Raw genomic sequence first — 144,179 nt, 5'->3', positions numbered from 1 at the left:
TGGAACAATTAGTCAAAAATCATTATCTTCAGCTGATGCAGCCCTGCCAAGTACCATGCATCAGGCATTGCATTAACTAATTTCAGTGTGGTGGTACGCATCACTGCACTGAAATGCTAAGTCACGCATTATAGCGCCTCCTCAGCTGTCAAAGCGGCAGAGCTGCTAATGCACATTACTGCATGAATTTAAGCTGAATTGGCAGTGCGCGTCACCATGGGGTGCTCATTGGTCCCGGCATGCTTGGGGCCTGGTTCAGCTGTTCGCAGGGTAGCTGCTGTGACAATCTAACACAGTGATTATTGTTAAATTCCCCCAACATCGCGCACCACAGCATTACAAGTGACGTCATGACAGGGGTCAGTGTCCGGCCAATGGCTAATACGGGAAAGTGTGATTTTTCATACACTCACAATAATAAGCGGGTCGGTCCTGCCGCTACCGGTGTGAGAGTGCTCACAGAGGCAGCTGCAGTTCTGTTAAATTAGGACTGCTGGCTGTAATCTGAATCATTGGCAGCGCAGCTCACATAGCTGCCACGGTTTCAGATTGCTTAGGTGTGACATTTTCATAATTTCAGTGCAATTATGAGTGACATTCAATGACTATGAGTAACACTTTCTCGCGAGCAAAATAAAGCAATGAAGACGAGGGAAACATATAAATATCAAAATGACACCAGTTGAGCAACTAGAAGCTATAAGAAGATCTTAAAGCTGCTGCAAATCACCAGAAATTGAAGGGCACTAATATAGGGGTGCTGCCTGGAGGCTAGGTGTCACTGCAACCAGGCCCAAGGTTCAGGGGTTTTGAGTGAAGAGGGATTTGTGAGAAGGCTATATATATGGGGGTGCTGCCTGGAGGCTATGTGTCACTGCAGACAGGCCCAAGATTCAGGGTTTTTGAGGGAAGCAGAGTGATGTGAGAAAGCACCATGACCATCCCCTTTCTCATCGCTTTACTTATTTCATGACATTCTTCATCTGAGAACCCTCCAAGTCGCCTGCGCTGCTCAAGCTTTTTTTATGTCTATGAAATAAACCCTCCTCCCTACACACTGTCACACTTCGCCCGTGTTAGAACTGGGGGTCTCTAGTTGGTAGAGGTAGGTACCAATGTCCAAATAGGGACAATTGGTTCTAGTCAGTTTAAGGGGCATACACTCTTTAGATAGCCCCTGCTCACCCCCTAGGTAGCTTGGCACGAGCAGACAGGCTTATCAAAGGCAATTTGTAAAGTATTTGTACCAACACTCACAGTAACACAGTGAAAACACCACAAATGGACTCCACATCAGTTTAGAAAAATGAAGTATCTTTATCTAAACTAAACAAGACCATACGACAAAAATCAAACATACACAGTTCAAGAATATGACTTTAAAAGAGTTATAGGGTTTGCGTCAAAATAATCCGCAGTGGCGGCACGTTTAGCCAAAGTACCTGTAGATGCGACAAAAGTTCCAAATGGAAGCTGCAGCGTTGAAAAACAAGCGATGCGTCACTCCTGAGACCCTGGGGAGGCAATGCAACAGCCCCGCTGCACGCAGTGGGCGTATTACGACAAATCCAGTCTGTATGGGGAGGATTGCGATACCTTGTATGGATTCCGGTGCGCAGGTTCGGTAAGCACAGGCACGATGCAACGATCTTCTGGACGGCGACAATCTCAGGTGCGGCGGCGATGCGCGGCGCAGAATTGATCTTCTCTCGTGGCTCCTCGATGCGATGGCTCTGCGATGATGTTCGCAGCGACGTGATGCGGTCCGCAAGAAAGCGGTCCGACTATCTCACCCAGCGAATACAGGCTCTGCGACGATACTCGCAGTGCGAGGAATCTTCCCGTACCGGGGCGATGCGCTCTGCAATCGAGCAATGCGTTGGTTCTTGCAGCGGCAACAGGCGCTTCGACGATCGTCGCGGCGACGGGAATTTCCCTGCACTGTGGACGATGCGCTCCGCAAGCGAGCGATGCGTGAAAATGGCAGTTCTTCTTCTTTTCTTCTTGTCCAGCTCCTCAAGCAGCAGGCACAACTTCCAGAGGCCCCACAATTGGATAAAGCACTCTAGGAAGGGCGGAACTCACTCAGCAGAGATCAGGGGGGAAGCTGGGGTGAAGTCCTTTTGTTCCTGGGACTTCTTAACAGGAGGCCAGCTCTCCTCAGGCCCTTGGAGATCTCTTCAAGCAAAGGGACACAGCAACAGCAAAGTCCTTCCCCTCTCCTTGGCAACAAAGCAACTGCAGGTCAGCCCACAAACACACAGCAGGACAGTCCTTCCTCTTCAGTCTTCCAGCTTTCTCCTTTGCAGAGGTTCCTTCTTGATTCCAGGATGATCTAATTTTGTGTTGTCTGGTAGCCCTTTTTATACCAGTCTTTCCTTTGTTCTCTGGAGGCAGAGAGGCCTTGGCTTAGTCAGAACCTGTTCTGGTCAGTCCTGGAGTACTTTGTTTTCCTGACTTCTTCTTTCCTTTCAGAGAGAGGGGCAGGGTCGTCAGCCGCCCAGAGGGAGGTGGAGCCAGCATTGTGGAAGGCAGGCACAGCCCTATTCAGGCCCAGGTGCTATCCCCTCCCACCACTCAAGATGCAGATGCAGCTATTCAGCCTAGGGCTGGCTCGTCCAGCCTCATGGGGGCTCCCCAGCCCCTGTCACTCACAAACTAGACAGTCAATTCACAAGCAGGCCAAGGCACACAGAAAGGTCAGACAAGAGAACAGCCACTTTCTAAAAGTGCTGTTCTCAAACACAGGATTTAAAAACCATCCTTCCTAAAAGATAGGTTATTAAATTCTGAGTTCAGGGATACCATACTTTAATTTTCTATCTTGATTCTATGGGAAGATATGCAGGTAAACATTATACACAGCATTATAGCCTATGGCCAAGACATCCCTCTCAATAGTGAAAAACAAAAATGGCTCTAATTCACTACCAGAGCATGTCACACACACTAGTACATGCTCAACCTTTCACATACACTGCACCCTGCCCAGGGGGATACCTTGGGCCTTTCATAGGGGTGACCAATGTGTACAGAAAGAGATGGGTTAGGCCTGGTCAGTGTGGGCACAGGCCAGGTCAGCATGGCAGTTAGCAACTGCCCACAGGCACTGTGGTGGCAAGCCTGAGACACCATTATAGGGCTACTTATGTGGGTGGCACAATCAGTGCTGCAGGCCCCTAGTAGCATTTGAATCACCAGCCCTGGCACACTCAGTGCACTTTACTAGGGACTTCCGGGTAACACAAATATGCCAATCATGGATAACCAATCACAATAACAATTTACCTAGGGAGCACTTGCACTTTGACACTGATCAGCAGTGGCAAAGTGCCCAAAGCATCTAAGCCAGCAAAAACGAAATCCAGCAGAGCGTAAAAAATACAGGAGGTAGAGGCAAAAAGTCAGCAGAAACCACGCCAAAGATGCCAGGTCTAACACCCCGGAACTTCCTTTTTTTCTTCTGTCCTCTATGTGTTGCTAGCTACCTATTAGTAGCAGAGTTGCTCAGGCACTTTCCCATTAAGGAGAGCACAGGCACCTTTCTATTTTTCTTTTCCTTGAATACTACTGCTGTGACTGGAGGTGGTGCAAAAGTAGGATCAATAAATCAATCAAACAACATTTGTAAAGTGCACCACTAGGTATCTGGGCCCTGGGACTCAGTCGAAGAGCCAGGTCTGGAGTCTCTTTCTGAAGTCTGTCAGCAAGGCAGTTGTACGGAGATGGAGGGGAGGTTCGTTCCAGGTCATGGCAGCACTGTAGGAGAAGGAGCAGCCATCGATGCTACTGTGAGATGTGGGGGGGATATGCCGGCAAGTGAAGAGGAGCTCAGGTGTCTAGCGGGTTGGAGGAAGTTTAGTCAATGCTTGAGGTAAGCAGTTCCTAGGTCATGGACGGCTTTGTAGGCGTGCATGAGGAACTTGAACTAGCATCTTTTCTGGATTGGGAGCCAGTGGAGGTCTCTCAGGTGGGCGTCGATGTGGGATTATTTGGGGAAGTCCAGGTTGAGTCCAGCAGCAGCATCCTGTATGGTCTGGAGTCTTCTGAGAAGCTTGGTGGAGATGCTGGCCTAGAGGGTGTTGCCGTTGTCGAGAAGGCTGGTGACGAGGGCCTGAGTGACAGTCTTTCTGGTGTTGGTTAGTATCCATCTGAAGATTCTGCTGAGCATGCGAAGTTTGTAGAAGCAAGAGGAGGCGACTGCGTTAACTTGTTATTTCATGGTCATTTGGCTGTCGAGGATGATACCAAGGTTGCGTGTGTGGTCAGTCGGTGTGGGTGTGGGTCTGAGTTCTGCAGGCCACCAGCTGTGGTTCCAAGTGGAGGTGTTCCTGCCCAAGATCAGTACTTCAGTTTTGTTGGAGTTGAGTTGGAGGCAGTTGACTTTCTACCATTCAGCTACGTCGGTCATGGCGTTGCAGTAGTTGGATTTGTTGTTGGAATGGTCCTCGGTGAGCGAGAGGATCAGTTGAGGATCATCTGCATAGGGGATTATAATGAGTCAGTGGGATCCAACAACGTCTGCAAGGGGGGGTCATGTAGATATTAAATAAGGTGGGACTGAGAGATGATCCTTTTGGCACAACGCATATGATGTCTTTGGGTGCAGAGGTAAGGGGAGGCAGACAAATGCTCTCTGTGCGTCCTGTAAGGAAGAAGGCGATCCACTTGAGGGTGTCTTGCTGTATGCCTATGTTGTGGAGTCTTTTGATGAAAGTGTTGTGGGAGACTGTGTCGAACGCCGCAGAGTGGTAGAGGAGGAGCAGGGCCATGCTTTCTCCACAGTCGAGTGTTCTGATGTCATCTGTGACGGCAATCAATCCTGATTGAGAGACGTCCAGTAGGTGGTTTTGTTCCACAAACTTGTTGTGCTGCTAGTTGATGGCTTTCTCAAGACGTTTGGCCAGGCAGAGGAGAAGGGAGATCGGACGGTAATTTTTGAGATTATTAAGATCAGCTGGGTTTCTTTATGAGAGGTCTGATGTCTGCGTAATCCCATCTGTCCAGGAAGGTTGCTATGGAGATAAGCGTGTTCAGGATGCTGGTAAGTTGTGGGCTGATTGGGTTCGTTTTGAGGTTGTAGAGGTGGTGGGGGCAGGAGTTGGTGGGGGTCCCAGGGTGGATGGAAGACATGATGGCTGAGGTGGTCAGGGCAGTGAACGATTACCAAGTGGTGATGGCATAGCTGGTGTTCGCTGGTTGGTTGAGGCCATTGGTTGAAATTGTAGATGTTGGTGATCTTGCTATGGAAGTAGTCTGAGAGGGTTTTGCAGAGTTCTTGGGTGGGTGGATGGTGTTCTGTTTGGCTTTTGGGTTGGATCATTATTTGACTATTTTGGAGAGTTTGTGTGGTTGGCTATGGAGTAGATGCAGTGGTGATGGTTGCTGTCCTGCCTTCTTTGATGTGCCAGTGATGGATGCTGAGGGTTGTTTTGTGAGCTGCTCTGTCAGCGAGGTTCTTGGTGGCACACCATTGTTTCTAGAGTAGCTGGCAGTTCTACTTGTTGTTCCTGAGTTCTGGGGTGTACAATCTGGCATAGCTGGGAATCTTGTTGGAATTTGTAGGTTTCAGTGGGGTGACTCTGTTGGCGTTGTTGATGATCCAGGCAGCCAAGTTCAGGACTGCCCGGTTGAGGTCTGTTGAGGCCTCGGGTTGCGAGGTGGCGAGGGCCTGTGACCACGGAGTTTTGGTGACCTTGCCCCAGCTGTGGTTGGAGGAGATCTGAGGCCTGGTGATGGTATGCTGGGCATTGTTGATGGTGAAGTATACAATGGTGTGGTCAGTCCAGGTGAGTTCTGTGGTATGGCTGAATTTGATTCTGCTGCTTGAGGTGAAAATGGAGTTTAGTGTGTGTCCTGCTTTTTGTGTGGGTTCTGTTACCAGTCGGGTGAGGCCGATGTTGCCGAGGTTCTCCAGGAGGGTGATAGAGTTGGTATCGCTGGGGTCATCAATGTGGAAGTTGAAGTCGCTGAGTAGGACGTAGTGGTAAGAGTCGATTGCTAGGGGAGCGATGAAATTGTGCATGGTGTCGCAGAATGTTGCTCGGGGTCCTGGGGTTCTGAAGGCGAGGGTGCCTCTTATCGTGGTCTTCCCATTGGTTTGTAGTAGGAGTTGAGGTGTTTCATGAGAGGTGAGGGGTCGTTGTTTTTGGTGATAGTGCATCTGATGGTTTCCTTGAAGATGATGGTGATTCCTCCTCATTGTTTGTTGGCGCGGTCTTGGTGTATCATCTTGTAGCCTTTGGGAGTGGAGGTGGTGATGTCGGGGTTTGAGGAGGTGTTGAGCCACATTTCGGTGATGAAGGCAACATCCGTAGAGAGGGTGGGGATGGTGTCCCAGATTTCCGTGGCATGTTTGCAGAGTGAGCAGGCATTGAGCAGGACACAATGGAGCAGTTGCGGGGTGTTTATTATCTTGTGGGCAGGAGTTGTGCTGTATCTTTTGTTTGTTGTTGTTCAGGAAAAGTGGCAGTGTTGGCAGGACTTAGGTGGATTGTGGGGAGGAGGAGACACAGCTGATTCAGCATCCAGGATCCAGGTCCAGGAGTTTGTTGGTGGTGTACCGTCGGGTAGTGGGGGGCAAGGGGTCCTGGTGCTGCAATTGTCCAACTGGAGCTTAGTTGGAAACGCGCTCATTGCACATTTTCGCTGCGTGGTCGTGCGGCGGCCTCCATTAGTGGTCCTGATGGGTGGTTCAAGTTCAGGCTGCGTTAGGGCAGAAGGCAGCGCAGAGACAGCTGGCAGGGGCAGCAGGCAGCACAGTTACAGCAGGCAGCACAGGGGCAGCAGGCAGAGGAGGGGCAGCAAGCAGTGCAGGGGCAGCAGGCAGCGCAGGGACTGGAACAACAGGCAGTGGAGGGGCAGCAGGCAGTGCACTGACTGGGACAGCAGGCAGCGCAGGGGCAGCAGGCAGGCGTAGGGACAGCAAGCAGGAGGGCAACGGGGAATCACAGGGACAGCAGGCAGGACAGGGGCAGTGCAGCGGCAGAAGGCAGTGCAGGGGCAGTAGGCAGCACATGGGTAGCAGGCAGCGCAGAGACAGCAGGCAGTTTGGGGCAGCAGGCAGCATATGGACAGCAGGCAGGACAGGACACGGGCAGGGCATACAGTACCTTAAGCCAGGGGAGCAGGCGAAAGAGGGGTGGCCCAGCCCAATCTCCTCTGGGCTCGGACGGGCATGAACAGGCAGTTTTCAGCAATGCTGGAGCCACAGGAGATCTATAGCCTGTTCCGGGAGGTGTGAAAAAGTCAACTACCAGCTGGCCCCTCCTCCGGGGTTGCTTGGAATTGTAGTCTGGTCCAGTCTGGCCAGCCAGCTGGCGAAGTCAGGTGGTGGGAGAGAGTCTTCAGGCGCTCTCTAGAGCTGGAGTAGTGCTAGTTGCAGAAACATGCTGGGAATGGCACGTTGGATGGCAGTGCTTAGGCCCATACTCAGCTGCGATGCAAGGCATGCTGAAAAAGGTGCACTCTTCAGGAGTGGCGATGTCTGAGCATGTGCTCCACAGAGCTGCAAGACCCGCTTGGACAAGTACATTAAAGCAGCATTTGTTTGGACGTCTCTCACCGTATTTGGCTCACAGCATGGCGATGGGTGCATCCAGCCTGTCACAGAGCCATGCTGGCCACAGTGGCATCAGATCACACCAGCCTCATGCCAGCAGTCTGTCACATAGCTAGGTGGGCTAACCGAAGAGACTCAGAAGCAAATTCATTAATAGCATTATAAGCAGTAACTAAGACTAAATAAACATCGACACTCGCAAAATATTAACTTCTTTGCAACGAGCGAGACAAGTGCAGCAATTCGGTAATGTGACTACTCGCAAGTTACTAATCATACTAGTCAATCCTCGAGGGAATGTGCCCTTTCCAGCATGTTTCTTGAAAACATCATGCTTTTGCACCACCTCCAGTCACAACAGTGGTTTTCAAGGAAAACAAAAACAGAAAGGCACCTGCACTCTCCTGAATGGGAAAGTGCTCGAGCAACTCTCCTGCTAAAAGGAAGTTAGCAACACATTTAGGGCAAAAGGAAAATAGGAAGTTCCTTTGGGAAGTGTGACGGTGTGTAGGGAGTAGGGTTTCTTTCATCGTCATAAAAGAAACAGCTTGAGGAGGGGAGGTGGTGACTTAGAGGGTTCTCAGATGAAGAAAGTCATAAAGTGAGTAAGGGGACGAGGAAAGGGATGGTCATGAAGCTTCCTCACATCCCTCGTCTTCCCTCAAAACACCTGAACCTGGGGCCTGGCTGTAGTGACACACAGCCTCCAGGCAGCACCCGAATGTATGTAGCCTTCTCACACCTCCCTCTTCCCTCAAAACTTCTGAACCTGGGGCCTGCCTGCAGCAACACAAATCCTCCAGGCAGCACCCCTACATTTGTGCCTTTTCATTTCTGGTGCTTCGCAGCAGTTTTAAGATCTTCTTAGAGTTTCTAGTCGCTCAAATGGGTGTTATTTTGATATTTATATATGTTCCCTCGTCTTCATTGCTTGATTTTTCTCACGAGAAAGAGTAACTTATAATCGGTGAATGTCACTCATAATTACACTGAAATTATGAAAATGTCACACATAAGCAATCTAAAACCTTTGTAGCTAAGGGAAACCACAGTTGGTGCATGTGAGCGGAGGCAGAGGTAGCGCTGCTCTTCTTCTGACACGTACTAAATAAACTCACCCTTAACCACTGGATCGGAGTTTTTATTACAACATCCTGATTTATAAACCAAAAACAAGTTAAGACCCCCGCCTTTTTTAGCATCACTCACTCCTTATTTCTTTTGCCCACTTTGCTCTCAGAGTTCAAAGTGTTTTGTTGCTTTAATACAAACATAGTGTTAATTACACCAACTACATAGTGATATGCAATGTATAAAACCAATCTTTTAAAAAAGATCTTTGGCTTCAATACAATTACAACTATTAGCAGCATAATCAATGAATCCCTATTGTTAGAACTGGGGGTCTCAAGTTGGCAGAGGTAAGTACCACTGTCCAAATAGGGACCCTTGCTTCTAGTCAGGGTAAGGAGGAAACACTCTTAGATAACCTCTGTGACCCTCTGAGTAGTTTGGCACGAGCAGGCAAGGCTTATCGAAGGCAATGTGTAAAGTATTTGTACCAACACTCACAGTAACACAGTGAAAACACCACAAACTGACTCCACAACAGTTTAGAAAAATAAAGGTATTTAATCTAAACTACATAAGACCAAAACGACAAAAATCCAACATACACAGTTCAAGAATATGGTTGCCAAAGAGTTCTTAAAGTTGCGATAAAATAATCCACAGTTGTGTGAAAAGTTCACAGTTGCGTCACGTTTAGCCAACAGTACCTTTAAATGCAACAAAGTTCCAAAACAGAAGCTGGTGCAGTGGAAAACAAGCGATGCATCACTCCTGAGACCCTGGGGAGGCGATGCGACAGCCCCGCTGGATGTAGCGGCCGTGATGTGGTGACTCCGGTCTGTATGGGGAGGGATGCGATACCTTGTATGGATTCCGGTGCGGAGGTTCCATAGTGAAAGAAGCTTGCAAAGGCACGATGCGATGATCTTTGTAGTTGCGACTATCTCCGGGGTGACGATGCGCTGACCAACAGTGATCTGATGCGATGGCTCTGCGACGACACTCGCAGCGATGGTAATCTTCCTGCACCGGTCTGGTGCGTCCCGCAAACGAAGGATGCGATGACTCTGGCAGCGGCAACAGGCGCTGCGATGATCTCGGCCTTCGTAGCGGCAGGAATTTCCTCGCACTGTCGGGGATGCGCTCTGCAAGCGAGCGATGCGACAAAACTTGAAAAAAGTCCTTAAAAGCTTGGTTTCCAGCTTCCCAACACAGGTACAACTTCCAGAGGCACCACTACTTGCCCAAGCACTCTAGGAAGGACAGAACTCTCTTAGTAGAGTTCAGGGAAGCTGGGGGATGAAGTCCTTTTGTTCCTGAGACTTCTTAACAGGGAGCTAGCTCTTCTCAGGCCCTTGGAGATTCTTTCAAGCAAGGGGACACAGCACCAAAAGCAAAGTCCTTCCCCTCTCCTTGGCAGCAAAGCAACAGCAGGTCAGTCCAGCAGAGCAACAGCAGGACAGTCTTCCTTCTTCAGTTTCAGCTTTCTCCTTGGCAGAGGTTCCTTCTTGATTCCAGGATGATCTAATTTTCTGTAGTCAGGGGTCCTGTACTTATACCCCTAAAAATCATTGATCCCTTTGTGCAGGAGGGCTCTGAGCCCGTTCTGAACCAGTTCTGGGTGTTCCTTGAGCACTTTGTTTTCCTGGCCTCTCCTTTCCTTTCAGGGAGAGAGACAGAGTCATCAGCCGCTCAGCAGGAGGTGGAGCCAGCATTGTGGAAGGCAGGCACAGCCCTATTCAGGCCCAGCTGCTATCCTGTCCCACCACTCAAGATGCAGATGCAGTCATTCAGCCTAGGGCTGCCTCAGCCAGCCTCCTGGGGGCTCCCAGCCCCTGTCACTCTCAAACCAGACAGCCAATTCACAAACAGGCCAAGGCACGCAGAAGGGTCAGACAAGAGAACAGCAACTTTCTAAAAGTGCTGTTCTCAAACACAGGATTTAAAAACAACATTTCCTAAAAGATGTGTTATTAAAGTCTGAGTTCAGGGATACCAGACTTTCATGTCCTATCTTGCTCCTATGGGAAGATATACTGGTAGCCTCTGTAGCCAGCATCCCCCATGATAGCCTATGGGGCAAGATAGCCTTAAAATAGTGAAAAACGAAAATGGCTGTAATTCACTACCAGAGCATGTCACCTGCACAAGTACATGCTCTACCTTTCACATACACTGCACCCTGCCCAAGGGGGTACCTTGGGCCTTCCGTAGGGGTGACCAATGTGTACAGAAAGGGAAGGGTTAGGCCTGGCCAGTGAGGACACTGACCAGGAGGACATGGCAGTTCACAGACACCATTTTAGGGCTACTCATGTGGATGGCACAATCAGTGCTGCAGGCCCACTAGTAGCATTTGTTATCACCAGCCCTGGCACACTCAGTGCACTTTACTAGGGACTTCTTGGTGACACAAATATGCCAATCATGGATAACCAATCTAAATAACAATGTACACAGGGAGCACTTGCACTTTGACACTGAACAGCAGTGGCAAAGTGCCCAAAGCATCTAAACAACAAAAAAAATCCAGCACAGCATGAAAAATACAGGAGGTAGAGGCACAAATATAGGGGGAAACCAAGCCAAAGATGCCAGGTCTAACACCTATTAATCTGTGTTCATAGAGCTAAGGGCTTGCACTGCCATTCTGAAAAAAGTGCCTACATGAACAGTTACCTATTCATCAGACAGTTGATATCACGTATTAAAAGCTGCCTTGAAATCATTAATATTAAGAGCCTCATTACGATGTCGGTCGGAAAGCATTCTGACCGAATCCTTGTCGGAATCGTATCTGAATGACTTGGGTTTGGGGAGTCCGGCCGACCGATTACGATGTTTTCGAACACCGTTCAATAAGGTTCCTATTAACTTCAATGGAAGCATGTGTTGCAACCGACAGCACAGGCTCCCATTGCAAAAAGGGTGGCTGCGTAAAACCTAGCACCCTGTGGCATGCACCCCATGTTGCCTGCCAAACTGTGTATGGTCATAAAGAGCGGTCCCATGTGGAAAACAAACAAACGAACATCTGTTATTCAGCGCCAAGATACCAGTAGGGATGAACGTGCACTTTACAAATACACATTTTATGTTATGTTATGTTATGTTATGTTATGTTATGTTATGTTATGTTATGTTATGTTATGTTATGTTATGTTATGTTATGTCATGTCATGTTATGGGTACCCCCACGGGCCCCAACCGAAGGCCTCCGGGTGAAAGGAGACCTGCTACGGGCCCCAAAGTCAGTTTCTGACAGCCGTTTCATGTCGGACAGACTGATTCTGAACGGCTGTCGGAATCTGAAATCATAATTGATTGGTTGGAAACGCGGTCCGTAGACCTGTACGATTCGACCCGACCGACTCAGAGTCTCTGAATGCCGATCGGAGCCGAGTCGGACAGACCGAACGGTTACATACCACCATAATCAGTCGGTTGGATGTGTTTCCGAGTTTGTCAGAAACATGGGTTCCAACTCGGATTAGGAAAATCTGACTGCCATTCGGAGCCTTTCCGACTGACATCGTAATGAGGCCCTAAGTCTCTATATAAAAGGATGCAAGACCTGCTTAGTGTACATTGAATAAAAGCCACAAAAACATAGGATGTGCAGTGTGGTTTTCCCAGATCGCCCATCACAGGGGCAAGGTGCTAGATCAAGATTTCTGTGCAGACCCAGAGGGAAGCTGTTAGAAATGGGGTCTCTAGTTGGCAATGGTTTGCACCTTTGTCCAAATAGGGACCCTTGCATCTACTGAGGGAAAGGGGGATCCACTCCTAAAATAACCCCTGCTTACCCCCTTGGTAGCTTGGCATGAGCAGACAGACTTATCTCAGAGGCAGTGTGTAAAGCATTTCTGAACACATACAGTAACACAGTGAAAACACTACAAAGGGACACAACACCAGTTTAGAAAAATAAGTCATCTTTATCTAGATTTAACACAAGACCTAAAAAAAATCCACAATACAGTGTTCAAAAGTATGACTTTCAAGTGGTAGAAATAGCTTAGTTCAATGTAGAGGGTAAATACGACACTTTACTCTAAAAGTACCTTGGATGCATTACGCAAAACAAACAAAAGGGTTGCAGGGAAGGTGATGCGTCAGTTCCTTGCTTCGGGGGATGTGATGCGTCGGTTCCTTACTGCAGCGCAGGGGAGGTGATGCATCTGTTCCTTAACGGAGAGGAGGGGATGTGACTGTTTCTTACTGCGTTACAGATACGATGCGACAAGATGGTGCCTCGATGCGGTACAATGCGACAAGATGGTGTCTTTGATTTGATGCAACAACCTGGATACGATGCGTGCATGCCCGACGGCCGTGTGGCAAAATCAGTAGTGTCTTGAGCCGCAACAGGCCCTGCGAGGCGCTTCTCCAGTGATGCCACGGCAATCTCTGCGGCGGCGACACGCTTCTCCGGCATTGCGACACGCTTCCTAGGCGATGCGACGGCAAACAGCTGCGGCGGCGGCACACTTCTTCGGTGATGCAGCTGCAACAGCTGCGGCGGTGACACGCTTCTTCCCCGTTGCATCGCGCTTTCAGCTCCCAGCGACATGCAGTCTCTAGAGATCCTAAAAAAAGGAGCAGGCCCCTCTCTGCAGGTACAATTCCTAGAAAGGAAATTCTGAGGAGCTGGTGGTGAAGTCTTTGTGTCCCTGAGACTTCAGCACAGGAGGCAAGCTCAACTTCAAGCCCTTGGATATCTTCCTCAAGATGATAAAGTACACACAAAGTTCCTTTTCTCCTTTCCTTGGCAATAAGTAACCACTGCAGGCCAACCCCAAACAGCAAACAGCACAGGGGCAGTCTTCCCCTTCAGCTTTCCTGGTTTCTCTCATTGGCAAAGGTTTGTCTTGATTCCCAAAAGTGGTCTGAAGTTCTGGGGTCTAGGCCCCAATATTTATACTACTAAATCCTTTGTTCTCTGGAGGAAGATAGTGTCTCTACCTAGTAAAACCAGTTCTGTCCTCCCTGGTGCAGCTTCCTGGCAGGAGGTGGAGACAGCATTGTTGAAAGCAGACCTGGCCCAGGTACCTGAAAATAAATCTCCTCCCCCTACTCTCTATTCAATGTAGGCTCAGGCAAGTGAAAGGAAATCTCCTCCCCCTACTCTCTATTCAAGCCAGGTCCTATTCAGCCCAGCCCTAACTTATAAGATTGTTGGAGCCAAAGCCCTCTCTTAGCCCCCTGTCACTCACAAACAAGACATGTAATACACAAACCTAGCAGATGCACACTGGATGGTAAGGCAAGAAAATACCTACTTTCTAAAAGTGGTATTTTCAAACACAGAATGTAAAAATCACCCACACTAAAAGATGTATTTTAACATTCTGAGTTCAGGCATACTAAACTCATTTTTCTACCTTGTTCCCTGGGTCAGTTAGGATTATAAGATGTTATAATTAAACTGCCCATTCTGGCCGATGGGAACAGGTAGCCTTGAAATAGTGAAAAACTAAATTAGCTGTAATTCACTGTCAGGACCTGCCACACACATAGGGCATGTCTTACCTTTCACATAAAATGCACCCTGCCCACAGGTGTACCGTGGGCTTACCTTAGGGGTGACTAACATGAAGAAAAGGGAAGGTTTAGGGACTGGCAAGTGTATGCACTTGCCCAGTCGACATGGCAGTCCCAGACTGCACACAGACTCTGCAATGGCAGGCCTGAGCCACATTTTACAAGCTGCTTCTGTGGGTGGCACAACCAGTACTGCAAGCCCTCCAGCCACATTTGATTTACATGCCATAGGCACATATGGTGCACTGTACTAGGGTCTGACAAGTAAATCAAATCCAATCATGGAGTTACTAATCCATTACAATAATTTACAATAGGGAGCACTTGCATGTTGGCACTGAATGGCAGTGGCAAAGTGCCCAAAGCATCTAGACCAGCAAAACATAGCAAAAACACAGGAGGCAACAGCGAAAAATGGAAGGGAGACCCACGCCAATGGTGCCAGGTCTAACAGAATCACAGTAGGTATGTATTTATTATGGTCCTCAATCGAAACAATAAACTCCACCCCCAGCGACCCATTTGTCCAAAAAGATATCTTGTAACTCGGCATCTGTTGTCAATCAATCAATTTTTTTAAGGCAACAGTGGTCCTTAACTTATCATGAATTAAAGGAAAGAATATTTACAGACAACAATGTGCGCTATAAAGAAGAAAGTGTCCAGCCGGGCACCAATGTAATCAATGTTAGAAGAAAAAATTCAAAGGAATTAAGGTGCACAATTATACAGTGGGATACAGTCCTGTATCCAGTACATACAAAACAACAACACATAAGACATGACCCAAAAAGTAATCAAAAGGGATAGGGTATTTTCAGGCAACCTATGAAGAGGGGACGCTGGTAATCAAAAAAATAATGGTAAACCTAGCTGTCCACATATAGTCAACACAATTCAGTAACACAATGGAGAACCAGGTGTGTAACTATTTAAACTGTCGACGGCGTTTCGATCCTACACACAACATTAAAAGGATCATCATCAGGACTGAAAATTTACATTGCCTGAACCGAAAGAATGCAAGCCTTGGCTTAAGGCGGATTGGGGTATCGATTGGAGCGCTTGGAAATTGGAGCACAAGGCCTCCACAATGCGCCATGGTTTTACCTGGAATGGTTATTCCAATGTATAAACCATCCAGGGAGTCTGAGGGGAGTGGATCGAAGACGCCGCGGGAACGAGGTCCTCGGCGGTGTTTAGTTTGTACGCATACCGAAATAGTTAGGGGTAGCCGTGGGAATTGTCCAAGCGCCAGAACCGGAGGTCAGGTTACCTTGCCGGTACTTGATCTGCGAAAGGCTTCCGGGCACAGTGGCTCCTCAGGAGCCACTGTGCCTGGAAGCCTTCCAGTTCTTGATCTGCGAAGGCTTCCAGGCAGATCAAGCTCCTCAGGAGCCACTGTGCCCACTGGGGGTTTTAGATAAAATGAGAGTGTCGTCAGCAAATAATAAAATGGGTGTAAGGATACCGGCCACCACTGGGGCATCTGTAGCTACATGCATAAAGGAGTCCACTATGCCATTGATATAAAGGGAAAATAGTGTTGGCGCTAGCACGCATCCTTGGCGGACTCCTCTGCCCACGGGAAATGAATCTGTGACAGTGCCCTGATCAGCCCATCTTATATGAGCAAAGTTATCTTCGTGCAAACGTCTAATTAATGTTAATAGATCTGCTGCCATCCCCAGCTCAGATAGCGCAGGCCAAAGTTTACTACGAGGAACTAGGTCAAAATCTGACCTAAGGTCAACAAAAGTGACGTAAAGTGACCCTTTCCCCAGGACCACGGTGCGCCAATATAGCGTTATAAAACAAAAAATCTGGTCCATTGTACTTGTTTTTGCCCGAAAGCCTGCCTGGAAGGGTGACAAGATTGAATGCTCATCTATCCACACCTGGACAATATGCAAAACCATGCGGCCCACAACCTTTTGTAGACAGTCTATCAAGCTTATGGGCCTGTAATTTTCTGGTCTCGACTTGTCCCCTTTTTTAAAGATGGCTATAATTTTGGCCCCTTTCCATGAAATTGGGACTTGGGCACCTTGAGCAATGGCATTAGCCAGAATGGTGATATACTTGACCCAATTAGATTTGTTATTTAAAAAAAGATCTGCAGGATTCCATCAATGCCTGGAGCTCTTCCCTCGGTTACAGCTCCCAGCGCTCTCTCTGCGTCTGCCAGTAGGAAGGGATCATCTTTAAAAAATATGAACTCAGATACCTCAAATGCCCTCACACTAGCTTCCTTGCTGTCATACTGGGGTTTAAAAAAGTCCACCCACTGATGTTTATCAACATGATTCTGTGGGCGTTCCGGATGGCCCCAATTGCCCCATTTGACAAGTTTCCAAAATTGTTTAGTGTCTCTATTTGTACACGCCGCTTTTAAGTCCTATTCTCATCAAACTCTTTTTTAGCTAAAGCCTGGACCCATCTATAGTTATTACGTGCCTCTCGGACTCTCTCGGGGGGTTCCTTAATTTCAGCTCAATCCCTAATCTATCCCGTGCCACTCTACAAGGCTCATTGAAACAAGAAACCTGCATCTGTGCAGTGGTTTTTACACTTGAGGTTCGTCTAACAAAATAGGTGCGTAGCCTTGAGAAAAAAGTATTATGGATTACAGTGACTTCGCCCAGAAAGTCTACATTATTTTGCCTTCAAGCCTCAAGGCTGGCTAAGGTGCTAATCAGATCTTCGTTGATTGCTGTCAATGTTTCTGGGCTCTCGACAAGTTTTGCCCATTTCAAATAACGAGTGTTATTCGAGCAGAGCAGATTAAGTGTGGTGGTTCTGTCTCCATAATTGTTTAAATTATTTAAATTAAGGTGGTCCTGGAATTCAAGGTAGAACATAGAGGGTTGTGATCACTTTCCATGCGATCCTCCACAAACATATCATTTAAGAGGTGCCAATCTTTAAGATTCACAAACAAATAGTCTATTCTGCTTTTAAATCGACCAATGTTAAAGGTATAAGCTCCATGGGAGTGCGAGGGTGTGCACCCATTTTCTGCCCTTAGCCCTTTCTCTAAGCAGAGCCCCTTTAGCTGGATTGCTGCATCCGTCCATTTGCGCACCGGGGGTAGGTTCAGACTAGGAATACCACACCTTTCATCCTCATCACATACAAGATCAGATTCTCCAAGGCCCAGTGGTTCGAAGGTCATGTTAAAATCACCAGCGACCACCACCACTGGGTCCTGGGAATATCCATCAAGTAGCTCCTCCACAGACAATAGAACATTTGAGCTTTATCCCCCGACCATACCCCTAGTGTATACGTTGTAAATATCCATATTAAATGTAGGGCTTACAATAAGACGTAGCGCAAGGATATCATTGCTCTGGGTAGCCAAGAGATGAATTTTAAAGTCAAGGTCTTGCCGTACCAAGATAGTGAGTCCTCCTGCCGGGCGGCCCTTACTTCCCTTGGTAGCTACTGTATGAAAGTTAAGGTAGCCTGGGTAATACATTGGGGTGAGTAGCCATGTCTCCTGGAAGAGACATATGCCATATAGTTCTATGAATTGTTGCCAATCAGGGGAACTCATCCTGCCACTCAGACCAGCAATATTCCATGATAGTAATGAAAGTTTTCTTAGGTTACGAGTGGTTTTAGCACTCCCTACTGGATCAATCACTAGAGGGGATGCAGATAAGGATACAGCCATAAAGGTGCCTTGTTGGATACTTAATTTAACCTCAGTGAAAGTTCCATTTGGAGTGCTCAACGGACAAGTTAGCTGCGATTTAGGCTCCTGCTCATAAGCCGGCACTCGCGATTTTATTTCTATATTTGTCTCAGAAGGAGCGCCAGTCTTGGTGTTACTTAGGCAAGGTAATTTGTAAATAGTTTGTTTTATTGGGGAACAGACCAAATGTGCGTTCAGCAAAGGACTACAGCTCCTACCCGCTGGTGGTCAATCGCATTCTTCAAGAGATGATAAAGCCTCAAATCAGTTGACCATGGGAATGCCCCTTGATATCACGGGGGTTACACGCCCCCTCCCTCCTTGCCAAAGCTGTAGGATAATATCCCTATTCACTCTAGAACTTTGGGGGAGGAGATTATCATAGAAAAACTCTAGTGTTAGGGGAATTATCTGTGAATTCCTATGCTGTGGGGGATAGAGATTGGGCAACAAATTGGGCAATACATCAAGATTAGCAAAATGTATAATAATACAGTCTCCATTAAACAGTTTTCTTTGATTTCCAAACCAAATTACTCTACTTGCCATAATTATTTCATTGGCCAACATACGTGTCCCCATTTCAGTAATGTTCATATTGTTTAAAAACCAATGGAGACATTTATTCATTAGGTTTGTGGTAGACTCAGTCTGCTCTCTTCTGAGCGGGGGTACGTTTACCAAAACGAGGGCCAGTGGAGCGGCTTCTGGAGGGGGGTTGAGAATCACAGAAGACGATTGCTCAGGTTGGTTCTTGGGAGGTTTCGATTTTACTGGGCTGCGCCCATTACAACTGGAGTTTTCAACAACTGTAGGTAAATGGGCGTTGGGACCAATGGTGGTTAGATTAATACTTGGGGCCTTAGGAATATTGGATTGATCATGTCCCGGCTGAGTGGTTAAGGGGACATGGCTAGTGGGAGCTACCCCAACAGGTCCCGGCATGTCTATATTCTGGGGACATATTTGAAGATTGTGAGCCTGTGGCCTAGAGAGAGCAGCCATAGGTGTATTGGCCTTGGAATCGCATCAGCTTTTCTCCAATTTCGCTATCCGCTTCTCAATCAGGGTAAGTTTTTCCAATAGAGGAGCCATGATGGAATCAATTTTTAATGCAATGTCCGCCCATACAGATTCTGGGGCGAGAGAGCAGACGGTTTTGCAGAGATAGAATTGCTAGCACATGCCGGTAATATTTTTTTTGTTTGGGTCTTGGGCCTAGCAGCTCGTGGTTTCTGGGGCTTGGCGTTCCCAAGCTCAGATGGACCTCCAATTCTGGTGTGTTTCCGAGTCCGCAGCGGTGTTAATAGTTCCTCTGATTCGTCTTGCGAAATTGCTACTATGCTTCCATCTGGTGCAGCGCTGATTTCCTTACTGGGTTCCAAAAAAGCATAGGTGGATTGAGTCAAATCGCGAGGAATACCAGGTGATAATGATTTGGAGAGCGGGGACGGGGAGATAATTGCACCAGGTGATGGTCTTGGGTGTACTGATAACTCGCCCGATCCCAACGATAAGCGCCTTTCAGTCATTTTGATTTCATGGGATATTACACATGCTGCTCTAGTGAAGTATGAATCCTTGGTTGTGACAGCCCCCCCCCCACTAACCTTATCTTTAATTCCCCTTCTCCTTGCCATCGTTCTAAACAGTCAAAAAAAGAAGAATGGAGACAGATACCTTGTGTTATGGCAGATAAAAGAGATGTGGCCCAGCCCGGTCACTGAAGGAGCCCTCCGTGTGTGGCAGGTAGCGTGCAAGCAAAGGTGAGTTTCTGGGTCCCGCGCTGCGGGAGCACTGCAGGTGACTTAAAGCGCCTCCTGGCGCGGAGAAGTGATGCGGTGGTTGTGCGTCACCCGGGGGACTCTGAAAAATTGAGTCCCGGGTGTGTGGGTCACTGAAGGAGCCCTCCGTGGGGGGCAGGTAGCGTGCAGCCAAAGGTAAGTTTCTGGGTCCCGCCACAGGTAGATGTATTGATCAGGGGTGGAGTGGGAGCGGGAAGGGTGCAGCTTCTCAAATCTGTACTTCCAACACCCACCCCTCTCCCAACTCCATTCTCCACTCGGGCCGCAAAGGATACTGGGATCTGTAGTCCTCCCTGATAGTGTCCTTGCTCTCCTGCGTTGCAGGGGTCTCAGGGCCTTTTTGTGGTCCTCCAGGCGCAGCAGAGAGACGTTGGCGGCACTTCTAAGACCTTCTGTGGCCTGTAACCCACTGGGTCTCATGGGATTTTTCAGAAGCCTTCAGGAGCAACAGGGTCACCTCGATCCTCCGCCTCAATCCTCACAGAGGCTGCACTACAAAAGTCTCCAGCGCCTCACAGAAGGAAAGAATGGGAATGTCTCGAGGAGATACCTCCGGGGGTCCAGGACTGGGGCATTCAATTTTCAGCATAGGGAGCCAACCAGCTACAACTATAAATTATAAACAAAGTGCAACTATGCAAAATATAATTCAGAGGATTTACATATCTGTGCAACAAATGGAACAAAGTAGTACATACAATTGCCAATTCCCATCTGGCGGTATGCAGATACAATTTAAGTCAATAGCAGCAGTAATAGAAATTAATCCTAATGTCCAACAAGCAAAGTAAGACAAATGAAATTCACCATTTCTTTTTATTGTAAAAAATATAAATTTCAAAATCAAAACAGATTACTGATGACTCCATTGAATAAGTCCAATTTTATGAATAAACAAAGTAAACTTGTCTAATCATCGTATTATGATAGGATATAGGGATATGTATCAACAGGTCACAGAAATTATATTTTCAAAATATCAAACAACAAATTACAAAACAATATTTTGGCTTAAAACAAGGCTAATTCTTGGTAGGTTTGAGTCAACGTGCGTTTCAGCGACCAAAAGCACCTTCATTAGGAATGCCACGGGTGTAACCAAAATATGCCATGACCTCACAATGGGTTTGACCCATCTTTTGGATGTTTATCTTTCCCCATAGCATATTTTAGTCATGGAGCCATCAGTAATCTGTTTAGATTTTAAAATAAAAAGTAATGGTGAATGGCATTTGTCCTATTTGCATCTCCCTATAGTACTAAATTCCACTGTTAAATAGTAGGCTGCCTAAGGTCTTTATTTCCAACATATTTTCCCTGCCTTGGCGCAATGGGATGGACTGTGGTGGCATTGTTAGCATTGGTTACTGGATAGGACCTTCCAATCATATTGATCTTAGTGAACTAGCTGCTGGGTCACCATTGTGAAACTAGCCTCAGTATCCATCAAGGCCTCTTTCCTGGACCCATAAATCTTGGGAAACTGCCTGTATTTTTTATGTTAGCTGGCCAGGCAGCACATACTAAGTGTATCTCTCCCTCAAAGACTAATATTGCCTAAGTGGGGTTACTGACATGATAAGGCCACACCTGGGATCCCATCTAGATATTAGCAACTGCAGGTACTGCAGGTGGACTAGAGGCATATTTCGTATTTTTACAGCTAAGGTCTCCAGTTCGGTGTCCTAGTGCTTTACAGTCATGACACCAAGCCTTGTTGGGATCCCAGTTCTTTCCCTGGTGTAGAGCCTCTGGGCACACCTTCCTGAGCAGATTTTGGGGGCCTGTAGAAGACTCTTGATTATTTTTAGAGTTACTTTCTTTCCCTGGGGGGGCTTTTTTGGCCTCTTACTTTTGGTCTTTCCCACCCGTGTTCATTTTGGTGACCCTTGTTTTGACCCCGTGGTCTGCCTTCTTCCCCAATTCTTGACGAGAAAGTGGATCTGGGTGTACCAGGAATTGATTATGTTTCTCTTGGTGACAATTGCTTAAAAGGTACTCCTTCATAACCACATTATACAGCCTTTCATAATTATGTACATTGTTACCACTCAACCAATCTCCCAGTGTTTTCACTGAGTAATCTACAAAATCCATCCAGGATTGGCATTGGATTTTCTTGGCCTCCCTGAACTTGATCCTATATTCCTCAGTGCTGAATCCAAAGCCCTCAACCAGGGTATCCTTCATGAGGTCATAGGATGTAGGATATTTTTCATTGAGTGCCAGGAGTCTGTCCCTGCACTTTCCTGAGAACATTACCTACAGGATAGCACTCCACAGCTTACTGTGGACTGGTCTACTAAGACAGGCTCTCTCAAAAGCAATGAACTACTTAGTGATATCATCACCATCAAAATATTTAGGAAAATCCCTTTGGGTATTTTGGAGTCTGCAGAATCTGCCTCCAAATGTATTATTTTGCTGCCACCAGAGATGGGTCCTAATCTCATCTCAACTCCTTCTTTTTCTATGGCAAGGGGTTTAGCTTCTAGAGTTATTCTCCTTGCTAGCTTCTGAAGATCTGCATCTTCAGTTCCTGCCTCATCTGGGGCACTACTGGAGTCACTACTACCAGAAGTGTTGCTATCTGAGGGGGTAGTGACAGAGTCAACATCCTCCCCATCTACTTATTCATCTTCGTTTTCTTCTTCACCAGTGGGGGAAGTTTTGTTTGCCAGGGCCTTGTCATTCTCTACGAGCAACTGCTGGAGATGGGCTTTTAGGTTTAGGACCCATGGCAAGTTTCCATGCTTTTCACAAATCTTTAAGTTGGGAAACTTTAAGATGTGCATAAGGGCCCAGGATGAGTTACTGGCTGGTCCCTGCAGTATCAGTCATTGTGTTTAAAATAAGTGGGGTCTTATTGGAGAATATAAAAAAACTCTAAGTACTTCTAAAGCCTAACTACTTTAAAGTATTTTTAAGTTTCTAAAACAGTGGGGGACTTAACCAAGGTCCTAACACTATTTTCAAACAATTTGGGGAAAAAGTCGATAATTGGAAATAAATCTATTCTAAAGGCAATTTTGGGATTTCCTCCATGAAATCAATTATTAATCAAGTGGTACAACAAATGTCAACGTCTTCTACCCTACATCTGTACCACCAATGTAGGAAGCTGGCTCTGTATATGATATTATCACTAGGTGGTGTACTGTGCACAGAGTCCAGGGGTTCCCCAAAAGTGTACAGAGCTCAATGCAAAACCCAAAGTGCTCTATTAGCGGCAGTGTGGGCGAACAGCCTTAGGCCTAACTCAAAGGAGTGTAAGACATCTATTACACACACATGATCAACAATTGACACACGGCTCGAGAAGGAGATCCATACCAATTTTGTAAAATTATACTTTTGTACTTTATTTTAAGACCCAGGTCTTCGTTATATGGTAAGTACGTTTTTCATTAAAAATACTTTTCTCTTTCAAAAATTGATACTTAGAAACTTTTTCACACTGTTCAACGTTATCCTATGGGGAAAACAATATCACGGTTAAATAGGTGAGTATCGAACTTTACAATTTCATTCTTCAGAGCCAAATGTCAGCAAGCGGCAGGTGTCAGGTAGGTACCAGAACTGCACCACTAACGGCACAGGGGCGGCCGAGTGCAGAGGTCAAAATCGGAGTCCAACCCAATGCTTTCCAATAGCAACGGGGTGCCTAGAGCCACACCGCTTGCAGGTAGATAAATCAGTTGCAAGGGCCAGGCTTTGGGATTAGCAAAAGCGCAGGTGGGGCACAAAGCAGCACCAAACATCACCACTAGCAGCACAGGGCGACTGGGTGCAGGGTGCAAATTCAATGTTGGGCACCCAATGCTTTTCAAAGAGGATTTTCCTGATGGCACAGAGGCTGCAGGCATGCCACTGAAGGTTACAGGAGGAAGGCCAATGACAGCAGAGGTGACTTGGGATGTAGGGGGTTGTAGGGGTACTGTTGTTTCAGCTCTCCTATGCCCAGGTGCTTCGGGTGCAGGGGTGACTTTGGATGTCAGAATCTTCTTACCAGAGCCAGTAGTGAGGACCCTCTGGATTCACACTGCAGGTGCTTTCGTGGAGACCAGGAGAGGTCAGCCAATGCTGGACATGAGATCAGGATCACCTGGGTGACTTCACTGCACAGGTGAACCACTCAGACTCGAGCCATGGGCGTTGGGTGCAAAGTGGACCGGTGACGTGGATCTGCCTGGATCCAGAGTCTTTAGAGTTGTTTTCTTCTGGACAGGTCCGCTGTTCTCTGGAGATTAGAGTATTGGGGTTTTGGAGGTAGTTGTTGCAAGAGAGGTTGCAGGTTTCTTCAGAGCAGGAGACAGGCCGGTAGGCCTGGAGCCAAGGCAGTTGTCATCTATGGCTTCTGCCGCTGGGTGTCTTCTTTCTTCTTAGGTCATTGCAGATCTGGGGACCAGGTCTGGGGGAGATGCCTAAATACTATGTTTAGAGGAGTAGCAGGTAGGGCCAATGGGCACCTCACCTAGGGTGACTACACCCCCTATTATGCCCCCTCCTGTGGGTGGGGGTATACAACTAGCCCTGATTGGAGAGGTCCCCCCTTCCTCATGATTGCAGGACTATTATACATCCTATAAAACACACCCTACCCCATCAGTGACACTTACTTCGCAGACATCAACAACGAGATATGACTACTAGTGTGGGGGCGGGAAACCACCGCCAATAGCCACATATAAACTGGAAAAGGGGTGGTATGGCGGAGGGATTGCCTTCCCCAAATATCCAGATGGACTACTGGCCCGGTCACCTTGCAATTATCAACAAATGGGTATATGGCACAAAAACTGATCCGGCCATTCAGATGGATAATATACTCATGGGCCCGAGAGGCTATAGGCAGGCACTATACTCCAATCCAACCAAGCAATCGCTCACAGGCCCAACACAACAAACTATCAAACTATGGCACACAGTGACAAAAAGGCTAGGATGGCGGAACAAAATGACCCAGGCCATGCCATTACAGGACACTGAACAACTAGGAACCCTGATCAAATACACAGGGTTTGATAAATGAGACACAATCGGCATCTCGAGGGTTGGGGACCTTTGATCAAAGAGCAATGTACTTCCGTTTACTGCCCTAAACAAGAACACGAAATGATAGTTCATGAAAAATGCAGATACCTACAAATTAGGCATGCCCACAGAGCGATCATCCCCCAGGGGACAGACCCTCCACAATCAACACCCATGGAGGATAGACTACTAAATGAACGTATAGGCAGTAAAGTGATCTCCTTAACATACAAGAAGTTACCTAACAATACACCTGACCCCTTATAGAAACTACGAGAGAAATGGCAGAACAATATAGGAGAGCTAGAAGAAGACTGGCAAGAAGTATTAGCATCCCCTAAAGAAGTGACTATATCTTCCAGACTAAGATTAGTCCAACTCAATGTCCTTCACACCGCATACCTCTCCTGTACCACGTTAGAAAAAATGAAAAGGAAAGAAGACTCCATGTGTCATAGACATTACATAGAACAGGGAACATTTTTTCATATAATTTGGGAATGTCCGACCATTCAGAAATACTGGGGGAGATAATAACGCAACTACAAATAGTCACAGTGAAAAACTTTCTGCACACACCCCAATTATGCCTCCTATATATATGGGGTCAAACAGACCTAACAAGGAAAGAAAAAAATATGGGTAACACTAGGCTTTGTAATCGCCAGACGAAATATAGCTTGGAAATCTGGTGCAATCGACCCTTTAACAGTGTCAAAATTAAACAAGCATTTACGATGCAATGGTCTCGGCATCATTAAAGGTAGAGCTATTGGCATTGCTGATGACAATTTTTTTTTCTTTAAATCATAAATAAATGGCATTGTCATTTACATTGTCAATACACACCACTCTGCACTCAACTGCACTCACCTGCACTGCACTCAACTGCACTCACCAGCACTGCACTGCACTCACCTGCACTCACCTGCACTGCACTCAATTGCACTCACCTGCACTGCACTGCACTCACCTGCACTGCACTGCACTCACCTGCACTGCACTGCACTCACCTGCACTGCACTGCACTCGCCTGCACTGCACTCACCTGCACTGCACTCACCTGCACTGCACTCACCTGCACTGCACTGCACTCACCTGCACTGCACTCACCTGCACTGCACTGCACTCACCTGCACTGCACTCACTTGCACTGCACTGCACTCACCTGCACTGCACTGCACTCACCTGCACTGCACTCACTTGCACTGCACTGCACTCACCTGCACTGCACTCACCTGCACTGCACTCACCTGCACTGCACTCACCTGCACTGCACTCACCTGCACTGCACTCACCTGCACTGCACCTGCACTGCACTCACCTGCACTGCACTCACCTGCACTGCACTCACCTGCACTGTACTGCACTCACCTGCACTGTACTGCACTCACCTGCACTGCACTCACCTGCACTGCACTCACCTGCACTGCACTCACCTGCACTGCACTGCACTCACCTGCACGCACTGCACTCGCCTGCACTGCACTCGCCTGCACTGCACTGCACTCACCTGCACTGCACTCACCTGCACTGCACTGCACTCGCCTGCACTGCACTCACCTGCACTGCACTGCACTCACCTGCACTGCACTCACCAGCACTGCACTGCACTCACCTGCACTGCACTGCACTCACCTGCACTGCACTGCACTCCCCTGCACTGCACGCACTGCACTCACCTGCACTGCACTCACCTGCACTGCACGCACTGCACTCACCTGCACTGCACTGCCCTGCACTGCACTCACCTGCACTCCACTGCACTGCACTGCACTGCACTCACCTGCACTGCACTCACCTGCACTGCACTGCACTGCACTCACCTGCACTGCACTCACCTGCATTGCACTGCACTCACCTGCACTGCACACACCTGCACTGCACTCACCTGCACTGCACTCACCTGCACTGCACTCACCTGCACTGCACTGCACTGCACTCACCTGCACTGCACTACACTCACCTGCACTGCACTGCACTCACCTGCACTGCACTCACCTGCATTGCACTGCACTCACCTGCACTGCACACACCTGCACTGCACTCACCTGCACTGCACTCACCTGCACTGCACTCACCTGCACTGCACTGCACTCACCTGCACTGCACTCACCTGCACTGCACTGCACTCACCTGCACTGCACACACCTGCACTGCACACACCTGCACTGCACTGCACTCACCTGCACTGCACACACCTGCACTGCACACACCTGCACTGCACTCACCTGCACTGCACTCACCTGCACTGCACTCACCTGCACTGCACTCACCTGCACTGCACTACACTCACCTGCACTGCACTCACCTGCACTCACCTGCACTGCACTCACCTGCAGTGCACTCACCTGCACTGCACTCACCTGCACTCCACTCACCTGCACTGCACTCACCTGCACTCCACTGCACTCCACTCACCTGCACTGCACTCACCTGCACTGCACTCACCTGCACTGCACTGCACTCGCATGCACTGCACTGCACTCGCATGCACTCCACTGCACTGCACTCACCTGCACTGCACTCGCCTGCACTCACCTGCACTGCACTCACCTGCACTGCACTCACCTGCACTGCACTGCTCTGACCTGACCTGCACTGCACTCACCTGCACTGCACTGCACTCACCTGCACTCCCCTGCACTACACTGCACTCACCTGCACTGCACTCACCTGCACTGCACTGCACTCACCTGCACTGCACTGCACTCACCTGCACTGCACTGCACTCACCTGCACTGCACTGCACTCACCTGCACTGCACTCACCTGCACTGCACTCACCTGCACTGCACTCACCTGCACTGCACTGCACTCACCTGCACTGCACACACCTGCACACACCTGCACTGCACTCACCTGCACTGCACTCACCTGCACTGCACTCACCTGCACTGCACTCACCTGCACTGCACTCACCTGCACTCCACTCACCTGCACTCCACTCACCTGCACTGCACTCACCTGCACTGCACTGCACTCACCTGCACTGCACTGCACTCACCTGCACTGCACTCACATGCACTCCACTGCACTCAACTGCACTGCACTCACATGCACTCCACTGCACTGCACTCACCTGCACTGCACTCACCTGCACTCACCTGCACTGCACTCACCTGCACTGCACTGCTCTGACCTGCACTGCACTGCACTCACCTGCACTGCACTGCTCTGACCTGCACTGCACTGCACTCACCTGCACTGCACTCCACTGCACTCACCTGCACTACACTCACCTGCACTGCACTGCACTCACCTGCACTGCACTCACCTGCACTGCACTGCACTCACCTGCACTGCACTGCACTCACCTGCACTGCACTCACCTGCACTGCACTGCACTGCACTCACCTGCACTGCACTGCACTCACCTGCACTGCACTCACCTGCACTGCACTGCACTCTGCACTCACTACTCTGCACTCACTACTCTGCACTCTCTACTCTGCACTCACTACTCTGCACTCACTACTCTGCACTCACTACTCACTACTCTGCACTCACTACTCACTACTCTGCACTCACTACTCACTACTCTGCACTCACTACTCACTACTCTGCACTCACTACACTGCACTCTGCATTCACTACTCTGCACTCACTACTCTGCACTCACTACTCACTAATCTGCACACACTAATCTGCACTCACTACTCACTAATCTGCACTCACTACTCACTACTCTGCACTCACTACTCACTACTCTGCACTCTGCACTCACTACTCTGCACTCACTACTCACTACTCTGCACTCACTACTCACTACTCTGCACTCACTACTCTGCACTCACTACTCACTACTCTGCACTCCCTACTCTGCATTCTGCACTCACTACTCTGCACTCACTACTCTGCTCTCACTACTCACTACTCTGCACTCACTACTCACTACTCTGCACTCACTACTCACTACTCTGCACTCACTACTCACTACTCTGCACTCACTACTCTGCTCTCACTACTCACTACTCTGCACTCACTACTCACTACTCTGCACTTACTACTCACTACTCTGCACTCACTACTCACTACTCTGCACTCACTACTCTGCACTCACTACTCTGCACTCACTACTCTGCACTCACTACTCACTACTCTGCACTCACTACTCACTACTCTGCACTCACTACTCACTACTCTGCACTCACTACTCACTACTCACTACTCTGCACTCACTACTCTGCACTCACTACTCTGCACTCACTACTCACTACTCTGCACTCACTACTCTGCACTCACTACTCACTACTCTGCACTCAGCACTCACTACTCTGCACTCACTACTCTGCACTCACTACTCTGCACTCACTACTCTGCACTCACTACTCTGCGCACTCACTACTCTGCGCACTCACTACTCTGCGCACTCACTACTCTGCGCACTCACTACTCTGCGCACTCACTACTCTGCGCTCACTACTCTGCACTCACTACTCTGCACTCACTACTCTGCACTCACTACTCTGCACTCACTACTCTGCACTCTGCACACTCACTCTGCACTGTGCACACCACTGATATCATGGAATCTTCCACCACACTTTCTAAAACTCTATAGTCCGAAGCATAATAGGCACAGAACCAAAAGAAGGGTAGACATTGCTTAAAATAATCTTATTGTATTTATGAGAAGCAAAAGCGAGACTGTGAAATGTGCTGAATATCAGTTTGTTATGAATCAACAGAGTGGAGTTAGAGAACCAAGAAATAGTAATTTGGAATCCGGGTTAGAAGGAGTAGTAATCACAAGCTGAGCATCAACGGGCGCGAAACAGCGTGGTGGGCGCGCAGGAGACGCAGCATGAGCGTGCACATCAGCTGAAGATCGCCGGAGAAGATTCCGAGTCTGCCTGCTGCCCTGACTGACCCGCTGCGGAGGGAAAGAGCCCGGTGAATGGGGGTAGAGGGGGGGCGGCAGAGAGGGAGTGGGCAGAGAGGGAGGGTGTGTGTGTGTGTGCGTGCGTGTGTCTGTCTGTGTCTGTGTGTGTCTGGTGTGTGCCTGCCTGCCTTTGTGTGTGCGCGTCCACAGACCCTGGTCGGCTCGTGCACCGCTCTGTACTCCCTTGCGAGCTTACTCGGTGACAATAGTTCTCGTTGCCGAGACCTAAAAAAGACATGGATTGGTCGAAGCTTGCAGAAAAAAACATTCACAAGAACAGAGGTTGCCCCCAAAAATGGGATCAAATCTAGAATAGATTTAACACAGATAGGGGGTAAGTGTGCAACAAAACAATATCAGAAAACAGTTCACTCCGTAGGAGACAGATCAGAAAGGGGGAAGACGTGGAATAAGTGGGATAAATCCATGACAATTACTTGTAAATATTAGGCCTGATGTTATATTGTAAATTGAATGTTATCCTGTGGAACTACCTTTACTGTTTGAATTGACTGTGTATTGGCATAATTTAATAAAAAGTGTTAAGAAAAAAAAGATGGCGGGACTGAAAAGTGTGCTTCACTTCACGCCCCCCACCTTAGGGGTGGGGTTGGCAGAGGTGGGCACACTTCCTATCTATCCCGGTTTTCCTGTCCAAAGTGGGGCTGTAAACCAGGGGCTGCCATCTTCTGCTAGCAGCAGAGGCTGAAGGTCGCATTACAAAGGTTGCAGGCATTTGAAGCTTCCCTCTTGGAGCACTGGCCCATCCTGGGGGGGAAGGCATGACACCTCTGCCCAGGATGTGCATTGTTTCTGGACCCAGAGAGCTGGGGCTTCCCACCCAGGGGTCCAGAAACATGTCAGGTGGTAGCTAGCTGCCTACAGCTGGTCAGAGATCACACCAGGGTTGGTAGGGATTCAGGAGGCAATTATGAGGTGCCCTCTGGGTACATGGTACAATTAATCCCACACTGGAACCAGTGTGGAATTACTGAAAGGAGTAGTTTGGTACCAAACACTCCTATATTCAGTAAAGCCATCATGGTGCCGTGGAACTCGAGTTGTCGTGTTCCAAGCCCATGCACTATCTATGTTTCACTGACTTTTACAATATTAGGAAATAGTACCCAATATTGTAGGGGCACATCTGCTCATGCAGATATTCCTTCACCTGTAGTATAGTGTACCCTGCCTTAAGCCTGTAAGGCCTAATAGAGAGGCGACTTACCTATGCTTCCAGGCAGTGTTAGCTGGCATGGCACCCAGACAGGGTGTCATGTCAACTTTGTTGTTTTCTCCCTCACAGGGGCATGCAGGCAGCAAGGGCAGTGGCATGGTCCCAGTGAGGGGGTTCCCAATGTACCTTCTTCAGCTCTCATGCCCCAGGTACCCATGGTGCCAGCTACTAGGGACTTACAGGGACAGAAGTACCAATTGGGAGTTTGTTTTAGTGAAAGAGCACTGGCACAGGGAACCTGGTTGGCAGGGACCCTGTGCACTACATTTGAAACCACATAAACACCAGGCAAAAAGTGGGGGGCTAACCATGTGAAAGAGACACTTTCTCACACGTTCTTTAAAAACAGAGCCCAGAATCCAGGGTTATGCTGAACAAGGTTGACTGGAACCCCATCCGGACCATACTCTGTTTTATTGCGATCTCTACTTGGCTCAGAAAACAGACTTCTGTACAGCTTGGAACGGTATGGGTTTCAGACTTCTCTGGAATGGCGGAATAAGCACTAGTAAAATGCTCCTCCAATGATTCATCTGTAATGTGACAAGTAATCGGGGTCAGTGCCTGGTTCATATGTCTCGTTTCAGCTACAGCAGACCAAAAAAGTGTGCTGTTCTTTGTATTAGCCACAGACACAAGTGAGTAACACTGTTCAGTTAGAACTTCCTTCTTTCTCCTAGTGGAGACTACTTTATATTCCTTATGTAGAGATGTAACATCCTGTGGGTCCCTGGTTTTGCCACAAGGGCCCTACGTAACTGTTGGTTAACCTTAGAACATACTCTATCAAACCACCTGGGCTTATTATTGGTTGGGCGCTTAGGGCACAATAATATCCCCCTTATATTACAACAAAGCTGAATAAAAGCACCAGTAACTTTGTTTTCGGTAATAACCTCAACTAAACAAGCTTTAATCAATATTACGTTTTCCCTAATCACTGCTGCTGCTATCTCCCACCTCTGGGTGGGCCTCTGTCTATCACTCAGTCACTGAATGAGGCTGGATGTAAACACAATTGTGCTTGTTACTTCCCCAGCTCCTTGACATGGGCACTACTTGACACTCCAGGAAGGGAGGAAAGATTCCAATTTCAAACCAGGTAGTTGAAGGGCACAGGGCGGCTCTAGACAACACATCACCATTTTTTGTGGGGACCTAGCTAACTGTAATGCGTGTACCAGAGGTCAGAGCACAGGAAAGGCGTCGACATAAATGAAGTACCAATACCGGAAATAGCTTGCCCACAAACGTTTGAGTGTATTGATCAGGAGAAACGCCTTTTCTGGGTTACACTTTCGAAGAACACGGACTGTAACATTCTTTAGGTGAATAGTGTGAGCTTATAAATTTCAGGCGCATGGAGTCAACAAGAATCGTGTGACCGTTTCAACCTAGTATCACAAGATCAGGCGATCATACTTCAACATTGTGGCGTATGTTTCATGGTTAGCAGGCACTGAGTAACTAAAATTCTTTGTTTTGAAAGTACGAGTGCCTGCACTTCTCAGCAGAGGTTCAGTGCTTTCATTGGAAGAGTACAGACACTTCTGTGCACTTCTAAATTTCCAATTCAACCCCTAATTTAAACAATACACAAATGTACATAATGTAGAATGGAATTCTCAGATGTACGGGCATTCAAGTTGTGGCATGCAAATACAGGGTCAAAGGCCTTTTCTGATTGGATGAAGGAACTCAACTGTCCTATAGAATGTGTACACTCAACTGACTAAATGTTTTTTTCACCTTTTTCATTTTAAGCCTTACCCTACATGTTTATGTAAGCATACAGCTACTTACCTAAATTAGTAATTACGGTCTATACATGGCAAAAATTTGCACCCAAATTACATCTCTGTGCAAGAAGTGGTGATAAATGCCTGCAAATATTGTTTCTGTATACATTATTACATTTTCTGTGCATGCTTTTATCCCCATTTCAGAGGTAGTGGTGACCAGTGTAAAGCTGTAGCAAAAGGAAATGTAAATCGCTCTTCCCTCTAAATTTGAGATAATTACACAACCTCTGCAACAGCACATCAAAGACCACCTCAGCATCAGCGCAGTACCATCATAGCATCAGCACAGCACCACCTCCTCATCAGTGCGCCACCAACACTGCAGCACTAACTCAGCTTCAGTGCAGCTTCACTTCAGCAGAGCACCAACTCAGCATCACTCAACACCAGCTGAGCACCAGCTCAGCTCCACCTAAGCACCACCACATGCCATCAATCAGCACCACCACACCATCACTCAGCTCCAGCACAGCATCACTCAGCACCAGCACAGCATCACTCAGCACCACCACACCATCACTCAGCTCCAGCACAGCATCACTCAGCACCAGCACAGCATCACTCAGCACCAGCACAGCATGACTCAGCACCACCTCATCATCACTCAGCATCATCTCAGCATCAGCACAACACCTCCTCATTAGTGCACACCACCAGTGCAGCACCACCTCTCTGCCAGCACAGCATCACCTAAACATCAGCACAGAACTATGTCAGCATCAACACCACGTCTGCATGAGGTGGCACCAGCAGTGCAGTGCCACCTCAGTGGAGCACACCTCAGCACCAGTGCAGCACCACTTCAGCATCAGCACAGCACCACCTCAGCATCAGCACAGCATCGTCTCAGCACAGCACCAACTCAACATCACTCATCCCTACCTGAGCACTAGCTCAGCACCAGCACAGCACCGCCACCTCAGCATGACTTGGTACCTCTTCAGCATGACTCAGCACCACCTCAGTATCATTAAACATCACCTAAGCACAACCACAGCACCACCTCAGCATCAGCAAAGCACCATATAAGCATCAGCTCAGGACCACCTCCTCATCTGTGCACCACCACCGGTGCAGCAACACCTCCGCACCAGCGCAGCAACACCTCCGCACCAGCGCAGCAACACTTCAGCACCAGCGCAGCACCTCCTCAACATCAGCACAGCACCATCTTGGCATCAGCACAGCACCGCCTCCACATCAGTGCACAACCACCACCAGCACAGCCCCACCTCAGCACCAGCAGAGCACCACCTCAGCACCAGTGCAGCACCACTTCAGCACCACCTCAACATCAGCACAGCACCATCTTGGCGTCAGCAAAGCACCGCCACCACATCAGTGCATCACCACCACCAGCACAGCTCCACCTCAGCATCAGCACAGCACCATCTCAGCATTAGCACGGCACCATCTGAGCACTACCGCAGCACCACCACCACAGCATCATTCAGCACCACCTCAGCATCACTCAGCATCACCTGAGTATCTCTTCACCAGGACACCACCACCTCAGCATCAATCAGCACCACCTGAATATCATTCAGCATCACCTGAGCATCACGTCTGTATAGCACACCACTTCCTCGGCATCATGAAGCACCACCTCACTCTGCCCTTTCAATCTCGAATCTGCTGATTCTCCCCTAGTTTCCCTCCGCTGCTCGTGTTGTAATTCAGGTACAATTTTCTAACCTCCACCCTCCCGTTGTTTATGCCCTCCCCCATAAATAAAAAAAACCTATAACAAACAAGCATTAAAACAGACAGGAAGTTGCCAGCATTGTAAGGACAAGAAAAATAGCAGACAGTTTTGAATGATAATTTTTTATTTAATAGGGTCGTTCAGTTGTACATAATGTCTTCTTGTTTAAATATAAGGTAGCAAAAATGCTTATAACACTTTTTTATTATAACTTTACAACATGCTGCACTGCAGCCACAATGCTCTACAACATAGTTTAAAGACATTGGCAAAGCCAATAGCTCTGGCTAAACACTTATAAGGTCCCAAAGGCAAGACCATTTGGTTATGTACATTGGTTCTGTACATCAACGGCGAGGACAGACCTTCCTAAGGAGTGAACTGGGGCCCCTCGCAACACACCTCTGGAGGTACCCGTCGGACATCGAGGGTACCCTCATCTATCTATCCTATGCCGTACGTGAGGCGTCAAGTACGGCAGTAGCCTGGAGGATCTGGAGCTGTCCGCCGGTCATCAAGTAAGTCGCAGGGGGAAGCCTCTGACCAAGCGGACCACGCTGGTTGCGCCACCCGTTGGATCTTTCCCTTCTCTTGTCGCGCAGAATATCTGCCTAGGATCAAGACACATACTTCCTGCTTGAGGAGAGGCCAGCCTCCATTTCATACCTGGGGCTTCTGGCAGATGCCCTGCGATGTCCTGTGGCCAGGGACTGCAGGTATGGTGGATGCCGAGGTGGGGAGGAGCCCTGCTGCAAACTTCACCTGCTGCTGGTAGGTGCTTTACGGGTGCACTTGGTGCCCCGCAGCGTGGGGGAGCCATGCTCGCTGCTGGTGGGGGACTGCCTGTCCCTGTAAACATGGTAAAGAGGAGCCCTGCTATGGACCTCGCCTGCTGCATGTGGAGCGCTCTGGACATCACCAGCAGCGCAGGGATCCCTCCAGGCCAAAGATCTTCACCTGTGAGTTTAACAACACCCTGAAGGCCGGACTGAACAAGCACCACAAGAACCCCGCAATGGCGAGAAGATCATGCTCTGTAAACATGTCATTATATGTTTTTCCGACCCTGTTTGCTTGAACTTTGATTAAAATGTAATCTTGAGTTCATTTGCAACTTGTATATATGTAACTCTAACCACTAGTATCTGTAGTAGACTTATGTACTTACTACCATTCTTATGTGCATTTAGAGTTTGTCTGTTTGATTCTTTTCCTTGAGTTAATTTGCAACTTGTATATATGCCACTCTAACCACTAGTATCTGTAGTAGTCCTAAGTATTTACTACTATTCTTATGTGATATTAGAGTTTATCTGTTTGCAACTTTGCCTTGAATTAATTTGCAACTTTTATATATGTAACTTTAACCACTAGTATATGTAGTAGACTTTTATACTTACTGCCATTCTTATGTGAATTTAGAGTTTACCTGTTTGTATCTTTTATGTAACTCATGTACTCTGTAGTTCTTATGTAATGTAACCGGTCCTTTTGTAAAACGCTCTGACACCTTCGGATAAAGTTCGCGCTAGATAAAATCGCATTAAATAAATAAATATGCTAATGCTTCTTCTCTTCGTAAACTGACCTCGACTGCTCGTCCCTTAGTTGCCCATAACACCCTTATTTATTCGGGATTCACATTTCCTGCGCAGCAATCCATCACTTCTCCTCACCCCCTCCCTCGTCTCCACTTGGCTATATGAGTCCACGTACCCACGTTCTCTAATGAGGAGACCGCCGATTGATTATACCTCGGAGCATTAGATTTAGAGCTCCGTATAATTTCACTGAAGTGTTCGAACTCGAGCCCTGCTTGCAGGTATTACCACTGTCACATTTCAGCCAATGAGAGTCTATCTCTCAAACGGAAGTCTGACTGAACTCAGCCAATTGAAGAAGACATAATGTGGGCCAATGAGAGCATGTGCTGCCCGGCAGCCGATTTTGACGCTAATACAGGAAGAGTCCTTCTGGTCGATCGTCCTTCTTTTGTTTTTAGAACTTATCATATGTTCGTCTTGCCTTTCTTTGCTTACGGTTTAAGTTTTGTGTCGCTGACACTGTAGTCAGCGCAGAGAACACTGTGATTGCAGCTGCCATGGCAGGTGACAGCAGGGAACCTGTAAGTTTACGGCGAGATAAGTACTCGGTGCTCTTGCCCACCTATAACGAGAGGGAGAATTTGCCGCTTATCATCTGGCTGCTGGTGCAGAGCTTCAGTGAGAGGTACGTAGCACGTGAGGGTGTAATTTTATTGGTTAACTACCTGTACTTCTCTGTCCAATTGCACGCATTTTATTGAGCCAGGCCACCTTTCTACAGTAGGGTGTCCACCTGGAATGGAGCATAAATCAATTTTGACGTGTTCTTCTCCCAGCTGTCCTATTTAATTCAGGTTAGTGACTGCAAAAAAAGTCAATTTTGCGTACACATCAGAGTCGGTCAAGCAGTAATATAAAAGTAAGTGATAATATAAAATTAAATAAGACAGCTGGGAGAAGAACAAGTAAAAATGGATTTATGTTCTTTAGTTTGTATTTTACATAGCCGTTTTGAACAAACATTCACATGATACTGGTCTTATTTAAAGATATATGGAAAATAAACAATTGATTCACTCCCAGTCACAAGGATCTGGGTTTAATCCATCATGCATTTGCTCACCACCCCAGTTTGGACCAGCTATATTGAAATCAGTCTTGTAGGGACAGTCCAGCCCAAACTGCCAAGCCATGTCCTCCCTGGACCGGAAACCAGCATACTGAGACCGTTTTCAGGGCATCACCCTTCATCAGCCAGGCTAGCTTCAATCCAGTGGTATAGTGAGCACGGGACCCACGTCTGGGCATACCCTTTCCACTTAGGACGACATATGCAAAAGAAACAATTGATGGACGGTATGCTGGACAATGAAAACATTCACCCTCAGTCACAAGGATCTAGGTTTAATCCATCATTATTTTGCTCACGACACCACCCCAGTTTGGACCCAGCCATATGCAAAAACACGATGGATTTAGGCCTAGGTCTCTGTATTGGGGTGAGTGTATGACATTGTTCCGCATTTTGTCCATCAGTTGTTCTTTTTGAATTCGTCACCCTGAGTGGGACAGGTATGCCCAGGTGTGGGTCCCGTGCTCTCCATGCCACTGGAGTCAAGCTATCCTGGCTGATGAGGGGTGAAACCCCGAAACCGGTCCAATGATGCTTGTTTCCAGTCCAGGGAGGGGCTGGACTGTTCCCATTGGGCGCAGGGTCAAGACTGATTTGCACATGACTGGGTCCAAACTGTAATGGCACGGTGAGCAACAAAACAATAGATTTTGGCCCAGATCTCTGTACTGGGGTGAATGTATGACATTGTTCTGCATCCTGTCCATCAATTGTTCTTTTTGCATTTGTCACCCGAGTGGGACGGGTATGCCTAAACGTGGGTCCTGTGCTCTCCATGCCACTGGATTCAAGCTATCCTGGCTGATAAAGGATGAAACCCCGAAAGCGGTCCTAGGATGCTTGTTTCCAGTCCAGGGAGGACTTAGCCTGGCAGTTCGGACCGGACTATTTCCATTGGGTGCAGGATCAAGACTGATTTGCACATGGCTGGGTCCAAACTGGAATGTCACAGTGAGCAAAACATTGATGTATTTTGGCACCGATCTCTGTTCTGGGGTGAATGTATGACATTGTTCTGCATTCTGTCCATCAATTGTTCTTTTTTTCTTATTTAAAGATAGTAATACTAGTAAACATGCATAGAAACAATTGTCACATGGTCTTGTACAAGCTCTGGAAACGCAAACCGTTTGACGTTCACATTTGAGTGCTAACAAAAGCAAAATAAAGTACAGCTACACTGCAAAACAAATAAAGGACTACTTTGTATTTACAGTGCATGGGTGAGATCATTTAGAATTGTAATTATAGTGTATACTTTTGAGATGTATAATAGTCCCTCATTCATTCCAAAGGAAGCAGAGAGATACAGCCAATAAAATGTGGTAAGACTAAAATACCACTGTGGTCAGATCAAGGATGCGATTGACACCGTCTTTCATTAAAAGCTGAAGGTTCCTGCGGAAAAGCTACATGTTTTGGTACCTCTGTTCATCTATTCGTGGGCCCATGTCCATCCATCAATTCTATCTACCCATCTGTACACCATCATTCATCCATCTATCCATCCTCTCAACCACTGCAACCATCTACTCGGCCATCCTCCCATCTACACCAATTAATGCACATACTGTTCATCCACTTATCAATCAATCAATCCATCCATCTACCCCTCTAGTCATCCATCGATTCATCAACCTGTACATCTATCTGCCTACCTACTTAAAGCAATAGTTATCGAAACTTCAACATGTTAATTGAAAACCTATGTATGTAAACCTCTTACTGCCACACATATATGAGAGGAAAATAGCAAAGAAAGAAAATTAATAGGAAACCCGTATTATTAAACGCTGGCAAAAGTAGTACAGGAAACAAGTTAGAGCTCTTCAAATGTCTATCAAAGTTTTCGATTCCCTTCAGTGCTCAGCCTTTTACACTGCACTGGAAACCAGTTCTGATATCTGTTCTGAAGCAAGTTAAAACTGCAACAAGTTACAGAAGAATACTGTATATTATTACGACATTAACGGGCAATGGACTCTGGCTCAAATTAGGCACAGTCTGTGTAAATTACGGAATTTGTGCAGGGTAGAGTAGTATTTTCAAGTAGCACAAGGCAATCTTGGCTATTCGTGAAATGCTAACCTGCAAGCAACAGGTAACAAATGTAACTTACTGGGGGTTCTGGTCCAGGAAAGGGAGGTGCTAAGGCAGAGGTCTTCTGTGTGCCATACCACCCTGGGGGTCCGTGGTGGCATTCCTAGGGGACGCAAATGCACTAGTAAATTAAGATTGCCTGGAAGCGCAATGCTGTTAATTTTTTGCATTTCCAGGCGGTCTTTATTTATATGAAGCGATTGAAGTTGGGTTTGCCATATTTTACAGAGAATAATGCCGGCCATCTTTTCTCATTTTAACAATCTGCAAATGCCCAGGCATGGTTAAGTAGAACTTTCTGCGTACTAGTATGTGTTCATTCGTTACGTGGCTTTTCTGTCTTTCGTTTTCTTTAATTATCAATCAGAGTTTTTAGGGCAGCAATAGAATACCTTTTAAAGTGTGTTGTTCTATCATTTTCTCTTTAAAGTATGTATCGATAACTGGGGAAAAATACTGACTTTTGGTGATTTTTGTACCAGACACTAAAACTCCAGTCATGCCAGCAAGTGTGATCATGAGCCCCGCGGTGGTAGGGTCAAATACACTGCTTAAAACAACAAAATATTCTATAAGTATTTTTTTTCACCTTCATGGCAACTGCAAATAAAATAATGCACATACCTTGAATAAAAAATATATATAAATTAAACAATTTGATGGGAATTGCACTCTTTTACATTATGAAACATTAATTGGTTAACGTGATCGCTACATATATCTGTTTGTGAGTCCAGAGAGTTATTGAATTGAATCCTGCTTGGCGCAGTGCAGAATGATGACTTGTGTATTTATAGGGCTAGATCCCAGCAAGTATAATAAATCATTGCACATATTTGACATTATTTCACAATTGTACTACACACAGTCTTTTCCCCTTGCCGTATTAGCTGTGTTTCTGTTGGTTTGTTGGTTATGTTACTTTCTCAGGTATAGCGCCGGGACGCCCCTTAGCTGGGGCAGCTGTGCGCTTAAGAAATTTCAGTTAACATATCATAACATAACATAAGATAGGCTACCACACAATTATTTAGTCTATATGATAAAACAAGCACTTACCAAGAATAAACATTAGTAATAGCTGACAAGACTGTTCCTAGTACAGGCATTTGCATTAGTCCATTAAAATGACACTTTCCAAAACTCAGCATCCTTACATTATCTCTCAAAAATAATAAATGTCATCATGATACTTCACATGATTGCTTGAATTAAAGCACTTAGAGACCCCTCCCTATCAGCAGCCTTCAAGTACTCTAGGATGCCATTAACAATTCAGGGATGGTTATTTTTAACAAAATGTATGGGAACTGTATTTGTAAAATTAAAAACACCTGGCCACCTTCAACTTCTGTCTAAATGCAGATGTCCTTTCAGGTGAGTCTAGCTGGTAACAGGGAGGAGGCTGAAAGGGCCATATTCAGAGCTCTGATTGCGCTGACACATGGGGCCTCAGAGTAATGACCCGGCCATGGTAACTAACTTATCTTTGAAAACAAAACTGAACAACTGCCAATACTTCTAAATCACTTGTGCTCTCATTTGTAGGTGAACATATTGAAAATCCAACAACATGTACCTAAAACTTCTTATTCTGTCTAGAATTAATCATTTTCTTTTATTTTTCACAGACCAAAAGTAAACATTTTACCACACATTACATTTAAATATACATTGTACTTCAAAACATCATCTTATTTTTTACAAAATCAATTTTTTTTCAAAATTATAACATTCTGCATTACCATCCTCACTTCATACTCTCATTTTCTTTCATTCAACACTCAATACACACACACACACACACTCTATAAATTAGAATTTCATAAACAAAACTTTTTTAGTTGTTATTTGAAACAACAGCCATGGTACACAATAAAGAAACTCGTGGATAAACCAATTTTAGACAATAGCGCTCTATTTTTAATTCCTATGGCTGGAAGAAAATTGGTCTACGTGTTTCGAACTCTCACTTGGTCCAGAGTTCTCATCAGGACCTCAAAGCTCTAAGTTTGTTCCACTCAATCCGACACAAAGATGTAAAATCAGGGCCTCAAAAGGGGCGCCCGTCTTGCTGTCGATGTTGCCTTGTCGAATATGCTTAAATCCAAGCCGCCCGTTCTTTCTTCTCTTTTTTTGTTATATCAAAAGCATTGGGGATGTTAATCTCCTCTCGTTATTGAAGGGAGTACCTTCAGTCGTTGCACTCGCCTCCCTCAATCGAGCACGTCTTCGCTTCCGTGTTTGACGCAACCAAATCATGTGGCCATTTAAGCATATTGTACAAGTCCTTGAACCTGTCCGTTGCCTTTCTGGCTGCACTACGCACTTGTAAGTCCAACATGCACAGCGGTGGGGAGCAATCACATTTTTTTTATGTAGCCCTGCACTGAACTTTCAGTACGGTGGCCCAATACGGAGTCCGGATCGGGCAAGATATACAACTGAATACATTTAAATCTAGTGTTTCTGCACACCCTACGGGTGGACCTCAGGATCTTCTTGCAGGCACAATCGGTAAGTATGGGTCCCAAATCCTAAGTCCCAGCAAAGCCGCAGCTGTGATATGTCCATTGGCCCCCCCTTTAACAGGGCTCAGTACAACAAAGTGATCAAACTTGTTGTCCCCTTAATAAAGAACAGGTATCGAAGACATTTGTGTTATGGAGGCTTAGAGAAGCCTGCCGACCACCAGGCATGGATCCTGCCCGCAAAGACATAATACAGACATCGTAAGTCTCCCTCAAAGCCAGAAAAGAGTTAAGCTCGCCCCTGTATAATGCTGAGTGCCATCTCGGTTTTCAGTCCAGACCTACCTCCTGGATGGTGCCAGTAGTGAACCATCACCAAAGGAAGCTTGCAAGTGTAATGGGCTCTGGTATGAGTTATTTGCAGTGCCTGTGCTCACACGTAATGTGCATTGTGATCCAATAGAGCCTCGCCCTGAACCCTCAAAGGTATATTGGGGGGTAGCAGTATTCAATTGAGAAGAGTCTTGGAAGAAATCCCGCTTTTGCTGGCGCTCACTTTCTCCCAAATCACTGACCGCCACCGAACAGCCCACTGCAACTGGGAAATCCGAGGCGGCCATTCCTCCCTCATTCACTGTTAACCGTAAATTCTGCAGGGCCACTCCCCCAGTATAATGTAAGGAGTATACTATTCAATCCCTGGAAATATGTCCCAGGTAGCTCAACCATTAGTGCTGCAAAGAGGTAAAGGAGACGCAGTAATAGGACCGTCTTGGAGATTGCTATCTGTCCACTGACTGATATCGGCAGGGAACTCCAAAGGAAACAGACAGCCGCACAGCACACAGAGCTCGGGCAAAGTTAAATCTGGTGTTCTATACACATGCCCTCCTTAATACCACATAGAGGCAGGCTCCCCTCAAATCATTTGTTTTGCCACGGATAAGTTGTCGTCCTCTGAGTTGGGTCACAGGGGAAGGCACATGATTTGTGCCAGTTAACTTCCAGTCCAGATAGTCGCACGAAACTTGTTGCGGCCGACATTGCACCCTCCAAGTGAGAAGTTCCCCCACGCATGTAAAGAAGCATCTTGTCTGCATATAGCGAGATATACACATGGCTTCCTAACACTAGTAGACCATGTTAATGCCCCCACTGCCATATTGTCAATGCAAATGGCTCTAGCACTAGTGCAAACGGGTGATATGGGGCAGTCCTGCCGAGTACCTCGCTCCACAGCACACTCCTCTGAAATAACTGAACCTGTCTGTCCGTTTAACAAAGGAGACTGCAAATCCCATTACAAGTAGGGAAGCATATGGGTTCACGCACTACTCCGCCATGCACGACACTCGCACTCACATATACTACTGGCTGGTGTCTAAGAGCCTGGTGCCTCGAGTCCTGCATTGCGAACCTCTTCCGCAACACTTACTCTGATCATTCACCCGTGGCTCTGGAGTTGAAGCTCCGTGGCAAGAGGACTACTGCGTTTACTTGGTGGGTTCCCCATCCTTACTCACTGCTGGTCTTTAAGATCAATGTGGGATCTTTAGACAGCTGTACCACAGTGTGGGAGACATTTAAAGTTTATATAGAGGTGTTGGTCTCAAAGCATGCGGGAGTGTTCAAATCCCTGAGGGACAGATTGTCGCTCCTGGAGAGGGAAATAACCGAACTGGAGTCGAGACACCAAAGCTTAGGTGATAACAATATACTAGGAGAGATTAAAACTAAAATATGGGAATACCATCAAAACCGCCAATAGCGAAGTTGTACACATGGGCAAATATGTAACAGGTAGGCTATATGGAGAGGGGGAAACCCCGGGTGCCACTTTATCAGCTCTGATGCACCCTAGACAAGAGACTGGGGGATCATAACTCTGCGAGATGAGGAAGGTCAACCAATATATGAGACATACCACATAGTGGCTAGATTCCAAAGATACTGTGCTGAGCTATATCACACACGTGTTATGCAGATGAAGGGGCTACAACTGACTGTCTGGAGCACATAGCTATGACATGGCTAACTACGGAACATAGAAAACATTTGATGGCACTGTTGCGCCTTGCTGAGATACGTTCTGCACTTGCAAATATGCAAACTGGTAAGGCGCCAGGCGGGATAGGCTCACAGCAGCCTTTTTACAAAGCTTATCAGGACGTACTTATATCACTCATGGTCACATTGTATGAAGAAGTGGTACAAACTGGCATGATGTCCCCCTCAATGTGAGAGGCCCTGATTGTTACTCTTCTAAAGACGTGCAAACAATCCAATGAGTGCTCTTCGGAACGCCCCTTTCTCTCTTAAATGTTGACACCAAACTGTACGCTAAGGTATTAGCAAAGAGATTGGCAACCTTGATGCAGGGAGTGATGCGTCACGAACAAGCTGCATTTGTTCCCGGTCGTAGCATTACCTATAATTAGGGCTCCCGGTTTTATGGTATTTATTTTTTGACCATTTCCATCTGTATTTATCCATATTTATCTTTTGCCCATTTTGTCTGTATTTATCCGTACTTATTTTGTGTTTTGCGTATAAATGAAGTTTTAAAACTGTACATTCCCATATCTATTTAACTGATAGACGCACACTCGTACTTTGATGTCTGTCATGTTTTAACTATTTAAGCTGCCAAATATTACATAACCATACATTCACTGGTAAATACTAGCATTATACCTTAAATGTATGTTAACATATGCCGTTATTTCAAGAAATTTCATCCTGTTTTTTAATTTCCCATGCTGTCCATCGGCTCATCTACTGCCCTATATTTCAAGATACAGCATGGAGAGTCAATTAAAAGAAAGAAGCACAATTTTCTGTATTTATCCACTTTTAAAAAGAAATGCAGATAGAAAACACATTGTTTTCTGTCTGTATTTATCTGTAAAAACTGAAAACAGGGAGCCTTATCCATAATCTCTGGACACTCTTTGAAACCATACAACAAATAGATCCAGAGATGAGGGGAGCTGCCATTTTCTTAGAAGCTGAAAAAGCGTTTGACTCTGTCGAATGGATATTCATGCGAGCCGTCCTCTACAGAATAGGAGACGGTGAGATGTTCTTTGCCTGATCGAGGTTCTGTACACGACACTGGTGGCTCGAGTCCGCGTGGGCAACACAGTGACATCAGTATTCAATGTCTCCAGTGGTCCCAGACAGTGTTGCCCATTATTGCCTTTGCTGTATGCAGTAGTGGCGAGCCGCTGGTGTGTGCTCTACGCTAATACCATGGGCATAGAGGACTGCGCTTCTCAGGTTACTTTCCTATAATCTTGGCATATGCGGAGAACACCTTGATTTATGTCCGAAACCCGGAGAGGAACCTCTCTCCTATCCTCAGAGAGGTGGTGCGCTTCGGAGGTCTCTCTGGTTTTAACATCAATTGGGACAAAACTATAATTTACCCACTGACCCTTACAGGATACCAGACGCCTTAGAATTCACACTGCACTGGACAAGGTATCAAACTGCCACTGTCGCTAATGGGACGAGTTGCTATCATGAAGGCGGTGGTCCTCCTACCAAATGAAAAGATTAGACCACCCCACATTGTGTTCCATTTCTTTGATGCGGTCATGGATTTTACCATGACCGGGTCATTACTCTGAGGCCCCATGTGTCAGCGCAATCAGAGCTCTGAATATGGTACATGTACGTACTATTGGCTCCATGGCCCACAAATATATATATATATATTATACGCTCCCCAGACATTATGTGGCGCCCCACATAGGCATTATGGTGTGTTTGATACTTTCAACACTACAATGTATGTCTGGTGGAACCTACTGGAAAGACAAGCTAGTTTCCTCCTATACTACCCACATACATCAGTGGAGCAGTGTACCTAGTTGCAGATAGGGCTCGAAAAGAGTGTGGCAATGGCATTACGAAAATTGGGGATTATCAAAATGGGAAATTTACTTCAGGAAGGGGTAGTGAAAGGCTGGGAGGCATTTCAAGACAGGGCAGAGCCGCTGATAGCTCTAATTTGCTTTAAGAATTTCAGAGTCCGACACACAATACAAGACCTTCTAGGTGAGGACATGCAGGAGCCTCCAGCCATGCCAGCACTTTCCTCCCTGATACAATCAGACGCCCCCATTAAGTGAGTAATGAAACTTTACTTTTTGCTCTGGAAGCACGCAGACCGGTCAAGAGAAAAGTGCAATTGGAATGGCAAAGAGATATAGGCGGAGCCATTGATGATGATTGTTGGAGGTACTGTTGCTCTGTGACCAAAATGTATAATTGAATGGGCGACACAGACTGAGTATACTACACAGCAGAGAGGCTATTCAAATATGGGTTACGAGACACTGCGCAATGCCAACGATGCCATGAGCGGGAGGCTGGGTTTTTACATGTTGTGTGTTATTGCCCGAATATATGCGAGTTCTGGAGGGCAATCATTCGGGACCCAGAGACTATTATAGGCTCTTCCTTGGACATGGACCAGTTATTGGCCCTGCTAGGATATAACAAAGGAACAGATAAAGAGTTTAGGCGATTAGAAGCTATAGGTTTTCTGCTGGCCAAACGCTGGGTGGCGATTGAGGTGGGCCAGAGGTCCAGTCAACACCCTGGCGGACTGGCATACCAATACTGTATATTGCAGCACACAGTCAGATGTATACAACTAATTACTCCCCCAAATCGGTATTTTCGGCCGTTACAGACCGGTATTTGAGCTTTGGTATGTAGGGACACATATTTTACAGAATCGGTAAATTTACCGATCGGTAAATTTACAGATTCTGTAAAATACCGAATCGGTATTTCTACCGATTTAGGTAAATTTGGTATGTAGGTGGGACTCTTCTGAGTCCCACAAGCCTTACCGATTCGGTATTTTAGCATCAAATTCAATTTGATGTTAAAATACCGATTCAGGTGTGCATGCACATGTGTGCATGCACACCTGGGCCATATGACAGGCAGACCTGCCCTTAGGGCAGGTATGCCTGCCACATGGCCCCCGAACCTTTTTTGGGGGTGCTAGAGGGTGTCAAAGTGACACCACACCCCCTGCACCCTTGTCATAATCGGTATTTACCGATTCGGTAAATACCGACCGGTAATGCCCCATTCATTCCTATGGGCTTCAAAGCCCATAGGAATGAATGGAGCATTACCGGTCGGTATTTACCGAATCGGTAAATACAGATATTTACCGATTCGGTAAATGGAACATCTGGATGTTCCTACATACCCCCCCTTCTTATTTACCGATTCTTAATTACCGAATCGGTAAAATTTGGTAATTAAAAATCGGTAAATAAGTCCTACCTACATCGGGCCCCTTGTCCCTTGCCATCTCCTTGATATCTCCCTGAACCTCCTGCACTGTGGTTTTGGTTTTTGATTTTTTTAGTATATTTTTTTATGTGGAGCAAATTATAAATACAGAGAGGATATAAGTATTTCATCACAGTTTCGAAGTTCAGGGAGAAATACCAGAGCTTAGGGATGCACTAAAATCAAAAAGTAATTTGTACGATGAAAGGTACAACTGATCTTAACACTTACAACATAGTCAAATGAGAAAAAGAAGATATTTGAATTGATTGATGATAGTAATTGGTCCTGACCAACCCTGGTCCGTCTGAAAATGGCTCAACATCCCCCTCATTATTCACAAATTCTCCTTAGCCTGCTCCTACCCTCATCATTATCAACTTAAGCTATTTCCAGAAAGCCAGTATTTATAAATTCGTGGTACCAGAGGATAAAATTAGGGGGTTCTTACGCCACTAATCTTGCTGGAGTTATTGCAAACATGTATATCTCTGCTAAATGTGAAGTGAAGTGAAGTGAAGTGAAAGGCATTTAAAAGCGCATCATACACTGTACAGTTTCTTGGCGCTGAAACAGAAGGACGGTAGATCACTACCTGGGCAGTGAGAGGGAGAAAAAGGCAAGAAACAGGAAAGAGAGGGACCGGGGGAAGGGGAGATTATCAATTCTAGTTACAGGTTAAACGAAATAGGTGAGTCTTAAGGAGGGATCTGAAGCGAGTGTAGAGTGGAGCCGACCTTATGTCCAGGGGGAGGGCGTTCCAGAGAGAAGGAGCTAGGAATACCAGAAGAGAGTCCTAATAATATTAACTTGGAGCCCTAGAAGACGTTGGTCTGAAAAGTCCAGTTCAGTTTCCTCGCGACAGACTCCCAGAAAGGGTCAATTAACGGGTAGGATGCGAAGATGTGTCCTGCTTCTGCTTGCTCAGCCACACAGCGAAAGCCTTTTGCACCCTGTCTGACCTAAATGATATAAATATGATAGGGTGTAAGATAAAAGTCATTAATAAACTTAAAATGATTAACTTTGACGCTTGAAACATTTAAGACACTCTGTGCGAGCAGATTAGTGTAATTGAGATCCCCTACAGCAATCTCTGATGCCAGTTCCATTTATCCGCTCCAGATTGAAAAGGGTCCAGCCTACCTCCAGCCTCTGCCTCACCAAGGAGATCATCCTATAAGCCAGACTAATATATACCTCAAGAGATCATCATCTTCAGATAGTCCAAAAATGTACTCTGTGTACAGCATAGGCCTTCTGACGTCACAGTACCCAAAAAATGTTGTTGCTGTAAATACCGAAAAAATCTGCCACGAGAAAGAGAGAACCTTTGTTGCAAAGTCTCATAAGAGAGAAAATTACGTCCCTCAAATAACTTCCCTAATGTAAGGAATTGACTTCCCAACATGTCAAAAGCTCTCATACACTTGACAAGGCCAGTTGTGATTATAGCCCAAGTATGTATATGTATTGTAAAGGGTGATAGCCAGCAGTATTGTTTTAGGATAAAACCAAAAAGAGAATTAGTCCCATAGGGTCTTAAACATAGTCCTTTTAAAGTAAATTGTGTCATTAATGCCACTGTGGGGTGCAACGACCTGACGCCGTGGTAGATACTCTGGAAACATATGTCCCTGCAGCCACAGCCCCCTACCGAGTACATTCATTAATTGGGACATGAATGCAGCAAAATATACCCGCAGACCTAGTAAGGACAGACCCTCCTCCCCTTTCTCATGTGGTAATTGAAGTAACTGTATATTAGATCCAGGTCTCCGATAACTCCAGATACATTTCTTCCAAGATGCCTCAATCCTTGAAAACCTGATTTTAGGGAGATAGAAAGGTATACAGCTAAACAGATAAAGATATTGAGACAGAATTATCATTTTAATGAGGTTACATCTCCCAATTCTCCCCGACTGAGTCTATTCGACTTATTGAAAGTCTCCTCTTTCCTCATTTGATTTGATTTGAGCATTTATAAAGCGCACACCTGCCCAAGGATGTCTAGGCGCTGAAACCAGAAAATATGGCGAGGTTGCCGATGGAACTGAGTAAAAAAAGTTAGTGGCTGAAGAGCCAGGTTTTTAGTGCTTTCCTAAAGGCTAGAAGTGTTGGGCTGTTCTTTATGCGGGCTTGGGAGCATGTTCCAGGTTTTAACAGACCTTTAGATGTACTTCTTTTAGCGACGGAAAATCCCTTCGGTACTCCTCCCAGTGCTGCTGTAAAAGATCAAAAATCACAGCTAATGTTGGAGATCCAGCCAATTGGAATCTGCACTCGTTGGATACTGGCTCCCGGCTGGAGTATCCCAGGTGGTAGTGACAGCTGAGAGAGCAGTTGAAGAGGTGACCATCTCTGAGACTCAGAGAGTGACATTTTTGGGGGTAAGCTCAGTACTGTTGGGGGTCCCACAGGATCTCTTCATCCGATGTTGTAGGATCGCGAACCCCTGTGGAGAAGGCCATCGTCACAAGCTCTGTCATATAGGAAGTTCTGGTATAGCCATTCGAAGCAACTGATCCACTGATACTTGATACCAATTGTTTCTGTTTACTTCTGGCTCTGGAAGACCTTTGATTTTTAGGGCACTCCACAGCACCTGCATTCCCAGTCGGACAAGTCTCTCTATCTGCGTCAGACAGACTCCCAGAGTCCGATAATTGTAATTAAAGCCTCAGCAGGTTAGAGTGGGGCATGAGCTGAGGATATGAGTTGCTGAGTGTTGTCAGTACTCCCGCTGCTCCATGCTGCAGAGACCATCAAGCCTTCTGTTACTGCCAGGGAGTGGTTATCAGTCACTGGTTCCTGTAGCCCCCTCCTCCCCATGAATTGACATTGGGTCGGCGCAAGTGGAGCTGCCTAATGTAGTTACCTCCTTGTCACTTCAGGTCCAGATATGTACCTCATGGATGAGGAATCCCAAGGAACGCCCGGGGTTGACTCCGATCTACTCCCTATTATCTCCACTACCCCAGCCTCAGGCTTGAGGGGTGAAATATATTGATCTAGAGTCCTTTGCAAGGATGGTGTCAAGGTTGTTATGGGTGAGGGGAATGCGCTCCTATCCTCCTCAGGGTTCAAGGAAGTTCCCAACTTTTTGTCCTGAGTTTGATCTGACGGTTCAAGGTCAAGCTTGGTATCAGACACCTGTAGCCCATCCTTTACAGATATTCGCCAAAGTAGTAGCCTTAGTATTTGTGTTTATGGGAGGAGCTTTAGTGGGCTGAGATTTCCTCCTCCCTGTTCTACTCGGACTGGTAGGACGAGTCAGAGGGCCTCTAGGACCAGATCCTTCTGTGGCTGCTGCTTTGACGAACATCCTGCCCCAGTAACGACTTGGAGAGTACCATACAAAGCCCCTCGTAATTCTCTGTAGCCACCGCCAATAGCCAGGTCCCCGGGAAGAGGAATAAAATAATGCTGCAGGCAGAGAACCCAGATCCATTTTGGAGTTCCTTCTCTGATATTGCTGTAGCTAGGCCCGTTCACCGAACTGCTGATGTCTACTATAAGCACAGTACTGTCGCTGCTCAGGGCCCCATCTCCCCTTGGGCCAGATGTCAACCTCATTGTTCTGCTGAGCCATAGACCACTGCCTCCTGCACCCGAGAGAGCCGCCTCATGATCATCCAGAACGGCCCCCAGGAGCAGAGGGCAGGAAATGAGCCCCCCTCCCACCGTCCTGCTCCCACCAGCAGCTGCAGTCAGCGACCACAATACTGTCGCCTGCACCGTCCGTCCAGCCAACCCAAAGCAAGCCAGCAGCTCCCACCATGCTGAGGTTCCATCAGTCATGGACGAGATCAAAGGAGGTAAGTAGCAGTAGCCTCCATCAAGCCGTCATTGATTTTAGTCCTAGAGGTGGCTCAGAAGTGGTCGGTGTCCTCCGCACTGCCCTCTTGCTCTACCCAGGATTCAACATTCAAACCTTGTCTGATTCAGCCCTCCCTGCACAGCGTCTTGGCTACTAGCCATTCAGCTATGGGCGGGTCCAGAGCCGGTGGGGAAGTGTCTGCAACATAACGCTGAATGTCTGACTCATTAACCGCCACTCCCGCCGCATTCAGCATGCGGTAGTAGTGCAGGAACACCCATGCATAAACAGAAGTTGGTCTGCAGAGTCTTTAACTGGGAGGATAGTGTGTCCTCCAGTCTCTTCCCGGAGGAACCAAACTATTATGCTCTCCGATTTGTCTCTTTCCGCATGAGCTCTCGCTGTGAATGCCCTATTGTCATATTGACGCAGGCGTTCCACCAGCGTGAACATCTTCTCTCGTTCAGCGAGCATTCGTTCTCAGCCAGCTGGCCTCTCATTTAATTCCAACAGGAAGCCAATGAGGACCAACTATTGCAGGGAAATATCTAAGTGCAATTAGGCACGCACCCCCACCTTGTTAGAGATGCAGTAACCGTGCACAACCACTTCATAGGCCTCTCCTTCAACCCCCACTGACTATGCTGTGCCTTCATTATTGAGCCAAAGATCAGTGATTGGTCACTACAATGCAAGCAAAACTCCTGGTCCTCCACCAGGGGTGGGTCAAACCGCCATGTGTGGGTGTGCAGTATCTACACCCAGACCACCGAAAGAAGCATACCAGAGGGCAATGGTCAGAATATATCCATACTCGATGCTCCGTGTCTATCACTCTCTCACATGCTACCAGAACACCCAAGTACCTTTTCCAACCACACCTCCAGGTCATACAGACCAGAGCGGAACAAATACACCCTGCCCCAGGGTTCCTCAACCAGCCCCAATGCTGCAACCAAGTGCAGTAGGCATTTGCCAGTTTAGCTGCCAGCGCCAAGTGCAACGAGGTGTGGGATCTGTCCAAATTGACGTCTGTGACACTATTAGTCTCCCTCCGCTATTCACTCATACGGTCACATGTAAGGGAGAAGGAGCATCAGACCATTCAGAAATGAAGGTTGGTCAGTGTTGGGAGCGTATACATAGAGTAGTGCAGTGTCCCTACCATCCAGTCGTCCCAACACAGGAACATATCTACCCTTTGGGTCAATAACTGCCTTGTGCAACTGGAAAGGCACCCCCGGTCTGATCCACATGAATGCCCCCATCGCAAACACGTAGTAAGCTGTGCAATATAATTGCCCCGCTGTCTCTTGTGAAGTATTTTGCACTCTGCATCTGACAAGTGAGTCTCCTGTAGGAATGAAACCTGTACCGCCCTCCGTTTTAAGTAAGCTAGCACATGATAGCAGTTGGATAATGTGGACAGTACCCGTACATTCCAGGTTATCAAATTAAGTAGATCAGCCATTCTGACAACATTTGTGTGGGTTAGGGGCACTCCACCAGACACCCCCTTCAGATCCCCAACCATCACACATATATTATATGCACACCCGCCAAGAACACACCACACCCAGATCCAACATAAAAAACAACCACAAAGTAAACACCCACATCCCCCACCAACCCCAGACTAAGACATGTGTACATCCTGACCAAACAGAGTAATGGCCTAGAAACTAAGGCAGAGCAACAATGGCCAACCAAGTCCATGTTGGAAAACTCAAAAGGGACAAATGACCAGCCAGTCATGCAGTAAGTGTATAATGCAATAATTCAAAGTGCATGAAGTCCAAGCCCCGTGCACCTACCCAGTCTCCCCCCAGACAATAACAAAGGAGAAAAAGATAAAAAGATTTTAAGTCAGTAAGACTGTAGATGATACAATGCAGTCTCCACAGCACAGTAGTAGATGCTGCTCAGCCCCATATAGGAGATAAAATGATGCGGTCCCCCATACCCACGGTAAACCCACCCCCACCCCACCCCCCCGCCCCCGCCCCCCGGAGAGTGCACTCTAATCTAGGCAACGTGGAGCTCACCAGGCTCGAGGCAGACTCTCCCCCCCTACGCAAATGTGTGTCAGGGAGTGGGGAGCTCCTGCCGGAGCGCAGGCAGGCTGCCATCTCCAACGTCCTAGTTTGTTCCTCAGCTTCTTGCTGCTTGGTCGGTCGGCGTGCACCCCGGCATCGAGATCGTCCACATCTCCGACATGCTGATCAGCGGAGGATCGCAGGCTGTGGGTGCATGCCTCCTTATCATAGCTTTCCAGCAAGGCAGGATCCAGGAAGAAATTAGTCTGTTCCTCCGCTTGCATTCTCAAGTGGGCTAGAAAGAGGAGCGAATAAGGTATCCCCAGTTCATAGAGCCGTCTTTTAATGGGGAGGAACGAGGTGTGCTGTGTTTGCACCTGGAGGATTAAATCCGGATATACTGAAATCATGGCATTTTTCACCGCAAAGGGGCCATGGGGCGGCCCTGCTACAGAAGGAAATTCCTGTACTGAAAATTAAGGAGATGGGCCACCACCCAACGGGGTGGGGCCCTGGGTTTTGCAGGAGAAGCAGGGACCCTGTGCGCCCGGTCCAAAGCATAGAATTCAGATAATCCCTCAGGGGCCACTACTTCCTGGAGCCAGTCCTCTTGGAAATCGAGCATGATGTTACCCTCCACTCCCTCCTAAGGCCGTCATCCTCCCAGCCACCTTCTTAGAGTCCTCACGAATATGGCCAAGCTCACCAGCAATAGAGTCAATCTTACCGTCTAGGTGCTCATCAGTAGCGTCGATCGTAGCCAGCAATTTATCTAATTTGGAGTCCATGTTAGAGATGGCCCCACCTTGCCCCCCTGCGCCCTGCTTGATCCCCTCTCATTGTGGGGCACTCTGTGGGAAATCATCTCTGGTCCTCTGTGTACGACCCATGTCTTTCGCAGGGCAAGGAGAGCTAGGCTCCCCCCCCCCCCCCCCCCACACACACACACACTCTTCAGTACTCTCAGCCAAAACCAGTGCCACCAGCAGTTACAGTTCCGCAAACTTCCCTGCTCCCCAAAAATCCATAGCGTCAGAAGGTGGAAGTCTTCCTTGTGGAACAACTGTATCCAGAGGACCTGCCTGTCAGGGAGGGCCACCGAAGTCTGCCACTGTGCTCCTCGTCAGGCAGTACCAGGGACAGCCCCCCACAACACAATCCAGAGACTGGTTAACTCGGGGCAGGTCAGAGTTGCTACGGCCAGAAGATTACCAAGTCTGGCCCCAAAGTGGCGGCAGGAGGGCCGGCAGTGCCCATGGTCGAGTTGCCCTTTATACAGCTATAGGAGAATGGAAAATCTGCCAGTACCAAGCCGGGCCTCCTGGGGCTCCTAGTTATGCTGCCTTCACTGGAGGAGGCCTCCACACCACTGCCTCATCCTGGTTTATACCCCGTGCAGAGGTTCGCCACTGGCTATGGCCAGTGGGGAGGGTCTGCCAAGATCAGTTTGGGCCCCCACCAGGTCTGAGAAAATTATAAATGGGTGGGGGAGAGGGCCTCCACGCTCCTGTCCTCCACACAAACGGCGTCGCAATCGAGCTCACCACCCACCACATGCTTGTCTTCTGACACCACTTTGCAATCTTCACTAGACTACGGAGCCGCCATCTTGGGAACGTGTCAGAAGAGGAGCACCAGGGCAATCACATACTGCGCAGCTCTTTTCTGGTCCCTCTGTCCTCACAACAAATCTAGTGGCCTGGGGCACCCGGGACGCTGTTCGGTGCTGGGTGTTGTGGCCTGGAAGGGATTGGGGTTGTGTGGGTCATCGAGGAGCTCTGGCTCAAAGCTGCTCACGGTATGGCGGCTGGCTCCGCCCCAGCTGCAGCTATCATTCGTGTAGAGGGTGCAATTGCATTGGTGCCCAGGAGTGTGATGGGATTAACAAGACCCCTAAAAATGGGAGCAGCGTTTTGTCTATTTCAGGTTCATAATGTCTTTTTTTTTATTTATAAGTCTCACATTTAGTGTGGCTTATGTGATTCTAAAAAAGTATCCGTGAAATGATCTCATATGCCCCACTTACTGCACTCAACCCTGAAATAATTTTCATAACGTTTTGGAGGAGGGTCCGATTTCAAAATATTTTGGATAGGGGGCTCAGATTAAATCATTTCAAGACCTCTGTGCTAAGGTAGAGAACCTCCACAGTTTAATGGGATGCAGAAAATTAGGTAAGTAGTAACCGGTGTGTAGTCCCCGCCGCAGACAGCATCAATCCACATTTCAGCTTGTTGACGGTGCTACTTCCTGACCATGCTGTGTATGTCTCTTTATATGCCACAAATTTTACACACATTGGTGACACACAACACAACTGAACATTGCATCTTTCAAGGATTAAGGGGAATTTAAAACCCAGGTTAAAAAAACATTGGGAATATCTGCCAGCTTGATGGAGCAGTCACTCCACCTCTGGTGGATGGGCTTCCAACCCATTTGACTCCACTCTATAGTTCCATTAGCACTGATCCATCGCCAACTTTGCAGGTTCAGGATGGATGCACCAGACCTTATTCAGGAAACTCTGATCCATCTACTCATAAGCACAGCTGTCAATGAGCCACTGTTTAACTTGAAAATGCCGCTCTAGCAAATTACTGCATAGTTGGTATACAGTACATTTAGCAGAAAGCAGATGTTTGCATGTTGCATACCAGGAATTTGAAGGGCTGCAATCTGGTGGTGCTAACATTAAGCCAAGTCAATTAAGGGTGGTTTATCAACCTTGGAAGGATCACAGCTAAAATGGCCCACAGATACTCTAAAGGTAAAGGAAAGGACGACAGGAGGTTCGAAAGAGGTGAGGAAATATTGTCAGTAAGGTAATATTGAGTTGAAGAAAAATGGGAGAAAGGGAGGGAAGATTATATGGGCCAACACCATCAGTTCTTTCTCCCTTTCCATCTTAAAAGCTGCTGCCCCATTTCTGTTAAATTTAGGAGCACTAAGAAAGAGACTGACCACTAATATTTAATTCTATTGTAAACTATGGAAAGCATGGAATGAAGTGTGGCACATAACTGAAAACTGTCAGTTTATGTTTTTTCTTTAAATGGTTATTCAGCAAAATGGTAGACCATCTCATGTCGAACGTTTGAAGTGGCTAGAAGGGAGCCTGTTTCCCATATGATTTGAGATTGTTGACATTAGTGTTAATAAATAAAGAGGGGAAACCTTTGACTGAGAGGAACTCATGTAGGCTGATAGCCATCCTGACATTTGAAATTAAAATATTTGATAAAGTTGTAGCAGTCAGTTTCCATGGAATCAAGGGATCACTGATACACCCAGAGCAGTATGGCTTCATGACAGACAATATTTTAGGCACCTCTATAGCAGTATGGAACTTACAAACTCCTAGAGCAGATGTTGGTCCTATCGTTAGACTCCTCCAAGACCTGTAACTTGAAGCCCTTATATGATGGCAGACATGAAAAAAATGGAATTTGGCATAAAAGTCTTGTCTTGGATCAAGCAGTTTGCAGGTGAACGGCGGGATTCTATGGTGGCCTTGCCCTCTCTCGAGTGGGGGAAACACCGGTCAAGGATTTAACATGTTGCCTTTACTGTTTGCTCTGGCCCTAGAGGGACTGGCATGCGCTGTCCCAGGTAAAGCCTTGTTTCAAGACCTCAGATAGGAACCTGAGTGGGATGAAATATTACTTAATCCGATGATATCTAATTATACTTAGCTGACATAATCACCCAGGTAGGCAGGAGTTAGCTCTGTGTAATCTGTTGTCTCCAATAGATGTAACATCAGCATGTATATTCATTGGCTCTCTTAAGTGTTATAAAACCATCAAAATGCTTTTAAAAAAGAGCAAGTTAGCACTATCAATCCATGGGAAGGTAGGAAGACCCTATTTGTCTATATTGCTGCATAGTTCATGCTTTTATGATGGAGAAAAGTAAGTTATATGGGTCATTTAAAAAAAGCTCTAAAAATATTACGAAGTGTTTGATGTTCACCTAGATTGTTTTTATTCAATGAAACAACTATGTCGATTACTTTATTAGGGAGGAGGCAGGAGGTGTAAAGTTCTTCTCTTGCTCCCAAATATTAAAAGCATTTCTCACTCTGGATGTTGAGGCTACATTCTTATGTTTTTTAAAATTTGTTTTTTAGTGGACATGACTACGAAATCATTATCATAGATGACGGAAGCCCAGATGGTACACTAGAAGTTGCACAACAATTGGAAAAGATATATGGCTCTGATAAAATTGTGAGTTCCAGTTTACTATGTGAATGTACTAGAGGGTGTGCTTCAGAAATATGTACACAGTTGACAGATTTTCGTTTGTTTAAATATCCAACACATGTTTTGGATGATATTGCTACAATTCAGTCCTGCCAGAGTGAGGACCTTGATTGGTATATAGTCCTCCAGAGGCGAGAGATACATTTCATTTAATGAAAATAATGTTAAATAAATGTTTATGATTATTTATAGAAGTTGACAATATGTTTAACTCAATGTATATTTTCTTTTTTGTCATGAATAACTTAAGAGCAGACAATTAAAATATTTTTCAGATTGATCACATTGCAGAGTTTACAAGCATAGATGATTTTAAAGTACTCTCCTAATTTCCTCTTGTATCACCAACTCTGTGCTGCTTTCCACACCCCTATGAAACACCTTCCCAACAGCTCCTCCCACACTCCATACAGTAGAGGCGCTGATTATAAACCGATCCCTCCGGAGGCTTATTATTCGCCTCTACCCTATAATGCTGGAGGAATCCCCTGTATATAACCTGGAAGTCCAATCCATCTGGGAGGCAGATATAACTCCTCCTCTAACTGAGGAACGGTGGTGCTACTGCTGTACTCAATCCAGTGGTCTTATCTTATACCAAAGAACGTAATGAACCCCTGCCCAATTATATAGAAAGTGTCTGTCGGGTGACGCGAGGGGCCTGCACTACTTTGCCCCCATCCACAATATCCCCCCTCCCCCTTGTGGCACCACTGCAATATGTAAAGTACAGTCAGGCGTAGTCCCAACGACTAACATCTGTGCTTCTCCTTCTGGCTAAGCGCAGGCTAGCCATCCTCTGGGGGATACACCCAGCCCCTCAATTCAAGAGCTGGCTGTGAAATTCAGTATATTGTCAGGAGCAACTGGGGACCTATTGGAAACTAATGCCAAATTGATCAGGACCTAAGCACCTATGGGCTCCTCTGAGCTCTCCAGGCTGCAATCAGGCCTCCAGCTGAGCCCTACAGTCCTCATGGGCAAATTAGTTGAACCTGTGCCAACGACTTAGCCTTTGGCAACTCAAGATAAACCTGATACACTGGAACTGATTTCTTCTTGTACTGTGCGTGTGTCCCCACCCCCTCCCCCCCCCCCCCCATGTACCCCCTCCCTCACTTTCCTCTACATTTCTTATACTAGGTTCCAAGGGATGGTCCTAAAATATCAACTCTGCTGTTATACATGCCATAATTCATATTGTCATTCAGTCAGTAAGGTTGTGCTTGCCTTGATGTATGCGTGTGCTTGCCTTGATTGTATGCATACCATATAAGCTTGTTTTTCCCTTTTCATTTTTATGTTACTTTATCCTTTAAAAATCGATTATATATTTTTTTTAAGTACTCCTTTGATTTGAAGTGAGACTCATTCTGCGAGTATGTCACCAATCAATTCTACTAATAGAAATACGTCATTGTAAGAAAATGCCTCTTTTTGCATGATTACCCCTAAAGGACTGATGCTGCTGGTTTTGTGATTCTAAAGGTGCAATGAGTCCTGCTAAACAGGCCTCAGTGCAGGGTCTCTGCCCCTTAAAACATGTATGTCTGATTGGTTCACCCATAATTGCCATACGTTAACTTACTTATAAGTCCCTAATATATATGTGGTACCAGGGTTACCCTGGGCCTGTAGGTTGAAGTGTCCCTCGTGGACTGATGTACTTATTGTGTGACCAAAAAGTTGACAAAGTAAAGCATGACTCCCAGACAGAGCAGTTTTCAAACTGCTAACTTGACTTTGCCATTTAAAATATTGACAAAGTCTGGACCTTCATTTTTAACATATATATGTCACCACTAAGGCAGGCCTATCGAGTCTTAAGGTAGAGTGCTGTATATTGAAAAGTAGAACATGTATTTTTGCATGTTCTAACCGTAAAAACCCCTAAATTGTAATTCTTGGTATAGAAAGGCTTGTAGCCCCGTTGGAGAGTACAGGGTTCCATGCTGACAACTCAGCTGTGCTAACTTCTGATTCTGACTACTAAAGTTGGACTTCAAGGCATCAAAAACAATCATATAATATACCTGATGTCCGAGTCGGACTTAATGTAACTTTTAAGTAAATGGCAACTTTAGAAAACTGCCACTCTGTTACCCAAAGTCTTCCAGTGACGTTTACAGTTGCTGGCCACAAGACTGCCTTCGGGCCACCCTGAGGGGAGGTGTGAAGGACTCTCAGGAAGGAACACAAACTGCCTGCCATTAGAAGAGGTGCTACATCTCCCTGGCAGAAAGGCCAAATAGATTTGAGCTCAAAAAGTGAGCTTAAAGGGTAACCCGCCTGTGAAGGGCAAATGGTGGACACACAGGAGAAGGGCTGCTTTTGGTTCTGGTAGACAGTTTGGTGTTTGGGACTGAGAGAGGGGTAAACAGTTGCCAAACCAGTTTTCCCATGGACGTGTAGCCCTAAGGTAGTCACACCTCTGGGATGGGCTTCCATGATTCACACACTGAGAGAGGGGTTCAGCCATCTTGGGAGTGCTAGATGCCACACTTTGCAGGAAGTCTTCGTCCGGCGGGAGGGGGCCTGGTAACTTATTGACTAGTAGTTGCTGCATCCCCCAAGGTCATTTTCTGGGCATAAAAGTGGCATCCCTTGCATTCAGATCACGCCTACATTGGACAGAGAACTGGGGAGGACTGCCCTGCTGTTTTCTGGACCCGGCAGAGAGAGGACCTGGACTGCATCGCTGATCCTTGAGCTGGCAAATAGACTACCTTACCTGTGGTGCCCTGCTTGATGAAGAGTCATCCCGAGACACAGACAGAAGGAGTGACTCCAAGAGTCAGTTGTCTGACTTCCCGTTGCAGCTACAGCACCACACAAGTTAAAGAAGCCGCCTTGGCGAGTTGGTAGCAGAGTTTGGCAGACCACCGAAGTACAGCCTTAGATCTCCAGTCTCAACGCTCAAAAGTAGCACCTGAGCCTGCTGGACCCAGGAGATTCATTGGAGTGTAGTTTGGTCGCCCAAGATGTACACAAGCCTGAGTTAAGGTTAACCGCTAGTTTCGCTATAACCAGAGACCAGTAGACCAGTGGAAACTGTCTTATGGCTGGACTTCAGCCGATCTTCGAGGGGCATCAACCTCTGTGGCCAAAGTTGCTCCACCATGTTCATGGACCGATGGGTGGCCCCAGGAAGATCATTTTCACCGGATGAACATCTTGTATCCTATGCATCAGGACCACTCCATTGAGGTCTCTGGCTCTGGTCATAGAACTTGGAACTAGACTGGAGGCTACTTTGGCTGTGAGGTAACTGTCCTACCAAGCCTCATTAGTGCCAATGACTCTCTCCCTGCTGGGGTTGGTCGCCTAGATCGGACTGGAGTAGACATGCTTAACTTTACAAACGTTTTGCAAGTAACCACAGGAGTTGTTTACAATTTGAATGAAAAACTGTGATTTATTATTTGCTTAATAATTTATCCCTCTGAAACCCTCTAGTGGATATCGTTCATTTTGGTGTCTCCATTTTATACAAATGAGCTATGTTAATATATTGGAGTTGAAATTCCTTTGTGTCGCATTTCTTTCCTATCCAACAGTTGTAGGTGCTTTGCACTTGTTCCTTTCACAAAGCCAGATTGCTTGAAGCCACAGCTACCAAGGTTTGGGCTAAAGTTTTGCAAACAAGCTTGCCTGGACCCAAGACACGTTTGCGATGTATTACACGGGGAGTTCATACAACCATACCATATCGCACATGCAGGTCTGCAAATAACAGAATTTGTATTAACCAATCCAGCTGTACTCCTTTTATCCACTTTGAAAGAGGAAAAGCTGAATTGCTGTAATTCGGACGCATATCCTGCCGATAATGCATGTATTTTGCATGGATATCAACGACATATATTCAACTCTACTAAACTATACCACCACATACCCCAGCTCCTCATGATATATTCATAAGAAAGCGCCTGATGCTACTTCCAAACACTCCTTTGTATGTGAATAGATGTATGTGTTTATGAATGTATAATATATATTGATATGTGCATCATGTAATATGCTGAATGTGAGGAGGGACAATGAATCAGGAGGGTGGGAGCCAAAAATTAGCCATGATGATCCTCTTCTTAAACAGTGCTAATAAATATTAAACAGATCTGCATGTATGTTTTCTATAATGGTTTTGTGTGTTATACCAAGTACAGAAGAGGTCAAATCTGTAGAGAGAGGTAAGATCACAACAACTAGGCTTTGTGAGTTGTTTTCTGTAAAACATTTCTGAATTGAAATCTCTGGGACATTAACCAATCTTTCCTCAAGTCAGTTATGCTCTTCTGTGTTTATACCACCTTTGTACTGTAGTAATTAAATTAGTGAATCCGTGTTTATTAGTACACTTGTTCTACTGGACCACTTATATTTTCACTGGCATGATATAAATGTATATTCTTAAAAACCCAGATGTTTCGCTTGAGACATCTCCAGTCTTTCATCTATTTATTTATTTTTCTGTTTTATAGAGCGTGAACTTGGCCCGTTAGGCTAAGAAGGGGGGTGGGAACATTCGGGATAGAAAAAAACAGGTATATACATATTACAAGAACGAGGGATCCCAGGGTGGGATGCCTGGAAGTGCCGGGTGGATAGCATCCGGATCGTCCAAGGTGTGGCAGTAATAGAATGTAGAGCAAGGTCGCTGAGGTGATTACAGTGTAAGAGTTAGAAGAGGAATTTAGCCCCACAAGCTTGTACTTTGGAGGAGATGTGGCCTATAGATTATGCTTGAGGGTATAATCTGACTGAGTTTTAAACCCAGTTTGCTTAACAGCTCGTTGTACAATCTAGTCCCATGACCCCTGAGCATGTGTTCACACTCATAGAATCAATGCCTTTTCGGCATCTACTGTGGCAGGCACTTATTCCTCACTATTCATTAGGTAGTTAAAATAATGCTTCAACATGATGTTTCTGTAAGATATAATCAATCTAGTTGATACTTCTCTATTTTGTAAGTGCCACCTGAATTCTACATAAAATCACCGTGCCTAATGATTCTAAATTCACATTAATTATTGATAGTGGCCTGTATCACAGGTAGAACTGTGGGATATTACCCGACTTCATTAATTCCAATGAAACCGCCCCATTGAAGGGCACCGCTTTATATGTTTTATTGTAGAATGCTGCATGCCATAACAGTTTGCAAACTGGAGCTGCTTCACATAAAGCATAAAATCCACCATCAGCCCATGCCCGATTGACGTTTTCCAGTGAATTGTATTGCTGAGCCCATGTCTCCCATGCTCAACAGTTCCTCTAGTGACAGCTTACCTTCAGTAAGGGGTTGGAAGTTCAGTTTTGTTTGTTGTCTCCTTGTTCAGAGTCTGGAAGTTCTGGTTAATAAGAAACCTGTACAATTGTTTCTTCAGGCTTGTCCTGTTGACAGTTGAAGAGGTCAGTATTGCTACACTGTGGAATAAACTAGTCGGTGTCCCACTCTGCTATATCTGCAGCTCCCACTCCAGACTCAGAGGTGGGAATTCCATCAAGTTGCTGAATGGAAAGCATCAGCTTGGTTTGCCGTGAGAATCCCTCAGCTGGTGGCTCATCCGCCACAAGGGTGATTATGTTGCATTAGCAAATGCTCTACCTTACATATGAAGGTCATTACAGACTTTATTTTGCCAAATTCTAAATAGCCCAGGGAAAAGGGACCACAGATTTGGTATACAACTCCACTAGAAATTAGAAAGATGGTAGCTCTTTGGTAAGAACTGTTTACCACTTTCTTGATGGAGTATTCCTCTGCCATCACACACTTAAATGTATGTATGAAGCCAAGGCTAATCTGGTGCCCATCACCAGACCCCGCCTCAGCTTGTTGGGGCCACTTCATAGATACTGTGAGTTTAGGGAGCCCTCGAGAGCAAGTAGTCTTTCACAATATGGAAGCAAGCCCCGCAACATGGTGCTGTGGCACATAAAGGTTAGTGTAAATTGTAGAAGCCAAGCTGCTTCTGAGGCTATTATCAAGCCTTCATAACCACTCACACCTTCATTGCTGCAGTCTCTACTGGGAAAATGATCTCTGTTTCGCCAACTTTGTCTCTTAACCAAATGCTTGCTAAGGGACTTGCAAGGTTAATTTACAATTGACTTATTTAGTGTGAATGTTTGCAATGATAGTACATAGTATTCTACAAAACATAAGTCCGATTTATTTGCCTCACTTTTTATTTTTTAACTAGGTCTCTCTAGATACAGTTTGGCTTTTTTACTGACTTGCCATGTGTCAATTCTATTATGACAAATGGGAATGTGGAGAGCAGTGCTATGCTATCTGTGGAAAAAGATTAAGTATGGTACTTATGTTTTATGTTTTTCAGGTTTTAAGACCAAGGGCTAAAAAGCTTGGTTTGGGTAAGTACAGTCTTGTATCTTAACAAATTCACTGCAAATAGAAAAAACAATAATATTGTTTGCCATTTTGGACATAAAGGAAATGTTGCTCATAGAGGTAGATCAAGATCATGCTTCTATGTTATTCACTGTGGGACCTGTTTGCCGCCTTTGATAACTTACATCAGTATACGTGACTAGAAAGTGTTACCGGGGTATCCAGTGCTTATTTGAATGGTTACTTAAATCAGCATTACAGTCAGGTAATGAATAACCAGATCAGAGCACCGCCAGTTAGACTGTTGTGCGGAGTTCTTCAGGTCTGTCCTTTGTCTCCAGTGTTGTTTAACATACATGTGAACCCTTTGTATGACCTTGTACTATCATAGGGTGTTGGATATTGCATGTGTTCTGATGACACCCAACTGATACTTTCTCTGACAGAGAACATTGTTGAACATATCACCCTTTGAACAAGATGACAAAGGAAGTCCATCAGTATGTAATAAAGCTGGCTAGCTCTCAATACCAAGAAGACCGCAATAATGTTGCTTGCAGCAAGGGAAGTTATCTCTAAACTTGGAGAATATTATAAAGATATAAGACAATGGACCAATATGGTGGAAGTCTGTAAGTCGATGAAAGCTCTGGATAAGCATCTGTGAGTTTAGAGAATGCGAATCATTCAACTGCTTTTTGTGGTTTTCTTATCTACACTTAGGCCAAATTACTGCATTTTTATTTTAGAGGGAAATGACAGAGCTACCACAGTGCGGGCAATTATTGTGTCACATATTAATTATTGTAGTACCGTATAGTTGGAAGCATAAAAAATGATAAAAAGGCCACATCACATACAAAATCCATGAAGCTGGGTAATACTTAATATAGGATTTAAACTACAACTATTCCATATTATCCAAAGATTACACTGACTTCATATGGAAGAAAATTAAACTCAGGGCACTTATTACAATGTTTAAATCCTGTGGAGGGAGGTTCCTGTCCATTGGAAAGTCAGAATTGTAAAATTGCCCTTAGCAGAACTCTGAGATCAAGTGAGCAAAGCCCCACAAATAAATCAAAGCACAATTTGTAGTAGGCTTATAGTAGTTGTTGGCAAGCTATTGAAAGAGCTGTCCAAGACCTTCAGTAAATTGAGAATATAAAATCTTTTAAAAGGAACTTACAAAACTGAGTATTTGTTGAGGTGGCAGTGGTGATACTGCAGCTACTGGATACTGTTTCGGTTTACATGACTATAAAGAACTACTAGGCTTGACTCAATTGAGCTTGCTTGTCCAAGCAAAAAAAAAAAAAAAGACTAAGTCGAGTCACCAATTTGTTGGAGTAATTAACTTTACACCTATTTTTTTTTAAAGTTTTAAAGGTGAATATTATAGCCATAACTACTAGACACATAGTTCAATAAAGAATGTCCTCTGTGAAAGGAATAGAGTAATAAAAGTTAGTACAAACTTTTGAAATTGGCTGGTGAAAATTGGCGTGCTGCTCTTTTACAGTCTGCTCTCTTTCTCAGCCAATTATTCCACTCTAAGCAGCACTGTTTAATCGTTTTCTCTGTAAACGATTACACTCGTTGTATGCACTGTGATAACTGTTTCATGAAAAATAAAGATTAACATTAAAACGGATAAAAAATTAGACTATAATGCAGATTAAACCATTGCTTTCAAAACAGCTTAGTTTAAGCATTTAGGTTTAGGAAGCAGACTATTCTTTCATCACGAGCATAGAAATGGCAGATCTTGTATAATAACACTGCATTAAGTCCCTAATTGCAAAGTTATTAACAATGAGGTTGAGCCAGTGCAGTCTAAATGAGTGCCTTGTCATCTCAAAGTTTTTACCCCATAAGAGCGGTGAAAGGCAGGTGTTACCCAGCAATCCATTCCGGTCTACAAAGCGTTGAGCAGCAATTTCCAAAATAGGTTTCGCAAACAAAATCTTAAATTACAACATTTCAGCGAGCTCCGGCTATGGTTTACAACTTGCTAGTCCACAAAAATTCTTTGTTACTTTAATCGTTGGGCTCCTTGAAATTCCTGTTGTCCTTGTTGCTTTGTCCAGTCCCAAAAGTCTACTTTTGTCCACAGTGTATGCAGGTTTTGGCGATGTTCTCAGCATTCTCCCAGAACTGGGCCATGTCTACTTTACTTAATTTTTGTCTTTGTGTAATGAACCATGGGAGTTAGAGCTTCTGCATATCCATGTACATCAAATGTGACATCACAATAAACCTGTAGAGAGAGGAACCCCTGATCCAGCGCTCCTAAAGAAAAACTGTCTCACAAACACTTTCTATCACCTCAGTACTCCCCATTAATCATATAACACGTATAAAGGCCCATAAACCAACAAGACAATTTTTGAGCAACTGAATCATGTGGCCTAATTATTATAAACTACTCACAAACTATTTATATATTTATATACAACTGCAGTTTGTCTATTCTCACCATGGTTTTAAACATATATCATTTATAATTAAGCCACTAAGGCGATTGGATCAACTGATGGAAACTAGACCATGAATAAACAAGACCAGCTTGTCATTTCAAATCTCATTTTTATTAACTTTATTTTTCAAAGAAAGAGCATTTACGTTAAGAATCTTTATTTTATTAGCAAATAAGAAAGCAGCATTTTAATAAGAAATGATTTATTAGTCTGACACTTATAAAGCAAAATCAAAAAGCATGGATTATTAGCAGAATAACAGTTTCCATTCCCTAAATCTATTTCCCTGTCTAATTCTCACTCCACCTAGAAAGGAAAAATCATTTAAAGTCTGCTGTCCTTACGTGCACCAAAGAGTCCAACAGCACGTCACGTCATTCAGGAATCGGAAAGCGAGAAGCGCCCTCCTGCTCATAACGTCAGGTTTTATACCTTTCTTTCTAACTAAAGTTTCTACATTTTGCATTATTTCATAGAAATCCAAGCTTCTCATTGGCTGTCCCGTGTCAGTCCATGATAAAAGTATTAGGTCACTACCGTTCCTTGACCAAGTCCAGGCTTATACATAAGCCCTATTGTCTCTCATTTCCACGTCTTTCGGCTTCCTCAAGATTGATACTTTCTCCACAAGTTTCAAACTAGAACTTCCTAACCTTGGCAGACGCAACAAGTTCCTGTCCTTGAGCCTTTCCTCCGAGAGAGCACGTTCAACACCACATAAAAACTGCTATTTCAAACATTGATGTCAGCGTGGTAAAAATCTTCACAACTGCGCATGTGCAAGGCTCCACTCTGGACAAGCTTTTGGAACTGCAACTCTGTCAGCCATTTTCTTGAACGATCTTTAGGCCTCACTTTGGAACTATTATTAAACAAACGCAAGACATCAATTAATTAAAGAATTGAAACCCATTCTGTTACCCACCCCCAATACTAATTAAACCCATTAATATGTTACCTAGCAAAGCACACACAAGCAGCATTGCATTTACCTTTCTTCTTTATACTGGACGAATCTCCACAAGCTTTTGTCACAGAAAAGACATAACCTAAGCACACAAAATAAGCACATGCCATTAGTTAAACAGCCGCATTTAATACTGACAAAGACAATAGACATGGTTAGTTTATTATTTTTCTTCGCGTTTGCAACATAAAGCACATTAGTTAATCCCGCGTGTACTGATGAATACATTCTTATACTAAATTGATTAGTAATTTTACCACATGCTTATTAATTCAATTAATATTATTATGGGAGACTAACTTTGCAAGTTTGAACAAAATCTTGTTCATCACCTTGCTCCATCAACTCCCTCATCTGGTGATTTCAAAATCACAAACAATACCCAAAATTTTATAAATTTTCAACCCTTGAACATGTTTTGGACTTTCTTAATATTAGTATTTCTAAAGTTTGGATTCATCTGTTTTTCTGCAACTCTCATATTGAGTTCTCCGAAACTCTTCTAATTCTATTTCTTTTTCTTTTCCCAGATTGTAAATTCTTTTCTTCTCTAAAACATGTTTTCTCCTCCTGTGTATCGTGCAACTAATTTTTAATAAAAGTATCACTATAGCTAAAACTATTAAAGGAAAAACTATTTTACCTATAATTGAACTACCAATCTCTTGAAACCAGTGTTTAATTGCTGTAATTCTTTTGCCAAAGCGTTCTGAAAAACTATCATCTTCTAAAGGTTCAATCTCATTATGTATCTCTGTAATATTCCTAATGTACATTTCTATATTCTGACTCTTATCTGGAATATATGTACAGCAATGCTGGACATGTAAAATTCTGCAGACTCCTCCCTCTTTTGCTAGCAAAATGTCTAAAGCAAGACGATTCTGCATTACCATAGTTCTCATAGCAATAAGTTCTGTGTTCACTAATTGAAATCCACTAGCAGTATCTGTGGACAATCTATCAACAATTGTAGAATTTTTTCTGATTTTATTTGCATTCAAGGTTATTCCTACCATGGGTATTACTGCACCAAATATATCTCCCAAAATTTCTGAAAAACTTTCCCTTCTGAATCTATTCAGGTGTTTACCAATTTCAAATGACCCCTTTGAGTTTTCATCTACATGAAAATTTTTGGAAAAACGAATCCCACGTAACAGGTCCCATACCAGTGGTCAGGAAGATTGTAATAAGCTTTGTTCCCACAAACAAAATAAATTCAAGGAAATATTGGATCTTTGCCTCCTTTAAATCCCCATCCCCCATAAATACGATAAGTATCTTCACATTGACTTGCATTACAAAGTAATTATCAAATAAAGTATTATCTCTTCTAATACAAAATTATTCACTAACAGGTTCATCTATATGAATTGCAACATTATCATTTCTACCATTAAGCTTTTCATCTTCCTTCTGCCAAAATTTTGATTTGGTTTGTTTCAGCATCTCATTTTGCTTGTAAATTGCCCTTCTCTCTTCCACCATATTTAAGAATATTTTTTCTTCCGTTCTCAATTTACATGTTAAATTATTTCTAAAAGCATACTCATAAGTTAGTTCACTAGTCACTAGAAAAATTCCCTCGTCTGTTTAGCATGTTTCACTTTATTCAAACTATTTTCGACTTTCAGATTTGCAAAAATGTCATCAAAGTCTGAGTAATAGTACTCTAAACGACCTGTTTGATAAAACAAACTAGCTATTACACTGCAAGTTATGCCATAAGTAAGAGGAAGCATATTATACGTTACACCTTCTGAAACAGATGTAGGCAATTTCACACAAATATAGCAATCTTTTGCATCCATCACCTTTACATATTCAGATAAAAGTCTTGAAAATGTATTACTAGAAAAATCTCCTACAGATCTATCTTGGTGAATCTCTGGTTTATGTACAATAATTTTATTTGACCTGTCAGCTTTGTCATGATTATCATGATTAACCACAACTTTACTAGTCATGTTAGCTTTATACATCTCTTTATCTATTCCAAAAGGAAAAATGACAGCTAAAATTAACCAAACCAAGATTATCAGGATTACACATATTGAAGACAATTTGCAACATCTTCTAAAAATTGAGCATCTCGAATTATTATTAGTAGAAGGCATCTTTACTTTTAATCAAAAATAAAAATGAATTAAACATTACTAAATATACACCCCTCTTTTTAATTTTCTTTTTTTTTTTTTATCTAACAGTTTTTCTTCGACCTTATGTCATACATCAATGTGTTTTCCAGCTAACACACTTTCTTCGACCTTGTGTCACCTAACACAATTTCTTCAACCTTGTGTCAGAACAAAATCAATCATTATCACTTGCATTATCAAAATCTTCTTGACTATTATTTACTTCTACTATTGGAGGAATGATTATGTCCACTCAGGTGACTTATACTTTTGATTTGGCTTTATTACTCTTTTGTTCTTCTGTTTATCACTTCAATTTTCTCTTCTGCTTGTTTGAATTTTCTTCTTTTTGACTTGAAATCTCATTAACCTGCTCTTTTGTTCTATTCACTAGCTTAAATCTTGAACCTTCATTTCCATTAGGCCAATTATCTCCTTTTCTTGATAATTTCTTTTTCGTTTCAGCTAGATTATACTCCACTCTCCAAGCTCTTTTTCTTGAACTTTTCACTTTTGATTCATCTTCACTTTCATCTGTTTCACTCTCTGAGTTATCAGCTTTAGATTCAGGTACTTCTTTACTCTGCAGTTTCACTCTGTTAGAAACATCATCCTTATAGCTAGTACTTGGAATTTCGTCTTCTTCTTCTTCTTCTTCTTCAATTACTTCCAATTCACCAGGTTCAGAATTTTCGTTCCTTCTTCCAGAGCTTCCAATCTGCTTTTCAATACTCTCCTGATCTTGAATCACCACTTGTTCAGTTTCTTTTTCTGCTACTTGATCTAACAGATTTTCTTCATTTTCAGAATCTTGTATTACAATCTCTTCATTATCTTCATTCAATGCCTCATTCGCATTTGAATTTTCCAGATGTCGACCTTCTTGTCGATCTTCAGGATCTGGATTTCTTTCAGGTTCTTCTTCATTATCTGAATCAGCTGTTGTATCACCTTCGTCAGGATTTTCAGGTGCTGGCACTCGTATGGTATGACTAGCATGAATCCATCTCTTCAGACCTCATATTCTAATACATCCAGGCATTCATGGTCAACATCATTCCTGACTTCTGTTTCAGTACCATCCGGTAATAATGTGGAAGGATTTAAATTCACACATCTTGCAATAGAGACATTATCCGATCCAAGGACAGTCTGTTCATATTTTGTTAGCCTGTTATTTGTCAAATGCTGTGTTTTGCTTAGCCTGTTATTTGTCAAATGCTGTGTTTTGCTTCTAGTGAGAAGAATTTCAACTGAGTGTGGTACATATACTTTTACAGGAAATCCCATTATTATTCCTTCACTCTGTTCCAAACTTACACTTGTTGCAGCTACTGCTTTAAAGCAACCTGGTAATGCTTTTGCAACAGGGTCAAGAACCGCTGAGAAATATGCTATTGGCTTTCTCAGTCTTCCATGTCTTTGAATCAGAACTGATAATGCACATCCTTCTCTTTCACTGCAATACAGCTCAAATTCTCTTTCGTAGTCCGGCATTCCCAATGCTGGAGCTTCACACAAACTTTTCTTTAACTGTTCAAAAGCTTCTAACTCAGTATCTGTTAAGCAAATTGGGTCTTTTATGTCTGCTTTTGTCAGTCTCTGCAGTGGCTTTGCAATTACTGAAAATCCACTAATCCATTGGCGACAATAACCTACCATTCCTAGAAACATTCTAACCTGTCTCTGTGTTTTTGGAGGTTGCATTGCTTGAATCATTTGTATTCTCTCTGTTGTCACTTGTCTGACTCCCTTTGCAATTCTGTGACCAAGATATTTTACTTCTTGTTTGCAAAACTGTAATTTCGCAGGTGACACTTTATGTCCCTCATCAGCCAGATGATTCAAAAGAGTAATGGTATCTGTCACACACTTATCTCTTGTTTTTGCAGCCACAAGGAGATCATCAATATACTGCACTAATGTAGATTTTCCAGGTAAATCTAAATTTTCCAAGGATTTCTTTAGCAACTGATTAAAAATAGATGGACTTTCAGTGTACCCTTGAGGGATTCGACACCATGTTAGGATACGCTCTTTGAACCGGAATGCAAACATTTGCTGGCTTTCTGGATGCAATGGAACAGTAATGAATGCGTTACATAAATCAATAACTGTATACCATTCTGCATCATGCAGAATCTGATATAAAATTACCGCTGGGTTTGGTACAACTGGGCAACATTGAACAACAATTTGACTAATCTTTCTCAGGTCTTGAACAATCCTGAAAGTTCTATTTGGCTTTTTAATTCCCATAATCGGTGAATTACATGGACTGCTCTCAATTTCTTTTAGAACACCTTGTTTTATGAAATTATCTATTACAGGAGTCACACCTTCAATCACTTCTGCTTTCATTTTATACTGAGGAATGTTTGGATAATCTGCTCCTTGTTTTACTGATATTTTAACTGGGTCTACATTTTTCATCAAACCCATTTCATCTCAAGTGAAATCCCAAATGTTAACATTCACTGTCTCTTTTAATTCTTCAGGTAGATTACTTTTATCAAATACAGGATACAATTTACTTTCTTCTGCCTCAACCATTAACATTGTTAATGTGTAAAGTCCATCTTCTTCTGGAGTTTGGAGCTCAATACCATCCGGTGAGCAATATATTTTACAATTCATCTTGCAGAGAATATCCCTACCTAACAGATTAACAGGACTGCTGTCACAAACTACAAATCTATGCATGTCCTTAAATGTGCCAATTTCAACTTCAACTGGTTCAGTTAAATCTGTTTTAATCTGCTGATTAGCTACACCTACTACTTGGGTCTGGTCTCCAGAGAGAGGAAGGTTTTCTATTTCCACTGATCTAACAGTAGAACGGGTAGCACCTGTATCCACTAGGAAAGTAATCATTCACTTTACCATTAACAAATGGACCAGATTGATCTACCCCAAGAGTGGCTCCAAGCACACACTCTTCCTCCTCTCTCAGGCACCGTCAGAAGTAATCCTCAGATTCACTCCCTCCATCTTCTTTCAACCAAAACTGTTGAGAAACATTTGGTACATTCACTCTTGATGATCTGTTTACCTGTTCACCTCCGCTGAATCCTGTTTCTGCACTGTATCTCTGCACATTTACACAGTTTGGAAGTGGTGGCTGTGGAATCTGACTTTGCTGAATCACTACCTGTCGCTGTAGCTGTTGCAGCTGATTTATCTTATTCTGCATCTGTAGATTTAATGATGCATTTTTTTAACAAATTTCTGGGCGGATTCTTACATTCGCGCTTCCAGTGTCCAATTTCGCCACAATTAAAACATGAAAGTTTCTGTTTTAACTCTTCAATATTACCCATCAATTTTGGTTTATTATAATTACCTTTAAATTTCCCTTGGTTATGATCAACATTTTTATTTCCTAAAGTTGCTATTTGTTGTTCAGCCACTTTTACCTGTGCCCACATAGCCTTTTCTTTTAGCTTCTTTTGTTTAGCATCAATTTCATCACTACAGTATTTTGCTTTTCTCAAAATTTCATCCACTGTAAGCGATTGCCAACCAACTATTCCAGATCTTATCATTTCACCAATTTCAGGTCTCAAGCCATATACAAATCTGTATATAAAATGGCTCATATCCTTTTCACTTAAACTTCCATAACCACTGTATTGTTTAAATACCAACAGTAATCTTTCATAAAAATGAATGTAGTGATTCTTTTGGCTCTTGAGTTCTATCTATTTTAACCCGATCTACTTATTTTGGGGAATCTTGTTTTTCAACCAGACAATTACCTTTTCATACATTTTTATTACATCTGCTGAAGGAGCACCTGTTACCTTATTTCGAGCAGGTTCCTCTGTAGGCCAATCTATAGAAATTTTGCATTCTGTCCATAAATCTGATGGGACAACTATGTCAAAGAATCCATCAAGATCAACCCACAAAACTTTTGAAACTTTCACAAATCTGTCTACCTGTCGATACCATTCTACGGGTTTTTCTCTCAAACGAGGAAAATCATTTGTAAACAGTAAAATGTCTTGTCTGGTCCATGGAACATGAACATACCCTCCTCCCGGTATTTCTCTCATTGGAAACTCATTTGCTACTGCTTCCTTTTCTCTGGCAGGAAAAGCTAAGCTTGTTCTGTCTTCCTCTCTTTTCTTTGACCGTTTTATTCCCCATTTGCTTAATTCACCCCATTTTCTCAGAATTACGATCAATTCTTTAATGTGAGTTATTCTTCCTGTGGTTTCAAATTTTCAATGTCTTTTTCAGAGAAATCCACTCTGTATGTTTTCTGCAAACCCTTCTGCTTACTTAAATCTACTTCTAATTCAAAAGCTATCTCCTCTAATTGATCATATTTGTTTTTCGTTTTCCATGTTATACTTTTGCAAATAAACAACAATTCATCATCCTGATATGCTTTCAAACTGTCAGTTCCAATTGTTCCAATTATTAATTCCTCAATATCTGCTTTCAATTTTGCAACATCAAGTAATTTAGATTCAGGGCTTTGTGATAAATCTATTTTATTCAAGTTCTTTTCTGGAGTTTCAGAATCAGATTCTGCACCAGATGGAGTTTTACAAGACGAACCTTGATTAAAAGTTAAATCGGGCATCATTGTTTTCTCTCGATGTATTTCAGACAAATCTGAATAACATTTTTCTGCCACTTTCTGTATTTCTGCATTTAATGGAACAGTTAAAGCTGAATGTCTAACTTCTCTTTGATCAAATACTGGAAGAACAGGTCCAATCGTTACAGGTACTGTTACTGCTTCCATGTTTTTAGTTAACTGCTGTATTAATTCATCTTTTGAACGGAAATATTCTGAGGTATTTGGTAACTCCTCACACCTTTCTGTTCTCGTTCCATTTCTTGGGGTTTCATTTCTCTGAATAGGGGTTTCAGCATAATTTCTGTTTTCACCTGATATACTAAAATTACATCTTGTTTCTACTCTTTCAGGTGTCTTTCTATTATTCGGATTTGATCTGGGAGATGTCTCATCAATAATTTCTCTTGGTAGGGCACTTGGGGAAGACCATGAACAAACTGATTGATAAGGTGGCGGTTTTCTAGTATAAATTTCTTCTAAAACCGCCTCTTCTGCATCACTTTCTTCACTATTTTTCTTTTTCTTTTGGGCACTCTTTTGACCAGTTACCTCATTAATCATTCTCGCTGGGTACAAACCATCACATGTATTTTCACGTCTCCATCGACGCATTCTATCCTCATGTGTTTCTCTATTAAAACCTAATCCAGTACCTCTTGCTATTCCTCTATTCTCTCGTTCTATTTCAAACATTTCATCCTCCCATTCAGCTAAAGCCTTAAATTGAGTAGGTCTAGGCTTTGGTACAAGATTTGTCATTCTTTCTCTTAGATTTTTCAAAACCCCTATGTTAAATGATCCATCCTCTGGCCATGCTAATGCGCCATCATTCTCAGTATACTTCATCCAATTCTCAATCCAAAGACAAGTATGATAACCATATTCACCTAACATATAAGCTGCAGGTGTTTTGTACTTATGAAGTAATCTTTCACCTCGCGTTTCAATTTTCTTGTCAGGTTTAATTTTATTTTTCAATTTCTGAAACCATGAAAGTTTCTTTTTCTCCTTTATGTAATAATAATCCATGTTTTTAAACAATTTCCCTTACTTTGGAAAAGATCGTAACTACTTCCTTGTTGTTCCTCAATTCTAACCAATCTGTGCGCGAAACTCACCAACAAGCAAATCAGGTTAAGCCTCGTCACTATTCTGCTCGACCAATAGAATTACTGCTTTTCAGGAAGAGCCAATCAGCTGTAAGCTTGTCTTAGTCACGTGAGCCAATCAGTGCGAATACTGTGACGTATGTTAGCCAATCACTGCGCGACACCTGTGACGTATACTGCCGCTGCAGCTTCTCTGTCCCTTGCTCCGCTCCCTAAACTAACACCTCCTTTACAAAATATTTTCACAGCGCCATATTTTACAAATCTTTCAATTGAATTCAGTTAGTAACTCCACAAAAACAAACCATTTGTCTGCTTCGCTAAAATAAAGTGATAGCTTTTTCAAACATTCAAGTATTCTTTTGCGTGAAATAGACGACACTAGTCTCACAGAATATTTAAATTCGTTGATTAAGTAAGGCTACTCTACCCTTCTAGCAGGTAATAACAAACTTTTTTCCCTCTGAATGCACATATAGAAATAATTCAGAGTTTCACTTGATCGAATATTACAAATTAATTTACGCACATTCAAACGGAAAAAATCCCTAACCATGGTTACATGAATCTATAGTAGGACTCTAACCCACCAATAGAAATCCTCACTCGCCAGTAAGCTAGACGACGCTTCCTTACCCTTCACTCAAGCTTGGATAAATTCTACTACTCTTTTCACAGTGAGTTTTAGAACAGGACATAGGTCCCTATACTCAAAGCTACAATTTCATAGACAATCCTCACTATGCATTTTACCTTACATACCTAAGATCCCTGAACTTGTGCTGTACGTCCACAACACTTGTGATATACGGCTATACCACTGTTTTGAAACAGAACAAATGCACTGTGTAACTTCACCTGTCACACTTCTCTTTTGCCGGCAAAACCAGGAATTTCCACACTGCTGGAAAAAACCTTTCGACTACATATAACAACTAAACAAACTTAACATGTTTTAGTCATCAATCCTATGTTCTACCATATAACATGCCAGTTACCATAGTAACCATCCTCTGCTACCAAGTAATTGATCCAGCGCTCCTAAAGAAAAACTGTCTCACAAACACTTTCTATCACCTCAGTACTCACCATTAATCATATAACATGTATAAAGGCCCATAAACCAACGAGACAATTTTTGAGCAACTGAATCATGTGGCCTAATTATTATAAACTACTCACAAACTATTTACATATTGATGTACAACTGCAGTTTGTCTATTCTCACCATGGTTTTAAACATATATCATTTATAATTAAGCCACTAAGTCGATTGGATCAACTGATGGAAACTAGACCATGAATAAACAAGACCAGCTTGTCATTTCAAATCTAATTTTTATTCACTTTATTTTTCAAAGAAAGAGCATTTACGTTAAGAATATTTATTTTATTAGCAAATAAGAAAGCAGCATTTTAATACGAAATGATTTATTAGTCTGACACTTATAAAGCAAAATCAAAAAGCATGAATTATTAGCAGAATAACAGTTTCCATTCCCTAAATCTATTTCCCTGTATAATTCTCACTCCACCTAGAAAGGAAAAATCATTTAAAGTCTGCTGTCCTTACGTGCGCCAAAGAGTCCAACGGCACGTCACGTCATTCAGGAATCGGGAAGCGAGAAGCGCCCTCCTGCTCATACCGTCAGGTTTTATACCTTTCTTTCTAACTAAACTTTCTACATTTTACATTATTTCATAGAAATCCAAGCTTCTCATTGGCTGTCCCATGTCCGTCCATGATAAAAGTATTAGGTCACTACCGTTCCTTGACCAAGTCACACACAAGCAGCATTGCATTTACCTTTCTTCTTTAAACTGGACGAATCTCCGCGAGCTTTTGTCACAGAAAAGACATAACGTAAGCACACAAAATAAGCACATGCCATTAGTTAAACAGCCGCATTTAATACTGACAAAGACAATAGACATGGTTAGTTTATTATTTTTCTTCGCGTTTGCAACATAAAGCACATTAGTTAATCCCGCGTGTACTGATGAATACATTCTTATACTAAATTGATTAGTAATTTCAACACATGCTTATTAATTCAATTAATATTATTATGGGAGACTAACTTTGCAAGTTTGAACAAAATCTTGTTCATCACCTTGCTCCATCACCCCATAACTGTAATAAGTGAATGGAACCGAGACAAGTTGGATTTCCATGTAGATGTATTGTAGATAAGGAATCACAACATGGAGTAGTACAGAATTAGATGTAGAGTAGGTCTTCTCTACAGAACCCCACTAGGAGCAGCTTCCTTGCTGCTTAGCTCATCCTCTCAACTGACACACCACACTCGGTCATACCATTACCTCACCACACATAGCAACATTCCACAGTACATCCACACTAACTGAGCAGGCAGGCAGAGAGGCATGAAAGGTGTATTACATGAAAGATCACTATACTACACACCTCCCCCCTTTAATGAACAGCAAAAAGGATAGAAGAAAAGCAAGCATAGTAATAGCAAAAATTAAAATATGCAATCAATCCCAAAAGGAATGCATTGAATTAATTAACAACACATCACACCTCTTCCCCCTTTGCAAGCAAAAGAAGAATGGAGGTAAGAAAAGCAAAAGGTAAACCAATAAATGTTGAAATAAGAAATTTTAAGAAACGAAATAGAGCAAGGAATACACAAAGAAGAGAATGTGAGAAAAAGAGAGCCCCCACCGTATGCTAAGGAAAACTAAAACAAACAACAGAAGAAAACAGGAACTTGACATCTAAGTCACCAGCAGGACATACCAGTTGGCCAGACTAGTATGGAAGTGATAAACAGCGAACGTCAACCGATGAAAATAAGCGCAAGACAAAGACAAGAAAAAAAACACTCTCAAAGAGACATAACGCAAGACTCTGTCACTCACACGCGCAAAAAAAGGGTTGGTACGCTCCAATACACAATTCTTGAATGAAGAAAACTAGAGAGGAGAAAAGGAGGGATGAAAATTCCCCCCTGTTGAATTTTAAAATAAATCTAACATGACAGTAAGTATGTGAGAAATCACGCACAGGTACCATGTGATAAGTGAAAACGCACTTTTGTCAAAACAGTAGATCCTGAGAACAGGGGATTTTAAAATATAGGTGACGTACCAACACAAATGAATGTCACACAGCCAGGAGGCTATTACAATGCATAACTTAAATAAGGTGACGTATCCACGCATAAGTGGGTATCACATAGCCGGGAGGCTATTACCACATAAACTTTGTAGAACAACATAGGTGACAAATCCACGTACCTGTGGAAATTCACATAGCCAGTAGGCTATTACAACATAAACCTTTAACTAATCCACGAACAGTAAAAATGCACAGGTGTAATCAATAAAGAGAATCTCGCTCCAGTAACTCTTGAAATAAACAGTGAAAAATTTCACCTACAAATATTTGTGTGAAAGTGCATATGCCAACTGTTACATTTTGAAATAGACATGAAAATAAACAAGATGTGGATCATCAAGAAGAAAGTAAGAAACTGCTTGACAATGTGGATTACATGAAACATATTCCAAAGGCAAACTTGTAAACAAATTCTTTCCTTATGAGAATAAATGCTTGTTAGTAATACATAACTTTGTTATTAAATAACATGCCCAGTAGATGGTGCTCTAAACACAGAAAAAAATAATTGTCAACCAATATGAAAAGCTCTCACTTTCAAATGAGTGAGAAACTACTTTGCCGAAACGTTTACATATTTCACATTCTTAACTGGGTTGTACTGTTGAAATTGTAACTGAAAGCTGCAGCAAGATAAAATGTCTGATGTTATCCCTACATTACTAAGTACTGCTGCAAGTCTAGGTGAAATCAGTCAGGAAGAAAATGTGCATGAAGACATTGAATGGAGCAATATTAGCGCAGGAAAGTCCGACTCACTGAAATACATACAGACCTCGAAGGACAGCGTAACCCAAAGAGTCGCGCAGTGCCAGAACAAATCACCAAGAAGTGTGAAGATTTCACTGGGGTGCCGATGACCGAACGGAGTGACGCCTTTCTTAATAACTTTATTGAAATTGACATGAATAAAAACATGGTTGGCAAAGATGAACTGAGTGACTACTGTGAAGATATGGTGCCTCAAACACAAGATGTGGCGACGTGCAGGATGGCTCCAGGCACGATGATGCATGCAGAGGTCCGGAAGGAGGAAAGCAGCTGTAAGTGAAGGAAACGTCACAAAGACATGAAGGCAGGCGAGGCCAGGTAGCATGCAAGAAGGTACGAGCGCGAGCGGGCTCCTTGTGCGTCTGAGCAATGTTTAAAAGTATTGGAAAGACAGTTAAACTGCCATTGAAAGGCGCACCAGAGAATAAGGGGGGAAAATGATCAACTCACTGCCCAAGTCTCGAACCACGCTAGGAAAAGTGGTCGAAGAGTAAGAGCAAGACTTTTAGCTGACGCTCCTGATCGCGCAAAGTAATTATGGAAAGGCAGTTCACAGCAGGGACTCTCTCAAAGCGTACACAAATGTAGGAGTCCTCTCCATGAAGACGGGAGCAGGGAAAAGAAGACTCTGGGGCAGTAGGTAGCATGAATCTGAAGCACTGGTTACACAAAGTGTAGAGACTATCCGTAGGCAGGAAGACAGCAGTGAAAGACTCGGTGCCACCAGAGCGAAGCTCTGAGAGTTCTCCCTTATGTTTGCAGGACATTAAATAGTAGTAGCCCTTGACGCTCTTCCACATGGAAACAGGTAGTGCCTTCCATGGCAAGTAGGGGCAGGCAGGAAGAAGCGTGACGTACAAGCAGCAGGACAAGTAGGCAAACAGGTAGTTTAAAGTGGAAGATGGCAGCAATTGGCACACTTCAGTTGTGTGCAGGAAGTAACTGGCACACTTCAGTTGTGTTCAGGCAGGAACTGGCACACTTCAGTTGTGTGCAGGCAGGAACTGGCACACTTCAGTTGTGTGCAGGCAGGAACTGGCACACTTCCGTTGTGGGCAGGCAGGAACTGGCACCCTTCAGTTGTGTGCAGGCAGGAACTGGCACCCTAAGGTTGAGGGAGATCGATGGAAGGTCACTGGTGCGGCTCACTGAGTGCCAGTATGCCTTTTTAAATGTGTAGTTGTAGGAAAGTCATACCTTGGAGTTGCTTCCTGCTTTTCAAAATTTCTGTAGACCATCAAATGGCAAGGCAGGTTCTTTCCGGATCATCGCCAAATGTAATAAGTGAAAGGAACCGAGACCAGTTGTATTTCCATGTAGATATTATAGATAAGGAGTGCCACCAGAGCGAAAATCCAACTGGTCTTGGTTCCATTCACGTATTACAATAACGCAACTTAGAATGTTAATAATGTTGTAATTAGTGGCTGTAACTACAATTTCCTCATGTAGTGGTATCATTGTGAAGAGGCATGAACTGATTCAAGAACTTATTTTCTATGGCATACAAATGGCATACAAAGAAAGATCGTTTTAGAGAGCTCTTAGTTTGACACCCCACAGACCATCACTTACCACCTGTGTTCTACAGTCTTGTCAGAAAGAGCTAATGGCTTTGTTGCCAAATTGGTTGATGAAACTCTTATGAGGGTCTGACCTTTGAGCAGGATTTGGAGGTCCTCATCTCTATGCTTTTCCCATCCATGCCTATCATTAAAACAAATGTGAACAGTACCTCTCTTTGAGATAATGACATTGGGTTACCCTCACAGCAGCAACTTGTATAACAAGAGTTTTAAGCCCCGAAGGGGTCTTGATGAATAGTACAGTATTGGTAAACTAAATTATGAGAAAGCACGTTCCATTAGTTATGTACTCCATGTTTTTACATGAATTGGAAAGTTTCCCCCAGCTCTAATGACTATACTATTAAAGGGAGGGGTCAATGCACATAATTGTTGTAAGTCACTAACCTTCTCACTGATCCCAACTGCCAGATTCTCTCTCTCTCCTTCCTAAAAGAAGACACCACCATCATCCTCGTTAACACCTATAATAATCTTTCGGATAATGATTTCCTGAGTTTCATTGAAAACATGCAGGAGAGATTAGTATCTCTATTACAGCGGGAGACCTCCTCCAAACCGATTCATCTCATTTGGGGAGGTGATTTCAATCTCCATCCATGCAGAGCGGCAACCTCCCAACAATGTGGATTCGTGGACGAGCAAGAAACCCCACTAGCTCATTTCGCCCATAACAAACCCGGCAAAGCTATGAACACCATTTTGTCAGAGTTTGATTTAGTGATTACCAACTCCTTAAAGGCGAAGGAACACCAATTTGATCCAACCTATGTGGGTAGAGGCCACCAGACAACAGTGGACTATATCCTGCTTTCTCAAAGATCGATCACTATGGTCACGGACCATCAAGTACTGGTTAATACATTAAGCGACCACTACGCTCTCAGGATAGAGCTCCTTCTTCCAGACCATAAATCCAAAACCCCTTACATAGCAAAAGCTCTTGCACAAGAAAGCTTGCAACTGGGGAAATACAATGGATACTCCATAAAGTGGGAGAAGATTGACCCGCAAAAGCTCACGAAGAAACTAGTGACCCAGACATACTCAAAGATCATTAATTGCCTGGACCCAGCGATGAGCCATGCAGAGGTTCTCTCAAACTTCGGAGAAATTCTGGCCGTGGCCAAGGACCTACTCACAGGGAAAGTAACAAATAAACACCACAAAAGAATAGGCTGGTTCGATCATAATTGCACGAGGGCCTTAATTGACTTGAAATCTGCCCTCCACAAAAAGCCAAGAGACGTAGGTCTCATCCAACGTTTGAGAAGGGAATATAAAAAGGACCGCAGGACAAGATTACTGGAAATGAAAGACAACCTTTGGAAAGAATTAGATAGGAGTTCCTTATCAAAAAATGGCAAGGACTTCTGGAAAACGGTTAGATCCCCATATCTAACAGATAACAACTTACCGAAGATAGAGGTGGCCATCGATGAAGGAACTTGGGTAGCCCATTTTGAGAGTATATTCAAAACACACGAAACCTCAGACCATCGATTAAGTCAAAACTTCGAGGTTCAATACCCAATCCCAGTAGCCTTTGACATTTCGGAAATCCTGGTCGCCCTGGAAAGAAGTAAGACAGGCAAAGCTCCGGGCCCTGATGGCGTCCCAGTCGATCTTTTTAAGAGCAATCAAGACTTGTGGGCACCCATCCTCACAAGAGTATGTACAGCCGCAGCTAGCGAAGGCATTTTGGATTCCTGGACAACATCAGTCATGGTCCCCTTTTTTAAAAAGGGGGACCGCCAGGATCCAAAGTGCTATCGTCCTATCTCGCTTTTGGACTCCCTTGGTAAAGTGATGGGGAGGGTCATTTTGGAGAGATTCCAACAGTGGAGTGAGGAAAAAGCCATCATTTCTGATCTTCAATTTGGCTTCAGAGAAGGCCTCGGGACAGTAGAGCAGGCACTGAATCTTAGCCTCATAATGGCTAAATACACGCAGGTCAAGAAAGCTACGGTCTACATGGTTTATGTAGACTTATCTGCCGCCTTTGACTGTGTTTCACATTCCAAACTATGGGCAGTTTTAAGAGAAATGGGTATGGAGCTTCCCTTGCTGGATCTCCTGAGAGAGCTATACTCTGGGGCCTCGGCGAGAGTTCGCTTCGGAAAGAGCGGTGAGCTGACGGACTCGTTCCGGGTGGAGCGGGGAGTCAGGCAGGGCTGTGTCCTGGCCCCCTTTCTCTTCTCTCTCTATACAAATGGGCTGGAAGAGGAGATGCTGAGGGGGGCTCAGGACATCCCAAAAATGAAACAGAGACCAATTCCTGCGCTCCTCTACGCGGATGACGCTGTCATCCTGGCCCGAACCCCTCGTGAACTCCAGTCCTCGCTCAACAGGTATACTTCATTCATGAGCTCACTGGATCTAAAGGTCAACATAAAAAAAACTTTTGTTATGATCACTGGGGGTGCAAAGAAAGATACTAAAAACATCTTTCTGGATAACCAACCTTTAGAGACAGCTACCCAATACCCATATCTTGGGATTATGATGGACCACAAGTTAACATGGAAACCAGCCGTGGAAAACAGATGTCATCTTTTTAATCGCTCGATAGCGGCCCTACAATCCTTTTCACAGAAACTAGGTAGGAGACGCCCAGTAGAACTTCTGAGAATTTACAAAGCCAAGTGTCAGGCTATCGCTCTCTATGGAGCAGGAATCTGGGGCCATACGGAGGTTGGCGCCTTACAGAAAATCGAAAATAAATTCATCAGTTTTCTCCTCGCCACACCAAAGGGCGCATCGATCTACGCCATGCACTTGGAACTCGGAATTCCTTACCTCCAGGATCTTATTAAAATCCAACCTTTGTTACTCTGGAGACGCATCTGGGTATCGGACACAAATATATTAACCAAATTGATCGTGACCGACACAATTTCACTTGATCACTCTCCTAGACTGAAATGGCTACGCTATATTAGATCTTTCTTCACCGACCTTGGGCTCGAGAAATACTACCTCCAACCAGAGGCGATTGCATCCCTTCCCAAAAAAGAGCTCAAAGAACTTGCTCTACGACATCTGGAAACACTAAGACTGTCCAGTGACGCTGCAAAACCATCAGTCATCCAAGCGAACATAGTCCAACATTCTCTCGGCATCCAACAATATCTTACTCTACAGACTAAGCTATACGAGAGGATGTTGTTGACTAGGTTCAGACTGAACCTTTTTTTCAGACTGGTCGTGTTTCCTACAAATAAGGCCTGGGAACATAGTCTGCCCCCATGTCCTTGCGACGGGATATCTACTCAATCGAACATCCATGTGATCATGTTCTGTAAATTTTACCACCCTCACAGAAAAAACTGGATCCTCCCGATATGCAAGAGATGGGGTCTGAGACAGTGTCGACCGGCCTTTTATCGCCTGCAATCACTAGAGTCCGAAGAACTTTGCTATCTAGTTACAAACTTTTTAAAGTCCATCGTGAACCACAGGAAAAATCTGTAGCTTTATGTACAAGTAAAAACAATGACTTTTTTAATATACGTATATTGTATTAACTGTATTTTATAAATTGCTGAAATTGTTGTCTTTTATGGTTATCCTTGTGATTAACCGAATAAAGAATTTATTATTATTATTATTATAATTGTTGTAACTTCTTAGTAACTTCATCTTCTTGGCAAAAGCAAACAGAAGTGAAATTTGATATACTGAGAATAACAGAGTTTTAAGTAAATTATGCTAAAGGACCAAAATATTCAGTATTTCCGATGGCTTCCGTCTACCAAATGTGTCCAAACAGTTTTCATCTAAATAAATAATCTATCTCCTGTAAGCTGACTGTGTAACTGAACAGTAGATATCTTTTCTCCACCATGCTAATCTCTTATTAAAACAGGCTTGCAAAGGGACCAAATGGTCTACCCATTAAGCCATGTATCTAGCTATCCAAGTAGTATTTTGCCAACCCAGAGATCTGATGGTTCTTTTCTGTGAAAATCTCTGTCACCCTTTTTAGGGCGAGCGTCAGCGAAAGACCTATTGTGGCCCGTATTTGGGAATGTAGACACGAGAGGGTGCACGAGCGCAGATTTGACCTCGTGGGCGCGCACGGCGCCGTGCCCCTCTCGTGCCTCATTCCCATGCGCAAACACACTCACACAGGCACACTCACGCATGCGCACATACACAGCCACACGCATACACAAGCACACACACACTGCATACACACACTGCATACACACACGCACCCCCCCCTTAAACAGACGCACGCGCACACAGACAGACACACGCACACACAGACAGACACACGCACAGACAGACACACGCACAGACACACTCGAACACACACAGACACACGCGCGTACACACCCCCCACCACTCACCGGGCTCTTTCGGCGTGTTCCGTGTCTCCTCCGCAGCGCTGGTCTTCACCCGGGCCCCCTCCTGGGACCCGGGACTTCAGATGCCGCACTCCGCTTTGGCGCCGGGGCTCGGAGCGCCCATGCGCGGGCAGCCCCCGCCCTCTCGCTCAGCCCGGGCTGCTTTCTGTTTCTGTTCAATCTACAGAGGAGCTGAACGCTGTATGTGAAGTGAAGCTCTGGTGACAAGAGACCCTTCATTGTACTTATGTGAGCCTTTATATATCATAGAGTGATAGAAGAACTTCAAAGAAGGCTATGTTTGTATTGAAACAAAAAGAGGATTGTAATGAAGGCCGGGTCTCCAATACCGACCGCTTTTTGCTTTAAATGTCTTTGGCTCTCACGTGTGAAACCCAGTTTTTCTTGCGCTATCATATTAAATTCAACATATCGTTACACCTGGCAAGGATGAATGATTGAGTTGACCTTGCCAGCAACCGTTCATGTCAACGAGCCGGCCAGTTCCCTAAGGAAATGCAGTTCGATTTTAATGCTTCCAGCACCACAGTGAGGTGCAGCCAGTCCTTGAACTAATTGTTTCCCTTAACACTGCAGCATGCAAGAAGAAGACAGACCTCTAAGCGCTGTAATAAACGTACATTAAGATAGCAACTCAGTGGCACTCGTTTTTCATCCTCAGAAGTGTACGTGTATCAAGAGTGACGTCTGTGACATGAAACTTAGATAGGTTAGACAATCACACACACACACACTCCTCTGCAGTAGGTGCACTAACCCACCCAGCCCCCTTGGCCGTTGTGGTTTCGCCTGGAACAGTCACTGGAAGGGTGAGATGTAACCTCTCCAATTCACGGCAGCCCTGATGAGTGGTGTAGGTTCTCTTGCGCCAGCTCATTAAATCCAGACATATTGCCTTTGTCAATGTTTGTTTCATCAGGGAATACTTGCTGCAGTTTACCCTGCAGCAGGGATGAAAGATGTGTCAAAAGAGTGCCGGTGGCATGATCATTACTGTGTGCAGCGGCTCCACGCTGCCAAGGGCTGGAGGCTTCTGAGCACCAGGGTTTTCTGATTTTGATTCCTCAGCATTGCTTTTTCTTCCACACCCTACACTTCACTTTCTTTATCTCACTCTTGTTGATTTTTTTGCGTCCTTGCTTTTTCCATTTGCCGCTATTTTTTAATCGCCTCATTCTTCTTCTTCGTCCCTCTTCTGTCTCGTTCTCTCTGTCTCCCTTACCCAGGTCAAAATCAGATGATTAAAAATAAGTCTCGGCACCAAAAAATGAGTGACGTTGCCCACCACAGTCAAAGACCGGCACATATATCAAGCACTGACTGTGGGCCACTGCTGTTGGGTTTGCTCCCCTCTGTTTTTCTTGACATCTGCTACAATCCAGTTCTAGGAGAGAAACCAAGCTCACCTGATTGGTAGAATCTTTATACATTCAATGATGTGTTTTGTAAGGCGGTCGTTACCACATACTATAGTTTCTTAAAGTAACAGTTCTGTTGATGAAAGACCAGAGAGATGCAACAGACTGTCAATGAAGATTTTTCGATTCTAATGAGAGACTCTTCACAATTGACTTATTCAAGCGTTCCCTCTGAGAGATGGTTTTGCGGAAGAAAAGGTGGATTACAGCCATAACTTCTAACGGGGTTGTTTCTGTTTGTGGTTAGAGGTAAAATCCAGGTATGTGAAAAGCTTGTTTCAAGACTTTAGAGGATTCTGGGCAATGGCACGAAGCATGGTTCTTAGCACTTCAGATCCAGACTGTACTTGTTTAGGTGCTCGGTTATGTGCCTGTAAACAAATATGGTATTGTAACCCACACACTGCACCCTCACACACACTGCACACACTGCACCCTCACACACACTGCACCCTCACACACTGCACACCCTCACACACTGCACACCCTCACACACTGCACACCCTCACACTCTGCACCCCCTCACACTCTGCACACCCTCACACTCTGCACACCCTCACACTCTGCACACCCTCACACTCTGCAAACCCTCACACTCTGCGCACCCTCACACACTGCACACCCTCACACTCTGCACACCCTCACACTCTGCACACCCTCACACTCTGCACACCCTCACACTCTGCACACCCTCACACTCTGCACACCCTCACACACTGCGCACCCTCACACACTGCGCACCCTCACACTCTGCGCACGCTCACACTCTGCGCACGCTCACACTCTGCGCACGCTCACACTCTGCGCACCCTCACACTCTGCGCACCCTCACACTCTGCACACCCTCACACTCTGCACACCCTCACACTCTGCACACCCTCACACACTGCACACCCTCACACACTGCACACCCTCACACTCTGCACACCCTCTGCACCCTCACACTCTGCACTGAAAAATACACATGTTTCCTAGAACTCGCAGGTGTTCAGAGGGTAGGAGGCTTCTGAGTTTCTAAAGCACTTTGCACTTCAGGAGGTCTAGCCCACACAAGAACAGTCATCCCCCTTGAAAATCATCCTTCATGTGCTGAATCGCGACTCTCCAGTTCAGGCGTGTGTGCTCTCTAGGGCCCAAGCATGATTAATTGTTGGCAAACTGGCCTGACCCCTACCTAGGCTAGTGACCTCTCTGTGACAAAGAGCCATGCCTTGTGGACTACCAGATCCTGTACACCTGTGCTTGCATACATTCAGAGTTCATAGTGGGCACTTCACACACACACACACACACACACACACACTGCACCCTCACACACACTGTACACACTGCACCCTCACACACACTGCACACACTGCACCCTCACACACACTGCACACACTGCACCCTCACACACACTGCACACACTGCACCCTCACACACACTGCACACACTGCACCCACACACACTGCACCCTCACACACACTGCACCCTCACACACTGCCCACACTGCACCCTCACACACACTACACACACTGCACCCTCGCACACACTGCACACTGCACCCTCACACACTGCACCCTCACACACACTGCACCCTCACACACACTGCACCCTCACACACACTGCACCCTCACGCACACTGCACCCTTACACACACCGCACCCTCACACACCCTGCACCCTCACACACACTGCACACACTGCACCCTCACACACACTGCACACCCTGCACCCTCACACACACTGCACGCTCACACACACTGCACCCTCACAGACACTGCACACACTGCACCCTCACACACACTGCACCCTCACACACGGCGCACCCTCACACTCTGCGCACCCTCACACTCTGCGCACCCTCACACTCTGCGCACCCTCACACTCTGCGCACCCTCACACTCTGCACACCCTCACACTCTGCACACCCTCACACTCTGCACACCCTCACACTCTGCACACCCTCACACACTGCACACCCTCACACACTGCACACCCTCACACTCTGCACACCCTCTGCACCCTCACACTCTGCACTGAAAAATACACATGTTTCCTAGAACTCGCAGGTGTTCAGAGGGTAGGAGGCTTCTGAGTTTCTAAAGCACTTTGCACTTCAGGAGGTCTAGCCCACACAAGAACAGTCATCCCCCTTGAAAATCATCCTTCATGTGCTGAATCGCGACTCTCCAGTTCAGGCGTGTGTGCTCTCTAGGGCCCAAGCATGATTAATTGTTGGCAAACTGGCCTGACCCCTACCTAGGCTAGTGACCTCTCTGTGACAAAGAGCCATGCCTTGTGGACTACCAGATCCTGTACACCTGTGCTTGCATACATTCAGTTCATAGTGGGCACTTCACACACACACACACACACACACACACACACTGCACCCTCACACACACTGTACACACTGCACACACACTGCACACACTGCACCCTCACACACACTGCACACACTGCACCCTCACACACACTGCACACACTGCACCCTCACACACACTGCACACACTGCACCCACACACACTGCACCCTCACACACACTGCACCCTCACACACTGCCCACACTGCACCCTCACACACACTACACACACTGCACCCTCGCACACACTGCACACTGCACCCTCACACACTGCACCCTCACACACACTGCACCCTCACACACACTGCACCCTCACACACACTGCACCCTCACGCACACTGCACCCTTACACACACCGCACCCTCACACACCCTGCACCCTCAAACACACTGCACACACTGCACCCTCACACACACTGCACACCCTGCACCCTCACACACACTGCACCCTCACAGACACTGCACACACTGCACCCTCACACACACTGCACCCTCACACACTGCGCACCCTCACACTCTGCGCACCCTCACACTCTGCGCACCCTCACACTCTGCGCACCCTCACACTCTGCGCACCCTCACACTCTGCGCACCCTCACACTCTGCACCCTCACACTCTGCACCCTCACACTCTGCACCCTCACAGTCTGCACTGGAACATACATTCCAAATACCACTCAGTGCCACATATTTACACTGCACTCAATGCAACATACACTCCAAATACCACTCAGTGCCACATAATTGCACTCCACATAATTACACTGCAATCAATGCAACATACACTCCAAATACCACTCAGTGCCACATAATTACACTCCACATAATTACACTGCACTCAATGCAACATACACTCCAAATACCACTCAGTGCCACATAATTACACGCCACATAATTACACAGCACTCAATGCAACATACACTTCAAACACCACTCAGTGCCACATAATTACACACCACATAATTACACTGCACTCAATGCCACATACACTCCAAACACCACTCAGTGCCACATAATTTCACGCCACATAATTACACTGCACTCAATGCAACATGCACTCCAAATACCACTCAGTGCCACATAATTACACGCCACATAATTACACTGCACTCAATGCAACATACACTCCAAGTACCACTCAGTGCCACATAATTACACGCCACATAATTACACTGCACTCAATGCAACATACACTCCAAATCCCACTCAGTGTCACATAATTACACGCCACATAATTACACAGCACTCAATGCAACATACACTCAGTGCCACATAATTATATGCTACATAATTACACTGCACTCAATGCAACATACACTCCAAAAAATACCACTCAGTGCCATATAATTATATGCTACATAATTACACTGCACTCAATGCAGCATACACTCCAAATACCACTCAGTACCACATAATTACATGCCACAATATTACACTGTACTGAATACAACATACACTCCCCATATTACCACTCAGTGCCATATAATTACACACCTCATACTTACACTCTACTCAATGCAACATAGATACACTTTATGTATCTGTCTATCTATCTATGGCCCTCACTCTATCTGTCTATCTATCGCCATCACTCTATCTATCTATCGATCGCCCTCACTCTATCTATCTATCTATCGATCGCCCTCACTCTATCTATCTATCTATCGCCCGCCCTCTATCTATCTATCTATCGCACTCACTCTATCGCATCACCATAGCATCACTCCGCACCACCACAGCATCACTCAAGGGCACCACAACATCACTATGCACTACCACAGCATCACTGTATGCCACAGCATCACTCGTCGCCGCCACAACATCACTCAGCGCTACCACAGCATCAATCTGTGTAACCATTCAACAACAACTGGTTCAATTATGTTCTCTCAATGTTTCAAGCTTTATTACAAATGTCACAAAAAGATGTAAATATTTCACTTCTGTTCTTGGTTTTTTGTCACAATAAAATACAATGAACATAATCTTCACAAAAGTTTTTACAAAAGCTATTGCCATTATAAATTACAATTCTTTTGTGGATTAGGGTCTGGATTAATAACAACCTAGGTCTTAACCACAAAATTCTGATGGATTGTTTAAAACTTGACAAACACAAAGATATTGCCTGGCTGTCATATATCAAAAAGTGCTCAACAGAACTCGGACGCCCGGAGATTTTCTCCTCCCCGTTGGATCTAAAAAAAGCTGACTTAGCCTGGGTTAAGGAAAACTTTTACAAGCTTAAGATCCTGGAGCGAGAGCAACTCCAGTTAATAAAACCTACGGTTAGAGCACATTATATGCCAATTATTTGTCCGGCAATTCAACCATATCTTACCCTAGTTAACATTCCGTTTCACAGGTGGCTCCTAGTCAAGTTTCGTTTTAACCAGATTTACTTGGTACTCTGTGACAGACAGGGCTGGTTTAAGCCAGAGGATGCACCTGTATGTAAATGTGACAATTTTTCTATTCAAGATAATATGCACCATATGCTGTTCTGTCCCCTCTATAATGTCCCACGGCAGAAGTATTTGATACCTCTGTTGAAAGAGAAAGCTTTTATGCTAGCGAAACCAGCTTTACTGTACTTGCAAATGCTAGATACGCCCATGGTGATGTTCAGCGTAGCAAATTATCTTTTTGCTGCTGTACGAATCAGGAAGAGGAAATTGTGATTTATCCATTGGTAACTTTGACGAACGTGGTATATTTCGCTTTTTTGTACATGATGACCTTCTTTACAATTTGACCCCTTTTAGATGAAACTATGAGCCATATTATGGGGACTATGAGGAATGTGGTACTTTTCGCTTTTTTGCACATGTTGACTTCTTTTAACCCGAACTTTTTTACTGTTTTTATATATTGTACTGTATGTAAATTTTAACATGTATTCGATCTGTTTATTTGCTGTAGTATGCTTTTATGATTTTTAACTAAATCGAATAAAGTGGTTTTTGACTTGACTTGAAATTACAGTAACTTTTATTTAAGTATGAATTATTAAAAAAAAAAGCCATTTTTATTTGTAATAACAATACATCTAAGTCACATAAATACAACACATATTGCATTACAAATGCTATAGGTGTCATATTTGCAAAAGTTAAAACTATTGCCATTGTAAATGACAAAGCTATTAATTTCGCTATTTTCAAAACCGACACATAAATACAAAATTTGTCATTTACAATACCAATAGCTCAAACTTTCCTAATGCGAGACCTATTGCATTGCAAATGCTTGTTGTATAATGTAGCAATTGTGCCCACTTCCAAGAACCCGCATTTTTTCTACCCTAGGTAATTCCACATCATGAACATATATGACCCAGTAATATTGTATGTACTTCATAAAAATCAGGTGGTAGCCTGTCCGAGCTGGGATTCTTATCCTACCTTGTATGTCTTTAGCATGAAGTTCTACAAGTAGGGGTAAAGGTGGGAATATTCTTTTGCTGACTTTTCTAGTTGTAACTGAGGGACAACTAGCAAGATTTCTTTAACCAACTAGACAAAACATGTTATGTCATGAAATCTCTAGTATATATTTCATGGGCCAATGTGCTACACCTAGTGCAATACTTTTTTATAACCTTTTTCTATTACTTTTGAACTTTATTAGGGTCTCCAATGTCTTGTCAAATTCTGGTTTTTTTTTAAATTTATTTTTGTACTTTTTAGTCGGCCTACTGTGTTGCTTTCTTAAATGTGGTACATATTGGGAGTCATAAGGAGAGTCACCCATTGGGCTTTGAAAAGTCAAACTGTAGTTACTGTTCGTTCTTAGGTAAATCAGCAGTTATATGCTGGACCATGGCAATTTCCTCTGGATGTGCACAGATTTCGTCTCCTGGGTACAATAAAGCATCCTCGATGATGGAAATCACCATACAAAGAATTTCATTACATGGCTCTAAAAATGCTGCATTTGAAGGGGCTGTTGAAAAGTGTATTCATAATTTTCAATTCATCAGCAGGAAAATACAATTGGTTCATTGGTCGACCAGTGTTTTTTGTGCTTTTGTTGTCACTAGTCCCTTTTATTTCAAGCTCCTACACCTGACTTTGATTGAGGAGAGGTAAGTGATATGAGAGGAAGTTCTTAGGATGAGGAGTGAGGGCACTCGTCTTTGAAATTCTTCAAAATAAAGCAATATTTTCAGGCTACTTTTGATAGTTTTGTGATTTGATTTTGTTTTTTCGTGTGCATTTGTGTTTGGATTAGCTCCCACATTTTTTGCCTTGAGGGCCATTGATTCCTTTCACAAAATGTTGGTCTGTTGTCCTGATTCAAGTTGACAGATTTGCATTTTGAGGCTATAGCAAAAATATTATAAATAAGTTGATTTATTTGTTTTCTCTATAGCAAAAGGAAAGCTGCGCTTCTTGATAATTCGTAACACTCTTGGGACCCCGGAACCAGAGCATGTGTGTGTTCTCTAGGTTTCAAAGGTCTTCCTCTTTGGGGAATTTCCTGTTCAGAGACTCTTTGTTTCTTCACCTTAGGTACTGCTTACGTCCATGGAATGCAGCACGCGACGGGGAACTTCATTATTATCATGGATGCTGACCTGTCCCATCATGTAAGCTAAGTTTCATTTGACTTTGATGCTTATGATTTAAATTAATTTAAACTGCATAATATTTCTTTCTTTCCATTTCAGCCAAAATTTATTCCAGAATTCATCAGGTATGTAGATTTCTAAATAGTTTATCCCGGAATTTGACATTAAGAAGATATTTCCAAATAAAAAAAGTATTGGCCTTCTTTCATTTACGCTAGGGAGAGTTTTCACCCTAAAAATGCACCCAGTTTCTACTGTAATCAAATTCCTTGCAGTGTAAACTAAGCAATCAAAAATTTAATGAACAGGACAAAATCTCTGAGAACTAAATCGAGAGCGAGAGAGAAGCTTTTTCCTTTGTCTGAATTATGTATCCTTTTAAAACTGTTGTTTAAAACATTGTACGAATGTTCTGTTTACACAATTTAGCCTTTAATTGCTTCAAATAATGTGTATTGTTATTTCTGAATGGTAAAACTCTTAGTGTATGTACCTTAATTCACAAAGCTATCTTATCAGTAGTCATTCTAGGTCATCACACTACCTCCTCCTCCTCCTCACCCAAGACTCTACTTCTCCTTTGTAATGCTGTACTTTTCCTTCACTGTTAAATAATGTAATTGGTCCTGGATAAAAATCGGACATTTTGGTTAAAAAAAAAAGAAAAAAACACCTAAAAGACAACCACTGCTTAAATTGACAGCAGACCACTGAGGTGTTGCACAATTAGGGAGACTTCATATTTATATCAGAAAGGCATAATTACAGTTGTATGCTTCTCATATGTACCTCCCATCTTCTGAAGCTGTATTTCCTTGCAATGTATTTTCCTTACTTATCAAAACCTTCCTCTCTAACTTTTGCTTTAGTGATGGAGTTACACAATGGTTACTTGAATGTTATCTTCATTTTAGGAAACAAAAAGAAGGTAGCCTCGACATTGTATCTGGAACTCGTTACAAAGGAAATGGTGGTGTCTATGGCTGGGACTTGAAAAGAAAACTTATAAGGTTGGTCATTTTTCACCCACAGCTCTCCTTTGAAGAAGAGGAAACGTTTCCATTTTTATACTTCTGCACTAAGCTTGGGGTCTGACCAAAGACATGCCCATTACAGATGCATTTTGCAAAAACATGTATTACCTTTTGCTTACATAAACATTCCTTTGCACGTAGAATTTATTTGCTACGTCCTTTAAGCATTGTGGTACATAAATAATAATCTTTAATCCGTAAAACAAGAAACTTTCTTCACTTCTGTTCTCCTCTTTTGAACCAAACCCATAACAACACTGTGTTAAGTCCACTTTGGTAAACTGCAAAACACTGATTGCCAAAAGCATTGTATTATCTGAACAACACACACATACAGATCAGTGTGTTTTCCTCTCCTGTATATCATCATGGGGGTCCCATTTTGCACCACCCAATGTCCGCTCCTACACAGTACTACTACTCTGTGCCTTGGAACGACACACACTACCATGTGCTCGAGACCTGCACATCAGCTAGTGCTTCCCCCTCCCCCTATCCTGCGGTGCATCACCCAGTGCTACCCCCCTTGCGTACCAAGGGTCATCCCTAAGAGCTTTCCCTATGTAGTGCATCGCCCAGTGGTCTCCCATCTACACTCCCCCATCTGCAACCCATCCCCTACCTTGAGTATCACCCAGGAGTACTTCCCTCCACTCACCCCCATTCGAAGTACATCACCTACTGCTTCAGAGGAGCATTACTCTGTGCTCTCTCTGTGGCTCATTACTCGGTGGTTCTACCTGAAGGAGCACTGCCCATTGCTCCCCCCTCCACTGCAGCGCCTCACCCATTGCTCCACCTCCTACTCATGCAAAGTCAAACAGAAATGCTTTCCAACACATTTATATGTGCACCCCTGATGCATATTTGCCTCTGCCTCTTCCTGCACAAGGTAAAGTATTCCTATTGATCTGTGTGCATTGTGTTTGGATTGTTGGTGTGCAAAGATGCTTGTATGCCTGTTAGACTAAGTGCTAATATGTGTCTATATGCACAGTGGTCTGTGTCCATATGTGTCCGTGTGTGAAGTGCCTCAGTGTGCAAACCTTAACCCGTTGGGTTTGTCAATACTTGTTTATGTATGGTTTTAAGGTTAAAATCATCTTTACGATAAAGTAAATGTAGAGCTTTAAATAATTAATTGGCTACAACAGCTAAATTCTAATGATAAAACATAACAAATACATTTTAAGCCACTTAAGAATAGCTACTCCCCTATGAAGGAGAATTACTTTTTACTAAAGTGTTTTCCTCAAACTTCCAAAAGAATCTAGTAGTGTACTACTACTTAACTGTATTCGAAACCCATGCTAGAGACTTTATATCCTCGAATACCACAGGAGTTTAGAGAAGTAGTCGCTGCCACTTATTTTTGTGTGACTGTTTAAAATTCGAGGGGAGCCACACATTTTCACAGGTCCATTTTTGCCCCCCAAATCAGCTGAATAGTCAAGAGTACCTCAATCCACCATCAATCCATAGAAATATATTCTTAAATAAATGTACCTGGGGGAGACCCTTGCAGAGCTAAATATTATCCATGATGCTAAACACAAAAGGACAATTTGGCATTGCAAAAGATAGCCTGAAGCATCTAAAACCTATCAGCATGATAGAAATATTGTATTTCTCTCATGGCTGTGGAGTTATAAACTTCATGGAGTGCTATTTGCAGTAATGTAAAAGGCAGTCCTTTTATATTTTTAGCACCATCTACTTTTAAAGGGCTATGATGCTATATATGTGTTGTATGACTGGTACAGTACAATAGGATACGCTAGCAGGTGGCAGTCATGACATGAAGTTTAACTCCGGTGAGTGGGGTCAAAGGAATGGTGGTGAGTAACATCCTTTACACTCATCAAAAATGGGTATGATAAAATGGAGGCCCTCTAAAGCAGTTTGTAAGCTGCACAGTGGGCTTTCCCGTAACGGGCGTAAGGAATTTGTGTTTGAGGATCCTGGAGTGGGTGATAAGGAGGTGGCCTACAAAGACTGAGCTAGTACAATTGTACACAGCCAGTAACCTCCTTAGTGCTCTTTGAAAGAAGATCAATGTTATTCCATTCAATGTCTCTGCTGTGAAGGCCCCTTCAGAGGTACTAGCGGGGAGAATGGATGGTGTTAACAAAAAATGGCTTAGTCTTTTCTCATTGCACTGTAGCATCTGGAAGCGATTTCTATGATGGTACTTGAAAACAAGGAGGAACTTACATGCTACATGGTGGAACTTGTGGTGAAGTTAGTCTGCCTAGTGGGAGAGTTGGATAACTTGCCGAAAAGAGGACAATGAAGTACCTCAGCAGTCCTATATATTATTTGTGCCAAGGTATAACAGGAATCTGTACATTTTAATCTGCTTTTCTCATTGTTTTTTTTGTTTTGTTCCTGCAGCCGGGTAGCCAACTATATAACTCAGGTCTTATTGAGGCCTGGAGCATCTGACTTAACAGGCAGTTTCAGGTATGATATGCACAACACTCAAATTAGATTGCTGTTTTGTTACCATTGTTCCATTTGATCTTTATAAATATTGAAGTCTTGCCACTTGTGCTGCAGTTATCCACATCTACCATCAAAATGTGAAGTGTTTTCCTCTAGTTCTACATTTTATTTTGAATGTCCTGTTTATATAATGTGTCCACTGTGACAATAAAGTAATGGAGTCTTTCTCTCAGTTTTTATTTAGTCCTAAATGAAACTATTAGGATCTTATTAGCTGAAAAAGGAAATGGTGTATAATGGTGGAACAGACAAGACTTGGTTAGCAGCCTGACACAAAAAGGGTTAAATTGAAGGGGCCTAAACTTGCCCATAGAGCTTACTGTGGCAAAGCACTTTCCTTTACTTGGCTCCTTCAGAGATTCGTGTTGTTGCTCTTGCAGCTCATATATGATGAGGTGGCTTTCATGATTAAAGTTTTTTAAAAAAGTGAGGTCATGCAGTCGTGGTTCTGTACTGTAAAACATGGTAAGAGCTGCTGGTGTTCACTGTGGTTTTTGTGAAGCAGTTGGACACTTATGCAACATGTAAAACATTTAATAAATCTTATTCCAATGCTGGACAGAAATGGTGCATCAAATTATTTTATATACCCTCAAAGACCCTTTTTCTTCTCATGCCCTCCTATTACTTTGTCTTTTAATGTTTTTCTTCTTTTGCTTGTTAGTGCTTGCATATGTGGCCCCAAGTCTGCGGTGTTGACATGTAGTGCTTTCAGTTACGGGGGTGACTTTCCAAATGTAAATGTAAATGTAAATGTGTACTGCGGGTAGCTGTGCGCTATATAAGCTCAACTACATTTACATCTACATACATTTACTTTCCAAATGATACCAAGATTTCCATGGCAGATCAGTCTGATTCATTTATGACAATGTTTTTTATTCTTGTCTCTTTTTTGGTGTGACAGTAATGTTTTATTTATTGAGCTGTGGGTGTATGAAATTGTGTTGCATATGTGAGGGCTTAAGGTATTACCCTGTGCTCACACTAGTTATAAGGCAGAAGACCTACCCTGTGTCCGATGGATGGAAATAATTTAAGATTGTTGGCGCTGGGTAAATGTAAATCTGAGCTATATCAAATTTGTATGTGGTGTTTGTACTTTTTTCTACACATTTGTGAATTGTGTATGGGAGGGTTGGTCAGAGTTCAACTATATTGCTTTATACAGGACAAAACTAAAATATAGCATATTTATAATTTTTTTGTATAAATTCAAGCTGTTTATGTAGTCATTGATGAATTTTTAATTGTCCAAGTCTGTCTTTAAAATACATACCCATTTATAAAGAAACATACATTGATTATGCATTCATCTGGGCTAATTCGCTAACCATTGCCAGAGAAATATCAAAATAGTTTCAAACGTGGCAAGCTCCTACATGCATATTTGTAGAAAGAGTTGCACCGCACTCCATGTACGTCAAAATAGGTATTAATGGTATAGTGAAATGCACTATCGGTAAACTACCAATTAATTAAACAGATGGTATGCCCATACCACGGAAACCAAGGTCGTTTGTCACCCCTAGCTGTGCTTCCAATATAAATGTCAGCAATGATTTAAAAAAAAAAACTCACAGGAGCTCGTTTTTACTGTTATTCTTTCAACTCTTAAAACCTGGATTTGAGTAATTACTTTAAAGTGTGCTTCTCTATTTTTTTTTCTGCAAATTTCCTAAAATAAACAGTATTGCAATACATTTCATGAGATTCCTGCATGATGTAAAATGTAAATCAAGAGCCTCGGCTATCAACCTAATTCAGTTAGCTAATATTCAAGGCTTTTAAAATCACTCTATAAGCATATAATATTGTTTTTCTTCCTAAACCACAATGTCTGCAGCTGGTATTTAGAGCTCTAACAGGCCTCTGAAGCCATATGCTCATAAATCATAATATGTTGAAATCCGTCTCCCATAACTTGTGCTATCACTCTAAGGCGTATTGGAGCCATTGAATATCTCTGGCTCACATTCCTTGTATCTCTTTGTTGCTGCTTGTTGTGTTTTTATTAAGGTAACAATTCTCAACTAACTCCAAAACTTTCCATTTTATTATTTTTAATTGCAAGTTTTTTACCACTTTTGGGAAAGTATCATCCCCCCGAATATCACTACTATCACACATATCTTGTAAGTCGTGAACTCTTCCTACACATCAAAGTTACTTTCTTATCTTTAGCCATATAAACATCATATCACAGTGATCTAGGAAATGTGCTGGTGTGATCTGTTCAGCCTGCTCTGTTCTCTTGTGTATTTGTGTATTTTAGACATTCTGCCTAATACTTTCCGTCTTTTAGGGAAGAAAGCAAGCCTTCAATCACTAAGACCACACAGAGCAGATAGCAAAGATGCAGCTATGACAGAGTTTCAAACGTAGTAAATTAATGTCACCAGTCCTTTCCCCTAAGGAAAGAGTAGATGATGCTTTGCCACCAGCAATGGTGTCCAGTAATGCTCCATGGCCATAGCTGTACTGAGGTACTTACTTTAGAACTCCATAGTTTATCAATAATTTAACTGACAGATCTAACTTTCTAAAGTGTTTAAAATTAAATTGTGGCCTTCTTTTGCCACTTATAACTGCCAACTACATTCTTAACAATTGCATCTACAAGTGAGCAAACTACACTTGCTTTCAGTGATGTTTTTCCATGCATCAGCCTCTAAAAGCGAAGTTGTGCTTTCATGCATCATTCACTAAAAGCGAAGCTGTGAGGTAATACCTTTCTCATCTAGATCAGCTTTCCTTAATGGCAACATACGTCATGGTGAACTGTTGAAAAAAAAAAATTTAATTGAAGAACCACCAAATGGTCTGAACTGTGCATTGGAAACTATTAATACATTTCCTGTTATAGCACTTTTCGAAAGATCATGATGCATTATGTAGAGTAGGTAAAGTGGTCCATATTTAAGCTCTTACTTTTCTCCTTTTCATAACTACTTTTCTTGCAATATTTAAAAATATATAATATATTTAATCCATGACATCGAAACCTGTATCAATGAACATTTACTTGCTCAAGTGCTTCAATAAAATCCTTGGTTCTCATTAACCATTAAAAATTGAGCTTAAAAAAAAGCACTGCGAACGTGGGAGGTGGTGAAAGCAAAGAGCAGGCCATTCTTGGCCACAGGTCAGAGGCACAGAAGCAGCAAGTTTTACATCAGCTGGCTATTTAACAGTGACAGCACATATTTACAATCCAGTGCGAAACACTGGAGTGGACTATTATGCTCTGAGTGTTGTGGAGGAAAAGCTAGGAAAGAAGTGATCGGCAACTGAACTCTGGAGACATACTGCTGCATGAGCCTAGAGTGACCCATCATACAAATTCGTTGTTGGGGAGTCTTTCTTTAGCAACTAACAAAGTAACCACTTGCAGATACAACTGTTGTTTCAGATATACTTGTATATAGGTGACATGTTTGATGGGTATTGTTTGACTATGAATTCAGCAGCAATAGCTAAATGTACGAAACTGAGCCATTGCAGCGCTGTGGCATAGCTGTTGAAAAACAGCTGTTGGTTAGGGGTGAACCCCAGGGGAAACCACAAGGGGGGCAATATAGGTCCTAGCTTGGTTTTGTACATAGTGTTAGAAAGGCGCCAACAAGGACTGTTTACAAGAGAAGCCCAGGTTCCATGTAGAGGTTGGAAAAAGCATACCACGGCATAATGGCAGGTGTCGGGACAGCCTGCTAAAAACCTGGGAGTATGGTTCGATGAGGGTCTTTCCTTTACAACACATATTAAAAAACTGGCAGGATGCTGTTTAGGCCTCCTCAAGACTCTGCGAACCTTCTTTCCGCTTCACCCCCAAGCGACTAGAGAAACTGTCACCTGTGCCCTGATTCTCTCTCGCTTGGATTATGCCAATGCCCTCTTTGCTGGGTCCCCTGGATACCTGCTTAAAAAGCTTCAGGTATTCCAGAATGCTGCCGCTCGATTGCTGTCGGGCATTTCGGCGAGGAGCAGTGTGACCCTCCAATTGCGTTTTCTTCACTCGCTTCCTGTAGTTGACAGGGTTAGGTTCAAATCTTTGGTTTTGGCTCATCGTACTCTCCATGGCTCCGGCCCCCTCTACCTTCAGAGACGCTTCTCTTTTTACCTTCCGACGCGTGCGCTTCACTCTATGTCTCTGCGCTTTGCTCGGGTTCCTCGCTTTAAGCTCCAGAGGATGGACGGCGGCTCCTTTGTGGTGTAGGCCAGTGCAGCCTGGAATGCCCTCCCCCTTTCTCTGCGGTCCATTCAGAACCCTGTTGTGTTCAAAAGAAAACTTAAGACCCATCTTTTTGTCTGATTAGCCTCTCTCATACCCCTCTGGCATCACGCCGGGACACTCATTAGTATCCGTGCGCGTTACAAGTGGACATAACATAACATAATGCAACTATCCAAAAAACTACTAAAAGTAGTGGATTGGCCTGATCCTATCTCTGTACAGTGAAGGCTTGACGATTTGAACCATAAAAGGTTTAACTAATGTCGCACTATTTGCAGCAGAGTACCTTCTTTCCTTGTGCTTACAGTGCTCCAGCACTGGCATTCCAGCTTTCCCCGCAGCAGACACTAGAACCAGTGGCAATATCTACACTGGGTGTGCTGCTCCACCAAAGTATGATTCCGTTCTGACCCAAAGACATCAAGCCCTCTCTTATCTTTCATCTCAGTCTCAACACAGTACAATACAGTAAACAACTAACAGTACAGTGCTCTAGAGGAGTAGTTTTTAACCTTTTGATTTCTGTGCACCCCCATTTAAATGTTTCAGGAATTCGGGGACCACCCCTGAATCATTATTGGAATCTGGACACCCACTGAGTCATTACTGGAAGCCGGGGGACCCCGGCCTGAGCAGTCTCAATGATTTGAACCTCTAAACAATGCACAAGCACTCATCAAACACAAAATCTGAAATGTTATATTTAATTCACAAATCTTTTTTTTTTATCTAGATTTTATTAGGATGGTTGGGGCATTTCTAAATTAAATTAAGCCTGTCTAAATCTCACACTGTAGTCTCTTTGATGCCCTTGCTCTACTCCCATTAATCAATCTGAGGATACCGACTTTTACTCAGATAGCACGAAGTGAACTATCCTCAAAGTCACCTAGCTGCCTGTAACACATCAGATAATCCCAACTATATCCAGTGTTGCAATATCTGTGTCTACAACTCCATTATAGCTGAAAGGAACAGGACTACTACCGAAGCCCTCCTGTGTCAAAGACCTTGAACAACCGGCGCGTTGCTGCCCTCCAACCGAAAAACAACTTACAAAAGAGGTTACTGGGCTTCGTCATAAGAGTATTAAATATCCCGGAATGGCTTAACTGAAACTTGAGGTCACATTCAGTCAGTCAAGAATGCTTTATTCGGTTGCTCCATAAAACAATCATAAAAGCACAAAAAAAAGAAAATACATCATTACATGATTTACATTTTAAAAAGAGAAATGTACTTATCGTATCAAGTTAGAAAGTGTAACAATTAATAATCTATGATGATAAATATCTATACATAGTATAAGAACATAAAAAATATCATCTTGATAATTTTATATAGACAAAGTGCCTAGTACATTATTGAGTTAACCACATCAATGCTACAGCAATTCATCCTTTGTGCTGCAGATCCTTGAATCCCATTGTTCATGACGAGCTCAGTTCGTCATGAGCACACAAGCAGTGTACTGCATGACGAGCTGAGCTCGTCATGAGCATGAAAGGGGTTAAAACATTATTAAATTCACCTATATTATATCCAGAATAAAGCTCTAAAGAATCCCTCTGTCTCAAGACTTTCTTTAAGTAATTCACTATTTTAAATGTGCTGTGTACCTCTTCAAGCTGTTGTAATACAAGTAGGGCGGGTCTGCATTGTCGAAGCCCAATCATTTTTAAAACCGGTACCAGGTAGAATCTCCTTAAAAAGGTATAAAATGTACAAAACAGTATGACATGGATGGTAGATTGGTTAGAACTATTGTCACAGGGGCATAGTTGGAGGTTTGAGGACCATTGGTTCATTTTAGGCAGGGTGACTAGTCTGTGAAATACCTCCAACCTAAATCTTTTCAATAAAAATCTATTGTAAACTCCGGGTACAAAAGTTAAATAGGGTTGGATGTTAAAAGTAGTTAAAATCAATTGATTGTGGAGTACAGTAGGTTTCAATATCTCTGATGACATTCGAATAGAATCCAAGAGTAGACCCTCCTTTCTCAATTCCTTCCTTGATATTTGCTGAATAGAGAAAGGGTTAGTGAAGTATTCAAGGTGGCCACGGTCTTTTAAGAAATTTTTGACATATTTTATCCATGGAATTTTCAAAGCCCCTTCCAATTTTAAAGCATCTGATAAGATTTCCCTGTTTAATTTTGCCTCATCTTTGGTCCAGGTTCAAGCTTTATTAAATCAGAAATGAAGGGTAGTCCCAACTCTGCATGACATATGCAGGATAAGGTACTATAAGGGAGTGATAAAATATATCTTAATAAAGAATTTTCTATGCGTTGGATTGGGAGCAGGTCAGCAAACCCCCAAATTCCTACCCCGTATATTGTGGATGAAACACACCTTGCCTTATAGATCTTGATAAACTCTTCTGGTGGCCTTTTTCCCAGCTTTCTAGCAAAGGTGATCAGGGCAGACGTTGTCCTTAGGAGTACCAACCTTTTAGCTGTAACTGCCTGTACCCAAGTGTCATTATGGGCAAAAAGGATTCCCAAATAAGAGAACCTCTTATTTGCCCCTATCTTCTGTCCTGCAACAAACATATCTTTAAATCTCTTAATTCCACGGCCACAACGCATGATAAAGGTCTTGGAGGAGTTTACTCTCAGGCCAAGATTTTCCATAAACAGAGAGAAACTGTCTAGGACCCTCTGCAAGCCAACCTGAGTGCGGGACATCAGCACAGCGTCATCCCCATATAGGAGCACTGGTATTGGACGTCCTGCCACGTATGGGAAATCTTTGTTGACTTTAAGGAGGGCATCCCTCAGGCCATTAATATAAAGGTTAAAAAGAAACGGAGCCAGGACACATCCTTGCCTGACTCCGCTCTTAATCGAAAAAGTAGCAGAGCATTCCCCCTTCAAGCCACAGCGCACGTGTGCTTTGACGTCATTGTAAAAACGCTTACGAAAATAAATAATCTGAATCTCAACCCCCCATGTCTTCTAAAATAGACCAGAGTTTACTGTGAATCACGCATTCAAATGCAGCTGTGAGATCCACAAATGCTAAGAATAGATTCCCTTGTTTGGCCCTAGTGTATTTCCCTACCAGGATTAACAGATTTAGCCCCTGCTCTATCGTTCCAAGACCAGCACGAAAACCATACTGCAGGTTGGATAGAATAGAATTGTCCTCTGCCCAATCCTGCAAGCGTTCCAAAATTATTCTGCCTAATACTTTTGTTACACCATCAAGTAGAGAAATAGGCCTATAACATCCAGGGTCCTGCCTATCCCCTTATTAAAAATAGGCACAATAGTGGATTCTACCCAGGTAGAAGGAAATGAGGTGCTACCCCTGGCAGTAAATACCTGGACTAAGATGGGCCCCCAAAGGGCAATATTTGATTTAAAAAGATCAACGGGGACCCCATCAGGTCCAGGGGCCTTCCATCTCCGACTTTTAGAGAGTGCCCGTTCCACTTCATCTAAAGTGAACAACAAATTAAAGTAATAATGGGATGGATTCGATTTATGATTGTCCTTGACATTGCTGTCTAATATATCAAGATTTCCTTCACCATTATATACTTTTGAAAAATGCTCGATCCATTGGGCCTCACTTATAGCTATTTCGATGGTTGGGCCGGCCTCACATAGAAGAAAAGGCATTTTAACAGCCTTCCAGAATGCCATGCTGTCATTTGCCAATGAGGCCGTGTATAATGCCTCCCAGGCCTTCTTCTTCAAGATGTTTTTCCAGTCCTTAATTGCTTGATTATAGTCCCGTCTAGCTATCCTCAGGTCAACCAGGTTTCTAGGGGATTTATGTAGCTCCCTTTTTAAGTGGGAATGGGCCTGAGTACACCTGGAATTAAACCATCCACTCTTGGGACGGGTACTATTTTTCCGCTTAAGAAGGGATTCTTTTATAGTCTTAGATATCGCCAGGAATGCGGGTAAGATATTATCTGGGACGGCTGTTTCTGACAGACATCTCTCAAAGGCAATTTTACATCTACTCACCACTGTCTTAATTATAGCTATCTCATCCACCATACTCCATCGCAATGAAAAGATCATTAGTATTGGATTTGACCATTTTACTTGAAGACCACTTAATTGACAAGCATAAAGGAAAGTGATCGCTAATGGAGATGTCTGAAACATGGAATGAGTGAAGTCTATGCGCGTGATTACTTGAAATTAAGATGTAATCTATAGTAGAACACAGACCCCTACCACTGAAGGTCCAGGGCATAGAGACAGGTACGGGGCACAGATCATTAATAACTCCTAGATCAAGCGAAAAAATGTATTCATTAAGACTTTCCCCTAAAGTGGAATGTCGAAAATGAGAGGAACATGCTCCCTCTTCAACTAAAATCCCACATAAATTATCCTCAGCATTGGGACATAACGCACTGTTGAAATCGCCTGCCAATAACATTATTGTATCTTACCTCTTATTCTCACAAATGGATTCAAGCAATTTTATAATACTCTTCGTAACAAATGCTACTTCGGCTAGTGGTATGTTGTTATAAAAATTAGTTAGAGCAATACAGTGATTTGCATCTATGTCCGAAATGAGTGTTTGATAATAAGGGACATTTGCACACATGGTTATTTCGTTAATCCTCAAAGCACTTGAAATGTAGGTGCACAGACCACCCTTAGCCCTACCACTCAAACCATCTATTGCTGGTGTATGATAGTTCTTATATCCATTTATATGGACTACCTCTTTTACCCATGTTTCCTGTAGACACAATATGTCAGTTTGAAGTACAAAGTCCCACCACAGCTGATTGGATAGCTTAGAGCGAATGCCCGCAATATTCCAAGAGGCAATGGTACAAAGTGCTGAATCGTTCTCTACGGCAGAACTAGGAGTAACTAACCCCAAAAGCCCCTCGGGTTCCTTACCATATGATTGGGATACATTTGAACAGCCCATAAAGTTAGAGGATATTTCTGCAGTTTGAGCTCTCAAATCTTGAACCTCTTCCCTGTAATGGCAGTTGGTAGAACTAGATAGAGAGGCATTTGCTACCCAGGGTATTCCAGAGTTGCGCTTATCAGAGCTCACAAGTGTAGAATTAAATTGAGTATGGGTCCCCGGGACCAGTCAATCAACATCTTATAGTTGGTTTAAGGCATCAAAGCGATTACTCACAGGGACCCGAAATCTAGGCTCATTAGTCTCTCTAAAATCTCCACCATCCAGTGATGGCCAACAGAATTTATGATGTGTTGTTGGTTGGTAAAAATAACCAAGAGGGAGAATATTTATATCATTAGGGTTAACGAGTCCAGTACTTCCACTTTCTAAAATTGCCCGTACCAAGGATGGCGAACCAAAGGTTAATACCACACAATCCCCACGTAAGGTTTTTCTGGAGGTACCCACCCACCCTATTCTCCGAGCCATTTCAAATTCTGAGAAGAGGGTGTTTTTCATGCCAATCCTTAGACCAAGGAAGTATAAAGCTTTATTCCTCAAGGCCGACCAGTGTTCAAAGGAATTATGCAATAAAGGAGGTACATTAGACAAAATAACCGTATACGGGGTTGCCTCCGGGAGCAAATTAAGGTTTTGTGCTAATTTCGTACCCTTCACCCCCTTGTTTGTCGGCCTTGGGTTGGGCTCCAGATTATTTGTTTGTGGGACCGGGGTTTACGGCTTACCATCCCCTCCAATTTAGTCAGCCTAGCGTCTACAGTTGATCATTTTTGTAAAATTGGATCCAATAACACTGTTACCATTGTCTCTAGTCTTCCCCAGAAATCCTCTTCTTGGATACCACCCACAGTCTTTGCTGTCACAGTGAGTGGAGCATTAATAGTGACATTGGGGGGACCATCTTTGGGATTTATTTTGTCTACAGTGGTTCTTAATTTCTTCCCAGATTTATTTTGTTTATATGTTCCTCGACTCTTCCTTTTCTTTTGAGGTGGTTCCGCAACATGAACTGCGGCTGCTTTAGCTTTTTGACCTCTAGTGTTAACCACGGGCCTGGGGGAACTAAGCTCAGTACCAGATAAGAGGATAGGAGGAGTATCCTCCATTACAAATTCTGGGTCACGTTGCTGTATCAGGTCAATTTCAGGGGGGGTACATTATAAGCAGGCATTATACTGGATTCCAATAGTACTGGAGTCAAGGAAAGTCTATTTTGGGATGGGAGGTGTTCAAGTGATAGCCTACGCTCTGTTAATTTGATCTCCTTAATTAATACTGACTCTGCCCTTGAGAGGAAAGCATCAAGGGTCCCGACAATACCCTGTCCTACTTTCCGCTTACTCATGACAGCTATGCTAGGTCGAATACACACAGAAATACAAAATCAAGATATATACTGGCCGCAAATGTCTATATAATACAAATAGGAGTGTGTTTAGTCATGCCAAGTTATATCAGAAGTTCGAAAGTCTCTGGCCACTTTCACAATGAATGCTCAGAAGTGAGTACCTTACTCGTCCGCCCAGGTTGGAAAGGGACCTGGAGGTTAGAGGGGAGGCCCTGCCTCTTCCTGGCACGGACGGGCGCAGACGGAGGTCACATTCTTTAAAACAAGTTCTGTTTATCTCTAAAGCTATAGTCTACTGCAGTGCTAGCAATAGCAGGACATGTCTAAAAACTTCACCATTTGGTCCTAGTGGGTCAGATGTCACTGAGAAAAAGGCATTCTTAACTCCTACGAAATATAAACCAGACATAGGTAGAGTTCTATTTCATGCCAACGGACACAGTAAGAACCTACTATCACAAAACCAGTTCTATACAATGTCAGCTATGTCTGAAACTTAACGAAGCATTGACGCCAACCCTATGGCTAGTGCTACAGACATACAATATCAAGGAAAGTGAATCTATGGACATTGATCAAAGGCTGCTGAGAGAGCTGCCATGTCTTCAGACCTGTTCTTGAAGTAGATAACCAACCAACATGGGACAACGATGCAGAAATCATGGTCTTGGTAATATATTTAGGTATGACACAAATGAGCCATTCACCTTGAAAGCAATCTTTAGCGTACTTGTTAACCACCAGGCGGACCCTAGAGCACTTTTTTGCTAAAAAGCCGATAACAAAACACAGACACTCACCAAGATTATAATTTTATAACCATCAATGAGTAGATGGAGGAACCGCAGAACAGACCAGAAGGAGAATGTTTCTTTGCAGAATGCTGCTATTCTGTGTCAGGTTACGTCTGTGATTCAAGAACTTAACACCTATGCTGGACAGATGCACTGCAATAATCATCCTCCAGTAACATTGGCCTAGACTTGAATAAAGAGTACAGAAGACACAGTGTCTTCCATTAAAGTCAATCTCTTTATGACAACACTACTTGCAATTTTGAATATTTCTGAGTTTGAGAAAGGTTTGCTTGACCAAGAAGTGTGGTAAAAAAATATGCACACTTTTTTTTCCCATCAGATTTTGCCTGCACACAATTGAGTCAATTGGACAGCAACTATAGCTTGTTGATCCACTGAAAAATTGTGCAGTATCCTTTAAGATTATCTATGAGGGTCGTACAGGTTTCTTTTAAACAATGACCCAGGACAAAGTTCTGTTTCTCGATTTACAAAAGGTATCCAAGTCTAATATTGGCTGGGGAGGCTTCTGTGATGTAGAATGATCGTAGTAAAAAATGTCTCATTCTCGGGCATGGTGCCTCACCTGTTGTCGATTGACATTATTATTTTTTTTGGGTTTGATCTCTTTTATTGATTAAACAGCGGGTGTGGTTCCACCTACATCTTAAGTATTTAAGTATTATAACCCCACCGTTATATTGCTTTTCAGTTACTCCCTTTGTTTTTTTTGTGACTTATGTCTATGAGAATTATGGGTAGGTGATTTAGATTTGTTTTGACTGCCAGACTATGGACAATTACGCATGAACTAGCCAGCGGGCACAAAGCCAAGCAATTGGTCAAATCTGTGTCACTGAGACTGCACTAAACTATTGTCAACTGCTATGGTAGGGGTGTATATTTCCAACTGAGTGAAGAATGCAGAAAGGACTGGGTAGAGGTGTTGTATCAGTGTGTATATGATCTAGAGTAAACGGATGGAGAAACCAGTAAACAGCAAATCGATGAGTTGCTTGAGACCTTTTTCTTCTTCCCTACATTGTGCCTTTTTGACTGCAGCAAAAAGAAATGTCTGGTCCTGAGGTTGCCTTACAGTGTAGCAGACTCCGCAGCACATTGAAGTAATGGATATATATAATTTTGGGTGTCTCATTTCAGCAACCCAAATTTACACGACCCCTTTAAAAGTATGGAGACTTTTGTCAGGATTATTCAAGTATAATTATGCTTACCACCAATATAATGATCCAGCTGCTAAATTTAGATGCGGACAGTCCATAGTTTGGCCATGACCGAGACAATTCTGTCTCCTCCATGGCCTAATTTCTCTGACATCCCGATGGAGTAAGAACGGTCTGAGAATTGGCTATATTCCTGCTCACCTAATTTAGACGGGCAGATATATAGCCGTTATTACTGGCCATCACGATCAGGCAAACCCTGGTGGTAAGAGCAGCAAAATACGAAAAACACCCCCGCACCATGGGAGATTGCTCCCACTGCGAGTGGGGCATGGTTTATTTTATTTACAATAAAGAAATCCCTCTTCTGGATTTTCTTTTGGAAAATGACAACAACAGAAAATACATTTGACAAATGGCTCCATCATTTTGACGGAGACATGTGGCAAACTTTAAAAAAAAAAATAGGCATTGACAAGAACTGCTGTGACAGCGGTTCCTGCCAATGCTTTAGAAATGGCCCCCAGCTTGTCTGCCATTTCTAAAGTTGGCGGGCGAGCACTACATTAGAGCACAGGAGTAATGTACTCCGTTGTCCTGACAGAGTTAACCCCGGCCGCCAATAAAAAAATTAGGCCCTTACCTTTCCTCTTTTTTGTTGCTGTGTAGTTGGGAGCGTGAGTAAAATCCCTAGATATAATTAGGATCCTCTCTTATTCCACATTGGGTAATCCGCTCGGTTGAAAACGGACGCGAGTTAACCACGGCCACCAATACATAAATTAGGCCCTTACTTTTCCTCCTTTATGTTGCTATGTAGTTGGGAACATGAGTAAAAGTCCTAGATATAATTAGGATCCGCTCTTATTCCTCTTTCGGTGATCAGCTCAGAGGAAAGCTGCAATCATGGATGAGCCTCCGCTTAATAACAGACCAGCACTAAAAAAAACGTGCCTTGTTACTGGTGGCCCAGGAGAAGTTATATGTAGGAATGGCCTCTATAGTTTGTTCGGAGAGTTATCAGTTTTATTTCTGGCCTACTTGGCACAGGATTCAGACATCTAGGTATAAAGTTTTTGAGTTCAGGGACACATTGAGGTTAGTGGTGACAGTTAAACCTAAAGAGGCTAGTGAACGGCACTTTGATGTGATGGCTCAGAATGTTATATTTGATCAGAATGTCACCAAGCCTGGCAGTATTCAGTCAGTAATATATACAGCAGAGCTGTGTCTAACCAGCTTCAGGTTGGAAATAGTTATTATTTTAAGATCAATATCTCTGCACCCTCATGCAGCTCACCAATGGAAGATCTGCCAGCCCTGGGGACCTTCAAAGAATTTAGGAGTTTGTCCCTCATGCCAAATTCTCAGGCATTGATGCACTCTTTGTTGAATTATTTAATAAATTGAAGAACAATGTTTTTGGCGTCATCGTTCCACGTCTGAGAGAGAATAAGCCCAAGTCTCAACTTCTGAGATGGCAAGAATTATTGTGCTCTGGAAGAAAGATAAGTCTCCCCTTAATTCAGAATCCTATCGGCCTCCTCCACTTCCCTGCTTAGATGATGGCTCTGTCTGTTTTTTAGCTAACAGGCAATCCAGATTTATTGCATAATTGGTCTCTTAATGGCAACTTGGATTTGATCTAGGAACGGACACTAGAGGTCATGTTATTTTTCCAGCTTTGATCGACTCAATACAAAGAACTCACCCACTGCTGCTGTTAATTGCGCTGCATGCTAAGAAGGAATTTTCCATGTAAGAATGGGGATTGTTGGTCTTGGTAAAGACTGCTATTACACCAGATATCATTGTAACCAATACTTTAACATATAATTAGTGGCCTTTGGATTTGACACGTGCTCATAAGTGGATGGTTTTTTTGATTATTTAAAATCCCTGCTCCTCATACAATAGATTGCCTACTTATTCAATGTTTGCACACCCCTGGAGTATTTACATTTCAGCCTTCTTTACGACTAGTTGAGTTTATCCTTTCATTACTGACATCAGAACTTATTTTTTTGCTTGTCTCGACATTCCACCATTAGCTTTGATGAGAGTTCATGTCTTGTTCCTTCCGTCTCCGCCCCTTTCTCGATTCCTTCCCTTTCCCTCTCCCTATTCCTTTTCTTCCCCTCCCCCTTCTCTCTCGCCACCCCCGCCTTACCAGTCATCCTCAGTATTTCTCTACACCACATACACACACTAACTTTGTATCTCTCTTTCTCCATATTTCCAACATTACAGAGCACGGGCTCAGATCATTTTGTGTGCTCTCACCGACCTCTTCTCTTCTCACCTCTCCCCTCATCCCCATCCTTCTCCCTCCAACTCCTGAGGACTCTAGGGATCTGTGCTCATCGCATGCCTCTGATAATCCATTTGAGGTAATTCTACAGGCAACTGACAAAGCAGACAAAGTCCGTTGTGGCAAGCGGTTGTTTTGGAAGCTTGCAATTATACTATTATTTTGTAGGTTTCCAAAATGGATGCTACATCGTGCCTTGGCTAGCATGGGAGCCATCTTGGAACAATAGCAATAAGTATATAAAATAAAATTGTTATACTATTGCAACAAAAGTGTCTTGCCATTGCATTATTAAGTAAAAGGATACACTTTACAAACAAAAATAATTTAAATAAGTGTTTCTCTCATTTTATTGCCATTTTAAAATAAAATCCCCTGGCAGAATTACTGAGGTGTATAATGATTCAATTTTATGGCTGCTTCTAGGCACAACGTGACTGCTATCTTTCAGCAGTATAACAGTATTATTTTGTATATTGTTTGTTATAGCATTCAAGATGACTGTCGCGTAATGTGAAAGCCTTCTTGAAAATATCCAAAACAACAATCAGAAATGGCCGTCCTACACTATTGTCATTGCCAGTGCTTTCTCCGTAATACTACAAGCATTGGCAAAGCCACTAGCTGCAATCAAAAGCATTGGCAAAGCAGAACCAATTGGGTTTGCCAGTGCTTCTTGGGATTAGCACTAGCATCATTTGGTATCATGGCAAAATATATCAGTTAGATCCAGGCCCTAGTTTGATCTCCAATCATATTTATCAATCGGTATTTGTTAGAACCCTTTTCAATCACACGACACTGAACAATGTTGACTTCATTGCCTCTCTAACACATCAAGCCATTTCTATCAATGATGTTACCAACAGCATACTTACCAATGTTGGTCTTGCTTAAAATGAAGTCAAAAGTTATGGCATTTGCTGACTATGTTAATCCGTGCTCCCGATCCTTTGGCTGCTGCACCAGCCATAATTGCCCTTTCATCCCAAATTTAGGGCTATAAGAAACCAATGGGAAAACTCCCATATTATAGATCTCTAGCATGATAATTCATGAACACAAGGTAGGAAAAGACTTCTGAAATCAGGTGTTTTCCTGACTAGTGACTATTCTAGCATTAGTGCTCGGGATTAAAAATCTTAATTGCGAGAATGTATTGGTCACTTGAGGGGAAGGAACCACCTACTTTTGTTACTTGTAGGACAGATAATTCTAATTGAGGTGATCTTGTGTCCCTTAGTATTATCTTTTTTGATTCCTGCCTATTTATTTAAATTAATTTTATATGGCTTAATATAGCACAGATCTGGCTTGAGGACATTCGAGCGCTGTACATGAGCACCAGAAGGTTACACATTTTTGTTATTTAGTAGTTTTTTCACTAGATTGAATGTAGTTCTTTCTTCCAATAACTGCGGCCACAATAACGCATACCGGCAGTACTCTTTTTAAGATGGCCATTAAAAAGAGGTGAACAGTTATTGACACATATTCAGTACTGTTATTGGGCAACTTGATGTAAGAGATTAACTTCACTTATTAAGGATATTCTGCAATCACTACACTAGTCGATACATCAGATTCTTATTCCTTCTTTTTTCTACTAACTGAACACATCAATGCTAACGTGCCAAATACAACGATTGAGATGGCCTTTGCCATTTATGATGTGATATTTGCCGACTGTTAATAACCATTTGCAATATAGGCAGGGACACACGTTCTGTTCTCTTAGACCTTCAGTCAGCTATTCAATCTGCAGTGGTTTCCGTAAGTCTATGATACTGTGAGTTTTGTAAACTAGGTTGTGAGCTTTTTTAGTTTAGTGCCGCTTTACTTCTATTAGTGTTTTCATAAATCTATACAGAATGGTTTGAGGTGAACCACCATGCCGCAGCTTTGATATTGTAGGAAATTTAAGATGGTGAACAGGAGCGGACTACAGCACACTGGGATAATAGCATCACTGAAATTCCTAGCACATAATGGAGCACCCAAACTTTGTTATACACCTTATAACAAAAACACGTGCTCTTCAATACAATCTATTTCCTCAGGAGTAGCCATTGTCGGCTCTTTAGATGATGTATAGCTCAGATTTATCGAGGAAGATTTAAAAGTTGATGTGTGGCCCTACTTTGAATAATGAGGAGGCACTTGACTGTGTACACTTGAAGGCCAAGATAAAGGGCATTACAGTAGTCCAACCAGGCTCCAACTATAGTTGCGATGATGGTAAATTTCGAAGAAAGAGTAAGAAAAGGGAGAGAGTATCTTTCTCAACATTTTCAGTTGACCGAATCAGGGACTATGGGATTTTATCAGTCTGATACTGAAAAGAAAGAAAAGATTCAAACCTCACCCATGTATTCTTCGCTGACCTAACAGGTACTGGAGTTTGGTCAAGAGAGTCAAGGCACTACTACGAGAAATGAGGGACGGTAAAGCCACCTGGGATCAAAACCTTGTTGTTATCCTAAGTCAGCCTTAGGCAATTGCCAGGTATTCACGTTTCTATTGCTTTTAGTCCTATGTAGAATTCAGTGGCATACACAGATCCCGGAACATCAAATCTAAGGATGATCTGGGTATCATCTGTATGGCAAAACCAAGACAACTGACAATTTCTGAACAATGCGGCTAAGTTTGTAACATACAAACCTAATGGCATTGGGCTGAGAAAAATCCATGTAGAATATGACCTTGCAATAGATGAGGAAGGATAAGAAGCCATAAAAACCGACTGACAGTGTCCAGTTAGGAGTGATTGAATCCATTTAAATACTGGGTCCCTAACACCGTTAATCTGTACAAACTTGCTTAACTTGTGCCTTGAAATTCTTTAGAGGTTTCTTGTATTTCATTTTGTCTTCAACACAAGAATTTCTCCACCAGGGTCTTTGAAGGAGCTGTAGGCTCTTTTGGCCTCTCTTGACTCCATGTTGTACCCAAGTGCCTTAGGCCCTCTTCGGTTGGATACAGAGTTTGTAAGCACGGTGATTTCATCAAAAACAACTGTAATCCATTCATTAAAGTTTGAATTTATATCTTGTGCCTTACCTTAGAAAGTGCAGTTTGCCCTACCAAAGATAGCACTTAAACTAATTGCATTTACACTAGAGAATTTCCGTTAAGGTTAATGAATAGATTTGGGATCGGAGGGTGCTTGTTCCACACCCTTGCCTCTCATCATGCAATAACATGGAAAAAGAAGTACTTTTTGGTCAGAACAAGTAACTGGAAGTTGAGAGGACAGAGATACAAAATTAATAAAAAATTAAAAATAACATTTAAATCTAAATATACCCTGCAAAGTATGTAGGATTTGAAAGCAGCTACCTCAAGCCATTTGTTGTGTTTGAAGTGACCATGTTAAGGGAAACTTGTAAAGGTCCATCAATAACATTATTAAACTTGCTTAAGGCAACAAACCGAGATGATGCCTTCATTAGAGGTAAAATCTGATTAGCGAAGGCATGGTCAAAATCTCGTTCATAGAGAGGTGAAAGGTACATGTGCATCCCCAGGAAAGAGAGAAGATGCGGAGGAAAAGAGAAAGCCAGGGTCTAAACCTGCGAAAACGTATTCAGCATGAGCAGTCTTGCATTCAGTTGATCCCTGAAAATACTGGCCAGATCACCACCCATATTTTCCTCTTAGTTGGCTTGCAGAATCCTATAAGGAGGTAAGGCAACATAAAACCTAGGTCAAGTGTATGGTCTTCAATTAACAGCATGACTTCAAAATGTTTTCCAAAAGACTACACATTTAATAATGCAGTCTGAAGCTCTGGGTGACAAAGCATCATGACTATGTGGCTAGGCAATGGCTTAAGCAGGCACATGTTCCATCCAACAACTAGAGAGAGCAGCACCTCCCAAAACACAGGCCGCAACCAGAGTTGACTAACTGTTGTTATCCCACTTTGCAATCTCGGACACTCCCTCCCACCCTAGAAAGTGCAAAAAAAGCAAGGCAATTAAAATACTAAACCATAAATAGTCAAGAGGAGGTTAAAACTTCTGTAACAGCAGCCCCTCATCAAAATACAAGATCACTGGAAAAAACAGCTAAATGTCTCTGAAAGCAAGTGAAGGGTGTGTATTTCACCCCACCCTTCACTTGCTTTATCCAATGAGACTGTGCAGCACCTCTCAAAATGACCACTGCAAACCGGGTCGGCCAATTATTGTTATCCCACAGTGTAATCTCAGACACTCCCTCCCACCATAAAAAGTACAACGTGCAAATAAAAGGAAGTCCATGAAACTAGTAACTCGAGAATAGTCAAGAAGAGCTTAAACGCAGTCCCTCATCAATAATAGAGCAGTGAAAAAAACAGCTCAATCATCACCTCTTCAGTGGCCATGGGATTATCATCCCTGTTTAATATCATTAATGTACTGGTATATCCTTGATCTCTTTATACAATAGTGATGGCCCATTTCAAAAGCGGAAGGGACCTCTATGCTTCGTCAAGGTTTTTGAGAATCCCAAGTGCATGTGCTGCACTATAAAAGCTGCAATCTGTTCACAAGGCACTATGATGTTTTATAGGAGAATTTCCAGTCCGACAGTGTCTTAGGTTGCATGTCTGTAGCCCTGAAGAATGTTCCTCCTGTAGATTACATATTCTCTCAATACCCAAGGAATTGAAGATCTCTTTTGAAAAAGGTGTTTAGTAACCAAAGCAGAATTCACTTTACTAATGAGTAAAGAATATAACACCATATTCTAAGAGTAGATCATTTCAAGAGTGTACTCTCTGCTCGTATTTCTAGCCTTGATGTCTCAAAATTAGTTTATTGCTCCAGTGCACAACACAGACGTTTTAATTACAAAAAGTATAATGCCTTCAAGGTCCTAACCATCTATCATCCTCACTATTTCGATCGCCTTCTCCTGCTACCGAGGGCAACAGTGTATCTTTGCAAAGCAATTAAAAGTAGCCTTTGCAAGCCATGTGTGCATATGCTGCCCATACCCTTTTGTCTAGGTAGCTTCTCCCCAGTCATGTTCTTGACGCAACAAGAGGGTTTTTCCAAAGTGCTTATTGACTGCTGCTGCTTAAATGTATTGCTTCCTTAGTTTTCGGTCATTCGTTTTGTTCTTTATGTATGTTTACTTCTACGGTACCGTAACACAAAGTTTCAAAATCAAATAATAGCAGTCATGTTAGGAATTTGTGAAGGATCATCCTCACTTGTTCTTGAAGTGTCTGGTACTTTAATATGCAGCTCCTTAAAAGTGATTTATGCAGGTGCTTATGCATCTTTGCAGGTCTGTCTCTGCCAAATGTTGTGGGAAATAGTTGCATGAGAGGAAAAGAAACTTATGTACGCAAAAGAAACATATGTACCTTCTTTCCCAGGCCTAATGGTGTATTAATCAATGAAGGAGCAAATGCATACACATGAGGATTCTTATGATTGTTGCACCAGTATAATTAAAGAGGTGCTAGTTCTGCCAAGGCTGGGCAGTTTTCCAACATGTCTACAAACAAAGCCCCAAAGTGCTGGAGTGGCTTAACGCCATTCTTGACTTGAGTTTCTCTGTACCAAGCGTGAACTGAGACTCCACTACATAAGCGGTCCAGAAAGCTGAGGTTGTGTGAACTTCTCTTTGAATACCCAATCTCATACCAGACTAAGACTTAAGAAACAGGACCTTGGTTTGAAACTCTGGTGTAGAGGTGTTGGGATGCTTCTAAATTAATTGCATAATACCATGAAGAGCAAGAAAAGTTCTGCAGAGCTATTGTCTACATGCTACTGAGAGGCTTAGCGGCTCCATTTGGTTTTTGCTGCGTCTGTGGCATTTGCTTTTGAATATGTCTGCAATTATTTAGTGGACTGGATGTTTGTACTAATTGCCCCCCTCTTCTATACAGATTTGAATCTTAAACACTGATTTTCTGCTCCAGTCCCTTGAGTAGTGGCCCTGTTCTCTTTTTAAATCCTCTGTGGTAATACTATGGTTGCCATGATAGCAAGAGAATAGTTACTCCTTCACCAACGCTTCGGAGGCTAACAATGAACAGAGGTTTCATATTCCGAATGGCAATAGGAATTAGAAAGTGCTGTTGAATCTATACCATAATTTCTGAAGTACAGATTCGTCCCCTGTTGAATATCTTTGGCAATAGGCTGGATATGAAAACGTCTTATGTACCTCTCCTGTGCTGGTAGGGGCACCAGCTGCCCTAGGAAAGTGGAAGCCTGGTTATGGTGACATCACTGAAGCCATTCAGTGCATATATCAATATATGTTATTTTTTTTCCAGACACTTTAAAACTGATCCGGAGCTCTCCTTTGGTTTTCCCAGAGTATTTTTTTCCCTCACTCTAAGCCAATCATGTTGGCCTTGTAGGGCCCTGTTTGGGTTCCCTCTGCTTGGTTCTCACCTATGCCAAATGTGTCTGTTGTTCCATTAGAAACTGGGCTGAGACCAGTCGGAGTCATACAGACAGTACCCTTCGCCGGTTCTCCAGGCACCATACCTGTGCCACTCCCAGTGCCACCTCCACTGCCTCCAAAATCCACTCCTCTTGCTCTGCAGGAGGTGATGTTGGGCCCAGTTAAGGCTCATTGGCCAAGAACAGATGCTCAGAGAATAATAGAAGAGGAGGAATACATGGCTACCCGTAGACTTGATACAACCCATCTCTACCAGAGGATGCACAAACGTTTTTGGTTTCAGTCTTGATCCTCTACAAATGCTGGAGGGGCAAGCTCAAATCCCACATGACTGTGACCAGTTTCTACCACCTCATTGTTTGACGACCACTGTCTTTCTGCCACTTCAGAATGCCAGCCGTCTAGACACTTCCCGAAATATTGTTATCGACCCACCACCAGGCTCACTCCCCACAGAGATGGGATAATTCCAGTCCGAGTTGAAGAAAACGGAGCATCTGCTGTATCTGCCCTTGCTGTTTGTGGAAATAAAATCCAGTATTTTGATGTACGTTCTGCAGTCTGTTTCTTCATCTACAGAACCACTTCGCCATCAATGACTGTGATGGAGCATATCGGTGATGTGTGGGACAAACCAAAATCCACTCCTGCAGTGAGCAGATCTGTTGCACATCAATACTGTTATTCCTGTAGTCAACCTATCACCAGATAGCCTTGTGTTTCAGGCATTCCTTGGATGGTTAACAAATGACAGGGTCCTTTCCAATGACTCACCTGACAGAGTTCAAGAAGCTAGGAGCAATTAAGAAGAATACCTTTTCAGCAAGAAGCTTGACCGTTCCTTCCTTAAACGCTGAATGCCTTGTGGAATGATATTCACATGGTTTATGGAACATGGCAATGATTGTGGTACCCAACGTGCTGAAACATCTCAGAGACCACTTAAACGAAGTTGTCCATGATGGTCAAGATGTATATAAACACGTCATAAAAGGAGGATTAAATACAGCTTATTTGGTGACCAGGGCCATGGCTCATTTCCATGCTTGTGCAGGCGTACCTGGCTGAGATTGACAGTCTTTTCAGGGGCCATACAAGCCACTATGATGGATATGCTATTTGAATGGATGCATCTCTTAGGGGAACATTTTAAAGCAGGATGAGCCACAGCTGATTCTCTTAGCCTCCTGTCACTAGGAAGGCTTACCAGTAGTTCTGAAAGTTTTGCGGCATCTCCAGCGTTGAACCGCATAGGTGCTTCAGCAGCAACGACGGAAGCCTTTGGCAGGCAGTACAGAGGCAGGGCCAAAGGAGGAGGCAGACAGTGTCAACAGCTCTCCTCTCTCTCCTCTTCGTAGATTTCTGCACCACCTGCAAAGCCCCCTGAAAGAGCATGTGCTTCCTGTTGTAAGACTATTTTTCCTCTTTCTGCAAACCTTGAAAGGTGTCACATTAGACCAATGGGTCCCTTGGCTTATAGAAAGGAGGTATTCCCTACCCTTCCAACAAGGTCCTCCCTATATCACAACTCAACATTCCCTTCAGACATAAAAGCAACTGCAAATACTGCAGTAGGACATGGCAGTCCTCCTGCAGAAATGGACATTGGCGAATTGCCAGAGCAGTAAATTGAGCTGGGTTACTACTGTCTGGACTTTCTAGTTCCAAAGAAGGATTCCCCTTTTCATTTATACCGGACCTCCTACTCTTAAATGTTTTCTGCCGGAATGAAAAGTTAAAAACGCTGTCCCTGACTCTGTATCTTATGGTGCTGGAAGATTATTTTCATTGACTAGCAGGACACATAGTCACATACAGATCCTGTTTTTGTACAAGAGGAACCTGTAGTTCTTGGTGGGGCCCATTCACTAATAGTTTGTGGACCTCTCATTTGGGCTAACATTGGAACCTTGCATCTTCAAAAAGATGATCGCGGTGGTGCGGTCCATCTTAGGGGTCAGAGATTGCTGTATACCTGTACCTAGATGACTGGCTGCTGAAAACTGGTCGGTTGCAGATAACGTCACACCACCTGTAACAACAGCATCCCTGTTGTTTACTTTTTACTTTTCTATTAATGTGCCAGAGTCTCTGCTAGAACACACACATCTCCTCCTGTGCATAGAGAAAGTACTGAACACAACATCTCTTTGAGCGTTTTCTCTTTCCCAGAGAATTTGAGACATTAAAGATATGATTCTGATGTTCCGGGTGAAATCTGGGAGACACCATAGTGATCTCCCAGGATGCTGCAGAAGCTTTGACATGGTGGTCCGTAGAGGACATGTCCCATCCTCCAACAGCCATGGTCGTAGTACTGATGTATGCATCCACCCTTAGGTTGGATGCTCATCTGAAGGAATTAGAGGTCTCTGGTATCCTGAAGAGCAGATTCACTTAAAACTGCTCAAATTGACGGTGATTATTTTAGCACTCAAGGCCTTCGACCCTTCCCTTCGGGGTCAGGTTATCCAGATCTTCACAGACAATACTACCATGAGGTAGTATGTCAGTAAGCATAGAGTAGTGGTCTGACGTTCTTTGTTGGGAAGCGCTGAGATCTTGGGAGTCGGCACACCAGCAAGGGATTTGGGTAGTCGCTAACCATCTGGCCAGTGTACCGTAGACAGAAAAGTATTTGGTTTTGCGTCACCGTGCTAGTTGAAGTCTTGAACACCCAGGTGAATTGACTACTATCATTAATAGTAGACACTGAATCATAAAGTAGTGGCATTGATCTTTTGACATTATGGACAATATAAGGTGGATATATTCACCAGCAGGGAAAATAATAAATTATACATTTTTGCCTCTAGGGTGGGCAAGTACATTCCTTCTTGTGTCTTCTCCATTTTCAACTACGAGAGGAAATCCATATGTTTTTGCTCCTGCTCTAGAAGGGTGAATAATTTGAATAACAGCTAGGTGGCCAACCTGATTTTGCTTTTCCTACCTCATAAAGTTTGTGATGTGGCTAGCTCCTTTCTACCATTAAGGAAGAAAGGATCTTCTGTGTCTGTGAGGTATTGTTACTCAACTTTCTTGGTTCCCTGAGTTTGGTAATTGGTTCCAGAGAAACTTGCTTAAGTACATCCGGCTTTGTTTCTTGACACTTCTTAGCTTCAAATAGCATCCCTCACATGATAAGAAAGAATCAAATGGCTTGGGTTTCATTACTTGATCTTTGAGCACTATTAATCAACTTTTGTGTACTTTATACTAAACGTTTTGCTGTGTTTTCCATTTGGTCCGAAAGGGTATTGAAGTCCTTCTACCGACTCAGGCAACAATTTATAACTATGGGATTATTTTACAGAGATGTAGGTTGAATTTGTGAAAAGATGTGCTAGTAGACTTACACTTCCTAGCTATGAAAGCACAACCAGGTTGGTGTTTGAATTGTATTATATTGTAAATGTATTTATATTGCACTTAAAATCCCATAGAAGGCGTTAAGGGCTTTTTCCGCGAGAAGCATGCTGCTCTGGAACCCAAGTTTAGTAGTTAGAATGTTAGTAAAAATATATATTTTTTTTATCGTAATGCACTAGTTTTGTTAGGTTTGTGCTCTTGATTTCATGCATGTTTAGTAGAGTTTGGAGTAGGGATAGAATTAAAGGAATGGAACTGAAATGGGGAAGTACTAAGTCCTTTGTAAGTAGTGGTCGTGTGCGACTGTTGTGTGACCTGGCTAAAAAGGAGGGGTGAAAGCTTGAGAAGGACTTTTAGGAGTTCATCGTAGTCAGAAAGGTTTGGGATGAGACACTAGTAGGACTCATGGGAAGGGCGGAATGGATTTTATTTTTTTGTAATAGAAAATGTAAATAATTTATACGTATGCACTATACTATATGAATGAATGAATGAAAGCATTTATAAAGCACAACTATTGCTGAGGCGTCTTTGCGCTGAGCTGCAATGGGAGTGGTGACTGGTATGTGGTAGGCAGAGATTAGGCAGATATAGTTGAAAACAGCCAGGTTTTGATCATCTTCCTAAACAGAGCTCTGTTAGGTTGTAGCTTGATTGAGATCGGCATTGTGTTCCAGAGTTTGGCTGCCCGGTAAGAGAGGGTTCTTCCCCCCTCATCTGGCTCTACAGATTTTAGGGACCTGGACTAGTCCTTTATTGGCCAACCTGAGTTCATGTGGCGGGATATGCCAGCGGAAAAGTTGCTGAAGGCTCAGAGACCCTCCTCCATACAGTGCCTTGTGCACAAAGCGAAGAGGTTTGAATTTGATGCGCCGCTGGACAGGGAGACAATGAAGCTCCCTAAGACTGTCTGAAATGGGGTGGTATTTAGGAATGTCCAGAAGCAGCTGAGCTGCAGAATTTTGCAAGGCTTGAAGTTTCAGTATTTGACCTTTGGCAATGCCAAGAAATAGCACATTGCAAAAATTGATTCTGGAAAAGATCAGTGCTGCTACCACCGTTTTGCGAAGGCCTAGAGGAATAAAAGGTAAGGCCTTATGCAAAATCGTTATGAGGAAAAAGCATGAGGAGGTCAGGGAGTTACACTGGCTAGCAACATTTTGTTGATCATGGAACAGAATATCTAGGTTTCTTGTCTTCCAGGTGGCTACAGGGCAACGCCCGGCGTTCGCTGCCCACCATGAGGGATTCCAAATGGAAGGGCCTTTTCCAAATTCCACCGCCTACGTTTTTAGGATGTTCAATTTAAGGGAGTTGGAATGGATCCATTCAATGATGTGTTTCATACAATTATGGAACCTATTTGCCACTGTTTCCACCTTCGTGGATATAGATATCACTATCTGTGTGTCATCGGCGTAGGAGATCAGAACGAAGCCATGCGTTTTGATCAATCTAGCCAGAGTAGACTTGTAAATGTTAAACAGGGTCGGTGATAGGGCTGACCCCTGTGGGACACCACATGGAAGGAAGAAGGCCTCAGAAGTCAGGTTACCCCAACACAACCTTTGTTCCCTGCCAGAGAGAAATGAGGTGAGTTGGGCCAGGGCCTTCCCCCCCACTCCTGGACTCTCCAGCCTAGGTATTAATACCTGCAGTTTGACAGTATCAAATGCTGCAGAGAGATCCAGTATGATTAGGATGGCTCTCCCCCCCTGCCCCCCCTTCTCCCCCAGTATCAACTTGTTTACAGATCTCCTCAGTGGCCAAGGCCAGGGCTAACTCAGTGGAATGACATGATCTAAACCCGTGTTTGACAAGGTCAAGAAAATTGTTGGATTCAAGGTAGGTGGTTAGCTGCTGATTGATGGATTTTTCTAGGATTATTGCAGCCAGCGGTAAGCACGATATTGGCCGATAGTTCTTTGCTTCAAAGGAATTTAAAGAAGGTTTCTTCAATATGGGTCGTATGGATGTTTTACTCCATGTGGAGGGGAAGGATATTTGCATGTATATAGCATGTATATATATGTGTGTGTATATATATGTATATGTGTGTGTGTATGTATATATATATATATATATATAAGAGTTGCCCCTCAGTTGAAAAGCACTCGCAGGAGGCACACTTAGCACAGGTGCAGATCTTGCAGTCCCCGCACCACCTGACTCGTTTCGGGCCACGCCCTTTCTCAAAGGTAAGCAGTGCACGAATCACCAAACACTCAATTTCCAGTATTTCCCCTCCTTTTATTTCGATTGACATACTTGAACTCGAGAACCGAGTCACAAGAAAAGAGAAAATCATACGCGAATTAAGCATGCTGTGAACCCTGTCATCCCCTCTGACCTCTGATTTCTTCTCCTAAGAAATATTATGCTATATTTTCTGTGCCGGCCAGGGGCGCAGCACAGAAGGTCCCGCTGCATCAAGTATCACGGATTTCTACTGGCGCCCGGCTGCTTGCAGCTTTTCAAGATCGAGGTATCGATTGAATCCGGGGATCGCCAGAATCCACAAACCGGCATGAGCGGACTGAGATATTTTATCTCGATAGGGCGTACTGTCTCCATTTGGCAGCCCCTGCTCAATCGCGGGCCTGTGCGATCTGGTAGCAGCGGCTGGAGGGAACTCAGGTCAGCGGCTGTGGACTTTGCTTGTTCCAGAGATTCCCTACACCACCCACCTGGAGGCCAGCACAGACCAATTGTCTACACTCACCCCATACGCCACCTACCAAGTCTTGCCGCCACAGTGCAGTCTGGGAGTTGGAGTTCTTCTACATACCACGAACTTCCACAGGTGTGCGTACTGCACTAAGGGGTGGAGTTTACGGGTTGAGCCAGTATTTTAACAGGATGGAGTTCATTGGTGCAGGACTCGTTCAAGGGTAAAGCGCTGAGGAAGGCTGTCATGGCCGAAATGCATTCGCTGCTTTTGGGATCGAGTAAATAAAGCATGCTGTGAACCCTGTCATCCCCTCTGACCTCTGATTTCTTCTCCTAAGAAATGTTACGATATATATATATATATATATATATATATATATATATATATATATATATATATATATATATATATATATATATATATATATATATATATATATATATATATATATATATATATATATATATATATATATATATATATATATATATATATATATATATATATATATATATATATATATATATATACATATATTCACTGAAAAAACCATAGGTTTCACACCAGTTCTAGTTAGGTGCAAATTTTACTCGCATAAAACCATTGAAATTCCCACGTTATAGTTAGTTGGACTCACTATAACTTGCGCGTGCAATGCACTGCTGATGACGTCACATATTACATCACTCATGACATGGTCAGTGACATCACTCATGACATCACTGATGACATCTCAAATGACAGCACTGATGACAACATCCTGGTGACAAAGTGGCAGACCTCCTATCAGCATAAAATAACCTTTGACACACACATTCAAAAATAGAAACTAACATTTTCTTAAAAAAGGAGAAACCAATACCAATTACAACAACTTATTAGGTAATTCCAACATCTACATACACATCCACTCATTCACCAACAGTTCTATATAGTCACTCATGCATGTACTTACTCATCATATGTACTCATACACCTATACATCCTGTTACACACTAATACTCATCCATATAGTTACTCACACACAAATTCACACATGCAAATAAACTATCAAAAAAACATTTACTTGATTATACTGCTATATACACACCACTACACATACTTCTACAGAAACTGAAACATATTTACTCTCTTAAACAATCAATTATAAAAACACATACTCACTAACCCACCTATACACACAATCATCCACCCATACAGTCTTGCACACATGCGGTCTTCAAAATACATACAAATAGTGAGTCACTCATTCATGCATCTGTAATATCCCCCACCGAACCATACAGACACTGATACTGATACTCAAAAAAACAACTAATAACCCATAAACACACTCATGTAGCTACTCACCAACCCATGCAGCCACTTATACACAAAGTGAGACACAGATACAGATATTTAAATATTTAAACATTACTCGCTAATATATGTATTCACTAAGATACATTTAATAAGTCAGGTAACCAATCAATTTTACACAAAAAAAACATCCACTTAGACATTTATTTACCCATTTATTCTTCCATCAACCTTTAGATATACATATATAAAAAATATTTATTTTTCAGAAAGATACACATTCACTGGATGATGTCATCAGTGATGTCATTTGAGATGTCATGAGTGATGTCATGAGTGATGTCACTGACCATGTCATGAGTGATGTAATATGTGACGTCATCAGCAGTGCATTGCACGGGCAAGTTATAGTGAGTCCAACTAACTATAACGTGGGAATTTCAATGGTTTTATGCGAGTAAAATGTCCACCTAACTATAACTGGTGTGAAACCTATGTTTTTTTCAGTGAATATATATATATATATATATATATATATATATATATATATATATATATATATAATTTCTATGGCAAAATGAAACCCCTCATTTTGTTCCTTTTCAAATTAAATGTAACAAGTGTTACCACTTTATTCCAATCAAGATGACTTCAGGTGTGCCATACTTTTGTCATAAGTAAGACTGTTAGCGTTCTAACTGTTCTTTAGAACACTCTGGGACATTCTGTCATTGGGCTATAGTTGGGCTACATCTGGCTGATATTTGGGCTACATTTGGGCTCTTTTGTCTCTGGTGGCCATCTTGGGAGACTGCATATCAGAATTGTTTTAATGAAATATAAGCGGATTTGAGAAGTCACTCAAAATGTGCCCTAATTTTTCTTTCTTCAGCACTAATCATAATTTCTATGGCAAAATGAACCCCCTCATGTTGTTCCTTTGCAAATTAAATGTTTTAAGTGTTAACACTTTATTCCAATCAAGATGACTTCAGGTGTGCCATACTTTTGTCATAAGTAAGACTGTTAGCGCTCTAGTTGTTCTTTAGAACACTCTGGGACATTCTGTCATTGGGCTATAGTTGGGCTACATCTGGTTGATATTTGGGCTACATTTGTTTTTTTTTGTCTCTGGTGGGCATCTTTGGGCTACATTGGCTACATTTGGGCTCTAACATATATATATCCCAATGTAGCCCAATATATATTTTTTCCAAGTTAATTTTCGTAAAAACCACTGGAGCATATATCTTGAGACATAGCAAAGGCACATCAGGGTACCAGTCCCTACAATTTTGCCAAGTTTGGTGGAAATCCATTCAGCCGTTCGGGCTAAAAGTGAGTCCAACCGCCCTATGGAAATTAACATGGGGAAAACACGTTTCGGGACCCCCCTTTTATCTCGGCCCCCGCTTGACGGATCCCCCCGAAACTTTCAGGGAAGGAGCGGAGCGCGGCGAGGCAAAGTTAAGGAAAATTACAGGCAGATCCCTCATTCGGCGCCAAAGTTATTCCCAATAGAATGTTGCGGATTTCCTATGGAAAACGATCCTAACTATAACTACCTACTGGCGACCGCCAGTAGGTAATTAATATATATATATATATATATATATATATATATATATATATATATATATATACATATATATATACACATACACATACATATTACCTACTGGCGGTCGCCAGTAGGTATATATAGTTAGGATTTTTTCTCTATGGGATTTTTTGAAAATTCTATGTCTAATAACTTTGGCGTTTGTGGACGGAATTGGCTGAAATTTTCAGGAAAATTGAACATTTGGGGGGGTTTCGTCAAGGGGGGCATAGAAAAAAGGGGGGTCCCAAAACGTGTTTTTAACATTGAGTTTTCCATAGGGCGGTTGGCCTCACTTTTAGCCCGAACGGCTGAATGGATTTGCACGAAACTTGGCAAAATTGTAGGGACTGGTAGCCCGATGTGCCCTTGCTAGGTCTCAATATATGTGCTCCAGTGGATTTTGAGAAATTAACGTTCAAAAAAAGATATATATCTGTAACAGCGGAACGGGCAGCGCTCCAGTTCGCGTACTTTTCGCGTTACGGAGCTTTGTGAAGCGAAGCTGATTGGTTCTCCGGCGTCTGTAAACATTCCAAACAGTCCGTAGCGGCCGCCATCTTGTCTCTCGGTAGGATCGAGAGACAAGAGGAGGCCAAAGCGAAGGGGCAAATGACCATAAGGGGGCATAGTAGATCCTCCCTGACCCCATAGGTTTGATGTGGAGGCTTTAAAAGGGCTCCGCGGGGTGCGCCCGGTTAGCGTAACGGGAAGCGGACTGGGGAGCGTACTACAAGGAATGAAGAATGATTGACTTGTAACTTATTGTATGTTTATAGACTTTTTTTTAACTTTTTTTTCTGCTGAGTGACGTCTCGGCCTATCTTCACGGGATGCAGTCCCTACCATCTCGGCGTTTAAGCCCAGGGGGACCGGTAGTGTGGGAGAGATAACGGGGCATATTATCAAGGGGGTTTATCTCCGCTTTTTTGGCTTTAAAAGCCAAGAAAGCGGAGATAAAATTATCTCTGTATTACCTAGCTGTCGCTAACACCAGTTAGCGACCGCTAGTAGGAGATAGCGACCATCTTGGGCCCCACTTTGCATGTCAGTGATATTTATCACTAATGACATGCAAAGTGGGCATGCCAAGATGTTAGCGACTGGAAACAGTCGCTAACATCGCTATCTCCTATTACCAACTTTTGGAGATATTCGCGCTAAGCGCGAATATCTCCAAAAAGTAACACCTGCCCTGAGCAGTTCTTAGCCATGTTATCCAATGGGAGGTGGATAACATGGCTAAGAGCATTAGCTCGGTAATGCATGAATATCGCTGACTTTTCAGCGATATTAATGCATTGCGGCCGTTTTTTATCGCATTTGCGATAAACCTTGATAATAGCAAGGTTTATCTGCGATAATTTCTGACGATGCTTAGCGGTAAAAAATTCGTTGCTAAGCATCGTTCGGGATAAATATCGCTTAACTTTGGTAATATGCCCCAACAACTGTTAACGTTCGATTCGAAGGAAATCAGGAAGTGTTGAAAAACATTGTCTGCGCCATCTTGCCTTTTTTCAAATGCCACACTTTTGTCGTGCACGGCAGCCATTTTAGATGACTTGACCAGACCCACTCTCTGCACGCTGTCGATCCTTAGCATGGCTCCCCACCCTCGCAAGCATCTCCCCCAGGCACTGGTCACCCCCGCTCTCTGTCTTATGCATGGGCAATAAACCTCCCCCCATCTGCGCTGCTCTTCCCTGAGAATCACACCCTGTGCCCGCCCGACACCTCCCTTTCGCCCTATTCACTACCGCACCCTCTGACACTCCTCTTCCTCTGTGTCCGATTGTCCAGGCCGGTCCCAGTCTATCAGCTAGCCCTGCAGATGTAGTTTATGGCCCCAGCTGTAAAGAATTACCCCTCTTCAAAGGAGTTATAGTAGATCAAGGCCCACACCCGATGAGATCCGTCACACCACACGCGTTCCTACTATCTGAAAACCATCCTGTATTGTGATTGGGGAGGGGACCGAGCCTGAAGCGGAAGATTCCAGGGATGACTCTTTGTACATCAAAGTTTTTACAATTATGTGTCACATTAAAAATATATAGCACTCCAACAAAGTAGTAGGATTATAAAACTTTAATAACTTATAAATATATACAACAAAACAAAAACAGTAAAAACATTTAAACATTTTTAGGGAAAAAGAAGGAAGTAGCGGTCGGTTTTGCGAATAGTCCCAAGGCAGCACAACGTCCAGATTTCTGGACGGCACCCAGGTGATGTTGCCTGGGTGCCGCACTGATTTCGGTATCCGGCGTGGGGCGTCGCGGGGGGTGGGTCATCAGTAGCGGTCTGTTGTGCGAATAGTTCCAAGGCAGCAGAACGATGGCACCAAGGTGATGTCCAGTAAGTTGCCGCCCTCCGAATAACGGCGTGGGGCGCCCCGGGGGGGGGGGGGGAGGCGGCGTGAACGGGCCTCCCCAGGTGGAGCCTCGTCTGCTGTAGTGGGGCGCCCCTTTACCGTTTCAGTTGCCATTCCGTCCGCTTTTGGTCCACTGTGTCAAAATCCGCAATTCAGCTGAGTTGCCGCCCTCCGAATAACGGCGTGGGACGCCACGGGGGGGTGGGAGGCGGCGTGAACGGGCCTCCCCAGGTGGAGCCTCGTCTGCTGTAGTGGGGCGCCCCTTTACCGTTTCAGTTGCCATTCCGTCCGCTTTTGGTCCACTGTGTCAAAATCCGCAATTCAGCTGAGTTGCGCCCACTCTTGCGGTGCAGCGATAGGCGGCTGTCACAGGACTCTCAAAATGGCGGCAGGCTCTTTCCTTTTTGGGCCTGGTCCACTGAAATGGCCCTGGGATACCTTGGAAATCGGACGCTTGTCTGCTAGGTCTTGGACCCCATTCTCGAAAGCGTCCCCTCCGCCTTGAGGATTCTACAAAAGTCTTGGGGGCCCCCGACTCCTGTAGGCTTCCGGTGGGGAGCGGCTGCCATGATTGCTCGCGGAATGACCACGTCGGAGCCACGAGATGGTGGTGCTTTCATGCTGACGCCAGCTTCAGTCTGAAACATCCAGAAACAAGGTGGGGCTTTCATCGTTTGGGAAAAAAAATAGTTTTCATCCAATGAAAAGTGTTATTTTTAGGTCATATGATCAAGCCTTCCATCATTAGGAAACCAAAAGTAAAATGAACCAATGAAAAGTTTTATAAACAAGTCACATGACCTGTTATGCGGCATAGGGTATAAAAAGCGTAGAAAATCCGTTGGCACGTGAGGCGGCGTCAGTAGCGGACCGATGTGCGAATAGGCCGAAGGCAGCACAACGCGCCAAGATCCGGATGGCACCGAGGTGGTGTCCAGCAAGTTGTCGCACTGGTGTGGCCATCCTACAATGCTGAAAGTCGGCGTGGGGCGCCCCGTTGGCCTGTGAGATGGCGGCAGTGGCGGACCGATGTGCGAATGGGGCCAAAGGCAGCGCAACAATATTTTCTGAATAGAAGACACCACAAGGCGCTGAGATGCCAAGATCCGGATGGCACCGAGGTGGTGTCTAGTAAGTTGCACTGGTGTGGCCATCCTACAATGCTGAAAGTCGGCGTGGGGCGCCCCGTTGGCCTGTGAGATGGCGGCAGTAGCGGACCGATGTGCGAATGGGGCCAAAGGCAGCGCAACAATATTTTCTGAATAGAAGACACCACAAGGCGCTGAGATGCCAAGATCCGGATGGCACCGAGGTGGTGTCTAGTAAGTTGCACTGGTGTGGCCATCCTACAATGCTGAAAGTCGGCGTGGGGCGCCCCGTTGGCCTGTGAGATGGCGTCAGTAGCGGACCGATGTGCGAATGGGGCCAAAGGCAGCGCAACAATATTTTCTGAATAGAAGACACCACAAGGCGCTGAGATGCCAAGATCCGGATGGCACCGAGGTGGTGTCTAGTAAGTTGTAGCACTGGTGTGGCCATCCTACAATGCTGAAAGTCGGCGTGGGGCGCCCCGTTGGCCTGTGAGATGGCGTCAGTAGCGGACCGATGTGCGAATGGGGCCAAAGGCAGCGCAACAATATTTTTGGAATAGAAGACACCACAAGGCGCTGAGATTCGGTTAGCACCGAGGTGGTGTCTAGCAAGCTATGCAGCTGAGTTGCATGCGCACTTGCGGCGAATAGGGCGAAGGCAGCACAACAATGTTTTCTGAATAGAAGACACCACAAGGCGCTGAGATTCGGTAGGCACCGAGGTGGTGTCTAGCAAGTTGCCGTACTGGTGTGGCCATCCTACAATCCTGCTCCGAATAACGGCGTGGGGTGCCCGAAGGGGGGGGGGAGGCGGCGTGAACGGGCCTTCCTAGGTGGAGGCTCGTCTGCTGTAGTGGGGCGCACCTTTACCGTTTCAGTTGCCATTCAGCTGAGTTTCGGCCGCTCTTGATGCTACAGCGACAGGCGGCTGCAAGAGGACTCTCAAAATGGCGGCCTGTTCTTTGGATTTGGGCCTGGGCCACTAAAATGGCCCTGGGACACCTTAGAACTCGGACGCTCGAATTTTTTTTCCTTTCCTCTACATGCAAAAAAAGGTAAATGCCCGGTACGTTACACGCTTCATCTGCCACGATGTACTCTCCAGAGGAACCGAAAAAAAATATAGTTATGGTAACTATACCATGCATCGTCATATGGAGAGGTGGCACCGATTAATTATAGTGCTGCATAAAAGAGAGATTTGGAGGAGAACCCCCGACCTGCCAGTACATTCATCAAAGAAGTGGCACTGACAGCATCAGAGGCAAGGGAAACGGTCCCAAATATTTAGAAGGACTTTGGAAAGATTAAAATGACATGTTTAGATTGTGGCAAATTAATTTCATGTGGTCAGATGAGTGTTACTCTAATAAATACAGCATATGAACATCATCATAGTCGATGGTTGGTAGAGACATTTTGACTATATCCTGGACCTGCCCGTCCTCGCCCAAAATGGCGCCGGAATAAATGGGACTCGTAACTCCTTGTTGTGTACTGGTTGCACAACCTTGATATCACGAGATACGTATGCAGTTTTGAAGCACATGGCGGGCGGGGACGAGAATAGATTGAATATTTCGATATCCCTATTGATATTAAGTTCTGATGTGTTATTGATTACTGTACTATTGAAAGTTCGAATTAACGTCACCCATGGTACTTGCCCGCAAATGTATATCTAGATAATTTTATTGTAAGTGGCCCTGTCGTATTTTAATTATAAAATGTACGTCCACCGATTCCGCAACTGTTAGACACTTTAGTTCTTGCAACCTAATGGCCCGCCCGTTACGTTCCTCTACAGTGTAAATGTCTACTCATCATATACGATTACAGTTTGCTCCGTGGCCGGCCCACGTGGTTATAGGCCCGTATTTGTATAATGACATTTTCACAATAAAGGTTTTTAAAAGAAAACATGGTAGTAGTATATACATTGGTAAAGTTTTTAATAATAGTCACTGTTTTCGAATCCGTAAAAGGCAAGTGAAATAAAGCAGTCCAATTACATGAAGGGTAAAAGGTATAATACGCAGGAACGCAGTAAAGATAAATGGTCAAGGGCTGTTGTGTTTTCTACTCCTGCAACATAAAGTGATCGATAATAATCTGATATTCAGGCGTATCGGCGACTAAGACAGCAGGCCGACCCTCTTTTGCTCAACGGCTCCGTCATGGGACGAAGAAACGCCCTTTTTCTCGAAAAAGGAATATATTTTACTTGCAGGACATTTGTAAATTTTCCGGGAAAGTACATTAGCCTGGAACATTATAACATATATTTAAGAAAAAATAATGTTCGAAAGCATCATTAGAATAAGAAAAGTAAAATGAACCAATGAAAAGTTTTATTAACAAGTCATATGACCTGTTATGCTTACGTTACGCGCTGCGCGTCGCGCCCCGGATCACTTCCGGATGCGCTAACGCGGCGCGTCACATGACGCATTACGCGACAACGCAGGTCTAGAATATAGTCAAAATGTCTCCACCAACCAGCGGTTGGAACACAACCCCTTTCAGCAGGCTAAATAGTTCTGTTAAATGACAACAGAAGGGACAGGCAACAAGAACCATCAGTGAAAGAGGGGAGGGCTAGTTCTTCTCTACCGGGTCACGTTGGGGCGCTACCGGAACTGATTGAATTGGTAGTCTACAGTGTTTCTGGATGTTTCAGACTGAAGTTGGCGTTAGCATGAGAGCACCACCATTTCGTAGCTCCGTCGTGGCCATTCGACGAGCAATAATGCTAGCCGCATTCTACCAGAAGCCTGCGGGAGTCAGGGGCCCCCAAGACTTTTGTAGAATCTTCAAGGCTGAGGGGACGCTTTCGAGAATGGAGCCCAATCTCTAGCAGACAAGCGTCCGAGTTCCAAGGTGTCGCAGGGCAATTTTAGTGGACCACGCCCAAATCTGAAGAGCCGGCCGCCATTTTGAGAGTACTGTGGCAGCCGGCTATCGCTGCACCGCAAGAGCGGGAGCAACTCAACTACATGGTGAGCGAGACGCTGTAGTCGAAAGAGCGGGCGGTAAACAGCTGAATAGCGGAAGAGGCACAGTGTAGCAAAAGCGGGCGGAATGGCAACTGAAATTGTAAAGGGACGCCCCACTACAGCGTGTCTTTAGGTGAAACGGATTGTGGGACAAGGTCAAGAATGGAAGAGTTACCAAAAGGCAAAAAGTTCCGCTTGATCCCTGGAGCCGGCCACCTATGTCGGGGGCGATCTCAGGCTACACCAGGAGAACACGACTTGGGGAGGGAGCCGGAGCCAAGGGCCCCCTCCGAGTCCGCGCCATCACACCGTCCCTCGGGGGCCTCCGTCAAGCGGTTCAGGGTGGCACCGCATTACATTGTTCACAAATGCAGTCACGTCCTCAAACAGTCCCCACTTTACTTTGACAATAGTGAAGCTGAAGCAAGTGCAAATAGGCTTCAGACAGTGTTACAAGCACTCCTCAAAACTTTGAACCATCAGAGTGCATGAGTTTCATGCTCGATCGATTGAGCTAGCCGGATCGGGCAACAAAAAGTATAAAATAGTTATGTAAATAGTTGTTTAATAAAATGTTTTACCCTGTTACTTTGCTGGTGTGTTGTATATATTTGTAATATTTGCATAGAGTTTATCGTTATTTTGGGCGGGGTGGGTGGCGGAGCCGAGCTGTATTGCAGCCATCATGGTGTGGAGTTCAGTTCATCTCAATAGTTTCGTGTTTGTCATGAGGGGTTGTTCCTAATGTTTCTATTTTAGCGAGGTCAAAAAGAGATCCCATTAGTGGCCTACTGATTTTGCTCGATTCCTTTTGTTTTTTTACACGATTTTTCGCTATCTGCAAAGACTAAACAGAGTATTGCGACTCTGTGCTTGTTTGTAAATAGAGAATGAACCAAAGAGAACCAATTCTAAAACAGTAAATGCTTGGATAACAATCAATCAAATGGAGAGAGAAGCAGGCACGACGGATTACAACGGGGGCAAAGGCCTGCGTTAACTACCCTTCACTATCTGCAAAGAGAGAGTACTCCTAATAGAAATGAGGGGGAGGGGGGGGGCAGCATTCAAAGCAGATCAGTGTGCATAAACCCGAAAATGTTTTTACTTACCACGTACTTGACATTCGACAGCTTATGATATTTGCTATTAAAAAACCATTGAAATTCACTGAAAAAACCATAGGTTAGAGACCATATATAGTTAGGAATTAGCATTTAAAAAACCTTGAAAATTCACTGAAAAAACCATAGGTTATAGACCATATATAGTTAGGGCTTAGCATTTAAAAAACCTTATTTTACTCACACAAAACCATTGAAATTCCATATATAGTTAGTTGCACTAACTATATATCGCGCACCCGCAATCCACCGCTGATGATGTCACATATTACATCATTCATGACATGGTCAGTGACATCACTGATGACATCACTGATGACATCTCAAATGACATCACTGATGACATCACTGATGACATCTCATTTGACATCAATGATCACATCACTTATGATATCATTCATGTGACAATAAAATGCATCTCCTCACACTTTAATATAACCTCTGTTACACCCAGTGTTAAATACAGAGTATAATTTTTGAAACCATTGACACACCAATACTAGTTACTACATACGCACTCACTGATTCCTACTTCTACACACACATTCACTCATTCACCCATACAATCATTCATACATACAATGACTCATCTTTACAACACTATCATATGCACTCATACACCTATACAGACAATCACACTCTGCCACTCACCCATGGAGTTACTTACACACCTAGTCAGTCCTGTAAAGAATCAATCACACTTCCATTTTCTAATCTATACAGTTAAACATAGAGCACATAACATTTTCAAACATATACTAACACATACTTACTCTCTTATACAATCATTGATACAAGTACACATTGATCTGCACAGAGTCACACACCTCCCAGCCAGCCACACACACACTCAGTCTCTCATACAAATAATTGGGCAACCAATCAATAACCCATATAGTTACTCATATAGCTACTGATCAACACATGCAGCAGTTTACAGAACAATAGAAATAATGATGCACAAATTAAGACAGTTTAGTCACTAACCCATGCACTCAGTGAGACACATTTAATCACTCACTCATACAGTCAGTCATGCACCTACTAAATCCTTCATCCAGACACTTATTCATCCACTCATTCTTCAATATGTAAGACATATTTAAAGTTTACAGAAACATACAGACACTGGATGTTGTCATCAGTGATGTCATCAGTGATGTCATTTGAGATGTCATCAGTGATGTCACTGACCATGTCATGAATGATATAATATGTGACATCATCAGCAGTGGATTGCGGGTGCGCGATATATAGTTAGTGCAACTAACTATATATGGAATTTCAATGGTTTTGTGTGAGTAAAATAAGGTTTTTTAAATGCTAAGCCCTAACTATATATGGTCTATAACCTATGGTTTTTTCAGTGAATATATATATATATATATATCACAGGAGGCACACTTAGCACAGGTGAAGATCTTGCAGTCCCCGCACCACCTGACGCGTTTCGGGCCACGCCCTTTCTCAAAGGTAAGCAGTGCACGAATCACCAAACACTCAGTTTCCAGTATTTCCCCTCCTTTTATTTCGATTGACATACTTTAACTCGAGCCAGTAAAACCAAGCATTATGGGACTGGAAGTCCTTACATATACCCCATGTGGGCTGCTGGTGACTCGTAGTACCACAGTTTTTAAAAGCACTGTTGCTGCACATTAAGCCTTCCCTCTCCTCCTGCTCCATAAGCCGCTATCGCCTCCAACAGCAGCGGAACCAGTTACGGCGGTGCCTCTCACGATCTGGGCTGGCCGTCATATGTGGAAAGAAAGAGTTGCCCCTCAGTTGAAAAGCACTCGCAGGAGGCACACTTAGCACAGGTGAAGATCTTGCAGTCCCCGCACCACTTGACGCGTTTCCTGCCACGCCCTTTCTCAAAGGTAAGCAGTGCACGAATCATCAAACACTCGGTTTCCAGTATTTCCCCTCCTTTTATTTCCATTGACCTACTTGAACTCGAGAACCGAGTCACAAGAAAAGAGAAAATCATACGCGAAAAACAAGAAAAGAGGGCAGGGTAGAAACACCCTGATCCTCTAGGCCGGCTCAGGGGGTCCCTCAAGAACAGTTCGGGCTCTCGCGCTTCGTTATTGTTTAGCCCCGGGATGGGCCGAGTCCTGGGGGCATGACATATTGTAATTGCGGGGGCCCTGGGAGGCCCCCGCTGCCCCGGGGACTGCAACCCCGGGGCTTTCCTTGAATTTTTGCGGGGGGCACACGGCCCCCCCGCAGCCCCGGGGACCGCCACCCCCAGGGCTTGTTTTATTTGATGTGGTGGGGCCTCCAAGGCCCCCCGGGGACCGCCACACCCAGGGCTTTTCTTAAATATTTGCGGGAGCACAGGGCCCCCCCACAGCCCCGGGGACCGCCACACCCTGGGCTTTTCTTAAATATTTGCGGGGGCACATGGACCCCCACAACCCTGGGGACCGCCACCCCAAGTGCTTTTCTTAAATATTTGCGGGGGCACGTGCCCCCGCCCCGGGGACCGCCAGCCCCCATGGCTTTTTTTTTTCTTCTAAGAACCTATGTGTGTGTGGGGGGGGGGCTCGAGCCCCGCCCCACATGCCCCGGAGACTGCCACCTCCCCGGGGCACTATGTAAATTTGGCAATGTTGGGAGGGGGGCTGCGCGGCCCCCCTCCAGGATCCCATGATGGCCCTGGGGACCGCCACCCCCCAGGGCCGGCTCCTGCAGTGTCCCGGGCTGCCCATCCCGGGACACTGCTGTTTGCAATGACAGGGCGGGAGCCGTGCGGCTCCTACCCATTTGATGGAATCGGTTGGACCATGGCAGTGGAGTAGAACTTGGTTTCTAGCATTGGAGACTGGAATTGTAAACATAGCGCCTGTCTGACCAAACAAAAATATGGATCTAGCTCAAACGCCCACTTGGGCATGGAAATCAGGCTATATCTCTTCCTCTTACCATTACAGCAGCATTGGAACTGAACATTCATATAGTGATTGTGTTAACAATAGAAATGATTTGTCTTATATATGCCCACTAGGGCAGGGACTTATTGATACAACTGCCGATATTATCGCGAATACCATTCTAATTGGTTTGGATTTAATGCATTGCTCATAAATAGGAGTTTTATGTGGTTTTGAATATGCCAACTTTATTTAGTACATTGACAAACACCAAATGACTTGTGATCCTTCAAGTATTGAAATGAAATTGATACACTATTATAATATCAGGAGGTAATATTGCGCTATGTTTATTTGTATTTCCGGTATATTCACGTTATTTTTCAAGTACGGCAAAAATTATGAATTTGTGTATGATATTTCCAGAACTTACGTGGATTAATCTCTATCAATACGAAGATCGTAGAAACCTATATTTATTAGTGAGAAATGTATATTCTATCATGCATCAGTAATCTGCTATCCATGGCCGCCATGATGATTCATTGTTTGTATACAGTCCTATTTCTATTTTGTATAATGAATTATAAGGACACACTTTTGGTTTCACGGCTGAAACGTGATCAAGCCGAAAGGTGAAACGCGTTGTTTCCTGCCAAATTACATTTTCGTGCACCAGCAACTCAAACGCTTCGAGTACGTATATTTTTACAAATGGAGTGCCTGTTGGAACTTATTGGGTGACCTGGAGCCCTACCTCGAACCACCTGCGAGCGTGACTGGCGTCTTACCGGAACTGTTGTGTTTTTTATATATATTATATATATATATATATATATATATATATATATATATATATATATATAAACATATTTTTATACTTTATAGAAACACACATTTACTGGATGATGTCATCAGTGATGTCATTTGAGATGTCCGTGATGTCGTCAATGATGTCACTGAGCATGTCATTCGTGATGTAATATGTGATGTCATCAGCAGTGCATTGCGGGGGCGCAAGTTATAGTTAGGTCTACTGCTATAACGGCCACATTTATATGGTTTTTGTACGAGTGAAATCTCCCCAACTAACTATAACCTCCCTGAAACCTATGTTTTTTTCAGTGATATATATATATATATATATACACACACACACACACAGGATGATTGGTAAAGTTATGTTTGCTTAATTAAACTCCTATATAAATATCCATATATACAATGAAAGCAGCAATATTTACATGGTTTTGCTGTCCACATTTAACTTGTGGTACATATTTTATGGTTTCAAATAACTATAATTAAGTTAGATACGTAAATGTCCACATGCCACTTATTGTAATTATTAGTAGCAGGCATATCCTTTTAAATATGCACCTCTATGCAGACAGAAGCCGCAATTTTGACATGGTCCGATATACACATGTATCTTGTGTCATATATAGTTTTCGTCTTGTATAAATATATCTACTTATAAGGTTTGGAAATAACTTTATTAACATTTTGTGTGTGACAAAGGAACACAGAGTCATTCTTTATACATACAATCATCATATACATAATTTGCATTTTATCATTCACCTATATCTGGCATGTAAACTAGTAGCAGTAGACACTTTTCAAACTTAATGCGGATTTTAGCTCTTCTCTCTCCAATGTGATAACAACTCTCTCCAATGTGATAACAGTTTGGAGTCTTGCATCCCATTCCACATTACAGTCAATCATTTTCTGATATTGTGACATTATTTGCACTTCACCTCCACATTGTTTCACATTTTCCCCCTTATGTGTGTGCAGGTGCATCCATACCCTTCTCCTCAATAACTTTAGTGAGTAGGTATGTCTTATAGAGCCCCCAAAAGTTTTTGGACCGACTTCGTGGGGGGAGGGGGGATCCCGCTTAAATTTTCCATTTGTGTACTGCAATACACCATGTCTTTCGTCCAGCTCGCGACCATGGGTGTCGGGCCTCGGGACAGCTAATCGCTACTCTGCGCTTAGCTATCAGGATGCCATGTCCATCAGTCGTCTGACTGCTTTTGGTACTTGTTTTGGAATATCCCAATAAGGCCAGCTTAAGTTCAGGTATCAGTGCCATATTGATAATATCTCCCTAATTTTAAAAATCAGAACCCAGAAGTCTGCAATCCCAGGATATAACCAAGCTAGGTGGAAAAAGTCCGCCTCCTGTGTGCCGCAGTGATTGCATTCTGCGGAGTCTTGTAATCCATACCTATGCAGCCTTTCTGGTGTGTAATAGACTCTATTTAAAAATTGAAAATGGATCAGTCTGTGTCTACCGTTCAGTGAAATTCGTTTTGTGCTTTCGCAGCAGTATCTCCACGTAATGTCATCTAGGTCTGTTCCCAGGTCAGCCCACCAAGCCAGCTTGGCCTAAGTGTAATAGTTTGCCCCATACCCTGCAACCTGTTTGTAAATGTTAGATACTATCTTGCTTGAAGAGTTAGTTTTAATCATGTGTGTTAATGCGACCATTTCCAGTGGCTCCTCCAGGTCGCTGCCTAAAATCTCCAACAGCGCCTGTCATGTTCTGTGGAACTGCAGTCTGATGAGCAGCATGGCATTGTGCTCCGTTGTCTCTACCTCATCCCACTTTTTCACTATGCCTTTTGAGAACATGTCTCCTATTGTACGAATATTTAGTGAGCTTAATGCAATAGTCACCCCCTGTCCTTGCATGGCAGTAACCAGTTACACCAGTCTAGTAGGGTCAACAGAGAATACAGAATGCCCCCTGCTTGCGATTTCAGAAGGTGCTGCCAGGTGTGGACTGTTGTATTAATAGAATCCAGTATACGTGCCCTCCGATCAGGTGGGTTGAATAATAGAGCCGGCAGTGGGGTAGGTGCAGATTCAGCCTTCTCAATCTGGACATGCGGAGTACCAGGGAGGCCATGCATCCAATAGTAAGCCTGCACGCTTTGCTCCGCCCTATAATATAGATCCAGGTCCGGAGCTCCTAAGCCTCCCAAGTGGTATGGGAGCGTGAGGATGTTCCATTTCACCCACGCGTGCTTCCCGGCCCAGGCTAGCTTAATTAGTAATATGCGCAACAATCGTAAGAAGTCATTGGGCAAGACCATAGGTATGTTGGCAAATAGAAACAGAAACCGTGGCAATATCACCATTTTCATGATTGAGACCCTTCCTGTTAGCGACAATGGTAGCCGGATCCATCTAGCTACAACTTCTTCCAGTCTGAGAACTGCAACTCCAAAGTTTTCCTTCATCACTATGTCTTAGTCGGTATGGATCATTATACCCAAATATCGTACTGGCTCCGTCGGCCATCTGAGTGGATAATCAGGGGTAAAGGAGGTGGTAGTTGCCATGAAGGTAAATATGATTGATTTAGTCAAGTTCCCTGTAAGCCCAGACATCGTACCAAACTTGACTACCTCACGTAGTATTGGTGAGAGGTTAAGATTGGGATCGCTAACATATAGCACCGTGTCAACAGCATATGTAGAGATAATCCGCTCATATCCCGGAAAGCGTATACCTCTGCTGCTATGATACTCCCATATTGCACAGGCCAGTGGTTCCGCCACCAGTGCATATAAAATCGGGGACAACTGGCATCCCTGACGTGTGCCCCTGGTTGCATCTACTTATGACTAGAGGCATAGTTCAAAGTACACTGATGTGTACTTGTATAACAACATCTCTTTCGTTTGCTGTGAGAAGTATAGTTTGTGATTTCTGAGTATACTGTTGTGATAAATTCTTGAATTGTGAGTAGAGTCATGTGTGGAAGACCTTGCTCTAAACTAATCTTCTGAAGTGAAGATGGTTGTTTGTGTATCTTTTGTTTGAGGGTAGAGAACTCCATAGTTTGGCTTCTTGAACAGAGAAAGACGTTCCCCCTATTTTATTTCTTGCATGTAGGAATTATGAGGCGAGGAGCCATTCTTGAGTGAAGGGTCCTTTGTTGTATGTATTTGTTAATTTTATTCTTGATGAAGAATTGTCCTTTGTTATGCATTGTTTTGTGTGTGATACAAAGGAGCTTGAAGGAGGATCTTCTTCCAACTGGTAACCAGTGTAGCGCCCTCAAAGCAAGGGAGATGTGTGCTTGTGGCTTTACATGGTGTGTGGGGTCATCACTATAAAGGTGAAATCTATCATTTAGTGGGAACCATGAGATCCTTTCCATAGTTCATGTTTCCCTGTGAAATGTGGCTTTTATGCCACTGTATCTTATTCAACCAAATCTGCACAAAACTTTTCTCAAAAAAGTACATCCACTTCGGGTTCCTCATGGCAAGTTTTATGACGATCTGTCAGTCGGGTGCCTGGTAGTATAGAGGTTGGCCGGAAACCTTTATCAACCATTATCAATTCCTATTTTATGCTGCACTGCTTCGGCTCATAAACACCTGGACCACATGATATTCTTTCTTATCAAATTTGCTTAATGGAAAACAAAACTCCCTGAGTATGCCTCTTGCTCTCTGCTTCTGCTAAACATTGGCTACTTGCTCTAAAATTAAAGGTTTTTTAGGAGCCATTTAGTGTATTGTGAGAAATACATTTATTTAAACCGATTAAATGTTTATCTCATAGCAGCCCCCTGTGTGTTCTTCTAGACTTTGTAATCTTACAGTCTAGAACCATGTGTCTGGGATGAAAGGTCAAGTGATTTTCATCACCAATGGATGACCCGGGTAACTCTACGTGTAGCCATAAAGTCCTCCTTCTGGATGGTGTACTGCCCATCACTGCTGTATGTATATGGAATATGAATTAAGAATAGATTGAAAGAAAAGGAAAGACCTGAGTGAAGATGAGAAGGTGTAAGGCAGGGTAGCTGGGTCAGGGAAAGTAGCATGGGTGGGGCTAGACTGGTCTATTATCCACTATTACTGTGGAAGAACTCTATTCAGTCTATAGGAAGGCCACTGTAGAAACAGGAGTACCAGAATTGTTCGCTGAGTAACTAGTATTTTTTAACACAAAACTAATAAACTATGTTTTTCCTCTTCTAGAGAGATTGATGCTAATTGGTGTCTACTGAGTAGTAAACGTGTTAAATTACCTTACTTATTCAAGCCTAATTTAATTGATCTTGTGTTTCAGGTTGTACAGAAAAGAGATTTTACAGAAACTCGTGGAAAAATGTGTTTCTAAAGGATACGTCTTTCAAATGGAAATGATAATAAGAGCTAGACAGTTGGATTACACTATTGGAGAGGTATATAAAAATCCTTTTGTTTTGGAATGCTCGGGTCCAATGTGTTATCAGCATTTCAGCATTTGACAGCCCCACCTATGTACTAGATACCACAAAGTTCACGTTGTCTTTTGAAGGAAGTACTTTTTTATGTTTCTTTTTTAACACTTTTTAATGGGGGCAGGAACAGCAATGTTAAGAATGCATTTAAATTGGTTTATGAGTATTGAAGATTGAAGCTCATGAACTCAGAAATTAAAATCAAGTTCTTTTCCTTTAGATTGCTTTAAAGAACTTAACACTTTCTGATGTTAAATCCCCACATTTCATTCTCCTACATATTCATGCCATAGTATAAGAACGAGATCATAGACATAATTGTCAAAAAATTCTATATAATCTTACAAATAAATTAACTGGGGCCAAAGTGCGTAAGCAAAATGGAAAGGAGTGGAGCATTATTTTGACACATGATTAGAGAGTCTTTCATCTCTAGATCACTGTTGCTGCTTTGACTGCTAGTGCTAACTAATTAATTATCTCTAAATGTCACGTTTTTTTGTAGTTTCCTGTAATCTCTCCTCCAAAAGCAATTTCCAGCTTGCACTTTACTGATCACTGAATGTCCTACGCAATTTCGGAATGTCTTGTGATATACTCCATTGAACTTCTCCATCCACCACCCACCACTCACATAATCCCCCTGCCCAACACACATTAAACTAGCATTCATATGGGATCCCTGGTTTCGTCAACCAAATATAAACATTTGAAGCATTCTAACAGGCTTTGGTAAGGACTGCTATATAGATATGAGGAGCACAGCTTGAGGAAGAGAACAAAAATAACTTTTTCTACAAGGAATATTTCCCTGATAGTTGAAATGTAGTTCTTCATTCTGATTTGCACCCAGTAACATACAATATGCCCAGGTGCTTACAGTAGAGTATTTTGGGAGGATAGCACATTTTGTTGATTAGTTAACTTTTAAATGTCTTCAGTGGAACAATGACTTTTTTACCTCAGTGATGCACATTTCATCGAAATTAATAGGTGTTGTTAACTGTAATTTATTTTTATATTTTTCCAGGTTCCTATATCTTTTGTGGATCGAGTGTATGGAGAGTCAAAGCTAGGAGGCAATGAAATAGTTTCATTCCTGAAAGGATTGTTGACCTTGTTTGCCACCACATGATCCATGTTGACCTCTGTGGACTTAAAAGGAGGTTGTTTACCTTTGAATTTTGAAGCAACATTTCCATTGTTTTTGGGGTCACAGGGGAGGTGGGCAAGAAGGTTATTAACTTTGTTAAATATTTTTCCAGCCTCTTTACCTCCAGTTATGAGAGAACAGTCACGTTTAAATTTGGTGAAATATGTGCTCTTTCGGTTAATGAAGGTGAATGCTATAAACTGACTTGCATTGTATGAGTTCTGTGCCATGGTTGAAATTCTTTCATATGTTTATTGATCTTGTAGTGGGTTTTGATAAAAAGGTAACATACAAATCTTGTTTGGGTTTCTTATTAATATCCATATAAGATGTCTCTTCTTGCTCATTAATGACCTTTTTTTGTTCCATTGCAAAAACTCAAATTGCTGGGAGCAGACAACCAGGGCTTTTTCATTGTAGCACTGTCTTGTTCATTTTCTCTCTTTGTCCTGACTCAAAGGCATATGTAAACGTCAGAGCGCAACAGTTCCCTTGGGTCACCGTGAGTTAATCATTCATTCCAACTGTTTTTGTACTTTGTTACTTGTAGACCAGGCATTGATTGGCTTAGTCACATATGATTCAAGGAGATCAGCAATCTCTGCTTTGCACAAGTTCGATAGATAGCTTTAAGGAGTGAACTGGAAGAGGTTGTGACTGTGAAGTTGGAAACTGAACTATGGTAACTGTTTGTAGAAGT

General features: G+C 43.6%; 1 protein-coding gene across 1 annotated transcript; it reads left to right on the top strand.

The window, feature by feature from the left end:
- The first annotated feature begins 36,318 nt into the window (after positions 1–36,318).
- Positions 36,319–143,774, top strand: DPM1 (dolichyl-phosphate mannosyltransferase subunit 1, catalytic). Its single transcript, XM_078652046.1, has 9 exons — positions 36,319–36,572; positions 56,904–57,003; positions 63,387–63,420; positions 92,844–92,920; positions 93,002–93,027; positions 93,817–93,912; positions 96,331–96,399; positions 142,173–142,287; positions 143,357–143,774. The coding sequence occupies exons 1-9, from the start codon at positions 36,445–36,447 to the stop codon at positions 143,459–143,461; spliced, it is 750 nt and encodes a 249-aa protein (XP_078508172.1). The 5' UTR covers positions 36,319–36,444; the 3' UTR covers positions 143,462–143,774.
- Positions 143,775–144,179: the final 405 nt, after the last annotated feature.

Source organism: Lissotriton helveticus, chromosome 7 (assembly GCF_964261635.1).
Source record: "Lissotriton helveticus chromosome 7, aLisHel1.1, whole genome shotgun sequence".
Taxonomy (NCBI): Eukaryota; Metazoa; Chordata; class Amphibia; order Caudata; family Salamandridae; genus Lissotriton; species Lissotriton helveticus.
Note: the sequence above shows the minus strand (reverse complement) of the source record. Positions and strands in the feature narration are given on the sequence as shown.

What these genes read in the sequence shown, in the direction of transcription:
- DPM1 (XM_078652046.1), top strand. Translation starts at nt 36,445, where the DNA reads ATGGCAGGTGACAGCAGGGAACCTGTAAGTTTACGGCGAGATAAGTAC. An exon ending in GGCTAAAAAGCTTGGTTTGG is followed by an intron (nt 63,421 to 92,843) that starts GTAAGTACAGTC and finishes TCTTCACCTTAG; the next exon opens with GTACTGCTTACGTCCATGGA. An exon ending in ATGCTGACCTGTCCCATCAT is followed by an intron (nt 92,921 to 93,001) that starts GTAAGCTAAGTT and finishes TTTCCATTTCAG; the next exon opens with CCAAAATTTATTCCAGAATT.